Source organism: Chiloscyllium punctatum, chromosome 36, assembly GCF_047496795.1.
Source record: "Chiloscyllium punctatum isolate Juve2018m chromosome 36, sChiPun1.3, whole genome shotgun sequence".
NCBI classification, from domain to species: domain Eukaryota; kingdom Metazoa; phylum Chordata; class Chondrichthyes; order Orectolobiformes; family Hemiscylliidae; genus Chiloscyllium; species Chiloscyllium punctatum.
In genome coordinates this window covers 74,907,997-75,030,018 of record NC_092774.1, presented here as the reverse complement: position 1 = coordinate 75,030,018, position 122,022 = coordinate 74,907,997, and the positions used below count along the sequence as shown (strand labels likewise).

General features: G+C 47.8%; 23 non-coding genes across 23 annotated transcripts; all 23 read right to left on the bottom strand.

The window, feature by feature from the left end:
• Positions 1-555: 555 nt before the first annotated feature.
• Positions 556-627, bottom strand: trnam-cau (transfer RNA methionine (anticodon CAU)). The gene has a single exon. It is a non-coding gene; the product is annotated as a tRNA-Met (tRNA).
• Positions 628-5,166: 4,539 nt separating this feature from the next.
• On the bottom strand, positions 5,167-5,238 carry trnam-cau (transfer RNA methionine (anticodon CAU)). Its single transcript has one exon. It is a non-coding gene; the product is annotated as a tRNA-Met (tRNA).
• Positions 5,239-7,910: 2,672 nt separating this feature from the next.
• trnam-cau (transfer RNA methionine (anticodon CAU)) lies at positions 7,911-7,982 on the bottom strand. The gene has a single exon. It is a non-coding gene; the product is annotated as a tRNA-Met (tRNA).
• A 2,671-nt stretch (positions 7,983-10,653) lies between these two features.
• Positions 10,654-10,725, bottom strand: trnam-cau (transfer RNA methionine (anticodon CAU)). The gene has a single exon. It is a non-coding gene; the product is annotated as a tRNA-Met (tRNA).
• Positions 10,726-18,009: 7,284 nt separating this feature from the next.
• Positions 18,010-18,081, bottom strand: trnam-cau (transfer RNA methionine (anticodon CAU)). Its single transcript has one exon. It is a non-coding gene; the product is annotated as a tRNA-Met (tRNA).
• Positions 18,082-20,753: 2,672 nt separating this feature from the next.
• On the bottom strand, positions 20,754-20,825 carry trnam-cau (transfer RNA methionine (anticodon CAU)). The gene has a single exon. It is a non-coding gene; the product is annotated as a tRNA-Met (tRNA).
• Positions 20,826-23,499: 2,674 nt separating this feature from the next.
• trnam-cau (transfer RNA methionine (anticodon CAU)) lies at positions 23,500-23,571 on the bottom strand. Its single transcript has one exon. It is a non-coding gene; the product is annotated as a tRNA-Met (tRNA).
• A 2,670-nt stretch (positions 23,572-26,241) lies between these two features.
• On the bottom strand, positions 26,242-26,313 carry trnam-cau (transfer RNA methionine (anticodon CAU)). Its single transcript has one exon. It is a non-coding gene; the product is annotated as a tRNA-Met (tRNA).
• A 7,279-nt stretch (positions 26,314-33,592) lies between these two features.
• Positions 33,593-33,664, bottom strand: trnam-cau (transfer RNA methionine (anticodon CAU)). Its single transcript has one exon. It is a non-coding gene; the product is annotated as a tRNA-Met (tRNA).
• A 4,539-nt stretch (positions 33,665-38,203) lies between these two features.
• Positions 38,204-38,275, bottom strand: trnam-cau (transfer RNA methionine (anticodon CAU)). Its single transcript has one exon. It is a non-coding gene; the product is annotated as a tRNA-Met (tRNA).
• Positions 38,276-42,816: 4,541 nt separating this feature from the next.
• trnam-cau (transfer RNA methionine (anticodon CAU)) lies at positions 42,817-42,888 on the bottom strand. The gene has a single exon. It is a non-coding gene; the product is annotated as a tRNA-Met (tRNA).
• A 2,672-nt stretch (positions 42,889-45,560) lies between these two features.
• Positions 45,561-45,632, bottom strand: trnam-cau (transfer RNA methionine (anticodon CAU)). Its single transcript has one exon. It is a non-coding gene; the product is annotated as a tRNA-Met (tRNA).
• Positions 45,633-48,307: 2,675 nt separating this feature from the next.
• On the bottom strand, positions 48,308-48,379 carry trnam-cau (transfer RNA methionine (anticodon CAU)). Its single transcript has one exon. It is a non-coding gene; the product is annotated as a tRNA-Met (tRNA).
• Positions 48,380-51,052: 2,673 nt separating this feature from the next.
• On the bottom strand, positions 51,053-51,124 carry trnam-cau (transfer RNA methionine (anticodon CAU)). Its single transcript has one exon. It is a non-coding gene; the product is annotated as a tRNA-Met (tRNA).
• A 2,672-nt stretch (positions 51,125-53,796) lies between these two features.
• Positions 53,797-53,868, bottom strand: trnam-cau (transfer RNA methionine (anticodon CAU)). The gene has a single exon. It is a non-coding gene; the product is annotated as a tRNA-Met (tRNA).
• A 2,675-nt stretch (positions 53,869-56,543) lies between these two features.
• On the bottom strand, positions 56,544-56,615 carry trnam-cau (transfer RNA methionine (anticodon CAU)). The gene has a single exon. It is a non-coding gene; the product is annotated as a tRNA-Met (tRNA).
• A 1,798-nt stretch (positions 56,616-58,413) lies between these two features.
• On the bottom strand, positions 58,414-58,485 carry trnam-cau (transfer RNA methionine (anticodon CAU)). The gene has a single exon. It is a non-coding gene; the product is annotated as a tRNA-Met (tRNA).
• A 5,417-nt stretch (positions 58,486-63,902) lies between these two features.
• On the bottom strand, positions 63,903-63,974 carry trnam-cau (transfer RNA methionine (anticodon CAU)). The gene has a single exon. It is a non-coding gene; the product is annotated as a tRNA-Met (tRNA).
• A 2,671-nt stretch (positions 63,975-66,645) lies between these two features.
• On the bottom strand, positions 66,646-66,717 carry trnam-cau (transfer RNA methionine (anticodon CAU)). Its single transcript has one exon. It is a non-coding gene; the product is annotated as a tRNA-Met (tRNA).
• Positions 66,718-69,389: 2,672 nt separating this feature from the next.
• Positions 69,390-69,461, bottom strand: trnam-cau (transfer RNA methionine (anticodon CAU)). The gene has a single exon. It is a non-coding gene; the product is annotated as a tRNA-Met (tRNA).
• Positions 69,462-72,134: 2,673 nt separating this feature from the next.
• On the bottom strand, positions 72,135-72,206 carry trnam-cau (transfer RNA methionine (anticodon CAU)). The gene has a single exon. It is a non-coding gene; the product is annotated as a tRNA-Met (tRNA).
• Positions 72,207-74,877: 2,671 nt separating this feature from the next.
• trnam-cau (transfer RNA methionine (anticodon CAU)) lies at positions 74,878-74,949 on the bottom strand. The gene has a single exon. It is a non-coding gene; the product is annotated as a tRNA-Met (tRNA).
• A 2,673-nt stretch (positions 74,950-77,622) lies between these two features.
• trnam-cau (transfer RNA methionine (anticodon CAU)) lies at positions 77,623-77,694 on the bottom strand. Its single transcript has one exon. It is a non-coding gene; the product is annotated as a tRNA-Met (tRNA).
• Positions 77,695-122,022: the final 44,328 nt, after the last annotated feature.

The following is a 122,022-nucleotide window of genomic DNA, read 5'->3' as shown; positions in this document are numbered from 1 at the left end:
AATCTTACAGAAAGTCTATTGCAAAGCGGGCATCGCTTTCTTTGCTGCGACCGCGCAGCAGTTAACATCTGAGCCCCAAGTGTCCCAGATGAAGAGAATCCGAGTGAAACCTTCACTCACTGAGAGTCATCCCCACCGCCCTGAGCTGAGGGACTGCAGGCAGTCCAACACGGAAGGGACGGTTAAAAATGAACCATTTTTGCTCCCTCAGCAACACGTAGCATCATTCTCGCGCAGACAGAAGCCATTCAGCCCCTGGATTCCACGGCGACTGTCTGTCACTTGTCTCTCTCTCTCTCTCTCTGAGGTTATTCACAATCGGTGGTATCCGTCCAAAAAGTGGGGGACGATGTCTGAGTTTCAACTTTAACAGCTCATTAGCATCGTAGAGAACCGGTTTTGCGATTCAGTTCAGAGGAAACCGACCAAGAACAGAATACCACTGAGACCTCTAAAACCCATGCCGTTTGAATGGAGTGGATCGATATGAACATATCGGCAAGTAGATGCAAAGGCAGCTTGCTGAAGAAAGCAGATCAAGGTGATAGTGAACGATAGCAGAGGATGGTTTCGATCCATCGACCTCTGGGTTATGGGCCCAGCACGCTCCCGCTGCGCCACTCTGCTGCCGCTTGGTAAGCTGGTTGCACAGAACACTTCAGGCTTTTGTCTGGCACGCTGCAGGCACCTTCGAGCCTGATGTCAAAGACCTCCACTGCTGTCGTGTGATATGCTGTTTCGCAGACGTATGGAGGCTGTGTAAATATAAACTTTTTTCTAAATTCCCACATTCTGTCGGTCGAACTGTGATTTCACACTGAATCACAACATGTGTCACAGCGCAGACGGAGGCTCTGCGGCCCACCTTCGCTCTGCTGGTTCTACACTTAAGTAAACGTGTGACTCTAGTCGTTTCATTCTCTCGCCTTCTCAGCGGAAATCTGCACATCTGAACGTGACCACCGAATTCCCTTTTGGGTCCATTGAATCTTCCTCTTTGTCAATGTCAGACAGGGACTTACTGACCCTCACCACTCCCTGTACGAAAACGTTCTTCCTAATGTCACTTTTACTTCTTTTCCTCGTGACTTAAAATTCTGCCGAATCGTTATGGATCCTTTCAGGCGTGGGAGCATTTTCACAACATTATTTCCTGTTTCTAGGTCCCTCATGACTTGGAAAAGTTCGGTTCTCCGAGGAGAGCTGTCCCAATTTTCCAATCTACCTTGATTGCTGACATTCCTCAAACACCGCACCACTCACGTCAACCGGTTGAGCACTATGGTAAAAACAATGACTGCAGATGCTGGAAACCAGATTCTGGATTAGTGGTGCTGGAAGAGCACAGCAGTTCAGGCAGCATCCAAGTAGCTTGTTGAACACGATCTCCAACCATTTCATTTCTCTGTTTTCTGCCTCATTCGTACTCCAGGCAGCCCACGCTGGTTTCACGAAGGTGCTTTTTGAGAAAGTTAATCAGGCAGTTTTGCACAAGTCAAGTTAAAAAAAAAAACACGGGCTCGTCCGGGATTTGAACCAGGGACCTCTCGCAAATCAGCGCAGTAACAGACCCTAAGCGAGAATCATACGCCTAGACCAACGAGCCAGAAAGCACGCGCGCAGGAAATGCCCCAGACCTCTTGAGCGACCTGAGACATGCTCAGTATGAAATACATTTGAGATTGCTCTCAGAATTGCAAGCGGCAAAGACTTTCCCGAACAGCTGCTTCTCATCCAGTCTCCCTGCTGCTATTTCATTCCACCGCATTCGCTGCTCACAGTGTCGTTTGCCCAACGTAGCATGAAGCATAAACTGGGTGACTGCTTCGCAGAACATCCCGCTTCTGCCCGCAGAAACTCAAGGCCCTGACCTTGCGGTTGCCTGCCACTTTAACACATCACCCTGTTCCCTGGCCAACATCCCTGTCTCAGGCTTGCAGCAGTGTTCGAGCTCCAGATGAAAGAACAACATCTCATTTTCCACTTGGAGACCTTACAGCCCTCCGGTCTTCAATATCGAGTTCTATAACTATAGGGCCTGAACTCCCCCATGTCCTTGACCCCTACCACACAAAAGACTCCTGTTTATCACCTCGTCTGCTATGACACACGACGTATTGTTAGCCACTAACAGTCTCCATTAACAGTTATTCGCATTCTCACGCGGATCGTTATTCACTCCTACGTCCTGCCTATTGTTCTCTCTCTGAGCTGGCGGCAAACACAGCAATGAACATTGGAGACTCTGAGCCAGCTGAAACTTGCTCAGTGTGAAGTACATTCCACATTGCTGCAAGAATTGCAAGCAGCAAAGCCTTTCCAGAACATCTGCTTGTCATTCTGTCCCCGGGGGGGCTGATGTTTGTCTCATCCCCAGGAACTGGACTATCTCCACTGGCGGATAATTAAACCATTTGATTTCTACTTGCACGTTGTTCTGGGGGGAGGGGGGTGGGGGAATGTAGGGTTGGGGGAGGGTAAGAGTCCATTCGCTCTTCTGCTTTCTCTCCCTCTTTCTCTCTCTCTCTCTCTCTGAAACTCTTGGGGTGAGAGGTGTCAGTTACATTAATGCGGGGAACATGAACAACTTTGATTGTGAACTTTCTCCAAAGGTCTGTTATCGGAGAGACAGAAAGATGCTGTGCTGGCAGGACAGAGAGAAATGAACACCGAGGACTCTTCGCCCAGGTAAATTCACATTGTTGTGCAGCCTGCTTGGTGTTCAGAAATCGTCTTCACGCAGCAATCTTACAGAAAGTCTATTGCAAAGCGGGCATCGCTTTCTTTGCTGCGACCGCGCAGCAGTTAACATCTGAGCCCCAAGTGTCCCAGATGAAGAGAATCCGAGTGAAACCTTCACTCACTGAGAGTCATCCCCACCGCCCTGAGCTGAGGGACTGCAGGCAGTCCAACACGGAAGGGACGGTTAAAAATGAACCATTTTTGCTCCCTCAGCAACACGTAGCATCATTCTCGCGCAGACAGAAGCCATTCAGCCCCTGGATTCCACGGCGACTGTCTGTCACTTGTCTCTCTCTCTCTCTCTCTGAGGTTATTCACAATCGGTGGTATCCGTCCAAAAAGTGGGGGACGATGTCTGAGTTTCAACTTTAACAGCTCATTAGCATCGTAGAGAACCGGTTTTGCGATTCAGTTCAGAGGAAACCGACCAAGAACAGAATACCACTGAGACCTCTAAAACCCATGCCGTTTGAATGGAGTGGATCGATATGAACATATCGGCAAGTAGATGCAAAGGCAGCTTGCTGAAGAAAGCAGATCAAGGTGATAGTGAACGATGGCAGAGGATGGTTTCGATCCATCGACTTCTGGGTTATGGGCCCAGCACGCTCCCGCTGCGCCACTCTGCTGCCGCTTGGGTAGCTGGTTGCACAGAACACTTCAGGCTTTTGTCTGGCACGCGGCAGGCACCTTCGAGCCTGATGTCAAAGACCTCCACTGCTGTCGTGTGATATGCTGTTTCGCAGACGTATGGAGGCTGTGTAAATATAAACTTTTTTCTAAATTCCCACATTCTGTCGGTCGAACTGTGATTTCACACTGAATCACAACATGTGTCACAGCGCAGACGGAGGCTCTGCGGCCCACCTTCGCTCTGCTGGTTCTACACTTAAGTAAACGTGTGACTCTAGTCGTTTCATTCTCTCGCCTTCTCAGCGGAAATCTGCACATCTGAACGTGACCACCGAATTCCCTTTTGGGTCCATTGAATCTTCCTCTTTGTCAATGTCAGACAGGGACTTACTGACCCTCACCACTCCCTGTACGAAAACGTTCTTCCTAATGTCACTTTTACTTCTTTTCCTCGTGACTTAAAATTCTGCCGAATCGTTATGGATCCTTTCAGGCGTGGGAGCATTTTCACAACATTATTTCCTGTTTCTAGGTCCCTCATGACTTGGAAAAGTTCGGTTCTCCGAGGAGAGCTGTCCCAATTTTCCAATCTACCTTGATTGCTGACATTCCTCAAACACCGCACCACTCACGTCAACCGGTTGAGCACTATGGTAAAAACAATGACTGCAGATGCTGGAAACCAGATTCTGGATTAGTGGTGCTGGAAGAGCACAGCAGTTCAGGCAGCATCCAAGTAGCTTGTTGAACACGATCTCCAACCATTTCATTTCTCTGTTTTCTGCCTCATTCGTACTCCAGGCAGCCCACGCTGGTTTCACGAAGGTGCTTTTTGAGAAAGTTAATCAGGCAGTTTTGCACAAGTCAAGTTAAAAAAAAACACGGGCTCGTCCGGGATTTGAACCAGGGACCTCTCGCAAATCAGCGCAGTAACAGACCCTAAGCGAGAATCATACGCCTAGACCAACGAGCCAGAAAGCACGCGCGCAGGAAATGCCCCAGACCTCTTGAGCGACCTGAGACATGCTCAGTATGAAATACATTTGAGATTGCTCTCAGAATTGCAAGCGGCAAAGACTTTCCCGAACAGCTGCTTCTCATCCAGTCTCCCTGCTGCTATTTCATTCCACCGCATTCGCTGCTCACAGTGTCGTTTGCCCAACGTAGCATGAAGCATAAACTGGGTGACTGCTTCGCAGAATATCCCGCTTCTGCCCGCAGAAACTCAAGGCCCTGACCTTGCGGTTGTCTGCCACTTTAACACATCACCCTGTTCCCTGGCCAACATCCCTGTCTCAGGCTTGCAGCAGTGTTCGAGCTCCAGATGAAAGAACAACATCTCATTTTCCACTTGGAGACCTTACAGCCCTCCGGTCTTCAATATCGAGTTCTATAACTATAGGGCCTGAACTCCCCCATGTCCTTGACCCCTACCACACAAAAGACTCCTGTTTATCACCTCGTCTGCTATGACACACGACGTATTGTTAGCCACTAACAGTCTCCATTAACAGTTATTCGCATTCTCACGCGGATCGTTATTCACTCCTACAATCGGTGGTATCCGTCCAAAAAGTGGGGGACGATGTCTGAGTTTCAACTTTAACAGCTCATTAGCATCGTAGAGAACCGGTTTTGCGATTCAGTTCAGAGGAAACCGACCAAGAACAGAATACCACTGAGACCTCTAAAACCCATGCCGTTTGAATGGAGTGGATCGATATGAACATATCGGCAAGTAGATGCAAAGGCAGCTTGCTGAAGAAAGCAGATCAAGGTGACAGTGAACGATAGCAGAGGATGGTTTCGATCCATCGACCTCTGGGTTATGGGCCCAGCACGCTCCCGCTGCGCCACTCTGCTGCCGCTTGGTGAGCTGGTTGCACAGAACACTTCAGGCTTTTGTCTGGCACGCTGAAGGCACCTTCGAGCCTGGTGTCAAAGACCTCCACTGCTGTCGTGTGATATGCTGTTTCGCAGACGTATGGAGGCTGTGTAAATATAAACTTTTTTCTAAATTCCCACATTCTGTCGGTCGAACTGTGATTTCACACTGAATCACAACATGTGTCACAGCGCAGACGGAGGCTCTGCGGCCCACCTTCGCTCTGCTGGTTCTACACTTAAGTAAACGTGTGACTCTAGTCGTTTCATTCTCTCGCCTTCTCAGCGGAAATCTGCACATCTGAACGTGACCACCGAATTCCCTTTTGGGTCCATTGAATCTTCCTCTTTGTCAATGTCAGACAGGGACTTACTGACCCTCACCACTCCCTGTACGAAAACGTTCTTCCTAATGTCACTTTTACTTCTTTTCCTCGTGACTTAAAATTCTGCCGAATCGTTATGGATCCTTTCAGGCGTGGGAGCATTTTCACAACATTATTTCCTGTTTCTAGGTCCCTCATGACTTGGAAAAGTTCGGTTCTCCGAGGAGAGCTGTCCCAATTTTCCAATCTACCTTGATTGCTGACATTCCTCAAACACCGCACCACTCACGTCAACCGGTTGAGCACTATGGTAAAAACAATGACTGCAGATGCTGGAAACCAGATTCTGGATTAGTGGTGCTGGAAGAGCACAGCAGTTCAGGCAGCATCCAAGTAGCTTGTTGAACACGATCTCCAACCATTTCATTTCTCTGTTTTCTGCCTCATTCGTACTCCAGGCAGCCCACGCTGGTTTCACGAAGGTGCTTTTTGAGAAAGTTAATCAGGCAGTTTTGCACAAGTCAAGTTAAAAAAAAAAACACGGGCTCGTCCGGGATTTGAACCAGGGACCTCTCGCAAATCAGCGCAGTAACAGACCCTAAGCGAGAATCATACGCCTAGACCAACGAGCCAGAAAGCACGCGCGCAGGAAATGCCCCAGACCTCTTGAGCGACCTGAGACATGCTCAGTATGAAATACATTTGAGATTGCTCTCAGAATTGCAAGCGGCAAAGACTTTCCCGAACAGCTGCTTCTCATCCAGTCTCCCTGCTGCTATTTCATTCCACCGCATTCGCTGCTCACAGTGTCGTTTGCCCAACGTAGCATGAAGCATAAACTGGGTGACTGCTTCGCAGAACATCCCGCTTCTGCCCGCAGAAACTCAAGGCCCTGACCTTGCGGTTGCCTGCCACTTTAACACATCACCCTGTTCCCTGGCCAACATCCCTGTCTCAGGCTTGCAGCAGTGTTCGAGCTCCAGATGAAAGAACAACATCTCATTTTCCACTTGGAGACCTTACAGCCCTCCGGTCTTCAATATCGAGTTCTATAACTATAGGGCCTGAACTCCCCCATGTCCTTGACCCCTACCACACAAAAGACTCCTGTTTATCACCTCGTCTGCTATGACACACGACGTATTGTTAGCCACTAACAGTCTCCATTAACAGTTATTCGCATTCTCACGCGGATCGTTATTCACTCCTACGTCCTGCCTATTGTTCTCTCTCTGAGCTGGCGGCAAACACAGCAATGAACATTGGAGACTCTGAGCCAGCTGAAACTTGCTCAGTGTGAAGTACATTCCACATTGCTGCAAGAATTGCAAGCAGCAAAGCCTTTCCAGAACATCTGCTTGTCATTCTGTCCCCGGGGGGGCTGATGTTTGTCTCATCCCCAGGAACTGGACTATCTCCACTGGCGGATAATTAAACCATTTGATTTCTACTTGCACGTTGTTCTGGGGGGAGGGGGGTGGGGGAATGTAGGGTTGGGGGAGGGTAAGAGTCCATTCGCTCTTCTGCTTTCTCTCCCTCTTTCTCTCTCTCTCTCTCTCTGAAACTCTTGGGGTGAGAGGTGTCAGTTACATTAATGCGGGGAACATGAACAACTTTGATTGTGAACTTTCTCCAAAGGTCTGTTATCGGAGAGACAGAAAGATGCTGTGCTGGCAGGACAGAGAGAAATGAACACCGAGGACTCTTCGCCCAGGTAAATTCACATTGTTGTGCAGCCTGCTTGGTGTTCAGAAATCGTCTTCACGCAGCAATCTTACAGAAAGTCTATTGCAAAGCGGGCATCGCTTTCTTTGCTGCGACCGCGCAGCAGTTAACATCTGAGCCCCAAGTGTCCCAGATGAAGAGAATCCGAGTGAAACCTTCACTCACTGAGAGTCATCCCCACCGCCCTGAGCTGAGGGACTGCAGGCAGTCCAACACGGAAGGGACGGTTAAAAATGAACCATTTTTGCTCCCTCAGCAACACGTAGCATCATTCTCGCGCAGACAGAAGCCATTCAGCCCCTGGATTCCACGGCGACTGTCTGTCACTTGTCTCTCTCTCTCTCTCTCTGAGGTTATTCACAATCGGTGGTATCCGTCCAAAAAGTGGGGGACGATGTCTGAGTTTCAACTTTAACAGCTCATTAGCATCGTAGAGAACCGGTTTTGCGATTCAGTTCAGAGGAAACCGACCAAGAACAGAATACCACTGAGACCTCTAAAACCCATGCCGTTTGAATGGAGTGGATCGATATGAACATATCGGCAAGTAGATGCAAAGGCAGCTTGCTGAAGAAAGCAGATCAAGGTGATAGTGAACGATAGCAGAGGATGGTTTCGATCCATCGACCTCTGGGTTATGGGCCCAGCACGCTCCCGCTGCGCCACTCTGCTGCCGCTTGGTAAGCTGGTTGCACAGAACACTTCAGGCTTTTGTCTGGCACGCTGCAGGCACCTTCGAGCCTGATGTCAAAGACCTCCACTGCTGTCGTGTGATATGCTGTTTCGCAGACGTATGGAGGCTGTGTAAATATAAACTTTTTTCTAAATTCCCACATTCTGTCGGTCGAACTGTGATTTCACACTGAATCACAACATGTGTCACAGCGCAGACGGAGGCTCTGCGGCCCACCTTCGCTCTGCTGGTTCTACACTTAAGTAAACGTGTGACTCTAGTCGTTTCATTCTCTCGCCTTCTCAGCGGAAATCTGCACATCTGAACGTGACCACCGAATTCCCTTTTGGGTCCATTGAATCTTCCTCTTTGTCAATGTCAGACAGGGACTTACTGACCCTCACCACTCCCTGTACGAAAACGTTCTTCCTAATGTCACTTTTACTTCTTTTCCTCGTGACTTAAAATTCTGCCGAATCGTTATGGATCCTTTCAGGCGTGGGAGCATTTTCACAACATTATTTCCTGTTTCTAGGTCCCTCATGACTTGGAAAAGTTCGGTTCTCCGAGGAGAGCTGTCCCAATTTTCCAATCTACCTTGATTGCTGACATTCCTCAAACACCGCACCACTCACGTCAACCTGTTGAGCACTATGGTAAAAACAATGACTGCAGATGCTGGAAACCAGATTCTGTATTAGTGGTGCTGGAAGAGCACAGCAGTTCAGGCAGCATCCAAGTAGCTTGTTGAACACGATCTCCAACCATTTTATTTCTCTGTTTTCTGCCTCATTCGTACTCCAGGCAGCCCACGCTGGTTTCACGAAGGTGCTTTTTGAGAAAGTTAATCAGGCAGTTTTGCACAAGTCAAGTTTAAAAAAAAACACGGGCTCGTCCGGGATTTGAACCCGGGACCTCTCGCAAATCAGCGCAGGAACAGACCCTAAGCGAGAATCATACGCCTAGACCAACGAGCCAGAAAGCACGCGCGTAAGTAATGCCCCAGACATCTTGAGCGACCTGAGACATGCTCAGTATGAAGTACATTTGAGATTGCTCTCAGAATTGCAAGCGGCAAAGACTTTCCCGAACAGTTGCTTCTCATCCAGTCTCCCTGCTGCTATTTCATTCCACCGCATTCGCTGCTCACAGTGTCGTTTGCCCAACGTAGCATGAAGCATAAACTGGGTGACTGCTTCGCAGAACATCCCGCTTCTGCCCGCAGAAACTCAAGGCCCTGACCTTGCGGTTGCCTGCCACTTTAACACATCACCCTGTTCCCTGGCCAACATCCCTGTCTCAGGCTTGCAGCAGTGTTCGAGCTCCAGATGAAAGAATAACATCTCATTTTCCACTTGGAGACCTGACAGCCCTCCGGTCTTCAATATCGAGTTCTATAACTATAGGGCCTGAACTCCCCCATGTCCTTGACCCCTACCACACAAAAGACTCCTGTTTATCACCTCGTCTGCTATGACACACGACGTATTGTTAGCCACTAACAGTCTCCATTAACAGTTATTCGCATTCTCACGCGGATCGTTATTCACTCCTACGTCCTGCCTATTGTTCTCTCTCTGAGCTGGCGGCAAACACAGCAATGAACATTGGAGACTCTGAGCCAGCTGAAACTTGCTCAGTGTGAAGTACATTCCACATTGCTGCAAGAATTGCAAGCAGCAAAGCCTTTCCAGAACATCTGCTTGTCATTCTGTCCCCGGGGGGGCTGATGTTTGTCTCATCCCCAGGAACTGGACTATCTCCACTGGCGGATAATTAAACCATTTGATTTCTACTTGCACGTTGTTCTGGGGGGAGGGGGGTGGGGGAATGTAGGGTTGGGGGAGGGTAAGAGTCCATTCGCTCTTCTGCTTTCTCTCCCTCTTTCTCTCTCTCTCTCTCTCTGAAACTCTTGGGGTGAGAGGTGTCAGTTACATTAATGCGGGGAACATGAACAACTTTGATTGTGAACTTTCTCCAAAGGTCTGTTATCGGAGAGACAGAAAGATGCTGTGCTGGCAGGACAGAGAGAAATGAACACCGAGGACTCTTCGCCCAGGTAAATTCACATTGTTGTGCAGCCTGCTTGGTGTTCAGAAATCGTCTTCACGCAGCAATCTTACAGAAAGTCTATTGCAAAGCGGGCATCGCTTTCTTTGCTGCGACCGCGCAGCAGTTAACATCTGAGCCCCAAGTGTCCCAGATGAAGAGAATCCGAGTGAAACCTTCACTCACTGAGAGTCATCCCCACCGCCCTGAGCTGAGGGACTGCAGGCAGTCCAACACGGAAGGGACGGTTAAAAATGAACCATTTTTGCTCCCTCAGCAACACGTAGCATCATTCTCGCGCAGACAGAAGCCATTCAGCCCCTGGATTCCACGGCGACTGTCTGTCACTTGTCTCTCTCTCTCTCTCTCTGAGGTTATTCACAATCGGTGGTATCCGTCCAAAAAGTGGGGGACGATGTCTGAGTTTCAACTTTAACAGCTCATTAGCATCGTAGAGAACCGGTTTTGCGATTCAGTTCAGAGGAAACCGACCAAGAACAGAATACCACTGAGACCTCTAAAACCCATGCCGTTTGAATGGAGTGGATCGATATGAACATATCGGCAAGTAGATGCAAAGGCAGCTTGCTGAAGAAAGCAGATCAAGGTGACAGTGAACGATAGCAGAGGATGGTTTCGATCCATCGACCTCTGGGTTATGGGCCCAGCACGCTCCCGCTGCGCCACTCTGCTGCCGCTTGGGGAGCTGGTTGCACAGAACACTTCAGGCTTTTGTCTGGCACGCTGAAGGCACCTTCGAGCCTGGTGTCAAAGACCTCCACTGCTGTCGTGTGATATGCTGTTTCGCAGACGTATGGAGGCTGTGTAAATATAAACTTTTTTCTAAATTCCCACATTCTGTCGGTCGAACTGTGATTTCACACTGAATCACAACATGTGTCACAGCGCAGACGGAGGCTCTGCGGCCCACCTTCGCTCTGCTGGTTCTACACTTAAGTAAACGTGTGACTCTAGTCGTTTCATTCTCTCGCCTTCTCAGCGGAAATCTGCACATCTGAACGTGACCACCGAATTCCCTTTTGGGTCCATTGAATCTTCCTCTTTGTCAATGTCAGACAGGGACTTACTGACCCTCACCACTCCCTGTACGAAAACGTTCTTCCTAATGTCACTTTTACTTCTTTTCCTCGTGACTTAAAATTCTGCCGAATCGTTATGGATCCTTTCAGGCGTGGGAGCATTTTCACAACATTATTTCCTGTTTCTAGGTCCCTCATGACTTGGAAAAGTTCGGTTCTCCGAGGAGAGCTGTCCCAATTTTCCAATCTACCTTGATTGCTGACATTCCTCAAACACCGCACCACTCACGTCAACCTGTTGAGCACTATGGTAAAAACAATGACTGCAGATGCTGGAAACCAGATTCTGGATTAGTGGTGCTGGAAGAGCACAGCAGTTCAGGCAGCATCCAAGTAGCTTGTTGAACACGATCTCCAACCATTTCATTTCTCTGTTTTCTGCCTCATTCGTACTCCAGGCAGCCCACGCTGGTTTCACGAAGGTGCTTTTTGAGAAAGTTAATCAGGCAGTTTTGCACAAGTCAAGTTAAAAAAAAAAACACGGGCTCGTCCGGGATTTGAACCCGGGACCTCTCGCAAATCAGCGCAGGAACAGACCCTAAGCGAGAATCATACGCCTAGACCAACGAGCCAGAAAGCACGCGCGTAAGTAATGCCCCAGACCTCTTGAGCGACCTGAGACATGCTCAGTATGAAGTACATTTGAGATTGCTCTCAGAATTGCAAGCGGCAAAGACTTTCCCGAACAGTTGCTTCTCATCCAGTCTCCCTGCTGCTATTTCATTCCACCGCATTCGCTGCTCACAGTGTCGTTTGCCCAACGTAGCATGAAGCATAAACTGGGTGACTGCTTCGCAGAACATCCCGCTTCTGCCCGCAGAAACTCAAGGCCCTGACCTTGCGGTTGCCTGCCACTTTAACACATCACCCTGTTCCCTGGCCGACATCCCTGTCTCAGGCTTGCAGCAGTGTTCGAGCTCCAGATGAAAGAACAACATCTCATTTTCCACTTGGAGACCTTACAGCCCTCCGGTCTTCAATATCGAGTTCTATAACTATAGGGCCTGAACTCCCCCATGTCCTTGACCCCTACCACACAAAAGACTCCTGTTTATCACCTCGTCTGCTATGACACACGACGTATTGTTAGCCACTAACAGTCTCCATTAACAGTTATTCGCATTCTCACGCGGATCGTTATTCACTCCTACGTCCTGCCTATTGTTCTCTCTCTGAGCTGGCGGCAAACACAGCAATGAACATTGGAGACTCTGAGCCAGCTGAAACTTGCTCAGTGTGAAGTACATTCCACATTGCTGCAAGAATTGCAAGCAGCAAAGCCTTTCCAGAACATCTGCTTGTCATTCTGTCCCCGGGGGGGCTGATGTTTGTCTCATCCCCAGGAACTGGACTATCTCCACTGGCGGATAATTAAACCATTTGATTTCTACTTGCACGTTGTTCTGGGGGGAGGGGGGTGGGGGAATGTAGGGTTGGGGGAGGGTAAGAGTCCATTCGCTCTTCTGCTTTCTCTCCCTCTTTCTCTCTCTCTCTCTCTCTGAAACTCTTGGGGTGAGAGGTGTCAGTTACATTAATGCGGGGAACATGAACAACTTTGATTGTGAACTTTCTCCAAAGGTCTGTTATCGGAGAGACAGAAAGATGCTGTGCTGGCAGGACAGAGAGAAATGAACACCGAGGACTCTTCGCCCAGGTAAATTCACATTGTTGTGCAGCCTGCTTGGTGTTCAGAAATCGTCTTCACGCAGCAATCTTACAGAAAGTCTATTGCAAAGCGGGCATCGCTTTCTTTGCTGCGACCGCGCAGCAGTTAACATCTGAGCCCCAAGTGTCCCAGATGAAGAGAATCCGAGTGAAACCTTCACTCACTGAGAGTCATCCCCACCGCCCTGAGCTGAGGGACTGCAGGCAGTCCAACACGGAAGGGACGGTTAAAAATGAACCATTTTTGCTCCCTCAGCAACACGTAGCATCATTCTCGCGCAGACAGAAGCCATTCAGCCCCTGGATTCCACGGCGACTGTCTGTCACTTGTCTCTCTCTCTCTCTCTCTGAGGTTATTCACAATCGGTGGTATCCGTCCAAAAAGTGGGGGACGATGTCTGAGTTTCAACTTTAACAGCTCATTAGCATCGTAGAGAACCGGTTTTGCGATTCAGTTCAGAGGAAACCGACCAAGAACAGAATACCACTGAGACCTCTAAAACCCATGCCGTTTGAATGGAGTGGATCGATATGAACATATCGGCAAGTAGATGCAAAGGCAGCTTGCTGAAGAAAGCAGATCAAGGTGATAGTGAACGATGGCAGAGGATGGTTTCGATCCATCGACCTCTGGGTTATGGGCCCAGCACGCTCCCGCTGCGCCACTCTGCTGCCGCTTGGTAAGCTGGTTGCACAGAACACTTCAGGCTTTTGTCTGGCACGCTGCAGGCACCTTCGAGCCTGATGTCAAAGACCTCCACTGCTGTCGTGTGATATGCTGTTTCGCAGACGTATGGAGGCTGTGTAAATATAAACTTTTTTCTAAATTCCCACATTCTGTCGGTCGAACTGTGATTTCACACTGAATCACAACATGTGTCACAGCGCAGACGGAGGCTCTGCGGCCCACCTTCGCTCTGCTGGTTCTACACTTAAGTAAACGTGTGACTCTAGTCGTTTCATTCTCTCGCCTTCTCAGCGGAAATCTGCACATCTGAACGTGACCACCGAATTCCCTTTTGGGTCCATTGAATCTTCCTCTTTGTCAATGTCAGACAGGGACTTACTGACCCTCACCACTCCCTGTACGAAAACGTTCTTCCTAATGTCACTTTTACTTCTTTTCCTCGTGACTTAAAATTCTGCCGAATCGTTATGGATCCTTTCAGGCGTGGGAGCATTTTCACAACATTATTTCCTGTTTCTAGGTCCCTCATGACTTGGAAAAGTTCGGTTCTCCGAGGAGAGCTGTCCCAATTTTCCAATCTACCTTGATTGCTGACATTCCTCAAACACCGCACCACTCACGTCAACCTGTTGAGCACTATGGTAAAAACAATGACTGCAGATGCTGGAAACCAGATTCTGTATTAGTGGTGCTGGAAGAGCACAGCAGTTCAGGCAGCATCCAAGTAGCTTGTTGAACACGATCTCCAACCATTTTATTTCTCTGTTTTCTGCCTCATTCGTACTCCAGGCAGCCCACGCTGGTTTCACGAAGGTGCTTTTTGAGAAAGTTAATCAGGCAGTTTTGCACAAGTCAAGTTTAAAATAAAAAAAACACGGGCTCGTCCGGGATTTGAACCCGGGACCTCTCGCAAATCAGCGCAGGAACAGACCCTAAGCGAGAATCATACGCCTAGACCAACGAGCCAGAAAGCACGCGCGTACGTAATGCCCCAGACCTCTTGAGCGACCTGAGACATGCTCAGTATGAAGTACATTTGAGATTGCTCTCAGAATTGCAAGCGGCAAAGACTTTCCCGAACAGTTGCTTCTCATCCAGTCTCCCTGCTGCTATTTCATTCCACCGCATTCGCTGCTCACAGTGTCGTTTGCCCAACGTAGCATGAAGCATAAACTGGGTGACTGCTTCGCAGAACATCCCGCTTCTGCCCGCAGAAACTCAAGGCCCTGACCTTGCGGTTGCCTGCCACTTTAACACATCACCCTGTTCCCTGGCCAACATCCCTGTCTCAGGCTTGCAGCAGTGTTCGAGCTCCAGATGAAAGAACAACATCTCATTTTCCACTTGGAGACCTGACAGCCCTCCGGTCTTCAATATCGAGTTCTATAACTATAGGGCCTGAACTCCCCCATGTCCTTGACCCCTACCACACAAAAGACTCCTGTTTATCACCTCGTCTGCTATGACACACGACGTATTGTTAGCCACTAACAGTCTCCATTAACAGTTATTCGCATTCTCACGCGGATCGTTATTCACTCCTACGTCCTGCCTATTGTTCTCTCTCTGAGCTGGCGGCAAACACAGCAATGAACATTGGAGACTCTGAGCCAGCTGAAACTTGCTCAGTGTGAAGTACATTCCACATTGCTGCAAGAATTGCAAGCAGCAAAGCCTTTCCAGAACATCTGCTTGTCATTCTGTCCCCGGGGGGGCTGATGTTTGTCTCATCCCCAGGAACTGGACTATCTCCACTGGCGGATAATTAAACCATTTGATTTCTACTTGCACGTTGTTCTGGGGGGAGGGGGGTGGGGGAATGTAGGGTTGGGGGAGGGTAAGAGTCCATTCGCTCTTCTGCTTTCTCTCCCTCTTTCTCTCTCTCTCTCTCTCTGAAACTCTTGGGGTGAGAGGTGTCAGTTACATTAATGCGGGGAACATGAACAACTTTGATTGTGAACTTTCTCCAAAGGTCTGTTATCGGAGAGACAGAAAGATGCTGTGCTGGCAGGACAGAGAGAAATGAACACCGAGGACTCTTCGCCCAGGTAAATTCACATTGTTGTGCAGCCTGCTTGGTGTTCAGAAATCGTCTTCACGCAGCAATCTTACAGAAAGTCTATTGCAAAGCGGGCATCGCTTTCTTTGCTGCGACCGCGCAGCAGTTAACATCTGAGCCCCAAGTGTCCCAGATGAAGAGAATCCGTGTGAAACCTTCACTCACTGAGAGTCATCCCCACCGCCCTGAGCTGAGGGACTGCAGGCAGTCCAACACGGAAGGGACGGTTAAAAATGAACCATTTTTGCTCCCTCAGCAACACGTAGCATCATTCTCGCGCAGACAGAAGCCATTCAGCCCATGGATTCCACGGCGACTGTCTGTCACTTGTCTCTCTCTCTCTCTCTGAGGTTATTCACAATCGGTGGTATCCGTCCAAAAAGTGGGGGACGATGTCTGAGTTTCAACTTTAACAGCTCATTAGCATCGTAGAGAACCGGTTTTGCGATTCAGTTCAGAGGAAAACGACCAAGAACAGAATACCACTGAGACCTCTAAAACCCATGCCGTTTGAATGGAGTGGATCGATATGAACATATCGGCAAGTAGATGCAAAGGCAGCTTGCTGAAGAAAGCAGATCAAGGTGACAGTGGACGATAGCAGAGGATGGTTTCGATCCATCGACTTCTGGGTTATGGGCCCAGCACGCTCCCGCTGCGCCACTCTGCTGCCGCTTGGGTAGCTGGTTGCACAGAACACTTCAGGCTTTTGTCTGGCACGCGGCAGGCACCTTCGAGCCTGATGTCAAAGACCTCCACTGCTGTCGTGTGATATGCTGTTTCGCAGACGTATGGAGGCTGTGTAAATATAAACTTTTTTCTAAATTCCCACATTCTGTCGGTCGAACTGTGATTTCACACTGAATCACAACATGTGTCACAGCGCAGACGGAGGCTCTGCGGCCCACCTTCGCTCTGCTGGTTCTACACTTAAGTAAACGTGTGACTCTAGTCGTTTCATTCTCTCGCCTTCTCAGCGGAAATCTGCACATCTGAACGTGACCACCGAATTCCCTTTTGGGTCCATTGAATCTTCCTCTTTGTCAATGTCAGACAGGGACTTACTGACCCTCACCACTCCCTGTACGAAAACGTTCTTCCTAATGTCACTTTTACTTCTTTTCCTCGTGACTTAAAATTCTGCCGAATCGTTATGGATCCTTTCAGGCGTGGGAGCATTTTCACAACATTATTTCCTGTTTCTAGGTCCCTCATGACTTGGAAAAGTTCGGTTCTCCGAGGAGAGCTGTCCCAATTTTCCAATCTACCTTGATTGCTGACATTCCTCAAACACCGCACCACTCACGTCAACCGGTTGAGCACTATGGTAAAAACAATGACTGCAGATGCTGGAAACCAGATTCTGGATTAGTGGTGCTGGAAGAGCACAGCAGTTCAGGCAGCATCCAAGTAGCTTGTTGAACACGATCTCCAACCATTTCATTTCTCTGTTTTCTGCCTCATTCGTACTCCAGGCAGCCCACGCTGGTTTCACGAAGGTGCTTTTTGAGAAAGTTAATCAGGCAGTTTTGCACAAGTCAAGTTAAAAAAAAACACGGGCTCGTCCGGGATTTGAACCAGGGACCTCTCGCAAATCAGCGCAGTAACAGACCCTAAGCGAGAATCATACGCCTAGACCAACGAGCCAGAAAGCACGCGCGCAGGAAATGCCCCAGACCTCTTGAGCGACCTGAGACATGCTCAGTATGAAATACATTTGAGATTGCTCTCAGAATTGCAAGCGGCAAAGACTTTCCCGAACAGCTGCTTCTCATCCAGTCTCCCTGCTGCTATTTCATTCCACCGCATTCGCTGCTCACAGTGTCGTTTGCCCAACGTAGCATGAAGCATAAACTGGGTGACTGCTTCGCAGAATATCCCGCTTCTGCCCGCAGAAACTCAAGGCCCTGACCTTGCGGTTGTCTGCCACTTTAACACATCACCCTGTTCCCTGGCCAACATCCCTGTCTCAGGCTTGCAGCAGTGTTCGAGCTCCAGATGAAAGAACAACATCTCATTTTCCACTTGGAGACCTTACAGCCCTCCGGTCTTCAATATCGAGTTCTATAACTATAGGGCCTGAACTCCCCCATGTCCTTGACCCCTACCACACAAAAGACTCCTGTTTATCACCTCGTCTGCTATGACACACGACGTATTGTTAGCCACTAACAGTCTCCATTAACAGTTATTCGCATTCTCACGCGGATCGTTATTCACTCCTACAATCGGTGGTATCCGTCCAAAAAGTGGGGGACGATGTCTGAGTTTCAACTTTAACAGCTCATTAGCATCGTAGAGAACCGGTTTTGCGATTCAGTTCAGAGGAAACCGACCAAGAACAGAATACCACTGAGACCTCTAAAACCCATGCCGTTTGAATGGAGTGGATCGATATGAACATATCGGCAAGTAGATGCAAAGGCAGCTTGCTGAAGAAAGCAGATCAAGGTGACAGTGAACGATAGCAGAGGATGGTTTCGATCCATCGACCTCTGGGTTATGGGCCCAGCACGCTCCCGCTGCGCCACTCTGCTGCCGCTTGGTGAGCTGGTTGCACAGAACACTTCAGGCTTTTGTCTGGCACGCTGAAGGCACCTTCGAGCCTGATGTCAAAGACCTCCACTGCTGTCGTGTGATATGCTGTTTCGCAGACGTATGGAGGCTGTGTAAATATAAACTTTTTTCTAAATTCCCACATTCTGTCGGTCGAACTGTGATTTCACACTGAATCACAACATGTGTCACAGCGCAGACGGAGGCTCTGCGGCCCACCTTCGCTCTGCTGGTTCTACACTTAAGTAAACGTGTGACTCTAGTCGTTTCATTCTCTCGCCTTCTCAGCGGAAATCTGCACATCTGAACGTGACCACCGAATTCCCTTTTGGGTCCATTGAATCTTCCTCTTTGTCAATGTCAGACAGGGACTTACTGACCCTCACCACTCCCTGTACGAAAATGTTCTTCCTAATGTCACTTTTACTTCTTTTCCTCGTGACTTAAAATTCTGCCGAATCGTTATGGATCCTTTCAGGCGTGGGAGCATTTTCACAACATTATTTCCTGTTTCTAGGTCCCTCATGACTTGGAAAAGTTCGGTTCTCCGAGGAGAGCTGTCCCAATTTTCCAATCTACCTTGATTGCTGACATTCCTCAAACACCGCACCACTCACGTCAACCGGTTGAGCACTATGGTAAAAACAATGACTGCAGATGCTGGAAACCAGATTCTGGATTAGTGGTGCTGGAAGAGCACAGCAGTTCAGGCAGCATCCAAGTAGCTTGTTGAACACGATCTCCAACCATTTCATTTCTCTGTTTTCTGCCTCATTCGTACTCCAGGCAGCCCACGCTGGTTTCACGAAGGTGCTTTTTGAGAAAGTTAATCAGGCAGTTTTGCACAAGTCAAGTTAAAAAAAAAAACACGGGCTCGTCCGGGATTTGAACCAGGGACCTCTCGCAAATCAGCGCAGGAACAGACCCTAAGCGAGAATCACACGCCTAGACCAACGAGCCAGAAAGCACGCGCGCAGGTAATGCCCCAGACCTCTTGAGCGACCTGAGACATGCTCAGTATGAAGTACATTTGAGATTGCTCTCAGAATTGCAAGCGGCAAAGACTTTCCCGAACAGTTGCTTCTCATCCAGTCTCCCTGCTGCTATTTCATTCCACCGCATTCGCTGCTCACAGTGTCGTTTGCCCAACGTAGCATGAAGCATAAACTGGGTGACTGCTTCGCAGAACATCCCGCTTCTGCCCGCAGAAACTCAAGGCCCTGACCTTGCGGTTGCCTGCCACTTTAACACATCACCCTGTTCCCTGGCCAACATCCCTGTCTCAGGCTTGCAGCAGTGTTCGAGCTCCAGATGAAAGAACAACATCTCATTTTCCACTTGGAGACCTTACAGCCCTCCGGTCTTCAATATCGAGTTCTATAACTATAGGGCCTGAACTCCCCCATGTCCTTGACCCCTACCACACAAAAGACTCCTGTTTATCACCTCGTCTGCTATGACACACGACGTATTGTTAGCCACTAACAGTCTCCATTAACAGTTATTCGCATTCTCACGCGGATCGTTATTCACTCCTACGTCCTGCCTATTGTTCTCTCTCTGAGCTGGCGGCAAACACAGCAATGAACATTGGAGACTCTGAGCCAGCTGAAACTTGCTCAGTGTGAAGTACATTCCACATTGCTGCAAGAATTGCAAGCAGCAAAGCCTTTCCAGAACATCTGCTTGTCATTCTGTCCCCGGGGGGGCTGATGTTTGTCTCATCCCCAGGAACTGGACTATCTCCACTGGCGGATAATTAAACCATTTGATTTCTACTTGCACGTTGTTCTGGGGGGAGGGGGGTGGGGGAATGTAGGGTTGGGGGAGGGTAAGAGTCCATTCGCTCTTCTGCTTTCTCTCCCTCTTTCTCTCTCTCTCTCTCTCTGAAACTCTTGGGGTGAGAGGTGTCAGTTACATTAATGCGGGGAACATGAACAACTTTGATTGTGAACTTTCTCCAAAGGTCTGTTATCGGAGAGACAGAAAGATGCTGTGCTGGCAGGACAGAGAGAAATGAACACCGAGGACTCTTCGCCCAGGTAAATTCACATTGTTGTGCAGCCTGCTTGGTGTTCAGAAATCGTCTTCACGCAGCAATCTTACAGAAAGTCTATTGCAAAGCGGGCATCGCTTTCTTTGCTGCGACCGCGCAGCAGTTAACATCTGAGCCCCAAGTGTCCCAGATGAAGAGAATCCGAGTGAAACCTTCACTCACTGAGAGTCATCCCCACCGCCCTGAGCTGAGGGACTGCAGGCAGTCCAACACGGAAGGGACGGTTAAAAATGAACCATTTTTGCTCCCTCAGCAACACGTAGCATCATTCTCGCGCAGACAGAAGCCATTCAGCCCCTGGATTCCACGGCGACTGTCTGTCACTTGTCTCTCTCTCTCTCTCTCTGAGGTTATTCACAATCGGTGGTATCCGTCCAAAAAGTGGGGGACGATGTCTGAGTTTCAACTTTAACAGCTCATTAGCATCGTAGAGAACCGGTTTTGCGATTCAGTTCAGAGGAAACCGACCAAGAACAGAATACCACTGAGACCTCTAAAACCCATGCCGTTTTAATGGAGTGGATCGATATGAACATATCGGCAAGTAGATGCAAAGGCAGCTTGCTGAAGAAAGCAGATCAAGGTGACAGTGAACGATAGCAGAGGATGGTTTCGATCCATCGACCTCTGGGTTATGGGCCCAGCACGCTCCCGCTGCGCCACTCTGCTGCCGCGTGGTGAGCTGGTTGCACAGAACACTTCAGGCTTTTGTCTGGCACGCTGCAGGCACCTTCGAGCCTGATGTCAAAGACCTCCACTGCTGTCGTGTGATATGCTGTTTCGCAGACGTATGGAGGCTGTGTAAATATAAACTTTTTTCTAAATTCCCACATTCTGTCGGTCGAACTGTGATTTCACACTGAATCACAACATGTGTCACAGCGCAGACGGAGGCTCTGCGGCCCACCTTCGCTCTGCTGGTTCTACACTTAAGTAAACGTGTGACTCTAGTCGTTTCATTCTCTCGCCTTCTCAGCGGAAATCTGCACATCTGAACGTGACCACCGAATTCCCTTTTGGGTCCATTGAATCTTCCTCTTTGTCAATGTCAGACAGGGACTTACTGACCCTCACCACTCCCTGTACGAAAACGTTCTTCCTAATGTCACTTTTACTTCTTTTCCTCGTGACTTAAAATTCTGCCGAATCGTTATGGATCCTTTCAGGCGTGGGAGCATTTTCACAACATTATTTCCTGTTTCTAGGTCCCTCATGACTTGGAAAAGTTCGGTTCTCCGAGGAGAGCTGTCCCAATTTTCCAATCTACCTTGATTGCTGACATTCCTCAAACACCGCACCACTCACGTCAACCTGTTGAGCACTATGGTAAAAACAATGACTGCAGATGCTGGAAACCAGATTCTGTATTAGTGGTGCTGGAAGAGCACAGCAGTTCAGGCAGCATCCAAGTAGCTTGTTGAACACGATCTCCAACCATTTTATTTCTCTGTTTTCTGCCTCATTCGTACTCCAGGCAGCCCACGCTGGTTTCACGAAGGTGCTTTTTGAGAAAGTTAATCAGGCAGTTTTGCACAAGTCAAGTTTAAAAAAAAAAAAAACACGGGCTCGTCCGGGATTTGAACCCGGGACCTCTCGCAAATCAGCGCAGGAACAGACCCTAAGCGAGAATCATACGCCTAGACCAACGAGCCAGAAAGCACGCGCGTAAGTAATGCCCCAGACCTCTTGAGCGACCTGAGACATGCTCAGTATGAAGTACATTTGAGATTGCTCTCAGAATTGCAAGCGGCAAAGACTTTCCCGAACAGTTGCTTCTCATCCAGTCTCCCTGCTGCTATTTCATTCCACCGCATTCGCTGCTCACAGTGTCGTTTGCCCAACGTAGCATGAAGCATAAACTGGGTGACTGCTTCGCAGAACATCCCGCTTCTGCCCGCAGAAACTCAAGGCCCTGACCTTGCGGTTGCCTGCCACTTTAACACATCACCCTGTTCCCTGGCCAACATCCCTGTCTCAGGCTTGCAGCAGTGTTCGAGCTCCAGATGAAAGAACAACATCTCATTTTCCACTTGGAGACCTGACAGCCCTCCGGTCTTCAATATCGAGTTCTATAACTATAGGGCCTGAACTCCCCCATGTCCTTGACCCCTACCACACAAAAGACTCCTGTTTATCACCTCGTCTGCTATGACACACGACGTATTGTTAGCCACTAACAGTCTCCATTAACAGTTATTCGCATTCTCACGCGGATCGTTATTCACTCCTACGTCCTGCCTATTGTTCTCTCTCTGAGCTGGCGGCAAACACAGCAATGAACATTGGAGACTCTGAGCCAGCTGAAACTTGCTCAGTGTGAAGTACATTCCACATTGCTGCAAGAATTGCAAGCAGCAAAGCCTTTCCAGAACATCTGCTTGTCATTCTGTCCCCGGGGGGGCTGATGTTTGTCTCATCCCCAGGAACTGGACTATCTCCACTGGCGGATAATTAAACCATTTGATTTCTACTTGCACGTTGTTCTGGGGGGAGGGGGGTGGGGGAATGTAGGGTTGGGGGAGGGTAAGAGTCCATTCGCTCTTCTGCTTTCTCTCCCTCTTTCTCTCTCTCTCTCTCTCTGAAACTCTTGGGGTGAGAGGTGTCAGTTACATTAATGCGGGGAACATGAACAACTTTGATTGTGAACTTTCTCCAAAGGTCTGTTATCGGAGAGACAGAAAGATGCTGTGCTGGCAGGACAGAGAGAAATGAACACCGAGGACTCTTCGCCCAGGTAAATTCACATTGTTGTGCAGCCTGCTTGGTGTTCAGAAATCGTCTTCACGCAGCAATCTTACAGAAAGTCTATTGCAAAGCGGGCATCGCTTTCTTTGCTGCGACCGCGCAGCAGTTAACATCTGAGCCCCAAGTGTCCCAGATGAAGAGAATCCGAGTGAAACCTTCACTCACTGAGAGTCATCCCCACCGCCCTGAGCTGAGGGACTGCAGGCAGTCCAACACGGAAGGGACGGTTAAAAATGAACCATTTTTGCTCCCTCAGCAACACGTAGCATCATTCTCGCGCAGACAGAAGCCATTCAGCCCATGGATTCCACGGCGACTGTCTGTCACTTGTCTCTCTCTCTCTCTCTGAGGTTATTCACAATCGGTGGTATCCGTCCAAAAAGTGGGGGACGATGTCTGAGTTTCAACTTTAACAGCTCATTAGCATCGTAGAGAACCGGTTTTGCGATTCAGTTCAGAGGAAACCGACCAAGAACAGAATACCACTGAGACCTCTAAAACCCATGCCGTTTGAATGGAGTGGATCGATATGAACATATCGGCAAGTAGATGCAAAGGCAGCTTGCTGAAGAAAGCAGATCAAGGTGACAGTGAACGATAGCAGAGGATGGTTTCGATCCATCGACCTCTGGGTTATGGGCCCAGCACGCTCCCGCTGCGCCACTCTGCTGCCGCGTGGTGAGCTGGTTGCACAGAACACTTCAGGCTTTTGTCTGGCACGCTGCAGGCACCTTCGAGCCTGATGTCAAAGACCTCCACTGCTGTCGTGTGATATGCTGTTTCGCAGACGTATGGAGGCTGTGTAAATATAAACTTTTTTCTAAATTCCCACATTCTGTCGGTCGAACTGTGATTTCACACTGAATCACAACATGTGTCACAGCGCAGACGGAGGCTCTGCGGCCCACCTTCGCTCTGCTGGTTCTACACTTAAGTAAACGTGTGACTCTAGTCGTTTCATTCTCTCGCCTTCTCAGCGGAAATCTGCACATCTGAACGTGACCACCGAATTCCCTTTTGGGTCCATTGAATCTTCCTCTTTGTCAATGTCAGACAGGGACTTACTGACCCTCACCACTCCCTGTACGAAAACGTTCTTCCTAATGTCACTTTTACTTCTTTTCCTCGTGACTTAAAATTCTGCCGAATCGTTATGGATCCTTTCAGGCGTGGGAGCATTTTCACAACATTATTTCCTGTTTCTAGGTCCCTCATGACTTGGAAAAGTTCGGTTCTCCGAGGAGAGCTGTCCCAATTTTCCAATCTACCTTGATTGCTGACATTCCTCAAACACCGCACCACTCACGTCAACCGGTTGAGCACTATGGTAAAAACAATGACTGCAGATGCTGGAAACCAGATTCTGGATTAGTGGTGCTGGAAGAGCACAGCAGTTCAGGCAGCATCCAAGTAGCTTGTTGAACACGATCTCCAACCATTTCATTTCTCTGTTTTCTGCCTCATTCGTACTCCAGGCAGCCCACGCTGGTTTCACGAAGGTGCTTTTTGAGAAAGTTAATCAGGCAGTTTTGCACAAGTCAAGTTAAAAAAAAACACGGGCTCGTCCGGGATTTGAACCAGGGACCTCTCGCAAATCAGCGCAGTAACAGACCCTAAGCGAGAATCATACGCCTAGACCAACGAGCCAGAAAGCACGCGCGTAAGTAATGCCCCAGACATCTTGAGCGACCTGAGACATGCTCAGTATGAAGTACATTTGAGATTGCTCTCAGAATTGCAAGCGGCAAAGACTTTCCCGAACAGTTGCTTCTCATCCAGTCTCCCTGCTGCTATTTCATTCCACCGCATTCGCTGCTCACAGTGTCGTTTGCCCAACGTAGCATGAAGCATAAACTGGGTGACTGCTTCGCAGAACATCCCGCTTCTGCCCGCAGAAACTCAAGGCCCTGACCTTGCGGTTGCCTGCCACTTTAACACATCACCCTGTTCCCTGGCCAACATCCCTGTCTCAGGCTTGCAGCAGTGTTCGAGCTCCAGATGAAAGAATAACATCTCATTTTCCACTTGGAGACCTGACAGCCCTCCGGTCTTCAATATCGAGTTCTATAACTATAGGGCCTGAACTCCCCCATGTCCTTGACCCCTACCACACAAAAGACTCCTGTTTATCACCTCGTCTGCTATGACACACGACGTATTGTTAGCCACTAACAGTCTCCATTAACAGTTATTCGCATTCTCACGCGGATCGTTATTCACTCCTACGTCCTGCCTATTGTTCTCTCTCTGAGCTGGCGGCAAACACAGCAATGAACATTGGAGACTCTGAGCCAGCTGAAACTTGCTCAGTGTGAAGTACATTCCACATTGCTGCAAGAATTGCAAGCAGCAAAGCCTTTCCAGAACATCTGCTTGTCATTCTGTCCCCGGGGGGGCTGATGTTTGTCTCATCCCCAGGAACTGGACTATCTCCACTGGCGGATAATTAAACCATTTTATTTCTACTTGCACGTTGTTCTGGGGGGAGGGGGGTGGGGGAATGTAGGGTTGGGGGAGGGTAAGAGTCCATTCGCTCTTCTGCTTTCTCTCCCTCTTTCTCTCTCTCTCTCTCTCTGAAACTCTTGGGGTGAGAGGTGTCAGTTACATTAATGCGGGGAACATGAACAACTTTGATTGTGAACTTTCTCCAAAGGTCTGTTATCGGAGAGACAGAAAGATGCTGTGCTGGCAGGACAGAGAGAAATGAACACCGAGGACTCTTCGCCCAGGTAAATTCACATTGTTGTGCAGCCTGCTTGGTGTTCAGAAATCGTCTTCACGCAGCAATCTTACAGAAAGTCTATTGCAAAGCGGGCATCGCTTTCTTTGCTGCGACCGCGCAGCAGTTAACATCTGAGCCCCAAGTGTCCCAGATGAAGAGAATCCGAGTGAAACCTTCACTCACTGAGAGTCATCCCCACCGCCCTGAGCTGAGGGACTGCAGGCAGTCCAACACGGAAGGGACGGTTAAAAATGAACCATTTTTGCTCCCTCAGCAACACGTAGCATCATTCTCGCGCAGACAGAAGCCATTCAGCCCCTGGATTCCACGGCGACTGTCTGTCACTTGTCTCTCTCTCTCTCTCTCTGAGGTTATTCACAATCGGTGGTATCCGTCCAAAAAGTGGGGGACGATGTCTGAGTTTCAACTTTAACAGCTCATTAGCATCGTAGAGAACCGGTTTTGCGATTCAGTTCAGAGGAAACCGACCAAGAACAGAATACCACTGAGACCTCTAAAACCCAAGCCGTTTGAATGGAGTGGATCGATATGAACATATCGGCAAGTAGATGCAAAGGCAGCTTGCTGAAGAAAGCAGATCAAGGTGACAGTGAACGATAGCAGAGGATGGTTTCGATCCATCGACCTCTGGGTTATGGGCCCAGCACGCTCCCGCTGCGCCACTCTGCTGCCGCTTGGGGAGCTGGTTGCACAGAACACTTCAGGCTTTTGTCTGGCACGCTGAAGGCACCTTCGAGCCTGGTGTCAAAGACCTCCACTGCTGTCGTGTGATATGCTGTTTCGCAGACGTATGGAGGCTGTGTAAATATAAACTTTTTTCTAAATTCCCACATTCTGTCGGTCGAACTGTGATTTCACACTGAATCACAACATGTGTCACAGCGCAGACGGAGGCTCTGCGGCCCACCTTCGCTCTGCTGGTTCTACACTTAAGTAAACGTGTGACTCTAGTCGTTTCATTCTCTCGCCTTCTCAGCGGAAATCTGCACATCTGAACGTGACCACCGAATTCCCTTTTGGGTCCATTGAATCTTCCTCTTTGTCAATGTCAGACAGGGACTTACTGACCCTCACCACTCCCTGTACGAAAACGTTCTTCCTAATGTCACTTTTACTTCTTTTCCTCGTGACTTAAAATTCTGCCGAATCGTTATGGATCCTTTCAGGCGTGGGAGCATTTTCACAACATTATTTCCTGTTTCTAGGTCCCTCATGACTTGGAAAAGTTCGGTTCTCCGAGGAGAGCTGTCCCAATTTTCCAATCTACCTTGATTGCTGACATTCCTCAAACACCGCACCACTCACGTCAACCTGTTGAGCACTATGGTAAAAACAATGACTGCAGATGCTGGAAACCAGATTCTGGATTAGTGGTGCTGGAAGAGCACAGCAGTTCAGGCAGCATCCAAGTAGCTTGTTGAACACGATCTCCAACCATTTCATTTCTCTGTTTTCTGCCTCATTCGTACTCCAGGCAGCCCACGCTGGTTTCACGAAGGTGCTTTTTGAGAAAGTTAATCAGGCAGTTTTGCACAAGTCAAGTTTAAAAAAAAAACACGGGCTCGTCCGGGATTTGAACCCGGGACCTCTCGCAAATCAGCGCAGGAACAGACCCTAAGCGAGAATCATACGCCTAGACCAACGAGCCAGAAAGCACGCGCGTAAGTAATGCCCCAGACCTCTTGAGCGACCTGAGACATGCTCAGTATGAAGTACATTTGAGATTGCTCTCAGAATTGCAAGCGGCAAAGACTTTCCCGAACAGTTGCTTCTCATCCAGTCTCCCTGCTGCTATTTCATTCCACCGCATTCGCTGCTCACAGTGTCGTTTGCCCAACGTAGCATGAAGCATAAACTGGGTGACTGCTTCGCAGAACATCCCGCTTCTGCCCGCAGAAACTCAAGGCCCTGACCTTGCGGTTGCCTGCCACTTTAACACATCACCCTGTTCCCTGGCCAACATCCCTGTCTCAGGCTTGCAGCAGTGTTCGAGCTCCAGATGAAAGAACAACATCTCATTTTCCACTTGGAGACCTTACAGCCCTCCGGTCTTCAATATCGAGTTCTATAACTATAGGGCCTGAACTCCCCCATGTCCTTGACCCCTACCACACAAAAGACTCCTGTTTATCACCTCGTCTGCTATGACACACGACGTATTGTTAGCCACTAACAGTCTCCATTAACAGTTATTCGCATTCTCACGCGGATCGTTATTCACTCCTACGTCCTGCCTATTGTTCTCTCTCTGAGCTGGCGGCAAACACAGCAATGAACATTGGAGACTCTGAGCCAGCTGAAACTTGCTCAGTGTGAAGTACATTCCACATTGCTGCAAGAATTGCAAGCAGCAAAGCCTTTCCAGAACATCTGCTTGTCATTCTGTCCCCGGGGGGGCTGATGTTTGTCTCATCCCCAGGAACTGGACTATCTCCACTGGCGGATAATTAAACCATTTTATTTCTACTTGCACGTTGTTCTGGGGGGAGGGGGGTGGGGGAATGTAGGGTTGGGGGAGGGTAAGAGTCCATTCGCTCTTCTGCTTTCTCTCCCTCTTTCTCTCTCTCTCTCTCTCTGAAACTCTTGGGGTGAGAGGTGTCAGTTACATTAATGCGGGGAACATGAACAACTTTGATTGTGAACTTTCTCCAAAGGTCTGTTATCGGAGAGACAGAAAGATGCTGTGCTGGCAGGACAGAGAGAAATGAACACCGAGGACTCTTCGCCCAGGTAAATTCACATTGTTGTGCAGCCTGCTTGGTGTTCAGAAATCGTCTTCACGCAGCAATCTTACAGAAAGTCTATTGCAAAGCGGGCATCGCTTTCTTTGCTGCGACCGCGCAGCAGTTAACATCTGAGCCCCAAGTGTCCCAGATGAAGAGAATCCGTGTGAAACCTTCACTCACTGAGAGTCATCCCCACCGCCCTGAGCTGAGGGACTGCAGGCAGTCCAACACGGAAGGGACGGTTAAAAATGAACCATTTTTGCTCCCTCAGCAACACGTAGCATCATTCTCGCGCAGACAGAAGCCATTCAGCCCATGGATTCCACGGCGACTGTCTGTCACTTGTCTCTCTCTCTCTCTCTCTGAGGTTATTCACAATCGGTGGTATCCGTCCAAAAAGTGGGGGACGATGTCTGAGTTTCAACTTTAACAGCTCATTAGCATCGTAGAGAACCGGTTTTGCGATTCAGTTCAGAGGAAACCGACCAAGAACAGAATACCACTGAGACCTCTAAAACCCATGCCGTTTGAATGGAGTGGATCAATATGAACATATCGGCAAGTAGATGCAAAGGCAGCTTGCTGAAGAAAGCAGATCAAGGTGACAGTGAACGATAGTAGAGGATGGTTTCGATCCATCGACTTCTGGGTTATGGGCCCAGCACGCTCCCGCTGCGCCACTCTGCTGCCGCTTGGGTAGCCGGTTGCACAGAACACTTCAGGCTTTTGTCTGGCACGCGGCAGGCACCTTCGAGCCTGATGTCAAAGACCTCCACTGCTGTCGTGTGATATGCTGTTTCGCAGACGTATGGAGGCTGTGTAAATATAAACTTTTTTCTAAATTCCCACATTCTGTCGGTCGAACTGTGATTTCACACTGAATCACAACATGTGTCACAGCGCAGACGGAGGCTCTGCGGCCCACCTTCGCTCTGCTGGTTCTACACTTAAGTAAACGTGTGACTCTAGTCGTTTCATTCTCTCGCCTTCTCAGCGGAAATCTGCACATCTGAACGTGACCACCGAATTCCCTTTTGGGTCCATTGAATCTTCCTCTTTGTCAATGTCAGACAGGGACTTACTGACCCTCACCACTCCCTGTACGAAAACGTTCTTCCTAATGTCACTTTTACTTCTTTTCCTCGTGACTTAAATTTCTGCCGAATCGTTATGGATCCTTTCAGGCGTGGGAGCATTTTCACAACATTATTTCCTGTTTCTAGGTCCCTCATGACTTGGAAAAGTTCGGTTCTCCGAGGAGAGCTGTCCCAATTTTCCAATCTACCTTGATTGCTGACATTCCTCAAACACCGCACCACTCACGTCAACCGGTTGAGCACTATGGTAAAAACAATGACTGCAGATGCTGGAAACCAGATTCTGGATTAGTGGTGCTGGAAGAGCACAGCAGTTCAGGCAGCATCCAAGTAGCTTGTTGAACACGATCTCCAACCATTTCATTTCTCTGTTTTCTGCCTCATTCGTACTCCAGGCAGCCCACGCTGGTTTCACGAAGGTGCTTTTTGAGAAAGTTAATCAGGCAGTTTTGCACAAGTCAAGTTAAAAAAAAACACGGACTCGTCCGGGATTTGAACCAGGGACCTCTCGCAAATCAGCGCAGTAACAGACCCTAAGCGAGAATCATACGCCTAGACCAACGAGCCAGAAAGCACGCGCGCAGGAAATGCCCCAGACCTCTTGAGCGACCTGAGACATGCTCAGTATGAAATACATTTGAGATTGCTCTCAGAATTGCAAGCGGCAAAGACTTTCCCGAACAGCTGCTTCTCATCCAGTCTCCCTGCTGCTATTTCATTCCACCGCATTCGCTGCTCACAGTGTCGTTTGCCCAACGTAGCATGAAGCATAAACTGGGTGACTGCTTCGCAGAACATCCCGCTTCTGCCCGCAGAAACTCAAGGCCCTGACCTTGCGGTTGTCTGCCACTTTAACACATCACCCTGTTCCCTGGCCAACATCCCTGTCTCAGGCTTGCAGCAGTGTTCGAGCTCCAGATGAAAGAACAACATCTCATTTTCCACTTGGAGACCTTACAGCCCTCCGGTCTTCAATATCGAGTTCTATAACTATAGGGCCTGACCTCCCCCATGTCCTTGACCCCTACCACACAAAAGACTCCTGTTTATCACCTCGTCTGCTATGACACACGACGTATTGTTAGCCACTAACAGTCTCCATTAACAGTTATTCGCATTCTCACGCGGATCGTTATTCACTCCTACGTCCTGCCTATTGTTCTCTCTCTGAGCTGGCGGCAAACACAGCAATGAACATTGGAGACTCTGAGCCAGCTGAAACTTGCTCAGTGTGAAGTACATTCCACATTGCTGCAAGAATTGCAAGCAGCAAAGCCTTTCCAGAACATCTGCTTGTCATTCTGTCCCCGGGGGGGCTGATGTTTGTCTCATCCCCAGGAACTGGACTATCTCCACTGGCGGATAATTAAACCATTTTATTTCTACTTGCACGTTGTTCTGGGGGGAGGGGGGTGGGGGAATGTAGGGTTGGGGGAGGGTAAGAGTCCATTCGCTCTTCTGCTTTCTCTCCCTCTTTCTCTATCTCTCTCTCTGAAACTCTTGGGGTGAGAGGTGTCAGTTACATTAATGCGGGGAACATGAACAACTTTGATTGTGAACTTTCTCCAAAGGTCTGTTATCGGAGAGACAGAAAGATGCTGTGCTGGCAGGACAGAGAGAAATGAACACCGAGGACTCTTCGCCCAGGTAAATTCACATTGTTGTGCAGCCTGCTTGGTGTTCAGAAATCGTCTTCACGCAGCAATCTTACAGAAAGTCTATTGCAAAGCGGGCATCGCTTTCTTTGCTGCGACCGCGCAGCAGTTAACATCTGAGCCCCAAGTGTCCCAGATGAAGAGAATCCGTGTGAAACCTTCACTCACTGAGAGTCATCCCCACCGCCCTGAGCTGAGGGACTGCAGGCAGTCCAACACGGAAGGGACGGTTAAAAATGAACCATTTTTGCTCCCTCAGCAACACGTAGCATCATTCTCGCGCAGACAGAAGCCATTCAGCCCATGGATTCCACGGCGACTGTCTGTCACTTGTCTCTCTCTCTCTCTCTGAGGTTATTCACAATCGGTGGTATCCGTCCAAAAAGTGGGGGACGATGTCTGAGTTTCAACTTTAACAGCTCATTAGCATCGTAGAGAACCGGTTTTGCGATTCAGTTCAGAGGAAACCGACCAAGAACAGAATACCACTGAGACCTCTAAAACCCATGCCGTTTGAATGGAGTGGATCGATATGAACATATCGGCAAGTAGATGCAAAGGCAGCTTGTTGAAGAAAGCAGACCAAGGTGACAGTGAACGATAGCAGAGGAGGGTTTCGATCCATCGACCTCTGGGTTAGGGGCCCAGCACGCTCCCGCTGCGCCACTCTGCTGCCGCTTGGTGAGCTGGTTGCACAGAACACTTCAGGCTTTTGTCTGGCACGCTGCAGGCACCTTCGAGCCTGATGTCAAAGACCTCCACTGCTGTCGTGTGATATGCTGTTTCGCAGACGTATGGAGGCTGTGTAAATATAAACTTTTTTCTAAATTCCCACATTCTGTCGGTCGAACTGTGATTTCACACTGAATCACAACATGTGTCACAGCGCAGACGGAGGCTCTGCGGCCCACCTTCGCTCTGCTGGTTCTACACTTAAGTAAACGTGTGACTCTAGTCGTTTCATTCTCTCGCCTTCTCAGCGGAAATCTGCACATCTGAACGTGACCACCGAATTCCCTTTTGGGTCCATTGAATCTTCCTCTTTGTCAATGTCAGACAGGGACTTACTGACCCTCACCACTCCCTGTACGAAAACGTTCTTCCTAATGTCACTTTTACTTCTTTTCCTCGTGACTTAAAATTCTGCCGAATCGTTATGGATCCTTTCAGGCGTGGGAGCATTTTCACAACATTATTTCCTGTTTCTAGGTCCCTCATGACTTGGAAAAGTTCGGTTCTCCGAGGAGAGCTGTCCCAATTTTCCAATCTACCTTGATTGCTGACATTCCTCAAACACCGCACCACTCACGTCAACCTGTTGAGCACTATGGTAAAAACAATGACTGCAGATGCTGGAAACCAGATTCTGGATTAGTGGTGCTGGAAGAGCACAGCAGTTCAGGCAGCATCCAAGTAGCTTGTTGAACACGATCTCCAACCATTTCATTTCTCTGTTTTCTGCCTCATTCGTACTCCAGGCAGCCCACGCTGGTTTCACGAAGGTGCTTTTTGAGAAAGTTAATCAGGCAGTTTTGCACAAGTCAAGTTTAAAAAAAAAACACGGGCTCGTCCGGGATTTGAACCCGGGACCTCTCGCAAATCAGCGCAGGAACAGACCCTAAGCGAGAATCATACGCCTAGACCAACGAGCCAGAAAGCACGCGCGTAAGTAATGCCCCAGACCTCTTGAGCGACCTGAGACATGCTCAGTATGAAGTACATTTGAGATTGCTCTCAGAATTGCAAGCGGCAAAGACTTTCCCGAACAGTTGCTTCTCATCCAGTCTCCCTGCTGCTATTTCATTCCACCGCATTCGCTGCTCACAGTGTCGTTTGCCCAACGTAGCATGAAGCATAAACTGGGTGACTGCTTCGCAGAACATCCCGCTTCTGCCCGCAGAAACTCAAGGCCCTGACCTTGCGGTTGCCTGCCACTTTAACACATCACCCTGTTCCCTGGCCAACATCCCTGTCTCAGGCTTGCAGCAGTGTTCGAGCTCCAGATGAAAGAACAACATCTCATTTTCCACTTGGAGACCTTACAGCCCTCCGGTCTTCAATATCGAGTTCTATAACTATAGGGCCTGAACTCCCCCATGTCCTTGACCCCTACCACACAAAAGACTCCTGTTTATCACCTCGTCTGCTATGACACACGACGTATTGTTAGCCACTAACAGTCTCCATTAACAGTTATTCGCATTCTCACGCGGATCGTTATTCACTCCTACAATCGGTGGTATCCGTCCAAAAAGTGGGGGACGATGTCTGAGTTTCAACTTTAACAGCTCATTAGCATCGTAGAGAACCGGTTTTGCGATTCAGTTCAGAGGAAACCGACCAAGAACAGAATACCACTGAGACCTCTAAAACCCATGCCGTTTGAATGGAGTGGATCGATATGAACATATCGGCAAGTAGATGCAAAGGCAGCTTGCTGAAGAAAGCAGATCAAGGTGACAGTGAACGATAGCAGAGGATGGTTTCGATCCATCGACCTCTGGGTTATGGGCCCAGCACGCTCCCGCTGCGCCACTCTGCTGCCGCTTGGTGAGCTGGTTGCACAGAACACTTCAGGCTTTTGTCTGGCACGCTGAAGGCACCTTCGAGCCTGGTGTCAAAGACCTCCACTGCTGTCGTGTGATATGCTGTTTCGCAGACGTATGGAGGCTGTGTAAATATAAACTTTTTTCTAAATTCCCACATTCTGTCGGTCGAACTGTGATTTCACACTGAATCACAACATGTGTCACAGCGCAGACGGAGGCTCTGCGGCCCACCTTCGCTCTGCTGGTTCTACACTTAAGTAAACGTGTGACTCTAGTCGTTTCATTCTCTCGCCTTCTCAGCGGAAATCTGCACATCTGAACGTGACCACCGAATTCCCTTTTGGGTCCATTGAATCTTCCTCTTTGTCAATGTCAGACAGGGACTTACTGACCCTCACCACTCCCTGTACGAAAACGTTCTTCCTAATGTCACTTTTACTTCTTTTCCTCGTGACTTAAAATTCTGCCGAATCGTTATGGATCCTTTCAGGCGTGGGAGCATTTTCACAACATTATTTCCTGTTTCTAGGTCCCTCATGACTTGGAAAAGTTCGGTTCTCCGAGGAGAGCTGTCCCAATTTTCCAATCTACCTTGATTGCTGACATTCCTCAAACACCGCACCACTCACGTCAACCGGTTGAGCACTATGGTAAAAACAATGACTGCAGATGCTGGAAACCAGATTCTGGATTAGTGGTGCTGGAAGAGCACAGCAGTTCAGGCAGCATCCAAGTAGCTTGTTGAACACGATCTCCAACCATTTCATTTCTCTGTTTTCTGCCTCATTCGTACTCCAGGCAGCCCACGCTGGTTTCACGAAGGTGCTTTTTGAGAAAGTTAATCAGGCAGTTTTGCACAAGTCAAGTTAAAAAAAAAAACACGGGCTCGTCCGGGATTTGAACCAGGGACCTCTCGCAAATCAGCGCAGTAACAGACCCTAAGCGAGAATCATACGCCTAGACCAACGAGCCAGAAAGCACGCGTGCAGGAAATGCCCCAGACCTCTTGAGCGACCTGAGACATGCTCAGTATGAAATACATTTGAGATTGCTCTCAGAATTGCAAGCGGCAAAGACTTTCCCGAACAGCTGCTTCTCATCCAGTCTCCCTGCTGCTATTTCATTCCACCGCATTCGCTGCTCACAGTGTCGTTTGCCCAACGTAGCATGAAGCATAAACTGGGTGACTGCTTCGCAGAACATCCCGCTTCTGCCCGCAGAAACTCAAGGCCCTGACCTTGCGGTTGCCTGCCACTTTAACACATCACCCTGTTCCCTGGCCAACATCCCTGTCTCAGGCTTGCAGCAGTGTTCGAGCTCCAGATGAAAGAACAACATCTCATTTTCCACTTGGAGACCTTACAGCCCTCCGGTCTTCAATATCGAGTTCTATAACTATAGGGCCTGAACTCCCCCATGTCCTTGACCCCTACCACACAAAAGACTCCTGTTTATCACCTCGTCTGCTATGACACACGACGTATTGTTAGCCACTAACAGTCTCCATTAACAGTTATTCGCATTCTCACGCGGATCGTTATTCACTCCTACGTCCTGCCTATTGTTCTCTCTCTGAGCTGGCGGCAAACACAGCAATGAACATTGGAGACTCTGAGCCAGCTGAAACTTGCTCAGTGTGAAGTACATTCCACATTGCTGCAAGAATTGCAAGCAGCAAAGCCTTTCCAGAACATCTGCTTGTCATTCTGTCCCCGGGGGGGCTGATGTTTGTCTCATCCCCAGGAACTGGACTATCTCCACTGGCGGATAATTAAACCATTTGATTTCTACTTGCACGTTGTTCTGGGGGGAGGGGGGTGGGGGAATGTAGGGTTGGGGGAGGGTAAGAGTCCATTCGCTCTTCTGCTTTCTCTCCCTCTTTCTCTCTCTCTCTCTCTCTGAAACTCTTGGGGTGAGAGGTGTCAGTTACATTAATGCGGGGAACATGAACAACTTTGATTGTGAACTTTCTCCAAAGGTCTGTTATCGGAGAGACAGAAAGATGCTGTGCTGGCAGGACAGAGAGAAATGAACACCGAGGACTCTTCGCCCAGGTAAATTCACATTGTTGTGCAGCCTGCTTGGTGTTCAGAAATCGTCTTCACGCAGCAATCTTACAGAAAGTCTATTGCAAAGCGGGCATCGCTTTCTTTGCTGCGACCGCGCAGCAGTTAACATCTGAGCCCCAAGTGTCCCAGATGAAGAGAATCCGTGTGAAACCTTCACTCACTGAGAGTCATCCCCACCGCCCTGAGCTGAGGGACTGCAGGCAGTCCAACACGGAAGGGACGGTTAAAAATGAACCATTTTTGCTCCCTCAGCAACACGTAGCATCATTCTCGCGCAGACAGAAGCCATTCAGCCCATGGATTCCACGGCGACTGTCTGTCACTTGTCTCTCTCTCTCTCTCTGAGGTTATTCACAATCGGTGGTATCCGTCCAAAAAGTGGGGGACGATGTCTGAGTTTCAACTTTAACAGCTCATTAGCATCGTAGAGAACCGGTTTTGCGATTCAGTTCAGAGGAAACCGACCAAGAACAGAATACCACTGAGACCTCTAAAACCCATGCCGTTTGAATGGAGTGGATCGATATGAACATATCGGCAAGTAGATGCAAAGGCAGCTTGTTGAAGAAAGCAGACCAAGGTGACAGTGAACGATAGCAGAGGAGGGTTTCGATCCATCGACCTCTGGGTTAGGGGCCCAGCACGCTCCCGCTGCGCCACTCTGCTGCCGCTTGGTGAGCTGGTTGCACAGAACACTTCAGGCTTTTGTCTGGCACGCTGCAGGCACCTTCGAGCCTGATGTCAAAGACCTCCACTGCTGTCGTGTGATATGCTGTTTCGCAGACGTATGGAGGCTGTGTAAATATAAACTTTTTTCTAAATTCCCACATTCTGTCGGTCGAACTGTGATTTCACACTGAATCACAACATGTGTCACAGCGCAGACGGAGGCTCTGCGGCCCACCTTCGCTCTGCTGGTTCTACACTTAAGTAAACGTGTGACTCTAGTCGTTTCATTCTCTCGCCTTCTCAGCGGAAATCTGCACATCTGAACGTGACCACCGAATTCCCTTTTGGGTCCATTGAATCTTCCTCTTTGTCAATGTCAGACAGGGACTTACTGACCCTCACCACTCCCTGTACGAAAACGTTCTTCCTAATGTCACTTTTACTTCTTTTCCTCGTGACTTAAAATTCTGCCGAATCGTTATGGATCCTTTCAGGCGTGGGAGCATTTTCACAACATTATTTCCTGTTTCTAGGTCCCTCATGACTTGGAAAAGTTCGGTTCTCCGAGGAGAGCTGTCCCAATTTTCCAATCTACCTTGATTGCTGACATTCCTCAAACACCGCACCACTCACGTCAACCTGTTGAGCACTATGGTAAAAACAATGACTGCAGATGCTGGAAACCAGATTCTGGATTAGTGGTGCTGGAAGAGCACAGCAGTTCAGGCAGCATCCAAGTAGCTTGTTGAACACGATCTCCAACCATTTCATTTCTCTGTTTTCTGCCTCATTCGTACTCCAGGCAGCCCACGCTGGTTTCACGAAGGTGCTTTTTGAGAAAGTTAATCAGGCAGTTTTGCACAAGTCAAGTTTAAAAAAAAAACACGGGCTCGTCCGGGATTTGAACCCGGGACCTCTCGCAAATCAGCGCAGGAACAGACCCTAAGCGAGAATCATACGCCTAGACCAACGAGCCAGAAAGCACGCGCGTAAGTAATGCCCCAGACCTCTTGAGCGACCTGAGACATGCTCAGTATGAAGTACATTTGAGATTGCTCTCAGAATTGCAAGCGGCAAAGACTTTCCCGAACAGTTGCTTCTCATCCAGTCTCCCTGCTGCTATTTCATTCCACCGCATTCGCTGCTCACAGTGTCGTTTGCCCAACGTAGCATGAAGCATAAACTGGGTGACTGCTTCGCAGAACATCCCGCTTCTGCCCGCAGAAACTCAAGGCCCTGACCTTGCGGTTGCCTGCCACTTTAACACATCACCCTGTTCCCTGGCCAACATCCCTGTCTCAGGCTTGCAGCAGTGTTCGAGCTCCAGATGAAAGAACAACATCTCATTTTCCACTTGGAGACCTTACAGCCCTCCGGTCTTCAATATCGAGTTCTATAACTATAGGGCCTGAACTCCCCCATGTCCTTGACCCCTACCACACAAAAGACTCCTGTTTATCACCTCGTCTGCTATGACACACGACGTATTGTTAGCCACTAACAGTCTCCATTAACAGTTATTCGCATTCTCACGCGGATCGTTATTCACTCCTACAATCGGTGGTATCCGTCCAAAAAGTGGGGGACGATGTCTGAGTTTCAACTTTAACAGCTCATTAGCATCGTAGAGAACCGGTTTTGCGATTCAGTTCAGAGGAAACCGACCAAGAACAGAATACCACTGAGACCTCTAAAACCCATGCCGTTTGAATGGAGTGGATCGATATGAACATATCGGCAAGTAGATGCAAAGGCAGCTTGCTGAAGAAAGCAGATCAAGGTGACAGTGAACGATAGCAGAGGATGGTTTCGATCCATCGACCTCTGGGTTATGGGCCCAGCACGCTCCCGCTGCGCCACTCTGCTGCCGCTTGGTGAGCTGGTTGCACAGAACACTTCAGGCTTTTGTCTGGCACGCTGAAGGCACCTTCGAGCCTGGTGTCAAAGACCTCCACTGCTGTCGTGTGATATGCTGTTTCGCAGACGTATGGAGGCTGTGTAAATATAAACTTTTTTCTAAATTCCCACATTCTGTCGGTCGAACTGTGATTTCACACTGAATCACAACATGTGTCACAGCGCAGACGGAGGCTCTGCGGCCCACCTTCGCTCTGCTGGTTCTACACTTAAGTAAACGTGTGACTCTAGTCGTTTCATTCTCTCGCCTTCTCAGCGGAAATCTGCACATCTGAACGTGACCACCGAATTCCCTTTTGGGTCCATTGAATCTTCCTCTTTGTCAATGTCAGACAGGGACTTACTGACCCTCACCACTCCCTGTACGAAAACGTTCTTCCTAATGTCACTTTTACTTCTTTTCCTCGTGACTTAAAATTCTGCCGAATCGTTATGGATCCTTTCAGGCGTGGGAGCATTTTCACAACATTATTTCCTGTTTCTAGGTCCCTCATGACTTGGAAAAGTTCGGTTCTCCGAGGAGAGCTGTCCCAATTTTCCAATCTACCTTGATTGCTGACATTCCTCAAACACCGCACCACTCACGTCAACCGGTTGAGCACTATGGTAAAAACAATGACTGCAGATGCTGGAAACCAGATTCTGGATTAGTGGTGCTGGAAGAGCACAGCAGTTCAGGCAGCATCCAAGTAGCTTGTTGAACACGATCTCCAACCATTTCATTTCTCTGTTTTCTGCCTCATTCGTACTCCAGGCAGCCCACGCTGGTTTCACGAAGGTGCTTTTTGAGAAAGTTAATCAGGCAGTTTTGCACAAGTCAAGTTAAAAAAAAAAACACGGGCTCGTCCGGGATTTGAACCAGGGACCTCTCGCAAATCAGCGCAGTAACAGACCCTAAGCGAGAATCATACGCCTAGACCAACGAGCCAGAAAGCACGCGTGCAGGAAATGCCCCAGACCTCTTGAGCGACCTGAGACATGCTCAGTATGAAATACATTTGAGATTGCTCTCAGAATTGCAAGCGGCAAAGACTTTCCCGAACAGCTGCTTCTCATCCAGTCTCCCTGCTGCTATTTCATTCCACCGCATTCGCTGCTCACAGTGTCGTTTGCCCAACGTAGCATGAAGCATAAACTGGGTGACTGCTTCGCAGAACATCCCGCTTCTGCCCGCAGAAACTCAAGGCCCTGACCTTGCGGTTGCCTGCCACTTTAACACATCACCCTGTTCCCTGGCCAACATCCCTGTCTCAGGCTTGCAGCAGTGTTCGAGCTCCAGATGAAAGAACAACATCTCATTTTCCACTTGGAGACCTTACAGCCCTCCGGTCTTCAATATCGAGTTCTATAACTATAGGGCCTGAACTCCCCCATGTCCTTGACCCCTACCACACAAAAGACTCCTGTTTATCACCTCGTCTGCTATGACACACGACGTATTGTTAGCCACTAACAGTCTCCATTAACAGTTATTCGCATTCTCACGCGGATCGTTATTCACTCCTACGTCCTGCCTATTGTTCTCTCTCTGAGCTGGCGGCAAACACAGCAATGAACATTGGAGACTCTGAGCCAGCTGAAACTTGCTCAGTGTGAAGTACATTCCACATTGCTGCAAGAATTGCAAGCAGCAAAGCCTTTCCAGAACATCTGCTTGTCATTCTGTCCCCGGGGGGGCTGATGTTTGTCTCATCCCCAGGAACTGGACTATCTCCACTGGCGGATAATTAAACCATTTGATTTCTACTTGCACGTTGTTCTGGGGGGAGGGGGGTGGGGGAATGTAGGGTTGGGGGAGGGTAAGAGTCCATTCGCTCTTCTGCTTTCTCTCCCTCTTTCTCTCTCTCTCTCTCTCTGAAACTCTTGGGGTGAGAGGTGTCAGTTACATTAATGCGGGGAACATGAACAACTTTGATTGTGAACTTTCTCCAAAGGTCTGTTATCGGAGAGACAGAAAGATGCTGTGCTGGCAGGACAGAGAGAAATGAACACCGAGGACTCTTCGCCCAGGTAAATTCACATTGTTGTGCAGCCTGCTTGGTGTTCAGAAATCGTCTTCACGCAGCAATCTTACAGAAAGTCTATTGCAAAGCGGGCATCGCTTTCTTTGCTGCGACCGCGCAGCAGTTAACATCTGAGCCCCAAGTGTCCCAGATGAAGAGAATCCGAGTGAAACCTTCACTCACTGAGAGTCATCCCCACCGCCCTGAGCTGAGGGACTGCAGGCAGTCCAACACGGAAGGGACGGTTAAAAATGAACCATTTTTGCTCCCTCAGCAACACGTAGCATCATTCTCGCGCAGACAGAAGCCATTCAGCCCCTGGATTCCACGGCGACTGTCTGTCACTTGTCTCTCTCTCTCTCTCTCTGAGGTTATTCACAATCGGTGGTATCCGTCCAAAAAGTGGGGGACGATGTCTGAGTTTCAACTTTAACAGCTCATTAGCATCGTAGAGAACCGGTTTTGCGATTCAGTTCAGAGGAAACCGACCAAGAACAGAATACCACTGAGACCTCTAAAACCCATGCCGTTTGAATGGAGTGGATCGATATGAACATATCGGCAAGTAGATGCAAAGGCAGCTTGCTGAAGAAAGCAGATCAAGGTGATAGTGAACGATAGCAGAGGATGGTTTCGATCCATCGACCTGTGGGTTATGGGCCCAGCACGCTCCCGCTGCGCCACTCTGCTGCCGCTTGGTGAGCTGGTTGCACAGAACACTTCAGGCTTTTGTCTGGCACGCTGCAGGCACCTTCGAGCCTGATGTCAAAGACCTCCACTGCTGTCGTGTGATATGCTGTTTCGCAGACGTATGGAGGCTGTGTAAATATAAACTTTTTTCTAAATTCCCACATTCTGTCGGTCGAACTGTGATTTCACACTGAATCACAACATGTGTCACAGCGCAGACGGAGGCTCTGCGGCCCACCTTCGCTCTGCTGGTTCTACACTTAAGTAAACGTGTGACTCTAGTCGTTTCATTCTCTCGCCTTCTCAGCGGAAATCTGCACATCTGAACGTGACCACCGAATTCCCTTTTGGGTCCATTGAATCTTCCTCTTTGTCAATGTCAGACAGGGACTTACTGACCCTCACCACTCCCTGTACGAAAACGTTCTTCCTAATGTCACTTTTACTTCTTTTCCTCGTGACTTAAAATTCTGCCGAATCGTTATGGATCCTTTCAGGCGTGGGAGCATTTTCACAACATTATTTCCTGTTTCTAGGTCCCTCATGACTTGGAAAAGTTCGGTTCTCCGAGGAGAGCTGTCCCAATTTTCCAATCTACCTTGATTGCTGACATTCCTCAAACACCGCACCACTCACGTCAACCTGTTGAGCACTATGGTAAAAACAATGACTGCAGATGCTGGAAACCAGATTCTGTATTAGTGGTGCTGGAAGAGCACAGCAGTTCAGGCAGCATCCAAGTAGCTTGTTGAACACGATCTCCAACCATTTTATTTCTCTGTTTTCTGCCTCATTCGTACTCCAGGCAGCCCACGCTGGTTTCACGAAGGTGCTTTTTGAGAAAGTTAATCAGGCAGTTTTGCACAAGTCAAGTTTAAAAAAAAAACACGGGCTCGTCCGGGATTTGAACCCGGGACCTCTCGCAAATCAGCGCAGGAACAGACCCTAAGCGAGAATCATACGCCTAGACCAACGAGCCAGAAAGCACGCGCGTAAGTAATGCCCCAGACCTCTTGAGCGACCTGAGACATGCTCAGTATGAAGTACATTTGAGATTGCTCTCAGAATTGCAAGCGGCAAAGACTTTCCCGAACAGTTGCTTCTCATCCAGTCTCCCTGCTGCTATTTCATTCCACCGCATTCGCTGCTCACAGTGTCGTTTGCCCAACGTAGCATGAAGCATAAACTGGGTGACTGCTTCGCAGAACATCCCGCTTCTGCCCGCAGAAACTCAAGGCCCTGACCTTGCGGTTGCCTGCCACTTTAACACATCACCCTGTTCCCTGGCCAACATCCCTGTCTCAGGCTTGCAGCAGTGTTCGAGCTCCAGATGAAAGAACAACATCTCATTTTCCACTTGGAGACCTTACAGCCCTCCGGTCTTCAATATCGAGTTCTATAACTATAGGGCCTGAACTCCCCCATGTCCTTGACCCCTACCACACAAAAGACTCCTGTTTATCACCTCGTCTGCTATGACACACGACGTATTGTTAGCCACTAACAGTCTCCATTAACAGTTATTCGCATTCTCACGCGGATCGTTATTCACTCCTACAATCGGTGGTATCCGTCCAAAAAGTGGGGGACGATGTCTGAGTTTCAACTTTAACAGCTCATTAGCATCGTAGAGAACCGGTTTTGCGATTCAGTTCAGAGGAAACCGACCAAGAACAGAATACCACTGAGACCTCTAAAACCCATGCCGTTTGAATGGAGTGGATCGATATGAACATATCGGCAAGTAGATGCAAAGGCAGCTTGCTGAAGAAAGCAGATCAAGGTGACAGTGAACGATAGCAGAGGATGGTTTCGATCCATCGACCTCTGGGTTATGGGCCCAGCACGCTCCCGCTGCGCCACTCTGCTGCCGCTTGGTGAGCTGGTTGCACAGAACACTTCAGGCTTTTGTCTGGCACGCTGAAGGCACCTTCGAGCCTGGTGTCAAAGACCTCCACTGCTGTCGTGTGATATGCTGTTTCGCAGACGTATGGAGGCTGTGTAAATATAAACTTTTTTCTAAATTCCCACATTCTGTCGGTCGAACTGTGATTTCACACTGAATCACAACATGTGTCACAGCGCAGACGGAGGCTCTGCGGCCCACCTTCGCTCTGCTGGTTCTACACTTAAGTAAACGTGTGACTCTAGTCGTTTCATTCTCTCGCCTTCTCAGCGGAAATCTGCACATCTGAACGTGACCACCGAATTCCCTTTTGGGTCCATTGAATCTTCCTCTTTGTCAATGTCAGACAGGGACTTACTGACCCTCACCACTCCCTGTACGAAAACGTTCTTCCTAATGTCACTTTTACTTCTTTTCCTCGTGACTTAAAATTCTGCCGAATCGTTATGGATCCTTTCAGGCGTGGGAGCATTTTCACAACATTATTTCCTGTTTCTAGGTCCCTCATGACTTGGAAAAGTTCGGTTCTCCGAGGAGAGCTGTCCCAATTTTCCAATCTACCTTGATTGCTGACATTCCTCAAACACCGCACCACTCACGTCAACCGGTTGAGCACTATGGTAAAAACAATGACTGCAGATGCTGGAAACCAGATTCTGGATTAGTGGTGCTGGAAGAGCACAGCAGTTCAGGCAGCATCCAAGTAGCTTGTTGAACACGATCTCCAACCATTTCATTTCTCTGTTTTCTGCCTCATTCGTACTCCAGGCAGCCCACGCTGGTTTCACGAAGGTGCTTTTTGAGAAAGTTAATCAGGCAGTTTTGCACAAGTCAAGTTAAAAAAAAAAACACGGGCTCGTCCGGGATTTGAACCAGGGACCTCTCGCAAATCAGCGCAGTAACAGACCCTAAGCGAGAATCATACGCCTAGACCAACGAGCCAGAAAGCACGCGCGCAGGAAATGCCCCAGACCTCTTGAGCGACCTGAGACATGCTCAGTATGAAATACATTTGAGATTGCTCTCAGAATTGCAAGCGGCAAAGACTTTCCCGAACAGCTGCTTCTCATCCAGTCTCCCTGCTGCTATTTCATTCCACCGCATTCGCTGCTCACAGTGTCGTTTGCCCAACGTAGCATGAAGCATAAACTGGGTGACTGCTTCGCAGAACATCCCGCTTCTGCCCGCAGAAACTCAAGGCCCTGACCTTGCGGTTGCCTGCCACTTTAACACATCACCCTGTTCCCTGGCCAACATCCCTGTCTCAGGCTTGCAGCAGTGTTCGAGCTCCAGATGAAAGAACAACATCTCATTTTCCACTTGGAGACCTTACAGCCCTCCGGTCTTCAATATCGAGTTCTATAACTATAGGGCCTGAACTCCCCCATGTCCTTGACCCCTACCACACAAAAGACTCCTGTTTATCACCTCGTCTGCTATGACACACGACGTATTGTTAGCCACTAACAGTCTCCATTAACAGTTATTCGCATTCTCACGCGGATCGTTATTCACTCCTACGTCCTGCCTATTGTTCTCTCTCTGAGCTGGCGGCAAACACAGCAATGAACATTGGAGACTCTGAGCCAGCTGAAACTTGCTCAGTGTGAAGTACATTCCACATTGCTGCAAGAATTGCAAGCAGCAAAGCCTTTCCAGAACATCTGCTTGTCATTCTGTCCCCGGGGGGGCTGATGTTTGTCTCATCCCCAGGAACTGGACTATCTCCACTGGCGGATAATTAAACCATTTGATTTCTACTTGCACGTTGTTCTGGGGGGAGGGGGGTGGGGGAATGTAGGGTTGGGGGAGGGTAAGAGTCCATTCGCTCTTCTGCTTTCTCTCCCTCTTTCTCTCTCTCTCTCTCTCTGAAACTCTTGGGGTGAGAGGTGTCAGTTACATTAATGCGGGGAACATGAACAACTTTGATTGTGAACTTTCTCCAAAGGTCTGTTATCGGAGAGACAGAAAGATGCTGTGCTGGCAGGACAGAGAGAAATGAACACCGAGGACTCTTCGCCCAGGTAAATTCACATTGTTGTGCAGCCTGCTTGGTGTTCAGAAATCGTCTTCACGCAGCAATCTTACAGAAAGTCTATTGCAAAGCGGGCATCGCTTTCTTTGCTGCGACCGCGCAGCAGTTAACATCTGAGCCCCAAGTGTCCCAGATGAAGAGAATCCGAGTGAAACCTTCACTCACTGAGAGTCATCCCCACCGCCCTGAGCTGAGGGACTGCAGGCAGTCCAACACGGAAGGGACGGTTAAAAATGAACCATTTTTGCTCCCTCAGCAACACGTAGCATCATTCTCGCGCAGACAGAAGCCATTCAGCCCCTGGATTCCACGGCGACTGTCTGTCACTTGTCTCTCTCTCTCTCTCTCTGAGGTTATTCACAATCGGTGGTATCCGTCCAAAAAGTGGGGGACGATGTCTGAGTTTCAACTTTAACAGCTCATTAGCATCGTAGAGAACCGGTTTTGCGATTCAGTTCAGAGGAAACCGACCAAGAACAGAATACCACTGAGACCTCTAAAACCCATGCCGTTTGAATGGAGTGGATCGATATGAACATATCGGCAAGTAGATGCAAAGGCAGCTTGCTGAAGAAAGCAGATCAAGGTGATAGTGAACGATAGCAGAGGATGGTTTCGATCCATCGACCTCTGGGTTATGGGCCCAGCACGCTCCCGCTGCGCCACTCTGCTGCCGCTTGGTAAGCTGGTTGCACAGAACACTTCAGGCTTTTGTCTGGCACGCTGCAGGCACCTTCGAGCCTGATGTCAAAGACCTCCACTGCTGTCGTGTGATATGCTGTTTCGCAGACGTATGGAGGCTGTGTAAATATAAACTTTTTTCTAAATTCCCACATTCTGTCGGTCGAACTGTGATTTCACACTGAATCACAACATGTGTCACAGCGCAGACGGAGGCTCTGCGGCCCACCTTCGCTCTGCTGGTTCTACACTTAAGTAAACGTGTGACTCTAGTCGTTTCATTCTCTCGCCTTCTCAGCGGAAATCTGCACATCTGAACGTGACCACCGAATTCCCTTTTGGGTCCATTGAATCTTCCTCTTTGTCAATGTCAGACAGGGACTTACTGACCCTCACCACTCCCTGTACGAAAACGTTCTTCCTAATGTCACTTTTACTTCTTTTCCTCGTGACTTAAAATTCTGCCGAATCGTTATGGATCCTTTCAGGCGTGGGAGCATTTTCACAACATTATTTCCTGTTTCTAGGTCCCTCATGACTTGGAAAAGTTCGGTTCTCCGAGGAGAGCTGTCCCAATTTTCCAATCTACCTTGATTGCTGACATTCCTCAAACACCGCACCACTCACGTCAACCTGTTGAGCACTATGGTAAAAACAATGACTGCAGATGCTGGAAACCAGATTCTGTATTAGTGGTGCTGGAAGAGCACAGCAGTTCAGGCAGCATCCAAGTAGCTTGTTGAACACGATCTCCAACCATTTTATTTCTCTGTTTTCTGCCTCATTCGTACTCCAGGCAGCCCACGCTGGTTTCACGAAGGTGCTTTTTGAGAAAGTTAATCAGGCAGTTTTGCACAAGTCAAGTTTAAAAAACAAAAAACACGGACTCGTCCGGGATTTGAACCCGGGACTTCTCGCAAATCAGCGCAGGAACAGACCCTAAGCGAGAATCATACGCCTAGACCAACGAGCCAGAAAGCACGCGTGTAAGTAATGCCCCAGACCTCTTGAGCGACCTGAGACATGCTCAGTATGAAGTACATTTGAGATTGCTCTCAGAATTGCAAGCGGCAAAGACTTTCCCGAACAGTTGCTTCTCATCCAGTCTCCCTGCTGCTATTTCATTCCACCGCATTCGCTGCTCACAGTGTCGTTTGCCCAACGTAGCATGAAGCATAAACTGGGTGACTGCTTCGCAGAACATCCCGCTTCTGCCCGCAGAAACTCAAGGCCCTGACCTTGCGGTTGCCTGCCACTTTAACACATCACCCTGTTCCCTGGCCAACATCCCTGTCTCAGGCTTGCAGCAGTGTTCGAGCTCCAGATGAAAGAACAACATCTCATTTTCCACTTGGAGACCTTACAGCCCTCCGGTCTTCAATATCGAGTTCTATAACTATAGGGCCTGAACTCCCCCATGTCCTTGACCCCTACCACACAAAAGACTCCTGTTTATCACCTCGTCTGCTATGACACACGACGTATTGTTAGCCACTAACAGTCTCCATTAACAGTTATTCGCATTCTCACGCGGATCGTTATTCACTCCTACGTCCTGCCTATTGTTCTCTCTCTGAGCTGGCGGCAAACACAGCAATGAACATTGGAGACTCTGAGCCAGCTGAAACTTGCTCAGTGTGAAGTACATTCCACATTGCTGCAAGAATTGCAAGCAGCAAAGCCTTTCCAGAACATCTGCTTGTCATTCTGTCCCCGGGGGGGCTGATGTTTGTCTCATCCCCAGGAACTGGACTATCTCCACTGGCGGATAATTAAACCATTTGATTTCTACTTGCACGTTGTTCTGGGGGGAGGGGGGTGGGGGAATGTAGGGTTGGGGGAGGGTAAGAGTCCATTCGCTCTTCTGCTTTCTCTCCCTCTTTCTCTCTCTCTCTCTCTCTGAAACTCTTGGGGTGAGAGGTGTCAGTTACATTAATGCGGGGAACATGAACAACTTTGATTGTGAACTTTCTCCAAAGGTCTGTTATCGGAGAGACAGAAAGATGCTGTGCTGGCAGGACAGAGAGAAATGAACACCGAGGACTCTTCGCCCAGGTAAATTCACATTGTTGTGCAGCCTGCTTGGTGTTCAGAAATCGTCTTCACGCAGCAATCTTACAGAAAGTCTATTGCAAAGCGGGCATCGCTTTCTTTGCTGCGACCGCGCAGCAGTTAACATCTGAGCCCCAAGTGTCCCAGATGAAGAGAATCCGAGTGAAACCTTCACTCACTGAGAGTCATCCCCACCGCCCTGAGCTGAGGGACTGCAGGCAGTCCAACACGGAAGGGACGGTTAAAAATGAACCATTTTTGCTCCCTCAGCAACACGTAGCATCATTCTCGCGCAGACAGAAGCCATTCAGCCCCTGGATTCCACGGCGACTGTCTGTCACTTGTCTCTCTCTCTCTCTCTCTGAGGTTATTCACAATCGGTGGTATCCGTCCAAAAAGTGGGGGACGATGTCTGAGTTTCAACTTTAACAGCTCATTAGCATCGTAGAGAACCGGTTTTGCGATTCAGTTCAGAGGAAACCGACCAAGAACAGAATACCACTGAGACCTCTAAAACCCATGCCGTTTGAATGGAGTGGATCGATATGAACATATCGGCAAGTAGATGCAAAGGCAGCTTGCTGAAGAAAGCAGATCAAGGTGATAGTGAACGATAGCAGAGGATGGTTTCGATCCATCGACCTCTGGGTTATGGGCCCAGCACGCTCCCGCTGCGCCACTCTGCTGCCGCTTGGTAAGCTGGTTGCACAGAACACTTCAGGCTTTTGTCTGGCACGCTGCAGGCACCTTCGAGCCTGATGTCAAAGACCTCCACTGCTGTCGTGTGATATGCTGTTTCGCAGACGTATGGAGGCTGTGTAAATATAAACTTTTTTCTAAATTCCCACATTCTGTCGGTCGAACTGTGATTTCACACTGAATCACAACATGTGTCACAGCGCAGACGGAGGCTCTGCGGCCCACCTTCGCTCTGCTGGTTCTACACTTAAGTAAACGTGTGACTCTAGTCGTTTCATTCTCTCGCCTTCTCAGCGGAAATCTGCACATCTGAACGTGACCACCGAATTCCCTTTTGGGTCCATTGAATCTTCCTCTTTGTCAATGTCAGACAGGGACTTACTGACCCTCACCACTCCCTGTACGAAAACGTTCTTCCTAATGTCACTTTTACTTCTTTTCCTCGTGACTTAAAATTCTGCCGAATCGTTATGGATCCTTTCAGGCGTGGGAGCATTTTCACAACATTATTTCCTGTTTCTAGGTCCCTCATGACTTGGAAAAGTTCGGTTCTCCGAGGAGAGCTGTCCCAATTTTCCAATCTACCTTGATTGCTGACATTCCTCAAACACCGCACCACTCACGTCAACCGGTTGAGCACTATGGTAAAAACAATGACTGCAGATGCTGGAAACCAGATTCTGGATTAGTGGTGCTGGAAGAGCACAGCAGTTCAGGCAGCATCCAAGTAGCTTGTTGAACACGATCTCCAACCATTTCATTTCTCTGTTTTCTGCCTCATTCGTACTCCAGGCAGCCCACGCTGGTTTCACGAAGGTGCTTTTTGAGAAAGTTAATCAGGCAGTTTTGCACAAGTCAAGTTTAAAAAAAAAAACACGGGCTCGTCCGGGATTTGAACCCGGGACCTCTCGCAAATCAGCGCAGGAACAGACCCTAAGCGAGAATCATACGCCTAGACCAACGAGCCAGAAAGCACGCGCGTAAGTAATGCCCCAGACCTCTTGAGCGACCTGAGACATGCTCAGTATGAAGTACATTTGAGATTGCTCTCAGAATTGCAAGCGGCAAAGACTTTCCCGAACAGTTGCTTCTCATCCAGTCTCCCTGCTGCTATTTCATTCCACCGCATTCGCTGCTCACAGAGTCGTTTGCCCAACGTAGCATGAAGCATAAACTGGGTGACTGCTTCGCAGAACATCCCGCTTCTGCCCGCAGAAACTCAAGGCCCTGACCTTGCGGTTGCCTGCCACTTTAACACATCACCCTGTTCCCTGGCCAACATCCCTGTCTCAGGCTTGCAGCAGTGTTCGAGCTCCAGATGAAAGAACAACATCTCATTTTCCACTTGGAGACCTTACAGCCCTCCGGTCTTCAATATCGAGTTCTATAACTATAGGGCCTGAACTCCCCCATGTCCTTGACCCCTACCACACAAAAGACTCCTGTTTATCACCTCGTCTGCTATGACACACGACGTATTGTTAGCCACTAACAGTCTCCATTAACAGTTATTCGCATTCTCACGCGGATCGTTATTCACTCCTACGTCCTGCCTATTGTTCTCTCTCTGAGCTGGCGGCAAACACAGCAATGAACATTGGAGACTCTGAGCCAGCTGAAACTTGCTCAGTGTGAAGTACATTCCACATTGCTGCAAGAATTGCAAGCAGCAAAGCCTTTCCAGAACATCTGCTTGTCATTCTGTCCCCGGGGGGGCTGATGTTTGTCTCATCCCCAGGAACTGGACTATCTCCACTGGCGGATAATTAAACCATTTGATTTCTACTTGCACGTTGTTCTGGGGGGAGGGGGGTGGGGGAATGTAGGGTTGGGGGAGGGTAAGAGTCCATTCGCTCTTCTGCTTTCTCTCCCTCTTTCTCTCTCTCTCTCTCTCTGAAACTCTTGGGGTGAGAGGTGTCAGTTACATTAATGCGGGGAACATGAACAACTTTGATTGTGAACTTTCTCCAAAGGTCTGTTATCGGAGAGACAGAAAGATGCTGTGCTGGCAGGACAGAGAGAAATGAACACCGAGGACTCTTCGCCCAGGTAAATTCACATTGTTGTGCAGCCTGCTTGGTGTTCAGAAATCGTCTTCACGCAGCAATCTTACAGAAAGTCTATTGCAAAGCGGGCATCGCTTTCTTTGCTGCGACCGCGCAGCAGTTAACATCTGAGCCCCAAGTGTCCCAGATGAAGAGAATCCGAGTGAAACCTTCACTCACTGAGAGTCATCCCCACCGCCCTGAGCTGAGGGACTGCAGGCAGTCCAACACGGAAGGGACGGTTAAAAATGAACCATTTTTGCTCCCTCAGCAACACGTAGCATCATTCTCGCGCAGACAGAAGCCATTCAGCCCCTGGATTCCACGGCGACTGTCTGTCACTTGTCTCTCTCTCTCTCTCTCTGAGGTTATTCACAATCGGTGGTATCCGTCCAAAAAGTGGGGGACGATGTCTGAGTTTCAACTTTAACAGCTCATTAGCATCGTAGAGAACCGGTTTTGCGATTCAGTTCAGAGGAAACCGACCAAGAACAGAATACCACTGAGACCTCTAAAACCCATGCCGTTTGAATGGAGTGGATCGATATGAACATATCGGCAAGTAGATGCAAAGGCAGCTTGCTGAAGAAAGCAGATCAAGGTGATAGTGAACGATAGCAGAGGATGGTTTCGATCCATCGACCTCTGGGTTATGGGCCCAGCACGCTCCCGCTGCGCCACTCTGCTGCCGCTTGGTAAGCTGGTTGCACAGAACACTTCAGGCTTTTGTCTGGCACGCTGCAGGCACCTTCGAGCCTGATGTCAAAGACCTCCACTGCTGTCGTGTGATATGCTGTTTCGCAGACGTATGGAGGCTGTGTAAATATAAACTTTTTTCTAAATTCCCACATTCTGTCGGTCGAACTGTGATTTCACACTGAATCACAACATGTGTCACAGCGCAGACGGAGGCTCTGCGGCCCACCTTCGCTCTGCTGGTTCTACACTTAAGTAAACGTGTGACTCTAGTCGTTTCATTCTCTCGCCTTCTCAGCGGAAATCTGCACATCTGAACGTGACCACCGAATTCCCTTTTGGGTCCATTGAATCTTCCTCTTTGTCAATGTCAGACAGGGACTTACTGACCCTCACCACTCCCTGTACGAAAACGTTCTTCCTAATGTCACTTTTACTTCTTTTCCTCGTGACTTAAAATTCTGCCGAATCGTTATGGATCCTTTCAGGCGTGGGAGCATTTTCACAACATTATTTCCTGTTTCTAGGTCCCTCATGACTTGGAAAAGTTCGGTTCTCCGAGGAGAGCTGTCCCAATTTTCCAATCTACCTTGATTGCTGACATTCCTCAAACACCGCACCACTCACGTCAACCTGTTGAGCACTATGGTAAAAACAATGACTGCAGATGCTGGAAACCAGATTCTGGATTAGTGGTGCTGGAAGAGCACAGCAGTTCAGGCAGCATCCAAGTAGCTTGTTGAACACGATCTCCAACCATTTCATTTCTCTGTTTTCTGCCTCATTCGTACTCCAGGCAGCCCACGCTGGTTTCACGAAGGTGCTTTTTGAGAAAGTTAATCAGGCAGTTTTGCACAAGTCAAGTTAAAAAAAAAAACACGGGCTCGTCCGGGATTTGAACCAGGGACCTCTCGCAAATCAGCGCAGTAACAGACCCTAAGCGAGAATCATACGCCTAGACCAACGAGCCAGAAAGCACGCGCGCAGGAAATGCCCCAGACCTCTTGAGCGACCTGAGACATGCTCAGTATGAAATACATTTGAGATTGCTCTCAGAATTGCAAGCGGCAAAGACTTTCCCGAACAGCTGCTTCTCATCCAGTCTCCCTGCTGCTATTTCATTCCACCGCATTCGCTGCTCACAGTGTCGTTTGCCCAACGTAGCATGAAGCATAAACTGGGTGACTGCTTCGCAGAACATCCCGCTTCTGCCCGCAGAAACTCAAGGCCCTGACCTTGCGGTTGCCTGCCACTTTAACACATCACCCTGTTCCCTGGCCAACATCCCTGTCTCAGGCTTGCAGCAGTGTTCGAGCTCCAGATGAAAGAACAACATCTCATTTTCCACTTGGAGACCTTACAGCCCTCCGGTCTTCAATATCGAGTTCTATAACTATAGGGCCTGAACTCCCCCATGTCCTTGACCCCTACCACACAAAAGACTCCTGTTTATCACCTCGTCTGCTATGACACACGACGTATTGTTAGCCACTAACAGTCTCCATTAACAGTTATTCGCATTCTCACGCGGATCGTTATTCACTCCTACGTCCTGCCTATTGTTCTCTCTCTGAGCTGGCGGCAAACACAGCAATGAACATTGGAGACTCTGAGCCAGCTGAAACTTGCTCAGTGTGAAGTACATTCCACATTGCTGCAAGAATTGCAAGCAGCAAAGCCTTTCCAGAACATCTGCTTGTCATTCTGTCCCCGGGGGGGCTGATGTTTGTCTCATCCCCAGGAACTGGACTATCTCCACTGGCGGATAATTAAACCATTTGATTTCTACTTGCACGTTGTTCTGGGGGGAGGGGGGTGGGGGAATGTAGGGTTGGGGGAGGGTAAGAGTCCATTCGCTCTTCTGCTTTCTCTCCCTCTTTCTCTCTCTCTCTCTCTCTGAAACTCTTGGGGTGAGAGGTGTCAGTTACATTAATGCGGGGAACATGAACAACTTTGATTGTGAACTTTCTCCAAAGGTCTGTTATCGGAGAGACAGAAAGATGCTGTGCTGGCAGGACAGAGAGAAATGAACACCGAGGACTCTTCGCCCAGGTAAATTCACATTGTTGTGCAGCCTGCTTGGTGTTCAGAAATCGTCTTCACGCAGCAATCTTACAGAAAGTCTATTGCAAAGCGGGCATCGCTTTCTTTGCTGCGACCGCGCAGCAGTTAACATCTGAGCCCCAAGTGTCCCAGATGAAGAGAATCCGAGTGAAACCTTCACTCACTGAGAGTCATCCCCACCGCCCTGAGCTGAGGGACTGCAGGCAGTCCAACACGGAAGGGACGGTTAAAAATGAACCATTTTTGCTCCCTCAGCAACACGTAGCATCATTCTCGCGCAGACAGAAGCCATTCAGCCCCTGGATTCCACGGCGACTGTCTGTCACTTGTCTCTCTCTCTCTCTCTCTGAGGTTATTCACAATCGGTGGTATCCGTCCAAAAAGTGGGGGACGATGTCTGAGTTTCAACTTTAACAGCTCATTAGCATCGTAGAGAACCGGTTTTGCGATTCAGTTCAGAGGAAACCGACCAAGAACAGAATACCACTGAGACCTCTAAAACCCATGCCGTTTGAATGGAGTGGATCGATATGAACATATCGGCAAGTAGATGCAAAGGCAGCTTGCTGAAGAAAGCAGATCAAGGTGATAGTGAACGATAGCAGAGGATGGTTTCGATCCATCGACCTCTGGGTTATGGGCCCAGCACGCTCCCGCTGCGCCACTCTGCTGCCGCGTGGTGAGCTGGTTGCACAGAACACTTCAGGCTTTTGTCTGGCACGCTGCAGGCACCTTCGAGCCTGATGTCAAAGACCTCCACTGCTGTCGTGTGATATGCTGTTTCGCAGACGTATGGAGGCTGTGTAAATATAAACTTTTTTCTAAATTCCCACATTCTGTCGGTCGAACTGTGATTTCACACTGAATCACAACATGTGTCACAGCGCAGACGGAGGCTCTGCGGCCCACCTTCGCTCTGCTGGTTCTACACTTAAGTAAACGTGTGACTCTAGTCGTTTCATTCTCTCGCCTTCTCAGCGGAAATCTGCACATCTGAACGTGACCACCGAATTCCCTTTTGGGTCCATTGAATCTTCCTCTTTGTCAATGTCAGACAGGGACTTACTGACCCTCACCACTCCCTGTACGAAAACGTTCTTCCTAATGTCACTTTTACTTCTTTTCCTCGTGACTTAAAATTCTGCCGAATCGTTATGGATCCTTTCAGGCGTGGGAGCATTTTCACAACATTATTTCCTGTTTCTAGGTCCCTCATGACTTGGAAAAGTTCGGTTCTCCGAGGAGAGCTGTCCCAATTTTCCAATCTACCTTGATTGCTGACATTCCTCAAACACCGCACCACTCACGTCAACCTGTTGAGCACTATGGTAAAAACAATGACTGCAGATGCTGGAAACCAGATTCTGTATTAGTGGTGCTGGAAGAGCACAGCAGTTCAGGCAGCATCCAAGTAGCTTGTTGAACACGATCTCCAACCATTTTATTTCTCTGTTTTCTGCCTCATTCGTACTCCAGGCAGCCCACGCTGGTTTCACGAAGGTGCTTTTTGAGAAAGTTAATCAGGCAGTTTTGCACAAGTCAAGTTTAAAAAAAAAAAAACACGGACTCGTCCGGGATTTGAACCCGGGACTTCTCGCAAATCAGCGCAGGAACAGACCCTAAGCGAGAATCATACGCCTAGACCAACGAGCCAGAAAGCACGCGTGTAAGTAATGCCCCAGACCTCTTGAGCGACCTGAGACATGCTCAGTATGAAGTACATTTGAGATTGCTCTCAGAATTGCAAGCGGCAAAGACTTTCCCGAACAGTTGCTTCTCATCCAGTCTCCCTGCTGCTATTTCATTCCACCGCATTCGCTGCTCACAGTGTCGTTTGCCCAACGTAGCATGAAGCATAAACTGGGTGACTGCTTCGCAGAACATCCCGCTTCTGCCCGCAGAAACTCAAGGCCCTGACCTTGCGGTTGCCTGCCACTTTAACACATCACCCTGTTCCCTGGCCAACATCCCTGTCTCAGGCTTGCAGCAGTGTTCGAGCTCCAGATGAAAGAACAACATCTCATTTTCCACTTGGAGACCTTACAGCCCTCCGGTCTTCAATATCGAGTTCTATAACTATAGGGCCTGAACTCCCCCATGTCCTTGACCCCTACCACACAAAAGACTCCTGTTTATCACCTCGTCTGCTATGACACACGACGTATTGTTAGCCACTAACAGTCTCCATTAACAGTTATTCGCATTCTCACGCGGATCGTTATTCACTCCTACGTCCTGCCTATTGTTCTCTCTCTGAGCTGGCGGCAAACACAGCAATGAACATTGGAGACTCTGAGCCAGCTGAAACTTGCTCAGTGTGAAGTACATTCCACATTGCTGCAAGAATTGCAAGCAGCAAAGCCTTTCCAGAACATCTGCTTGTCATTCTGTCCCCGGGGGGGCTGATGTTTGTCTCATCCCCAGGAACTGGACTATCTCCACTGGCGGATAATTAAACCATTTGATTTCTACTTGCACGTTGTTCTGGGGGGAGGGGGGTGGGGGAATGTAGGGTTGGGGGAGGGTAAGAGTCCATTCGCTCTTCTGCTTTCTCTCCCTCTTTCTCTCTCTCTCTCTCTCTGAAACTCTTGGGGTGAGAGGTGTCAGTTACATTAATGCGGGGAACATGAACAACTTTGATTGTGAACTTTCTCCAAAGGTCTGTTATCGGAGAGACAGAAAGATGCTGTGCTGGCAGGACAGAGAGAAATGAACACCGAGGACTCTTCGCCCAGGTAAATTCACATTGTTGTGCAGCCTGCTTGGTGTTCAGAAATCGTCTTCACGCAGCAATCTTACAGAAAGTCTATTGCAAAGCGGGCATCGCTTTCTTTGCTGCGACCGCGCAGCAGTTAACATCTGAGCCCCAAGTGTCCCAGATGAAGAGAATCCGAGTGAAACCTTCACTCACTGAGAGTCATCCCCACCGCCCTGAGCTGAGGGACTGCAGGCAGTCCAACACGGAAGGGACGGTTAAAAATGAACCATTTTTGCTCCCTCAGCAACACGTAGCATCATTCTCGCGCAGACAGAAGCCATTCAGCCCCTGGATTCCACGGCGACTGTCTGTCACTTGTCTCTCTCTCTCTCTCTCTGAGGTTATTCACAATCGGTGGTATCCGTCCAAAAAGTGGGGGACGATGTCTGAGTTTCAACTTTAACAGCTCATTAGCATCGTAGAGAACCGGTTTTGCGATTCAGTTCAGAGGAAACCGACCAAGAACAGAATACCACTGAGACCTCTAAAACCCATGCCGTTTGAATGGAGTGGATCGATATGAACATATCGGCAAGTAGATGCAAAGGCAGCTTGCTGAAGAAAGCAGATCAAGGTGATAGTGAACGATAGCAGAGGATGGTTTCGATCCATCGACCTCTGGGTTATGGGCCCAGCACGCTCCCGCTGCGCCACTCTGCTGCCGCTTGGTAAGCTGGTTGCACAGAACACTTCAGGCTTTTGTCTGGCACGCTGCAGGCACCTTCGAGCCTGATGTCAAAGACCTCCACTGCTGTCGTGTGATATGCTGTTTCGCAGACGTATGGAGGCTGTGTAAATATAAACTTTTTTCTAAATTCCCACATTCTGTCGGTCGAACTGTGATTTCACACTGAATCACAACATGTGTCACAGCGCAGACGGAGGCTCTGCGGCCCACCTTCGCTCTGCTGGTTCTACACTTAAGTAAACGTGTGACTCTAGTCGTTTCATTCTCTCGCCTTCTCAGCGGAAATCTGCACATCTGAACGTGACCACCGAATTCCCTTTTGGGTCCATTGAATCTTCCTCTTTGTCAATGTCAGACAGGGACTTACTGACCCTCACCACTCCCTGTACGAAAACGTTCTTCCTAATGTCACTTTTACTTCTTTTCCTCGTGACTTAAAATTCTGCCGAATCGTTATGGATCCTTTCAGGCGTGGGAGCATTTTCACAACATTATTTCCTGTTTCTAGGTCCCTCATGACTTGGAAAAGTTCGGTTCTCCGAGGAGAGCTGTCCCAATTTTCCAATCTACCTTGATTGCTGACATTCCTCAAACACCGCACCACTCACGTCAACCTGTTGAGCACTATGGTAAAAACAATGACTGCAGATGCTGGAAACCAGATTCTGTATTAGTGGTGCTGGAAGAGCACAGCAGTTCAGGCAGCATCCAAGTAGCTTGTTGAACACGATCTCCAACCATTTTATTTCTCTGTTTTCTGCCTCATTCGTACTCCAGGCAGCCCACGCTGGTTTCACGAAGGTGCTTTTTGAGAAAGTTAATCAGGCAGTTTTGCACAAGTCAAGTTTAAAAAAAAAAACACGGGCTCGTCCGGGATTTGAACCCGGGACCTCTCGCAAATCAGCGCAGGAACAGACCCTAAGCGAGAATCATACGCCTAGACCAACGAGCCAGAAAGCACGCGTGTAAGTAATGCCCCAGACCTCTTGAGCGACCTGAGACATGCTCAGTATGAAGTACATTTGAGATTGCTCTCAGAATTGCAAGCGGCAAAGACTTTCCCGAACAGTTGCTTCTCATCCAGTCTCCCTGCTGCTATTTCATTCCACCGCATTCGCTGCTCACAGTGTCGTTTGCCCAACGTAGCATGAAGCATAAACTGGGTGACTGCTTCGCAGAACATCCCGCTTCTGCCCGCAGAAACTCAAGGCCCTGACCTTGCGGTTGCCTGCCACTTTAACACATCACCCTGTTCCCTGGCCAACATCCCTGTCTCAGGCTTGCAGCAGTGTTCGAGCTCCAGATGAAAGAACAACATCTCATTTTCCACTTGGAGACCTTACAGCCCTCCGGTCTTCAATATCGAGTTCTATAACTATAGGGCCTGAACTCCCCCATGTCCTTGACCCCTACCACACAAAAGACTCCTGTTTATCACCTCGTCTGCTATGACACACGACGTATTGTTAGCCACTAACAGTCTCCATTAACAGTTATTCGCATTCTCACGCGGATCGTTATTCACTCCTACAATCGGTGGTATCCGTCCAAAAAGTGGGGGACGATGTCTGAGTTTCAACTTTAACAGCTCATTAGCATCGTAGAGAACCGGTTTTGCGATTCAGTTCAGAGGAAACCGACCAAGAACAGAATACCACTGAGACCTCTAAAACCCATGCCGTTTGAATGGAGTGGATCGATATGAACATATCGGCAAGTAGATGCAAAGGCAGCTTGCTGAAGAAAGCAGATCAAGGTGACAGTGAACGATAGCAGAGGATGGTTTCGATCCATCGACCTCTGGGTTATGGGCCCAGCACGCTCCCGCTGCGCCACTCTGCTGCCGCTTGGTGAGCTGGTTGCACAGAACACTTCAGGCTTTTGTCTGGCACGCTGAAGGCACCTTCGAGCCTGGTGTCAAAGACCTCCACTGCTGTCGTGTGATATGCTGTTTCGCAGACGTATGGAGGCTGTGTAAATATAAACTTTTTTCTAAATTCCCACATTCTGTCGGTCGAACTGTGATTTCACACTGAATCACAACATGTGTCACAGCGCAGACGGAGGCTCTGCGGCCCACCTTCGCTCTGCTGGTTCTACACTTAAGTAAACGTGTGACTCTAGTCGTTTCATTCTCTCGCCTTCTCAGCGGAAATCTGCACATCTGAACGTGACCACCGAATTCCCTTTTGGGTCCATTGAATCTTCCTCTTTGTCAATGTCAGACAGGGACTTACTGACCCTCACCACTCCCTGTACGAAAACGTTCTTCCTAATGTCACTTTTACTTCTTTTCCTCGTGACTTAAAATTCTGCCGAATCGTTATGGATCCTTTCAGGCGTGGGAGCATTTTCACAACATTATTTCCTGTTTCTAGGTCCCTCATGACTTGGAAAAGTTCGGTTCTCCGAGGAGAGCTGTCCCAATTTTCCAATCTACCTTGATTGCTGACATTCCTCAAACACCGCACCACTCACGTCAACCGGTTGAGCACTATGGTAAAAACAATGACTGCAGATGCTGGAAACCAGATTCTGGATTAGTGGTGCTGGAAGAGCACAGCAGTTCAGGCAGCATCCAAGTAGCTTGTTGAACACGATCTCCAACCATTTCATTTCTCTGTTTTCTGCCTCATTCGTACTCCAGGCAGCCCACGCTGGTTTCACGAAGGTGCTTTTTGAGAAAGTTAATCAGGCAGTTTTGCACAAGTCAAGTTAAAAAAAAAAACACGGGCTCGTCCGGGATTTGAACCAGGGACCTCTCGCAAATCAGCGCAGTAACAGACCCTAAGCGAGAATCATACGCCTAGACCAACGAGCCAGAAAGCACGCGCGCAGGAAATGCCCCAGACCTCTTGAGCGACCTGAGACATGCTCAGTATGAAATACATTTGAGATTGCTCTCAGAATTGCAAGCGGCAAAGACTTTCCCGAACAGCTGCTTCTCATCCAGTCTCCCTGCTGCTATTTCATTCCACCGCATTCGCTGCTCACAGTGTCGTTTGCCCAACGTAGCATGAAGCATAAACTGGGTGACTGCTTCGCAGAACATCCCGCTTCTGCCCGCAGAAACTCAAGGCCCTGACCTTGCGGTTGCCTGCCACTTTAACACATCACCCTGTTCCCTGGCCAACATCCCTGTCTCAGGCTTGCAGCAGTGTTCGAGCTCCAGATGAAAGAACAACATCTCATTTTCCACTTGGAGACCTTACAGCCCTCCGGTCTTCAATATCGAGTTCTATAACTATAGGGCCTGAACTCCCCCATGTCCTTGACCCCTACCACACAAAAGACTCCTGTTTATCACCTCGTCTGCTATGACACACGACGTATTGTTAGCCACTAACAGTCTCCATTAACAGTTATTCGCATTCTCACGCGGATCGTTATTCACTCCTACGTCCTGCCTATTGTTCTCTCTCTGAGCTGGCGGCAAACACAGCAATGAACATTGGAGACTCTGAGCCAGCTGAAACTTGCTCAGTGTGAAGTACATTCCACATTGCTGCAAGAATTGCAAGCAGCAAAGCCTTTCCAGAACATCTGCTTGTCATTCTGTCCCCGGGGGGGCTGATGTTTGTCTCATCCCCAGGAACTGGACTATCTCCACTGGCGGATAATTAAACCATTTGATTTCTACTTGCACGTTGTTCTGGGGGGAGGGGGGTGGGGGAATGTAGGGTTGGGGGAGGGTAAGAGTCCATTCGCTCTTCTGCTTTCTCTCCCTCTTTCTCTCTCTCTCTCTCTCTGAAACTCTTGGGGTGAGAGGTGTCAGTTACATTAATGCGGGGAACATGAACAACTTTGATTGTGAACTTTCTCCAAAGGTCTGTTATCGGAGAGACAGAAAGATGCTGTGCTGGCAGGACAGAGAGAAATGAACACCGAGGACTCTTCGCCCAGGTAAATTCACATTGTTGTGCAGCCTGCTTGGTGTTCAGAAATCGTCTTCACGCAGCAATCTTACAGAAAGTCTATTGCAAAGCGGGCATCGCTTTCTTTGCTGCGACCGCGCAGCAGTTAACATCTGAGCCCCAAGTGTCCCAGATGAAGAGAATCCGAGTGAAACCTTCACTCACTGAGAGTCATCCCCACCGCCCTGAGCTGAGGGACTGCAGGCAGTCCAACACGGAAGGGACGGTTAAAAATGAACCATTTTTGCTCCCTCAGCAACACGTAGCATCATTCTCGCGCAGACAGAAGCCATTCAGCCCCTGGATTCCACGGCGACTGTCTGTCACTTGTCTCTCTCTCTCTCTCTCTGAGGTTATTCACAATCGGTGGTATCCGTCCAAAAAGTGGGGGACGATGTCTGAGTTTCAACTTTAACAGCTCATTAGCATCGTAGAGAACCGGTTTTGCGATTCAGTTCAGAGGAAACCGACCAAGAACAGAATACCACTGAGACCTCTAAAACCCATGCCGTTTGAATGGAGTGGATCGATATGAACATATCGACAAGTAGATGCAAAGGCAGCTTGCTGAAGAAAGCAGATCAAGGTGATAGTGAACGAAAGCAGAGGATGGTTTCGATCCATCGACCTCTGGGTTATGGGCCCAGCACGCTCCCGCTGCGCCACTCTGCTGCCGCTTGGTGAGCCGGTTGCACAGAACACTTCAGGCTTTTGTCTGGCACGCTGCAGGCACCTTCGAGCCTGATGTCAAAGGCCTCCACTGCTGTCGTGTGATATGCTGTTTCGCAGACGTATGGAGGCTGTGTAAATATAAACTTTTTTCTAAATTCCCACATTCTGTCGGTCGAACTGTGATTTCACACTGAATCACAACATGTGTCACAGCGCAGACGGAGGCTCTGCGGCCCACCTTCGCTCTGCTGGTTCTACACTTAAGTAAACGTGTGACTCTAGTCGTTTCATTCTCTCGCCTTCTCAGCGGAAATCTGCACATCTGAACGTGACCACCGAATTCCCTTTTGGGTCCATTGAATCTTCCTCTTTGTCAATGTCAGACAGGGACTTACTGACCCTCACCACTCCCTGTACGAAAACGTTCTTCCTAATGTCACTTTTACTTCTTTTCCTCGTGACTTAAAATTCTGCCGAATCGTTATGGATCCTTTCAGGCGTGGGAGCATTTTCACAACATTATTTCCTGTTTCTAGGTCCCTCATGACTTGGAAAAGTTCGGTTCTCCGAGGAGAGCTGTCCCAATTTTCCAATCTACCTTGATTGCTGACATTCCTCAAACACCGCACCACTCACGTCAACCGGTTGAGCACTATGGTAAAAACAATGACTGCAGATGCTGGAAACCAGATTCTGGATTAGTGGTGCTGGAAGAGCACAGCAGTTCAGGCAGCATCCAAGTAGCTTGTTGAACACGATCTCCAACCATTTCATTTCTCTGTTTTCTGCCTCATTCGTACTCCAGGCAGCCCACGCTGGTTTCACGAAGGTGCTTTTTGAGAAAGTTAATCAGGCAGTTTTGCACAAGTCAAGTTTAAAAAAAAAAAAACACGGGCTCGTCCGGGATTTGAACCAGGGACCTCTCGCAAATCAGCGCAGGAACAGACCCTAAGCGAGAATCATACGCCTAGACCAACGAGCCAGAAAGCACGCGCGAAGGTAATGCCCCAGACCTCTTGAGCGACCTGAGACATGCTCAGTATGAAGTACATTTGAGATTGCTCTCAGAATTGCAAGCGGCAAAGACTTTCCCGAACAGTTCCTTCTCATCCAGTCTCCCTGCTGCTATTTCATTCCACCGCATTCGCTGCTCACAGTGTCGTTTGCCCAACGTAGCATGAAGCATAAACTGGGTGACTGCTTCGCAGAACATCCCGCTTCTGCCCGCAGAAACTCAAGGCCCTGACCTTGCGGTTGCCTGCCACTTTAACACATCACCCTGTTCCCTGGCCAACATCCCTGTCTCAGGCTTGCAGCAGTGTTCGAGCTCCAGATGAAAGAACAACATCTCATTTTCCACTTGGAGACCTTACAGCCCTCCGGTCTTCAATATCGAGTTCTATAACTATAGGGCCTGAACTCCCCCATGTCCTTGACCCCTACCACACAAAAGACTCCTGTTTATCACCTCGTCTGCTATGACACACGACGTATTGTTAGCCACTAACAGTCTCCATTAACAGTTATTCGCATTCTCACGCGGATCGTTATTCACTCCTACGTCCTGCCTATTGTTCTCTCTCTGAGCTGGCGGCAAACACAGCAATGAACATTGGAGACTCTGAGCCAGCTGAAACTTGCTCAGTGTGAAGTACATTCCACATTGCTGCAAGAATTGCAAGCAGCAAAGCCTTTCCAGAACATCTGCTTGTCATTCTGTCCCCGGGGGGACTGATGTTTGTCTCATCCCCAGGAACTGGACTATCTCCACTGGCGGATAATTAAACCATTTGATTTCTACTTGCACGTTGTTCTGGGGGGAGGGGGGTGGGGGAATGTAGGGTTGGGGGAGGGTAAGAGTCCATTCGCTCTTCTGCTTTCTCTCCCTCTTTCTCTCTCTCTCTCTCTCTGAAACTCTTGGGGTGAGAGGTGTCAGTTACATTAATGCGGGGAACATGAACAACTTTGATTGTGAACTTTCTCCAAAGGTCTGTTATCGGAGAGACAGAAAGATGCTGTGCTGGCAGGACAGAGAGAAATGAACACCGAGGACTCTTCGCCCAGGTAAATTCACATTGTTGTGCAGCCTGCTTGGTGTTCAGAAATCGTCTTCACGCAGCAATCTTACAGAAAGTCTATTGCAAAGCGGGCATCGCTTTCTTTGCTGCGACCGCGCAGCAGTTAACATCTGAGCCCCAAGTGTCCCAGATGAAGAGAATCCGAGTGAAACCTTCACTCACTGAGAGTCATCCCCACCGCCCTGAGCTGAGGGACTGCAGGCAGTCCAACACGGAAGGGACGGTTAAAAATGAACCATTTTTGCTCCCTCAGCAACACGTAGCATCATTCTCGCGCAGACAGAAGCCATTCAGCCCCTGGATTCCACGGCGACTGTCTGTCACTTGTCTCTCTCTCTCTCTCTGAGGTTATTCACAATCGGTGGTATCCGTCCAAAAAGTGGGGGACGATGTCTGAGTTTCAACTTTAACAGCTCATTAGCATCGTAGAGAACCGGTTTTGCGATTCAGTTCAGAGGAAACCGACCAAGAACAGAATACCACTGAGACCTCTAAAACCCATGCCGTTTTAATGGAGTGGATCGATATGAACATATCGGCAAGTAGATGCAAAGGCAGCTTGCTGAAGAAAGCAGATCAAGGTGACAGTGAACGATAGCAGAGGATGGTTTCGATCCATCGACCTCTGGGTTATGGGCCCAGCACGCTCCCGCTGCGCCACTCTGCTGCCGCGTGGTGAGCTGGTTGCACAGAACACTTCAGGCTTTTGTCTGGCACGCTGCAGGCACCTTCGAGCCTGATGTCAAAGACCTCCACTGCTGTCGTGTGATATGCTGTTTCGCAGACGTATGGAGGCTGTGTAAATATAAACTTTTTTCTAAATTCCCACATTCTGTCGGTCGAACTGTGATTTCACACTGAATCACAACATGTGTCACAGCGCAGACGGAGGCTCTGCGGCCCACCTTCGCTCTGCTGGTTCTACACTTAAGTAAACGTGTGACTCTAGTCGTTTCATTCTCTCGCCTTCTCAGCGGAAATCTGCACATCTGAACGTGACCACCGAATTCCCTTTTGGGTCCATTGAATCTTCCTCTTTGTCAATGTCAGACAGGGACTTACTGACCCTCACCACTCCCTGTACGAAAACGTTCTTCCTAATGTCACTTTTACTTCTTTTCCTCGTGACTTAAAATTCTGCCGAATCGTTATGGATCCTTTCAGGCGTGGGAGCATTTTCACAACATTATTTCCTGTTTCTAGGTCCCTCATGACTTGGAAAAGTTCGGTTCTCCGAGGAGAGCTGTCCCAATTTTCCAATCTACCTTGATTGCTGACATTCCTCAAACACCGCACCACTCACGTCAACCTGTTGAGCACTATGGTAAAAACAATGACTGCAGATGCTGGAAACCAGATTCTGTATTAGTGGTGCTGGAAGAGCACAGCAGTTCAGGCAGCATCCAAGTAGCTTGTTGAACACGATCTCCAACCATTTTATTTCTCTGTTTTCTGCCTCATTCGTACTCCAGGCAGCCCACGCTGGTTTCACGAAGGTGCTTTTTGAGAAAGTTAATCAGGCAGTTTTGCACAAGTCAAGTTTAAAAAAAAAAACACGGGCTCGTCCGGGATTTGAACCCGGGACCTCTCGCAAATCAGCGCAGGAACAGACCCTAAGCGAGAATCATACGCCTAGACCAACGAGCCAGAAAGCACGCGCGTAAGTAATGCCCCAGACCTCTTGAGCGACCTGAGACATGCTCAGTATGAAGTACATTTGAGATTGCTCTCAGAATTGCAAGCGGCAAAGACTTTCCCGAACAGTTGCTTCTCATCCAGTCTCCCTGCTGCTATTTCATTCCACCGCATTCGCTGCTCACAGTGTCGTTTGCCCAACGTAGCATGAAGCATAAACTGGGTGACTGCTTCGCAGAACATCCCGCTTCTGCCCGCAGAAACTCAAGGCCCTGACCTTGCGGTTGCCTGCCACTTTAACACATCACCCTGTTCCCTGGCCAACATCCCTGTCTCAGGCTTGCAGCAGTGTTCGAGCTCCAGATGAAAGAACAACATCTCATTTTCCACTTGGAGACCTGACAGCCCTCCGGTCTTCAATATCGAGTTCTATAACTATAGGGCCTGAACTCCCCCATGTCCTTGACCCCTACCACACAAAAGACTCCTGTTTATCACCTCGTCTGCTATGACACACGACGTATTGTTAGCCACTAACAGTCTCCATTAACAGTTATTCGCATTCTCACGCGGATCGTTATTCACTCCTACGTCCTGCCTATTGTTCTCTCTCTGAGCTGGCGGCAAACACAGCAATGAACATTGGAGACTCTGAGCCAGCTGAAACTTGCTCAGTGTGAAGTACATTCCACATTGCTGCAAGAATTGCAAGCAGCAAAGCCTTTCCAGAACATCTGCTTGTCATTCTGTCCCCGGGGGGGCTGATGTTTGTCTCATCCCCAGGAACTGGACTATCTCCACTGGCGGATAATTAAACCATTTGATTTCTACTTGCACGTTGTTCTGGGGGGAGGGGGGTGGGGGAATGTAGGGTTGGGGGAGGGTAAGAGTCCATTCGCTCTTCTGCTTTCTCTCCCTCTTTCTCTCTCTCTCTCTCTCTGAAACTCTTGGGGTGAGAGGTGTCAGTTACATTAATGCGGGGAACATGAACAACTTTGATTGTGAACTTTCTCCAAAGGTCTGTTATCGGAGAGACAGAAAGATGCTGTGCTGGCAGGACAGAGAGAAATGAACACCGAGGACTCTTCGCCCAGGTAAATTCACATTGTTGTGCAGCCTGCTTGGTGTTCAGAAATCGTCTTCACGCAGCAATCTTACAGAAAGTCTATTGCAAAGCGGGCATCGCTTTCTTTGCTGCGACCGCGCAGCAGTTAACATCTGAGCCCCAAGTGTCCCAGATGAAGAGAATCCGAGTGAAACCTTCACTCACTGAGAGTCATCCCCACCGCCCTGAGCTGAGGGACTGCAGGCAGTCCAACACGGAAGGGACGGTTAAAAATGAACCATTTTTGCTCCCTCAGCAACACGTAGCATCATTCTCGCGCAGACAGAAGCCATTCAGCCCCTGGATTCCACGGCGACTGTCTGTCACTTGTCTCTCTCTCTCTCTCTGAGGTTATTCACAATCGGTGGTATCCGTCCAAAAAGTGGGGGACGATGTCTGAGTTTCAACTTTAACAGCTTATTAGCATCGTAGAGAACCGGTTTTGCGATTCAATTCAGAGGAAACCGACCAAGAACAGAATACCACTGAGACCTCTAAAACCCATGCCGTTTGAATGGAGTGGATCGATATGAACATATCGGCAAGTAGATGCAAAGGCAGCTTGCTGAAGAAAGCAGATCAAGGTGACAGTGAACGATAGCAGAGGATGGTTTCGATCCATCGACCTCTGGGTTATGGGCCCAGCACGCTCCCGCTGCGCCACTCTGCTGCCGCTTGGGGAGCTGGTTGCACAGAACACTTCAGGCTTTTGTCTGGCACGCTGAAGGCACCTTCGAGCCTGGTGTCAAAGACCTCCACTGCTGTCGTGTGATATGCTGTTTCGCAGACGTATGGAGGCTGTGTAAATATAAACTTTTTTCTAAATTCCCACATTCTGTCGGTCGAACTGTGATTTCACACTGAATCACAACATGTGTCACAGCGCAGACGGAGGCTCTGCGGCCCACCTTCGCTCTGCTGGTTCTACACTTAAGTAAACGTGTGACTCTAGTCGTTTCATTCTCTCGCCTTCTCAGCGGAAGTCTGCACATCTGAACGTGACCACCGAATTCCCTTTTGGGTCCATTGAATCTTCCTCTTTGTCAATGTCAGACAGGGACTTACTGACCCTCACCACTCCCTGTACGAAAACGTTCTTCCTAATGTCACTTTTACTTCTTTTCCTCGTGACTTAAAATTCTGCCGAATCGTTATGGATCCTTTCAGGCGTGGGAGCATTTTCACAACATTATTTCCTGTTTCTAGGTCCCTCATGACTTGGAAAAGTTCGGTTCTCCGAGGAGAGCTGTCCCAATTTTCCAATCTACCTTGATTGCTGACATTCCTCAAACACCGCACCACTCACGTCAACCGGTTGAGCACTATGGTAAAAACAATGACTGCAGATGCTGGAAACCAGATTCTGGATTAGTGGTGCTGGAAGAGCACAGCAGTTCAGGCAGCATCCAAGTAGCTTGTTGAACACGATCTCCAACCATTTCATTTCTCTGTTTTCTGCCTCATTCGTACTCCAGGCAGCCCACGCTGGTTTCACGAAGGTGCTTTTTGAGAAAGTTAATCAGGCAGTTTTGCACAAGTCAAGTTAAAAAAAAAAACACGGGCTCGTCCGGGATTTGAACCAGGGACCTCTCGCAAATCAGCGCAGTAACAGACCCTAAGCGAGAATCATACGCCTAGACCAACGAGCCAGAAAGCACGCGCGCAGGGAATGCCCCAGACCTCTTGAGCGACCTGAGACATGCTCAGTATGAAATACATTTGAGATTGCTCTCAGAATTGCAAGCGGCAAAGACTTTCCCGAACAGCTGCTTCTCATCCAGTCTCCCTGCTGCTATTTCATTCCACCGCATTCGCTGCTCACAGTGTCGTTTGCCCAACGTAGCATGAAGCATAAACTGGGTGACTGCTTCGCAGAACATCCCGCTTCTGCCCGCAGAAACTCAAGGCCCTGACCTTGCGGTTGCCTGCCACTTTAACACATCACCCTGTTCCCTGGCCAACATCCCTGTCTCAGGCTTGCAGCAGTGTTCGAGCTCCAGATGAAAGAACAACATCTCATTTTCCACTTGGAGACCTTACAGCCCTCCGGTCTTCAATATCGAGTTCTATAACTATAGGGCCTGAACTCCCCCATGTCCTTGACCCCTACCACACAAAAGACTCCTGTTTATCACCTCGTCTGCTATGACACACGACGTATTGTTAGCCACTAACAGTCTCCATTAACAGTTATTCGCATTCTCACGCGGATCGTTATTCACTCCTACGTCCTGCCTATTGTTCTCTCTCTGAGCTGGCGGCAAACACAGCAATGAACATTGGAGACTCTGAGCCAGCTGAAACTTGCTCAGTGTGAAGTACATTCCACATTGCTGCAAGAATTGCAAGCAGCAAAGCCTTTCCAGAACATCTGCTTGTCATTCTGTCCCCGGGGGGGCTGATGTTTGTCTCATCCCCAGGAACTGGACTATCTCCACTGGCGGATAATTAAACCATTTGATTTCTACTTGCACGTTGTTCTGGGGGGAGGGGGGTGGGGGAATGTAGGGTTGGGGGAGGGTAAGAGTCCATTCGCTCTTCTGCTTTCTCTCCCTCTTTCTCTCTCTCTCTCTCTCTGAAACTCTTGGGGTGAGAGGTGTCAGTTACATTAATGCGGGGAACATGAACAACTTTGATTGTGAACTTTCTCCAAAGGTCTGTTATCGGAGAGACAGAAAGATGCTGTGCTGGCAGGACAGAGAGAAATGAACAGCGAGGACTCTTCGCCCAGGTAAATTCACATTGTTGTGCAGCCTGCTTGGTGTTCAGAAATCGTCTTCACGCAGCAATCTTACAGAAAGTCTATTGCAAAGCGGGCATCGCTTTCTTTGCTGCGACCGCGCAGCAGTTAACATCTGAGCCCCAAGTGTCCCAGATGAAGAGAATCCGAGTGAAACCTTCACTCACTGAGAGTCATCCCCACCGCCCTGAGCTGAGGGACTGCAGGCAGTCCAACACGGAAGGGACGGTTAAAAATGAACCATTTTTGCTCCCTCAGCAACACGTAGCATCATTCTCGCGCAGACAGAAGCCATTCAGCCCCTGGATTCCACGGCGACTGTCTGTCACTTGTCTCTCTCTCTCTCTCTCTGAGGTTATTCACAATCGGTGGTATCCGTCCAAAAAGTGGGGGACGATGTCTGAGTTTCAACTTTAACAGCTCATTAGCATCGTAGAGAACCGGTTTTGCGATTCAGTTCAGAGGAAACCGACCAAGAACAGAATACCACTGAGACCTCTAAAACCCATGCCGTTTGAATGGAGTGGATCGATATGAACATATCGACAAGTAGATGCAAAGGCAGCTTGCTGAAGAAAGCAGATCAAGGTGATAGTGAACGATAGCAGAGGATGGTTTCGATCCATCGACCTCTGGGTTATGGGCCCAGCACGCTCCCGCTGCGCCACTCTGCTGCCGCTTGGTGAGCTGGTTGCACAGAACACTTCAGGCTTTTGTCTGGCACGCTGCAGGCACCTTCGAGCCTGATGTCAAAGGCCTCCACTGCTGTCGTGTGATATGCTGTTTCGCAGACGTATGGAGGCTGTGTAAATATAAACTTTTTTCTAAATTCCCACATTCTGTCGGTCGAACTGTGATTTCACACTGAATCACAACATGTGTCACAGCGCAGACGGAGGCTCTGCGGCCCACCTTCGCTCTGCTGGTTCTACACTTAAGTAAACGTGTGACTCTAGTCGTTTCATTCTCTCGCCTTCTCAGCGGAAATCTGCACATCTGAACGTGACCACCGAATTCCCTTTTGGGTCCATTGAATCTTCCTCTTTGTCAATGTCAGACAGGGACTTACTGACCCTCACCACTCCCTGTACGAAAACGTTCTTCCTAATGTCACTTTTACTTCTTTTCCTCGTGACTTAAAATTCTGCCGAATCGTTATGGATCCTTTCAGGCGTGGGAGCATTTTCACAACATTATTTCCTGTTTCTAGGTCCCTCATGACTTGGAAAAGTTCGGTTCTCCGAGGAGAGCTGTCCCAATTTTCCAATCTACCTTGATTGCTGACATTCCTCAAACACCGCACCACTCACGTCAACCGGTTGAGCACTATGGTAAAAACAATGACTGCAGATGCTGGAAACCAGATTCTGGATTAGTGGTGCTGGAAGAGCACAGCAGTTCAGGCAGCATCCAAGTAGCTTGTTGAACACGATCTCCAACCATTTCATTTCTCTGTTTTCTGCCTCATTCGTACTCCAGGCAGCCCACGCTGGTTTCACGAAGGTGCTTTTTGAGAAAGTTAATCAGGCAGTTTTGCACAAGTCAAGTTTAAAAAAAAAAAAACACGGGCTCGTCCGGGATTTGAACCAGGGACCTCTCGCAAATCAGCGCAGGAACAGACCCTAAGCGAGAATCATACGCCTAGACCAACGAGCCAGAAAGCACGCGCGAAGGTAATGCCCCAGACCTCTTGAGCGACCTGAGACATGCTCAGTATGAAGTACATTTGAGATTGCTCTCAGAATTGCAAGCGGCAAAGACTTTCCCGAACAGTTCCTTCTCATCCAGTCTCCCTGCTGCTATTTCATTCCACCGCATTCGCTGCTCACAGTGTCGTTTGCCCAACGTAGCATGAAGCATAAACTGGGTGACTGCTTCGCAGAACATCCCGCTTCTGCCCGCAGAAACTCAAGGCCCTGACCTTGCGGTTGCCTGCCACTTTAACACATCACCCTGTTCCCTGGCCAACATCCCTGTCTCAGGCTTGCAGCAGTGTTCGAGCTCCAGATGAAAGAACAACATCTCATTTTCCACTTGGAGACCTTACAGCCCTCCGGTCTTCAATATCGAGTTCTATAACTATAGGGCCTGAACTCCCCCATGTCCTTGACCCCTACCACACAAAAGACTCCTGTTTATCACCTCGTCTGCTATGACACACGACGTATTGTTAGCCACTAACAGTCTCCATTAACAGTTATTCGCATTCTCACGCGGATCGTTATTCACTCCTACGTCCTGCCTATTGTTCTCTCTCTGAGCTGGCGGCAAACACAGCAATGAACATTGGAGACTCTGAGCCAGCTGAAACTTGCTCAGTGTGAAGTACATTCCACATTGCTGCAAGAATTGCAAGCAGCAAAGCCTTTCCAGAACATCTGCTTGTCATTCTGTCCCCGGGGGGGCTGATGTTTGTCTCATCCCCAGGAACTGGACTATCTCCACTGGCGGATAATTAAACCATTTTATTTCTACTTGCACGTTGTTCTGGGGGGAGGGGGGTGGGGGAATGTAGGGTTGGGGGAGGGTAAGAGTCCATTCGCTCTTCTGCTTTCTCTCCCTCTTTCTCTCTCTCTCTCTCTCTGAAACTCTTGGGGTGAGAGGTGTCAGTTACATTAATGCGGGGAACATGAACAACTTTGATTGTGAACTTTCTCCAAAGGTCTGTTATCGGAGAGACAGAAAGATGCTGTGCTGGCAGGACAGAGAGAAATGAACACCGAGGACTCTTCGCCCAGGTAAATTCACATTGTTGTGCAGCCTGCTTGGTGTTCAGAAATCGTCTTCACGCAGCAATCTTACAGAAAGTCTATTGCAAAGCGGGCATCGCTTTCTTTGCTGCGACCGCGCAGCAGTTAACATCTGAGCCCCAAGTGTCCCAGATGAAGAGAATCCGAGTGAAACCTTCACTCACTGAGAGTCATCCCCACCGCCCTGAGCTGAGGGACTGCAGGCAGTCCAACACGGAAGGGACGGTTAAAAATGAACCATTTTTGCTCCCTCAGCAACACGTAGCATCATTCTCGCGCAGACAGAAGCCATTCAGCCCCTGGATTCCACGGCGACTGTCTGTCACTTGTCTCTCTCTCTCTCTCTGAGGTTATTCACAATCGGTGGTATCCGTCCAAAAAGTGGGGGACGATGTCTGAGTTTCAACTTTAACAGCTCATTAGCATCGTAGAGAACCGGTTTTGCGATTCAGTTCAGAGGAAACCGACCAAGAACAGAATACCACTGAGACCTCTAAAACCCATGCCGTTTTAATGGAGTGGATCGATATGAACATATCGGCAAGTAGATGCAAAGGCAGCTTGCAGAAGAAAGCAGATCAAGGTGACAGTGAACGATAGCAGAGGATGGTTTCGATCCATCGACCTCTGGGTTATGGGCCCAGCACGCTCCCGCTGCGCCACTCTGCTGCCGCGTGGTGAGCTGGTTGCACAGAACACTTCAGGCTTTTGTCTGGCACGCTGCAGGCACCTTCGAGCCTGATGTCAAAGACCTCCACTGCTGTCGTGTGATATGCTGTTTCGCAGACGTATGGAGGCTGTGTAAATATAAACTTTTTTCTAAATTCCCACATTCTGTCGGTCGAACTGTGATTTCACACTGAATCACAACATGTGTCACAGCGCAGACGGAGGCTCTGCGGCCCACCTTCGCTCTGCTGGTTCTACACTTAAGTAAACGTGTGACTCTAGTCGTTTCATTCTCTCGCCTTCTCAGCGGAAATCTGCACATCTGAACGTGACCACCGAATTCCCTTTTGGGTCCATTGAATCTTCCTCTTTGTCAATGTCAGACAGGGACTTACTGACCCTCACCACTCCCTGTACGAAAACGTTCTTCCTAATGTCACTTTTACTTCTTTTCCTCGTGACTTAAAATTCTGCCGAATCGTTATGGATCCTTTCAGGCGTGGGAGCATTTTCACAACATTATTTCCTGTTTCTAGGTCCCTCATGACTTGGAAAAGTTCGGTTCTCCGAGGAGAGCTGTCCCAATTTTCCAATCTACCTTGATTGCTGACATTCCTCAAACACCGCACCACTCACGTCAACCTGTTGAGCACTATGGTAAAAACAATGACTGCAGATGCTGGAAACCAGATTCTGTATTAGTGGTGCTGGAAGAGCACAGCAGTTCAGGCAGCATCCAAGTAGCTTGTTGAACACGATCTCCAACCATTTTATTTCTCTGTTTTCTGCCTCATTCGTACTCCAGGCAGCCCACGCTGGTTTCACGAAGGTGCTTTTTGAGAAAGTTAATCAGGCAGTTTTGCACAAGTCAAGTTTAAAAAAAAAAACACGGGCTCGTCCGGGATTTGAACCCGGGACCTCTCGCAAATCAGCGCAGGAACAGACCCTAAGCGAGAATCATACGCCTAGACCAACGAGCCAGAAAGCACGCGCGTAAGTAATGCCCCAGACCTCTTGAGCGACCTGAGACATGCTCAGTATGAAGTACATTTGAGATTGCTCTCAGAATTGCAAGCGGCAAAGACTTTCCCGAACAGTTGCTTCTCATCCAGTCTCCCTGCTGCTATTTCATTCCACCGCATTCGCTGCTCACAGTGTCGTTTGCCCAACGTAGCATGAAGCATAAACTGGGTGACTGCTTCGCAGAACATCCCGCTTCTGCCCGCAGAAACTCAAGGCCCTGACCTTGCGGTTGCCTGCCACTTTAACACATCACCCTGTTCCCTGGCCAACATCCCTGTCTCAGGCTTGCAGCAGTGTTCGAGCTCCAGATGAAAGAACAACATCTCATTTTCCACTTGGAGACCTGACAGCCCTCCGGTCTTCAATATCGAGTTCTATAACTATAGGGCCTGAACTCCCCCATGTCCTTGACCCCTACCACACAAAAGACTCCTGTTTATCACCTCGTCTGCTATGACACACGACGTATTGTTAGCCACTAACAGTCTCCATTAACAGTTATTCGCATTCTCACGCGGATCGTTATTCACTCCTACGTCCTGCCTATTGTTCTCTCTCTGAGCTGGCGGCAAACACAGCAATGAACATTGGAGACTCTGAGCCAGCTGAAACTTGCTCAGTGTGAAGTACATTCCACATTGCTGCAAGAATTGCAAGCAGCAAAGCCTTTCCAGAACATCTGCTTGTCATTCTGTCCCCGGGGGGGCTGATGTTTGTCTCATCCCCAGGAACTGGACTATCTCCACTGGCGGATAATTAAACCATTTTATTTCTACTTGCACGTTGTTCTGGGGGGAGGGGGGTGGGGGAATGTAGGGTTGGGGGAGGGTAAGAGTCCATTCGCTCTTCTGCTTTCTCTCCCTCTTTCTCTCTCTCTCTCTCTCTGAAACTCTTGGGGTGAGAGGTGTCAGTTACATTAATGCGGGGAACATGAACAACTTAGATTGTGAACTTTCTCCAAAGGTCTGTTATCGGAGAGACAGAAAGATGCTGTGCTGGCAGGACAGAGAGAAATGAACACCGAGGACTCTTCGCCCAGGTAAATTCACATTGTTGTGCAGCCTGCTTGGTGTTCAGAAATCGTCTTCACGCAGCAATCTTACAGAAAGTCTATTGCAAAGCGGGCATCGCTTTCTTTGCTGCGACCGCGCAGCAGTTAACATCTGAGCCCCAAGTGTCCCAGATGAAGAGAATCCGAGTGAAACCTTCACTCACTGAGAGTCATCCCCACCGCCCTGAGCTGAGGGACTGCAGGCAGTCCAACACGGAAGGGACGGTTAAAAATGAACCATTTTTGCTCCCTCAGCAACACGTAGCATCATTCTCGCGCAGACAGAAGCCATTCAGCCCATGGATTCCACGGCGACTGTCTGTCACTTGTCTCTCTCTCTCTCTCTGAGGTTATTCACAATCGGTGGTATCCGTCCAAAAAGTGGGGGACGATGTCTGAGTTTCAACTTTAACAGCTCATTAGCATCGTAGAGAACCGGTTTTGCGATTCAGTTCAGAGGAAACCGACCAAGAACAGAATACCACTGAGACCTCTAAAACCCATGCCGTTTGAATGGAGTGGATCGATATGAACATATCGGCAAGTAGATGCAAAGGCAGCTTGCTGAAGAAAGCAGATCAAGGTGACAGTGAACGATAGCAGAGGATGGTTTCGATCCATCGACCTCTGGGTTATGGGCCCAGCACGCTCCCGCTGCGCCACTCTGCTGCCGCGTGGTGAGCTGGTTGCACAGAACACTTCAGGCTTTTGTCTGGCACGCTGCAGGCACCTTCGAGCCTGATGTCAAAGACCTCCACTGCTGTCGTGTGATATGCTGTTTCGCAGACGTATGGAGGCTGTGTAAATATAAACTTTTTTCTAAATTCCCACATTCTGTCGGTCGAACTGTGATTTCACACTGAATCACAACATGTGTCACAGCGCAGACGGAGGCTCTGCGGCCCACCTTCGCTCTGCTGGTTCTACACTTAAGTAAACGTGTGACTCTAGTCGTTTCATTCTCTCGCCTTCTCAGCGGAAATCTGCACATCTGAACGTGACCACCGAATTCCCTTTTGGGTCCATTGAATCTTCCTCTTTGTCAATGTCAGACAGGGACTTACTGACCCTCACCACTCCCTGTACGAAAACGTTCTTCCTAATGTCACTTTTACTTCTTTTCCTCGTGACTTAAAATTCTGCCGAATCGTTATGGATCCTTTCAGGCGTGGGAGCATTTTCACAACATTATTTCCTGTTTCTAGGTCCCTCATGACTTGGAAAAGCTCGGTTCTCCGAGGAGAGCTGTCCCAATTTTCCAATCTACCTTGATTGCTGACATTCCTCAAACACCGCACCACTCACGTCAACCTGTTGAGCACTATGGTAAAAACAATGACTGCAGATGCTGGAAACCAGATTCTGTATTAGTGGTGCTGGAAGAGCACAGCAGTTCAGGCAGCATCCAAGTAGCTTGTTGAACACGATCTCCAACCATTTTATTTCTCTGTTTTCTGCCTCATTCGTACTCCAGGCAGCCCACGCTGGTTTCACGAAGGTGCTTTTTGAGAAAGTTAATCAGGCAGTTTTGCACAAGTCAAGTTTAAAAAAAAAAAAACACGGGCTCGTCCGGGATTTGAACCCGGGACCTCTCGCAAATCAGCGCAGGAACAGACCCTAAGCGAGAATCATACGCCTAGACCAACGAGCCAGAAAGCACGCGCGTAAGTAATGCCCCAGACCTCTTGAGCGACCTGAGACATGCTCAGTATGAAGTACATTTGAGATTGCTCTCAGAATTGCAAGCGGCAAAGACTTTCCCGAACAGTTGCTTCTCATCCAGTCTCCCTGCTGCTATTTCATTCCACCGCATTCGCTGCTCACAGTGTCGTTTGCCCAACGTAGCATGAAGCATAAACTGGGTGACTGCTTCGCAGAACATCCCGCTTCTGCCCGCAGAAACTCAAGGCCCTGACCTTGCGGTTGCCTGCCACTTTAACACATCACCCTGTTCCCTGGCCAACATCCCTGTCTCAGGCTTGCAGCAGTGTTCGAGCTCCAGATGAAAGAACAACATCTCATTTTCCACTTGGAGACCTGACAGCCCTCCGGTCTTCAATATCGAGTTCTATAACTATAGGGCCTGAACTCCCCCATGTCCTTGACCCCTACCACACAAAAGACTCCTGTTTATCACCTCGTCTGCTATGACACACGACGTATTGTTAGCCACTAACAGTCTCCATTAACAGTTATTCGCATTCTCACGCGGATCGTTATTCACTCCTACGTCCTGCCTATTGTTCTCTCTCTGAGCTGGCGGCAAACACAGCAATGAACATTGGAGACTCTGAGCCAGCTGAAACTTGCTCAGTGTGAAGTACATTCCACATTGCTGCAAGAATTGCAAGCAGCAAAGCCTTTCCAGAACATCTGCTTGTCATTCTGTCCCCGGGGGGGCTGATGTTTGTCTCATCCCCAGGAACTGGACTATCTCCACTGGCGGATAATTAAACCATTTGATTTCTACTTGCACGTTGTTCTGGGGGGAGGGGGGTGGGGGAATGTAGGGTTGGGGGAGGGTAAGAGTCCATTCGCTCTTCTGCTTTCTCTCCCTCTTTCTCTCTCTCTCTCTCTCTGAAACTCTTGGGGTGAGAGGTGTCAGTTACATTAATGCGGGGAACATGAACAACTTTGATTGTGAACTTTCTCCAAAGGTCTGTTATCGGAGAGACAGAAAGATGCTGTGCTGGCAGGACAGAGAGAAATGAACACCGAGGACTCTTCGCCCAGGTAAATTCACATTGTTGTGCAGCCTGCTTGGTGTTCAGAAATCGTCTTCACGCAGCAATCTTACAGAAAGTCTATTGCAAAGCGGGCATCGCTTTCTTTGCTGCGACCGCGCAGCAGTTAACATCTGAGCCCCAAGTGTCCCAGATGAAGAGAATCCGAGTGAAACCTTCACTCACTGAGAGTCATCCCCACCGCCCTGAGCTGAGGGACTGCAGGCAGTCCAACACGGAAGGGACGGTTAAAAATGAACCATTTTTGCTCCCTCAGCAACACGTAGCATCATTCTCGCGCAGACAGAAGCCATTCAGCCCCTGGATTCCACGGCGACTGTCTGTCACTTGTCTCTCTCTCTCTCTCTGAGGTTATTCACAATCGGTGGTATCCGTCCAAAAAGTGGGGGACGATGTCTGAGTTTCAACTTTAACAGCTCATGAGCATCGTAGAGAACCGGTTTTGCGATTCAGTTCAGAGGAAACCGACCAAGAACAGAATACCACTGAGACCTCTAAAACCCATGCCGTTTGAATGGAGTGGATCGATATGAACATATCGGCAAGTAGATGCAAAGGCAGCTTGCTGAAGAAAGCAGATCAAGGTGACAGTGAACGATAGCAGAGGATGGTTTCGATCCATCGACCTCTGGGTTATGGGCCCAGCACGCTCCCGCTGCGCCACTCTGCTGCCGCTTGGGGAGCTGGTTGCACAGAACACTTCAGGCTTTTGTCTGGCACGCTGAAGGCACCTTCGAGCCTGGTGTCAAAGACCTCCACTGCTGTCGTGTGATATGCTGTTTCGCAGACGTATGGAGGCTGTGTAAATATAAACTTTTTTCTAAATTCCCACATTCTGTCGGTCGAACTGTGATTTCACACTGAATCACAACATGTGTCACAGCGCAGACGGAGGCTCTGCGGCCCACCTTCGCTCTGCTGGTTCTACACTTAAGTAAACGTGTGACTCTAGTCGTTTCATTCTCTCGCCTTCTCAGCGTAAATGTGCACATCTGAACGTGACCACCGAATTCCCTTTTGGGTCCATTGAATCTTCCTCTTTGTCAATGTCAGACAGGGACTTACTGACCCTCACCACTCCCTGTACGAAAACGTTCTTCCTAATGTCACTTTTACTTCTTTTCCTCGTGACTTAAAATTCTGCCGAATCGTTATGGATCCTTTCAGGCGTGGGAGCATTTTCACAACATTATTTCCTGTTTCTAGGTCCCTCATGACTTGGAAAAGTTCGGTTCTCCGAGGAGAGCTGTCCCAATTTTCCAATCTACCTTGATTGCTGACATTCCTCAAACACCGCACCACTCACGTCAACCTGTTGAGCACTATGGTAAAAACAATGACTGCAGATGCTGGAAACCAGATTGTGGATTAGTGGTGCTGGAAGAGCACAGCAGTTCAGGCAGCATCCAAGTAGCTTGTTGAACACGATCTCCAACCATTTCATTTCTCTGTTTTCTTCCTCATTCGTACTCCAGGCAGCCCACGCTGGTTTCACGAAGGTGCTTTTTGAGAAAGTTAATCAGGCACAAGTCAAGTTAAAAAACAGGGGCTCGTCCGGGATTTGAACCCGGGACCTCTCGCAAATCAGCGCAGTAACAGACCCTAAGCGAGAATCATACGCCTAGACCAACGAGCCAGAAAGCACGCACGCAGGCAATGCCCCACACCTCTTGAGCGACCTGAGACATGCTCAGTATGAAATACATTTGAGATTGCTCTCAGAATTGCAAGCGGCAAAGACTTTCCCGAACAGCTGCTTCTCATCCAGTCTCCCTGCTGCTATTTCATTCCACCGCATTCGCTGCTCACAGTGTCGTTTCCCCAACGTAGCATGAAGGATAAACTGGGTGACTGCTTCGCAGAACATCCCGCTTCTGCCCGCAGAAACTAAAGGCCCTGACCTTGCGGTTGCCTGCCACTTTAACACATCACCCTGTTCCCTGGCCAGCATCCCTGTCTCAGGCTTGCAGCAGTGTTCTAGCTCCAGATGGAAGAACAACATCTCATTTTCCACTTGGAGACCTTACAGCCCTCCGGTCTTCAATATCGAGTTCTATAACTATCGGGACTAGAACCAGTGGTCACAACCTTAGAGTAGGTTAGATTAGATTCCCGACAGTGTGGAAACTGGCCCTTTGGCCTAACTAGTCCACACCGACCCTCCGAAGAGTAACCCGCTCGGTCCCATTCCCCCATATTTATACCTATGGGCAATTTAACATGATCAATTCACCTAACCTGCATATCTTTAGTCTGTGGGAGGAAACCAGAGCACCTGGAGGAAACCCATGCAGACACAGGGAGAATGTGCAATCTCCTCACAGACCGTCGCCCGAGTAAAGGGAAGACCTTTTAGAATGGAGATAAGGAGAAATTTCTTCAGCCAGAGAGCAGTGAATCTGTGGATGTCACAGAAGGCTGTGGAGGCCAGGTCAGTGAGGATATTTAAGACTGAGATGGAAATGTTCCTGAGTATCAAGCGGATCCAGGGTTATGGGGAGAAAGTGGGAAAATGGGGTGGAGAAACTTATCAGGAGGAGAAAGTGAGGACTGCAGATGCTGGGGATCAGAGCTGAAAATGTGTTGCTGGAAAAGCGCAGCAGGTCAGGCAGCATCCAAGGAGCAGGAGAATCGATGTTTCGGGCATGAGCCCTTCTTCAGGAAGCCCTCCTGAAGAAGGGCTCATGCCCGAAACGTCAATTCTCCTGCTCCTTGGATGCTGCCTGACCTGCTGCGCTTTTCCAGCAACACATTTTCAGGGAGAAACTTATCAGCCATTATTGAATAGTGGAGCAGACCTGACGGGCTGAATGGCCTAATTTCTGCTCCGATCTCTTATGGTCTATTGCTGTCCTGGACACAGTGTAAGAATTGGGAGCAGGAGTAAGCCATTTGGTCTTTCGAGTCTGCACCAGCATTCAACTGATCATAACTGAATACATCTAGTTGGACAGTCTGGGACCTTTTCATTGGAGGAGGTTGAGAGGTGACCTTGCAGAGGTTTATAAAATCATGAAGCACAGTGAGGCATGCTTTTTGTGGAACCCTACGGGAGTTTTCTGATCACAGAATCATACAGTACAGAAAAGGCCCTTTGGCCCATCAAGTGTGTACCACCAAAATATTGCCACTTACACTAGATTCATACAGCTGTACAGCATGGAACCGGACTCTTTGGGGTCCAAAACTAGAGGGCATAGGTTTAAGGTGAGAGGGGAAGGGGGATCTAAGGGGTAACCTTTTCACACAGAAGGTGATACATGTATGGGATGAGCTACCGGAGGGAGTGGTGGGACTGGGACAATTATAATATTTCAAAGTTATTTGGATGGATACATGAGTTGAGAGATAGATGGTACAAATTCTGGCAAATAGGATGAGATTAATTTCAATTTAATCAGAGTGGCCATGTTGGATGGAAAGGTCAGTTTCCGTACTCTCCAGCTCAATGGTGGGGACATAACCTGTGTCCACATTCCCCCCTCCACCCTGCCACTTGTTCCCAGGCTCTGACCTACACAACATCATTGGGTCACCCAGACCCTGACAATTTCCACATAGCTCCGGGCATTTCTCACAAGCATCACTCAGATTGTCAGCCGCTGTCAGAAACTTTAGTTGTCCTTTCTGTCCAACCTTCAGCACTGGGCGAGTATTCTCTGTACCCGTTGTGGGATCGTGTTCAAATAGCGACCAAAATCAGCGACTGGCGAAAATAGCCTCTTTATTCAGCAACTGCAAGTTGCACAAGTTTGAGGTGGTGACGGAATCCTGAAATACTGTCCTTACAGCAGCCTCTTTACACACAGTTCTTACAGAGATTAACACTCCGTCACTATGGTGTCTCATTGTTTTATCTATTGGACACAAACGCTGGCTGCTACTCCTGATAGGATTGAGATTGTCTGTGTGGTCTGCTTGCAGAATTAAGAGGTGTTAGTCCTTTAGTCTTTTAATCTAGCAAATGTCAGTAAAAACCCTAGGCCTGCATGCTCTAAATAAGTTGGACATTGTACCTGCACTGAATAAAAGAATAAAGGATATTAAACTGCTTACTGCAGCTGGGTCATGAAATTTCTTTAGTATTTGCCAGCGTGAGTTTCATTTATTCCTGCAATTTCACAGAAGTGCAGTCCAGATAGTCAGTTTCTTAAAGGAACAGTGGCTGCGAGTTGAGGAAACTGTTTGATGCTCTGTATCTGTGCAGGTCCCGAGAGGTGGTTGGTAAGGACTGATTAATATCATAATTTTTCATGGAGACAAGATGGCATGGGATGGTATTGTTCTGAATACATTACTGCGTTCAGAGTTAGCTGTTGATGTAGAAATAACTGCTTGTAACAAGAGCTGTTAAGGGTTGAAGGTGTGAAAAAGCAGGAATGACTTGAAAGGTGTTTTAATTTAGTCTATTTTATAAATAGACTACAAAACCGCGGTTTTATGAATGAATGAAGCCACATTATAGGAAGGAGTTATGAATGAATCAAACGCGAATGCAGTATTATTAGATATAGGGCACTTGTGAACAGGTTAGAAAAGACTTATGAATGAGTAAATAGAAAGCGTTGTGAGTGGGTTAGTAAAGAGACCACTTTATAATACAACATTGGACAGCCTTGCAGGTGTAAGCTGCAGTGAAGGGATCTGTGGCGTGAGGTCTGGCTCTGAGACTCAGAAGGGAAAGGGGGAGAGGAGGAGAGCGCTAGTTATAGGAGACTCTCTAGTTAGAGGGACGGACAGGCGGTTCTGTGGACATGGGCGAGACTCTCGGATGGTTTGTTGCCTCCCGGGTGCCAGGGTCCGAGACGTCTTGGACCGTGTCTTCAGAATCCTTAAGGGGGAGGGTGTGCAGCCAGAAGTCGTGGTACACATTGGCACCAACGACATTGGTAGGAAGAGGGGTGGGGATGTCATTCAAGAGCTCAGGGAGTTAGGCTGGAAGCTAAAAGCTAGGACAGACAGAGTCGTCATCTCTGGGTTGTTGCTGGTGCCACGTGACAGTGAGGCAAGGAATAGGGAGAGAGTGCAGTTGAACACGTGGCTGCAAGGATGGTGTAGGAGGGAGGGCTTCAGGTATTTGGACAATTGGACTGCATTCTGGGGAAGGTGGGACCTGTACAAGCAGGACGGGTTACACCTGAACCAGAAGGGCACCACTATCCTGGGAGGTAGGTTTGCTAGCACTCTTCAGGGGGATTTAAACTAATTTGGCAGGGGGATGGGATCGGACTTGTAGTCCAGCAAGTAAGCTAGCTGTGTGTCGGGATGTCCAAGACTGTAGGGAGGCTGTGGAGAAGGTAGCACTGACAGGGAATTCTTGCGGACACAGAGATGGGCTCAAGTGCGTATACTTCAACGCAAGGAGTATCAGAAATAAGGTGGGTGAACTTAAGGCGTGGATCGGTACCTGGGACTACAATGTTGTGGCCATCACGGAAACGTGGATAGAAGAGAGACAGGAATGGCTGTTGGAGGTTCCTGGTTACAGATGTTTCAGTAAGATTAGAGGGGGTGGCGTTGCTAATTAGAAATGGTATAACAGCTGCAGAAAGGCAGTTTGAGGGGGATCTGCCTTTGGAGGTAGTATGGGCTGAAGTCAGAAATAGGAAAGGTGCAATCACCTTGTTGGGTGTTTACTATAGGCCCCCCAATAGCAGCAGAGATGTGGAGAAACAGATTGGGAAACAGATTTTGGAAAGGTGCAGAAGCCACAGGGTCGTAGTCATGGGCGACTTCAACTTCCCAAATATTGATTGGAAACTCTTTAGATCAAGTAGATTGGATGGGGCGGTGTTTGTGCAGTGTGTCCAGGAAGCTTTTCTAACTCAGTATGTAGATTGTCCAACCAGAGGGGAGGCCATATTGGATTTGGTACTCGGTAATGAACCGGGACAAGTGGTGGGCTTGTTAGTGGGTGAACATTTTGGTGATGGTGACCACAATTCTGTGACTTTCACCTTGGTTATGGAGAGAGATAGGTGCGCACAACAAGGTAGATTTTACAATTGGGGGAAGGGAAATTACGATCCTGTAAGACAGGATTTGAGGAGCATAAGTTGGGAGCATAGGCTGTCAGGGAAGGATGTGGTGGAAATGTGGAACTTTTTCAAGGAGCAGATATGACGTGTCCTTGATATGTATGTACCTATCAAGCAGGAAAGAAATGGTCATGTGAGGGAGCCTTGGTTGATGAGGGAGGTTGAATGTCTAGTAAAGAGGAAGAAGGAGGCTTACATAAGGTTGAGGAAACAAGGTTCAGACAGAGCAGTGGAGGGATACAGGATAGCCAGAAGGGACCTAAAGAAAGGGATTAGGAGAGCTAAGAGAGGGCATGAAAAATCCTTGGCGGATAGGATCAAGGATAACCCCAAGGCATTTTATGCATATGTGAGAAACCTGAGAATGACGAGAACGAGGGTAGGTCCGATCAAGGACAGTAGTGGGAGATTGTGTATTGAGTCGGAAGAGATAGGAGAGGTCTTGAACAAGTACTTCTCTTCAGTATTTACGAACGAGAGGGACTGTATTGTTGAAGAGGAGAGTGTGAAACGGACTGGTAAGCTAGAAGAGATACTTGTTAGGAAGGAAGATGTGTTGGACATTTTGAACAACTTGAGGATAGACAAGACCCCCGGGCCTGACGGGATATGTCCTAGGATTATGTGGGAAGCAAGAGAGGAAATTGCAGTACCGTTGGCAATGATCTTCTCGTCTTCACTGTCAACGGGGGTGGTACCAGGGGACTGGAGAGTAGTGAATGTTGTGCCCCTGTTCAAAAAAGGGAATAGGGATAACCCCGGAAATTACAGGCCAGTTAGTTTTACTTCTGTGGTAGGCAAAGTAATGGAAAGGGTACTGAGGGATAGGATTTATGAGTATCTGGAAAGACACTGCTTGATTAGGGACAGCCAGCACAGATTTGTGAAGGGTAGGTCTTGCCTTACAAGTCTTATTAAATTCTTCGAGGAGGTGACCAAGCATGTGGATGAGGGTAGAGCAGTGGATGTAGTGTACATGGATTTTAGTAAGGCATTTGATAAGGTTCCCCATGGTAGGCTTATGCGGAAAGTCAGGAGGCATGAGATAGAGGGAAATTTGGCCAATTGGATAGAAAACTGGCTAACCGGTCGAAGTCAGAGAGTGGTGGTAGATGGTAAATATTCAGCCTGGAGCCCAGTTACAAGTGGAGTTCCGCAGGGATCAGTTCTGGGTCCTCTGCTGTTTGTAATTTTTATTAATGACTTGGATGAGGGAGTCGAAGGGTGGGTCAGTAAATTTGCAGATGATACGAAGATTGGTGGAGATGTGGACAGTGAAGAGGGCATTTGTCGTTTGCAAAGGGACTTAGATATGATGCAGAGCTGGGCTGAGGAGTGGCAGATGGAGTTCAACTCTGCCAAGTGTGAGGTTGTCCATTTTGGAAGAACAAATAAGAATGCGGAATACAGGGTTAATAGTAGGGTTCTTCGTCAGTTGGAGGAACAGAGGGATCTTGGGGTCGATGTACATAGATCTTTGAAAGTTGCCACTCAGGTGGATAGAGTTTGTAAGAAGGCCAATGGTGTATTATCGTTCATTAGCAGAGGGATTGAATTCAAGAGTTGTGAAGTGATGTTGCAGCTGTACAGGACTTTGGTTAGGCCACATTTGGGGTACTGTGTGCAGTTCTGGTCGCCTCACTTTAGGAAAGATGTGGAAGCTTTGGAGAGGGTGCAGAGAAGATTTACCAGGATGTTGCCTGGAATGGAGAATAGGTCGTACGAGGATAGGTTGAGAGTTCTCGGCCTTTTCTCGTTGGAACAGCGAAGGATGAGGGGTGACTTAATAGAGGTTTATAAGATGATCAGAGGAATAGATAGAGTAGACAGTCAGAAACTTTTTCCCCGGGTACAACAGAATGTTACAAGGGGGCATAAATTTAAGGTGAAGGGTAGAAGGTATAGGGGAGATGTCAGGGGTGGGTTCTTTACCCAGAGAGTGGTGGGGGCATGGAATGCGCTGCCCGTGGGAGTGGTAGAGTCAGAATCATTGGCGACCTTTAAGTGGCAATTGGATAGGTACATGGATGGGTGCTTAATCTAGGATAGAAGTTCGGCACAACATCGTGGGACGAAGGGCCTGTTCTGTGCTGTATCGTTCTATGTTCTATGTTCTAACATCTCACATCATGTTATCGTCCTCACAGCCTCATGGAAAGGGAGAAAGCGGGGCCAATCTTTACACAGAGTAAACTTCTTCACAGAGATAAACATGATGCGTATGCACCTCCCAACCCTATTGCTTGTTCCAAATCAGTAAGTGTGTCTTAAATAGGTGTTCAATTCACCAAGGAATGTATGTCCTCTTGAAAACTAATAGAAGTCACACCCACAAAGCTTCCAAACATTCTCTACTCGGTGTGACTGGATTGTTGTCTGAACAGATGGGATGACTGACTGAATCCCTTCACGCACTCGGGGCAGGTGAACGGTCTCTTCCCCAGTGTGGACAGGCTGGTGTCTCCGCCGGGAAGACCAATCAATGAATCCCTTCCCGCACACGGAGCAGGTGAACGGCCTCTCCCTGGTGTGGACCTGCTCCGACACATGAAAGAAAACTAGATTTGCAATTTAAGGCCAAACATGCTATTCTGCTAAGTTATTCCAATTAATTGGTAATTTTTTTTGTTTAAAAATGTGAAAACTTAGTGTACAGTTCTTCCAGTTAATCACTGGTATTCAAATTTCTCTTCAGAATCAATCATAACAAAACTGGGTGTCACTGTGGGATTTTAAATCTGTAGGGTGTGCTTGGTAAAGTTTGAATGAACAATATTTCAAAGTGAATTTTATCGTGTTCAGTACCAAGACTTTCTGGAGAGGAAAGATTTGCCCACAAAATAAGTGTTGGTTCTGTAGAAAATGAGTCTGGGGACTCAATAACAGGATAAAGAGACGACAGATGAATTGAAAAGAGCTTGAATGTCTTTACTAGAGAGGATACAAGAAACACCCTGGTACTAGTTGTAAATCAGGAATTGAAAGGGAGGGAGGAACTGAAGAAAATTACAATTACCAGGGAAGTAGAACTGAGTAAACTGTTGGAACTACGGGTTGACAAGTCCCAGGTATCCGAAGGATTTCATCCGACACTCAAAGAAAAACTGGCTAGTGAAATAGTTAATGCATTGGTTTTAATTTTCCAAACCACATGAGTTTCAGGGAAGGTTTCTTTAGATTGGAAAACTCCTTTCTTCAATAAGAGAGACCAAGAACAGGAAACTGTGTCATAGGGAAAATGTTCAAAGCTATTATTAAAGATTTTATGACAGGGCACTCGTATAAGTTCAAGGTTATCAGGCAGCGTGAATATGTTTTTGTCAATGGGAAATAATGTTGTAATAATGTTTTGAAGAACGGCCTCTCCCCACTGCGACTGAGCTGATGAATCTAAAGTACCGACAGGGAATGGAATCCCTAGTCTCCACTTTTCCACAACTTCTCCGCAGTTCTGGTGTCCTTTTGTCTCTCTGTTTCCGATGAACAATTGAAACTGTGATCACACTCAGGAAGTACATACAGTTACCTCCTGCTGCGAATAGTGTAAGGGCTCTTCAGTCTGTGTAACTGGTTACAGCTCCTTCCCACAGTCAGCTCACTAGGACACTCTCTCTCAACAAGGGGAAAAGACATACAAACGTTGAGCAACGAGACAAAATGAAAAAGCAATAACATGTCGAACCACGGGGCAAAAAATTGTGGCTCTGTCCTTTTTATTTTCTTTCGGCATTTGGACTCTTAAAATTTGCCAGTAACACCATCCACGTAGAGCATACTGCGCATGTTTGCCGGTGTCAGCAAAGCTGTGCGCATGCCCACCAGTGTCAGCAAAATACTGGGCATGCTCATCGCTGTCCGCAAAAAAAGGCGCGCGACCTTTTCTTGATTGACCAATAGAGAAACCTGGAGGACCGGAAGGAGTCTGGTCCTCCTGCCAATCAGAGCCACCCCATTGTCTGAATGTGGACGTTGGTCCATGAGCTTTTGAAGCTTCTACTCCTGTTCCTGTCTCTGAGTAAAGATTGAGCTTCATCCAGACGGCAAATTCCTTCCTCTGTCCAAGATCTGTGAGTACAGCACTCTCTTTTCCATTTTGGGATTCAATTATTGACTTGCAGCAATTGATAGGAAAAGGAGTGAATCCGGGAGGGGACAGACTCTGGAAACGTTGGTGCAGGTCTGTGTCTCAATTAGCAAAATAGACTGGCAGGAGACTTGAAGAACACACCAGCCAGGCAGCATCAGGAGGTGGAGAAGTCGACATTTCGGGTGTAACCCTTCTTCAGGACTGGGGGCAGGTGTAGGGGGAGATGCAGATAAAGGGAGTGCTGGGGGCAGGGTGGTGAAGTGGGGATATGTGAAGACAGGCTGAGGGTATGACTTAGTTGGTGGCATGGACCAGTGGAAATGAGCGGTCCAGGCTAAGAAGAGAGTCGGGAATAGGAAGGGAGATTATTTGAAAGTGGAGATATCAATGTTGAGTCCTCCGAGCTGTAAACTGCGCAGGTGGAGGATGAGGTGTTGTTCCTCCAATTTGCGGTTTGGTTCGTTGTGACAATGGAAGAGGCCAAAGATGGTCATGTCAGAAAGAGAGTGGGAGGGGGAATTAAAATGGGTGGTGACTGGGAGGTCTGTTCGGCCTCTGCCGATCCAGCTGCCACACTCAGCGAATCCAAAATTGTTTGAAGATGTAACTCTGAAGATGGGCAAGGGAGATCCAGTGGATGTAGTGTACTTGGACTTACAGAAAGCCTTTGATAAAGTCCCACATAGGAGGTTAGTGAGCAAAATTAGGGCACATGGTATTGGGGGCAAAGTACTGACTTGGATTGAAAATTGGTTGGCTGATAGGAAACAAAGAGTAGTGATAAACAGCTCCCTTTCGGAATGGCAGGCGGTGACCAGTGGGGTACCGCAGGGATTAGTGCTGGGACCGCAGCTTTTTACAATATATATTAATGATATAGAAGATAGCATTAATAGTAACATTAGCAAATTTGCTGATGATACAAAGCTTGTTGGCAGGGTGAAATGTGATGAGGACGCTAGGAGATTACAGGGTGACCTGGACAGGTTAGGTGAGTGGACAGATGTATGGCAGATGCAGTTTAATGTGGATAAATGTATGGTTATCCACTTTGGTGGCAAGAACAGGAAGGCAGATTACTACCTAAATGGAGTGCAGTTAGGTAAAGGGGCAGTACAGAGAGAGCTGGGTGTTCTTGTACACCAGTCAATGAAGGCAAGCATGCAGGTACAGCAGGTAGTGAATAAAGCTAATAGCATGCTGGCCTTCATAACAGGAGGGATTGAGTATTGAAGCAAAAAGGTTCTTCTGCAGCTGTACAGGGCCCTGGTGAGACCGCACGTGGGATATTGTGTGCAGTTCTGGTCTCCAAATTTGAGGAAAGACATTCTGGCTATTGAGGGAGTGCAGCGTAGGTTCACGAGGTCAATTCCTTGAATGGCGGGACGATCTTATGTTGAAAGATTGGAGCGATTGGGCTTGTGTACCCTTGAGTTTAGAAGACTGAGAGGGGATCTGATTGAGGCATATAAGATTAATAAAGGATTGGACACTCTGGAGGAAGGAAACATGTTTCCACTGATGGGTGAGTCCCAAAACAGAGGACACAGCTTAAAAATAAGGGGTAGGCCATTTAGGACAGAGAGGAGGAGAAACTTCTTCACCCAGAGAGTGGTGGGTGTGTGGAATGCTCTGCCCCAGAAGGCAGTGGAGGCCCAGTCTCTGGATTTGTTTAAGAAAGAGTTGGATAGCGCTCTCAAGGATAGTGGAATCAAGGGTTATGGAGATAAGGCAGGAACAGGATACTGATTGAGGATGATCAGCCATGATCATAATGAATGGCGGTGCAGGCTCGAAGGGCAGAACCTATTGTCTATTGTCTATTATCATTATCCAAGTTTACACTTGGTCTCCCCAATGGACTGAAGACCACAATTTGCAAACACGTGGCAAATGCAGTAGCACCATGTGAAGATTTAGCCTTTGTTGTGAAAAAAAAGCAGAAAGGAGGTGTATTACTTAAATGATGATGTATTGGGATGTGGAGAAAGTGAGAATTGCAGATACTGGAGATCAGATTCAAAAAGTGTGGTACTGGAAAGCATAGTAGCTTAGGCAGCATCCAAGGAGCAGAAGAGTCAACATTTTGGGCACGGGTTCTTCTTCAGGAATGATGTGTGGATGTATAGAGGGACCTCAGCGTCCTTTCTACACCAGTCAATGCCAGTTGTCAGACAGGTGCAGCAAGCAATCAGCAAAACAAGTGGTATATTAGCAAGAGGAATTGAGTTCAGAGGTGGGGATGCCTTTCTGCAGTTAGGGGGTGGTTGAATATTTTCAAGGCTGAGTTCATCTGGGTTTTGAACAGCAAAGAAGTAGATGGTTACGGGGGAAGGCAAGAAAATGATTTTAAGACCAGGAAAGAACATTTATAGTATCAGACAGCACAGACCCTTCAGTCCAACTAATCCATGCTGACTATATTCACAAACTAAACTAGCCCCACCTACCTGTGTGTGGCCCATATCCCTCTGAACGTTTCCTATTCATGTACTTATCCAAATGTCTTTTAAATGTTGTTACTGGACCTGCATCCATCACCTTCCCCTGGATATTCATTCCACACATCAACTATTCTCTGTGTAAAAAATAAAGGTGTCCCTCATGCCTTTTTAAAATCTTTCTCCCCTCTAATTCAAATTTGCTGCATAATCTTGTTACCCCCCTCTAGGGAAAGGATACCCGGTGGTCACCTCCTCGATGTCCCTCATGATTTTATACACCTCTGTAAGGTCACCTCTCAACCTCCTGTGCTCCAGTGAAAAAAGTCCCAGCCTATCCACTGAGGTGTTGGTAGATTAATATCCCATTATGATCTGTTCAATGCTGGTGCAAGCTCAAAAGACCAATGACCTTCTCCTGTTCCCACTCTCACTGAGTCCAGGACAGCAAGAGATAGGACATAGGAGCAGAAATTAGGCCATTCATCCCATTGACTGTCATCGAGTCATAGAGATGTACAGCATGGAAACAGACCCTTCAGTCCAACCCTTCCATGCCGAACAGATATCCTCACCCAATCTAGTCCCATCTGCCAGCACCCGGCCCATATCCCTCCAAACCCTTCCTGTTTATATACCCATCTAAATGCCTCTTAAATGTTGCAATTGTACCAGCCTTTACCACTTCCTCTGGCAGCTCATTCCATACACGTACCACCCTCTGGGTGAAAAAGTTGCCCCTTAGGTCTCTTTTATATCTTTCCCCTCTCATCCTAAATCTGTGCCCTCTAGTTCTGGACTCCCCGACCCCAGGGAAAAGACTTTGTCTATTTAGCCTATCCATGCCCCTCATAATTTTGTAAACCTCTATAAGGTCACCCCTCAGCCTCCGACACTTCAGGGAAAGTAGCCCCAGCCTGTTCAGCCTCTCCCTATAGCTCTAATCCTCCAACCCTGGCAACATCCTTTGGAATCTTTTCTGAACCCTTTCAAGTTTCACAACATCCTTCCAATAGGAAGGAGACCAGAACTGCACGCAATACTCCAACAGTGGCCTCACCAATGTCCTGTACAGCTGCAATATGACCTCCCAACTCCTGTACTCAATACTCTGGCCAATAAAGGAAAGCATACCAAACACCACCTTCACTATCTTATCTACCTGCGACTCTACTGTCAAGGAGCTATGAACCTGCACTCCAAGGTCTCTTAGTTCAGCAACACTCCCTACCACCTTACCATTCAGTGTATAAGTCCTGCTAAGATTTGCTTTCCCAAAATGCAGCACCTCGCATTTATCTGAATTAAATTCCATCTGCCACTTCTCAGCCCATTGGCCCATCCGGTCACGATCCTGTTGTAATCTGAGGTAACCTTCTTCGCTGTCCACTACACCTCCTCCAATTTTGGTGTCAACTGCAAACTTACTAACTGTACCTCTTATGCTCGCATCCAAATCATTTATGTAAATGACAAAAAGTAGAGGACCCAGCACCGATCCTTGTGGCACTCCACTGGTCACAGGCCTCCAGTCTGAAAAACAACCCTCCACCACCACCCTCTGTCTTCTACCTTTGAGCCAGTTTTGTATCCAAATGGCTAGTTCCCTCTGTATTTCATGAGATCTAACCTTGTGAATCAGTCTCCCATGGGGAACCTTGTCAAACGCCTTACTGAAGTCCATATTAGTCACATCTACTGCTCTGCCCTCATCAATTCTCTTTGTTACTTCTTCAAAAAACTCAATCAAGTTTGTGAGACATGATTTCCCACGCACAAAGCCATGTTGACTATCCCAAATCAGTCCTTTCCTTTCCAAATACATGTACATCCTGTCCCTCAGGATTCCCTCCAACAACTTGCCCACCACCGATGTCAGGCTCACAGCTCTATAGTTCCCTGGCTTGTCCTTACCTCCCTTCTTAAACAGTGGCACCATATTAGCCAACCTCCAGTCTTCCGGCACCTCACCTGTGACTATCAGTGATTCAAATATCTCAGCAAGAGGCCCAGCAATCACTTCTCTCGCTTCCCACAGAGTTCTAGGGTACACTTGATCAGGTCCTGGGAATTTATCCACCTCTATGCGTTTCAAGACATCCAGCACTTCCTCCTCTGTAATCTGGACATATTTTGCAAGGGTGTCATCATCTATTTCCCTCCACTGTATATCTTCCATATCCTTTTCCACAGTAAATACTGATGCAAAATACTTATTTAGCATCTCCCCCATTTTCTGCAGCTCCTCACAAAGGCGGTCTTGCTAATCTTTGAGGGGCCCTATTATTTCCCTAGTTACCCTTTTGTCCTTAATATATTTGTGAAAACCCTTGGGATTCTCCATAATTCTATTTGCCAAAACTATTTCATGTCCCTTTTTTGCCCTCTTGATTTCCCTCTTAATGTATACTCCGACTGCCTTTATACTCCTCGAAGGATTCACTGAATCTATCCTGTCTATACCTTACATATGCTTCCTTCTTTTTCTTAACCATACCCTCAATTTCTTTAACCCTCAATTTCTTCATTCCTGAAGAAGGGCTCATGCCTGAAACGTCGATTCTCCTGCTCTTTGGATGCTGCCTGACCTGCTGCGCTTTTCCAGCAACACATTTTCACCTCAATTTCTGTAGTCATCCAGCATTCCCTATTCCTACCAGCCTTTCCTTTCACCCAAACAGGAATATACTTTCTCTGGATTCTTGTTATCTCATTTCTGAAGGCTTCCCATTTTCCAGCCGTCCCTTTACCTGTGAACATCTGCCCCAATTAGCTTTTGAAAGTTCTTGTCTAATACCGTCAAAATTGGCCTTTCTCCAATTTAGATCTGGTCTATCCTTTCCAATCACTATTTTAAAACTAATAGAATTATGGTCACTCCCCCAAAATGCTCCCCCCACTGACACCTCAGTCAGCTGCCCTGCCTTATTTCCCAAGAGTAGGTCAAGTTTTGCACCTTCTCTAGTAGGTACATCCACAGACTGAATCAGAAAATTGTCTTGTACACACTTAACAAATTCCTCTCCATCTAAACCCTTAACACTATGACAGTCCCAGTCTATGTTTCGAAAGTTAAAATCCCTGACCATAACCACCCTATTATTCTTACAGATAGCTGAGATTGTATTATAGACCTCCTAATAGTCGGAGGGAAATTGAGAAACAAACTTGTAAGGTGATCTCCGCTATCTGTAAGAATAATAGGGTGGTTATGGCCGGGGATTTGAACTTTCCAAACATAGACTGGGACTGCCATAGTGTTATGGGTTTAGATGGAGAGGAATTTGATCCGCCATTCAGTCATGGCTGCTAGGTTTCTCAACCCCATTCTCCCACTTGCTCCCTGTAACTCTTGATCCCCCTTTCTACTCTAACCTATCTATCTCAGTCTTAAATATCCTCAGTGACCTGACCTGCACTGCCTTCTGTGGGTTTCTCATTATCTCCATTCTGAAAGGGGGTCCCTTCACTTTAAGGCTGGGCCTCGAGTCCTAGTCTCTCCTCTCAATGGAAACATCTTCCCAACATCCACTCTGTACAGGCCATTCAGTATTCTGTATGTTTCAATTAGATCCTCCCTGAGTGTGGGCCTGTTAATCAGCATGAACCAGACCCTTCAGGATGAGGTACAGCAGGGATTAGGTTCAGCAAAGTGAGAATGTGGGATGGAGATTGTCAGCTTCTAGAGAATAAGAGAGGAAAGAGATTTGCTTTAAATTAGGATTGATCAGATGGGCCAGTGGTCTGAAGAGTGGCAGATGGAGTTGAATTTAGAGAAATTGAGGTGCATTTTTGTCAAGTAATGCTGGCGGGACTGACACAGTTAAGTGGAGTATTGCAGAACAAAGAGCCCTTGGAGTGCAGGTTCATAGTTCCTTGAAAGTGGAGTCTCAGGTAGGCAGGATAGAGAAGGCGGCATTCGGTATGAAGGTGGAGAGGAGCTCCTTTTCCCGGTGAGTCGTGAATCCATGGAAATCTTTGCCCAAGGAAGCAGTAGAGGCAGCTTCATGAAGTATATTCAGGACACTGTTGAATGGGTTTTTGCATGGTAGGGGAATGAAGGATAGTTGGTACAATGCAGGGAGGTGCAGCTGAGATGATGGATAGATCAACCATGATCTTAATGAATGGCAGAGCAGGCAGGATGGGTCAAAAAAAAAATGGCCTACTCCTGCTTCTATTACTATAACCCTGCATTTCCCATGGCTAACCCACCTAACCTGCACATCCTTGGACACTCTGGGCAACTTAGCATGGCCAATCCAAATCAAGATCAGTGAGCAATGTGAAAAATGAACATCAGAGTATGATAGAAAGGAACAGGGAGATTAAATGTACCAGCACTCAAGATTGGATTCTAAAGATACAAAAGTTGAAATTAAAAAGGGTGTGTCTGAATGTATTGTAACAAATGTGAATGAATTATCTGTCCGCATTGAAGAAAATAATTATGATCTGAGAGTCCTTACAGAGACACGGCTTCAGGATGACAAAGATTGGATCCTGAATATCGAGGGGTAGTCAAATCTGAAGCGAGGTAAAGGTAGAGGGTTGGCCCTGCTAATCAAAGCAGTGATCACAGGGTAGTCTGGTGTCAGCTCAGATTTCAGGTCCGGATTTCTCTGTCCTCTGTGATCTCCCTGTTCCCACAGAGTAAGATGTTCGTCCGTTCTCAGCTCTGCTGGATTTCTGCTGAAGCTTTGACCTCTGCCTTTTATACCTTCCAGAACAATAAAACATTCTCAATTGAGACCCAACCCACGATCTCCCAGCCTGTCAACCATCCAGACACAGAGTTTAGTCATAGCAGGGAATCAAACGAGAAACATGAAACAAAATTAGAAACAAATGTGCAATTGGTGCTCATGCTTCATGTTTGTTCATAAGGAAGTAAACCAGAAATAGTGGTCTCCTGGGATTCTGATGTCCCCGATATGAGGAATTCTGTCTCCCTTAGATGTAACTGTTAGTGCTGTTGGGGCAAAGTAACTCGTGTGGCAAATCATTTAAAACAAAGTAGTTAGGAGAGGAGACCTTGAGCAATTAACTAGCTTTATTCATTCCCATGGGGAAGCCTTTTTTGTTTAAAACAAAGTCCAACGTATTCCAATGAAATACAGAATGTTACAAGTTTTATGGTAAAACACAAGCCCACTCTCCATTAATTATGCAACTGAGGGGCAGTCGTAAGGTTCACATACCTTGTCCAGACCTACATTTCTTAATGTCTACAAAACTGAATGTTATCTTTTACTGCAGGTTCAGCTCGGCTCGAATTACCGATAAGGAACAAAGAGAACCAATCCATCATTCTATGAAGCAGCACAGTCTAATGGCCTGAGGAGCAGAGACAGCCTACAGCTGCAAGGTCAGCCTATCAAAACAGAATTCCTTAGCCAGGGCATTACGTTAGCAGGCTACATTTTACTGCAAACATAGCTTTGTGACAAAATAACTTCCACAGAGTTTTGTGTCAACTTTGGTCAAATTCTCCCATATTCCCTCCTCCTTTTATTAAAAAGAGGAGATTGAGGATGTCAGCAAAAGGGGGATTATATACCCAGAGCCAGGGGGATTGCCAAGGGGTGGTCCTCTGGTTCAGTAAGGACAGGGGCAGAAGGCTCCAGGGATTGGGAATCATCATCGGGGTTTCATCAGGAAGGGGAAATCTCAGCATCTGGGAGATCGCTGGAGAGGAGGGCCACAACAGTGAACGGAGCCGAGCACAGGATTGTCTGCGGGGTGACTTTGATTTTCAGTCGAGCAGTTCCAAAGGCTGGGGGAAAAGAAAGCTGCAAGTCGGTCAATTTCCGTAAGGGCTCACTTGGTGCGAGTTCAGGACAGATGGGGATATGGGCACATACCCAGCAGCTAGAGTGGTCGACCTTCTGTGTATAAAGAAGAGTATTCAACTGCAATTCCCATTTACTCAACGTTATCAGGCCCAATCAAACATAGTTCATGAAAGAAAGATAAGAAAGAGTGCAGTGAAAGGCTGAATGATCAAATTAAAATTTACAAATTAAACACACTTCAGCTCATTTCCTAGCTGCTTTCTGAAAATCTGGGTGCCAACAGATTTGTAACAGAGTATTAATCATTCCCTTCTTGCTCAACTGTGTACAGTAATGTACATAATCAACTGAAATAGGCAGCAGCAAAGAATGAACACAAACCAGTCCATCAGGGGTCACCCACATTTTGGTTCGGGTGCGGAGGGAGTACCCTATTTGAGGCCATAGTTTGTGCTTTTCAGCGGCTTCCCCTGTGATTTCAGCACCATACCCAGGCAAATGTGCATTCAAACCAGATTACAAAGTGTTAATCTTTCTGCAAACTGCAGGGTGTCGGCGCTGAGTCAGTCTCTCCCTGTCTGTCTGTCTCTCTCTGCCTGCCTGCACCTCTCTCTCTCTCTCTCTCTCTCTCTGTGCCTGCCTGCGCCCCTCTCTCTCACTGTCTGCTTGCCTCTCTGACCCCCCCGTCTGCCTGCCTGCATGCGTGCGTCTCTGTAACATTTTCCAACTTTCTTCATATCTCAGTTTGTCAGTTTTTGTTTATTCCTTCCTTCCAAGGGTAATGAGGCACTCACATTCCAGAACAGTCCAAGTTAGGGAGTTGAGCCTCATAGATCCTGGTTGTGACACTTAGCTGCTTAACCAAGTGTGCAACCTCTAAATACCTCGAAATGCAGCCATTCCATTTTCAAATCAAACACTTGTTTCAAGGCAAGTTGTTCATGTCTCTGCATTAGTCCACAACCCATGGGAATTACAATGGAGTCTTTAATAGTTTCCCAAAGTATCGTGTATGTCAAATTCATTCAAGTCTAGACATCCTGAAGCGAGCAATTATACTTACTGCAGATTTCTACTCCCCAATTAAAACGAATGTTGGGCACTCAAACGGATCAGGGGCCTTTTGACGCAGCCTCGCACCTCCGTGTGGGTCCAGGACTTATCAAGTAGGGTTTCCCTTGTCATAACCCTGGGCCAAGCAAATTCTTTATTACTAACTTTGTAAAGTGTAAGTGCTCTCAGCAGCATTACGTCAGGACACTAGGAGCCTGTTGAGTACTCACACTTGTATCTTGTGGCTGAGTAGCGAGAATTGTATCAGCATTTTTAACAGCATTTTCATCTCTGGTCAGCTTTCCTTTTTATTTTGGACACACCAAAAGCAGCAACCACCCTCTATATTTCATCTCTCAAACGATATCGGCCGGTGACCTGGCAGGATCATGGTATCTCCTGCCTGACTTGCCATATGTGGAGGATGGAAATGAAAGTCCCATGCAAGGAAAGAATTTGTTTATCAGGGAGCAGTACAGCTGCAAGACCAACCATCTCCGCTGAGCCTGGGAAACACAATCTTAACCTGGGAAACATGAAGCCCGAAGCAAGCAGGCACTAAGAAGGTCACAAAATGGTTGCAGGCACAAAATAGTTTCCAGGTTTTCAATATGTAACAAAATGTCTGAACCAAATCTAACAATTCTCCTACATCATCGCAGGGAAGAAAACAAGAAAAATGAAACAAAATTAGAAATAAATAGGTGCTTGTGGTTAATGTTTGTTAATTAGGAAATAAACCAGAAATAGGGGTCTCCCAGGATTCTTCTGGTGCCCTACCTGAGGAATTCTCTCTCCCTTATATCTATTAGTACCCAGCGAAGATTTACTACAATATTTACATCAACAGAAATAAAGCATCTGTTATCAAATAGACTTAGAGACATACAGCACTGATGTAGACTTTTCCTCTCTCTCAGGGACATACGCACCCACAAATCCATGGGAGTGAATGTGTATTTGCAGAATTAAAAATCTCACAACACCAGGTTATAGTCCAACAGGTTTAATTGAAAGCCCTTGCTTTCAAAGTGCAGCTCCTTCATCAGGTGCTTGTGGAGAATAAGATTGTAAGACACAGAATTTATAGCAACAGTTTACAGTGTGATGTAACTGAAATTATATATTGAAAAAGACCTGGATTGTTTAAGTGTTTCATCTGTTAGAATGGCCATGTTGATTTCAGTTCTTTCATATGTAAATCACAAAACTTTTTTTAAAAAAAGTTACGTTCCCAAGTGAACTTTACCAATTGCTGTTGTGTTAGCCTACATAATGTATTGATGGTGTGAGCCCCCCTGTGTGAGACTGTCTGTGCCACAATGGCTAGACTGATTTTAATCTAAAAAATTGATTTATGGAATCTTACATTGATTCATGCAGTTTCTGAGCAAAGAAAGATGTAATTTTGCAAGTACAAATTCACCCAACAAACTGTGTGTGTGTGTGTGTGTGTGTATTTGCAGATACAGTCAATTTTGCTTAAAAAATGCACAATCTGCAGGCAGTCAATCAATGTAATATTTTGTGAATTTCACTTTGGAAATAGAACCAGTCTGACTCAAGATTGAGTTACAGGCAAACTCTGACCTCACACCTATAATGCATTGTCTGAGCTGAGATGTCACCTTTTGCTATAAAACCTTGTTATCTCGAAGGTGGCATACAAGAAGTTCTGGGGTTTACATTGTAATGATACCTGCAAACCATTCAAAACTGTGAAAGACTTAACAATCCAGGTTTGTTCAATATACCATTTCAGTGGCAGGATGCTGAAATGTTTTGCTATAAATTCTGTGCCTTATGATCTTATACACCACAACCACCAGATGAAGAAGCAGCACTCCAGAAGTCAGCGCTTCCAAAAAAGCCTGTGGGACTACAATCTGGTGATGTGTGATTTTTGACTTTTGTGCAGGGTTGGAGTGGATTGGCTGTGCTGGCCATGTGAAATTATGCATGATGTATAGGTAAGGTGCATTACTAAGGGTTAAGTGTAGAGCAGTGGTGGTAGGGGAATGGATGTGGGTGGGTTACCTGTGAGAGGCGATTTCGGTTCAAACAATTAAGATGTGCATGACCCTGAAGACTAAGGGGAATAGAGCCATAGGGGTGGGGTAAAACATGCTTCTCTATAATAAAGGACAAGACATGCTTCTTTTGTAAGAACATTTTGTACACTCAAAAGTGGGATAATTTAAATTGTGCAAATGCTGACATTTTGTGAGCAGAGTAAAAAAAAAAAGTCCTTGATTGATGAGACCACTAACTCTGACAGAGAAGAATAAGTCCTTGACTGATAAGAATACAGGGTAGAAAAACAACTCGGGAGACATCTGCTGCAGACTTTGTGACATGGGTGCAGAATGGAAAAATACTGACGGTTTAGAATGTGAACCTCGTGACTCTTTAGAGCCAAAGAGGGGAGGGACTTGTGCTGTATATAATGAGAAACTTTGTAAGCCTCGGGGTGCCTTTTTCTCAGAAGGGTGCCCAACTCTGCAGACTTGCTAATAAAACTTTGTTTTCCTGAATATGTCTAGAGCGATTATTAAGAAGCAATTTTCGTTTCTAACGACTTGGGGGCTCGTCCGATCGACGCTCCGGCCGCGGGGGGGGCTGAGGAAGGACATCGGAGAAGGTGCACCCTGCCGAGTTCGGCAGTCCCTGATTCCTTGGCTTGTCGCCCCGCGCGGCTTGAGCGAGTGATATCCGGAAGGCTCAGGAAAACAAAGGAGGGGTGTGGCCGAGGCAGTGGGGACGGTTAACGATCGAGTAATTTCAGTGCACCGAACCCAGGTAAGAAAAAACTTGCTGGGACTGTGTTTCCGGAGGACTGGGGACCTGCGGAGATTTTTCGACAGAGGCGTGGGACTCAGGAATCTAGAGACCGGGGCTCGTCTGTGAGAGATTTTGCAGAGACCGTGTTTGCGGAGGAACGTGGACCTACGGGGTGCCTGTGATCTGTTTCACAGAGACGTAGGACACAGGAATCCAAAGACCGGGGGTGCCTGCAAAGGGACCTGGGCGATCACGGGACTGAAGGTCCGGGAATTGGCTAACTGGTGATAGATTATCACGGGATAATACAAGATTCTCCGATTTTACAAAGTCCTCGGCAATGGGAAATAACGGATCCAAGGCGAATAAGGGAAAGGTAGGCTTGAACGTAGACAATGAAAAATACCCCGGGGTACCTGACGATAGTCCGTTAGGAAGAATGTTAAATAATTGGGATCAGGGTAGGAGAAAAGGAAAATCTAGAAAAAAGATGGTGAAATACTGTCAATCGTGGTCCCAGAAACCTATTCAGGGAGACTCAGTGTGGTGGCCTAGATTCGGCACTGACGAAGACTGGGTCCGGCAAGCTCTGATTTTATATGTCAATTCCAAACCTAATGTTACTCAGGAGGAAAGTGATTACGCCCTTTGTTGGCTACCGGTCACAATATCTTGCAAAATGAAGGTAACTAATGGAGACTCGAAAGGGCAGAAAGAATGGGAACTGTTAGATCACTTACCGCCGCCCTACGTGACCCCGTCTGCCCCACAAAATATTCCTTCGGGTGGCGACGATTCAGGGGAAGGGGAAGAAGACGGGGAGGAACCACCAGGAGCCTCAGGAGTACAGACTAGATCTCAAGCTGAAAAGAGTCACAGACAAAACTCTGTCCCGATTGCAAGAATGATTCCACTCCGGGAAGTGCCCATGGGAGGCACGGAAGGAGGGACGGGATATGTGAACGTCCCCTTAACGAGTACTGAAGTACGGAATTACAAGAGGGAGATGAAGGGCCGACTGGAGGACCCCATGGGCCTGGCTGAACAATTAGATCAGTTCCTGGGGCCGAATACTTACACGTGGGATGAGATGTATTCCATCATGGGAACATTGTTCTCCAGCCAGGAGCGACAGATGATACGACAAGCTGCGCTGTTGGTCTGGGAGAGAGAGGGAAGAGCAGGAGGGGAGCAGAAATTTCCCCTCACCGATCCCGGGTGGGATAAGCAAATGGAAGAAGGACGGCGCAACATGAGGAACATGCGGGAATATTGGATAAGAGGAATAAGGCAGGCAGCCCCGAAGGGGCACAATTTTACCAAGGCCTTTGGGAATCATCAAAACCCGGAGGAAACCCCTACAGACTTCCTCGACAGGATTAGGAAGAACTTGCAGCAGTTCGCTGGGGTGGACGCTGAGACGGAAGTGGGACAACAACTCATACGGGTAGAGTTTGTATCAAAAGCCTGGCCGGACATACAAAAGAAGTTAGAGAAAATGGATGATTGGGATAGTAAACCTCTAAGTGAACTACTACAGGAGGCGCAAACGGTGTTTGTGAGAAGGGACGATGAGAAGCAAAAGAAGGCGACAAAGATAATGATGCAGACGATGCAACAAATGACAGCTGGAAGAAGGGAAAAGGGAGAGCCGTGGCAGGAACAGGAAAGGGGAGAGTCGTGGCAAGAGCAGAGGAAAAGAGGACCGTGGCCGGAACAAAGGAAGGGTGGAAGAACTCGAGGCCGCGACAGAGAAACGAGGAGGATACTCAGATGTTACTACTGTAATGAAGAGGGACATTTTAAACGGGAGTGCCCCCGCTACAAGCGGGAAGTGCGGTCGTACGCACTGATGGAGGAAGATTAGGGAGGTCGGGGGTTCCTACCCTTGGGGCAAAAGGACTATCGACAGGAACCCCTGGTAAACTTGAAAGTAGGGCCCCAAGGGTCGGAGATCACATTTATGGTGGACTCGGGAGCCGAAAGATCAAGTATAATCCAAATACCCCCCGGCGCCCGAGCAGGAAGAACAGTTATGGGGGTATCTGGCATTGGAGGAAAGACATTACAAGTCCCAGTAGTGGAGGACGTGGAAATTGGGTATGAAAACAGAACTACTAAACGAGACCTCCTTCTACTGCCATCGGCGGGGTTTAATTTGTTAGCAAGAGACTTGCAGGTCAAACTAGGGATCGGAACGGTACCAAGTAACGGGGAAATGGTGGTAAGGTTGTTCGCCCTCACCGAAGAAGATGATCAACAAATAGACCCGGAAGTATGGTACCGAGAGGGGAACAGAGGGGGTCTAAACATCAAACCTCTCCAAATCACCATGTTACCAGGAAGAGGCCCGGTAAGAAGGAAACAGTACCCGATTGCTATGGAAGGACGGGAGGGGTTACAACCTGTGATAGAAATATTAATCACAGATGGACTACTGGAGGAATGTATGTTCCTTTCAATACTCCAATACTCCCTGTGAGGAAGCCGGATGGGACATATAGGCTGGTGCAAGACTTGCGGGGGTTGAATGAAGTAGTCCAGGCTAGATACCCGGTGGTACCCAATCCCTACACGTTAATGAGTAAAATTCCCCCCGAACATGAATGGTTCAGCGTAATAGATCTGAAGGATGCCTTCTGGAGTTGCCCCCTTGATGAAGAAAGTCGGAACCTTTTTGCATTTGAATGGGAGAATCCCTTCACAGGACGAAAGCGACAGTTAAGGTGGACGGTCTTGCCGCAGGGATTCACGGAGTCACCGAACTTGTTTGGACAAATACTGGAGCAGGTCTTAGGAGGATTTCGGTGTAACGCGGAGAATCAATTGCTCCAATATGTCGATGATCTCTTACTCTCAGGACCAAGAGAAGAGAAGGTACGAGCAGACACCGTTGCCCTGCTGAACTTCCTGGGGAAACAGGGCCTACGCGTCTCCAGGACAAAACTCCAGTTTGTGGAGCAAGAAGTAAGATATCTGGGCCATCAAGTCAGTAAGGGGCATCGCCGTATCACGCCAGAACGAATATCAGGGATTACGGGTATGCCAATACCCAGGACGAAGAAGGAAATCAGACAATTCCTGGGGCTAGTAGGGTATTGCCGGATATGGATTGAAAGTTACACCACTCTAGTAAAAATTTTGTACGACAAACTGGGACAAGAAGGACAAAAGGTGGACTGGTCAGATGAGGAGGAGCAGCGATTTAATATTATTAAAAGTAAACTGATCCGAGCTCCGGTATTGGCTTTACCCACCCTGAAGGAACCGTTCCAGTTATATGTCAATAGCGCCGGCGGAATTGCCCAGGGTGTGCTTACCCAGCTGCGGGCAGAGAAACGTCAGCCGGTTGCATTTTTGTCAAAAATGTTAGACCCTGTGTCATGTGGATGGCCGACCTGTATACAGGCAGTGGCAGCTACGGCAATGTTAGTAGAACAGGCCCGAAAACTTACCTTTGGAGGAAGGATCACAGTATACTCCCCACATTTGGTTAGTACCATACTGGCTCAAAAGGCTCACCGCTGGTTAACAGACTCTCGCATCCTGAAGTATGAGACGATTTTGATGACCGGGGACGATCTCAATTTTGCAAAAGATCTCAGTTGCAACCCAGCCCAGTTTCTGTACGGACGTCCTGCAGATGGAGAACAGGAGCATGATTGTGTGGAGTTTGTAGTCTTGCAGACCAAGAGCCGAGAGGACCTGCAAGAGGCCCCGCTGGGTGAAGGACAGGAACTGTACATCGACGGGTCCTCCCGGTGCATCAGTGGGGTCCGGTACAGTGGCTATGCTGTCATAGATGGTGCAACGAAACGGACGATCGAGTCCGGACGACTGCCCGGGAAGTGGTCAGCCCAATCCTGTGAGTTGTACGCCCTCCAGAGGGCCCTGAAGCTATTGGAAGGGAAAGTGGGGACCATATATACTGACTCAAAGTATGCAGACGGAATCGTTCATACTTTCGGGAAAATCTGGAAAGAGCGAGGATTGATAACTTCCCGGGGAAAAGAATTAGCTCACGAACAAATGATCAGCCTAACGTTGGAGGCCCTGGCGTTACCTACGGAACTCGCAGTAGTCCATGTACCCGGCCACCAGAAGGGGTCGACACCGGAAGCGGTGGGAAACCGGCTGGCAGATGAGGAAGCCAAGCGGGCAGCGGTCGAAAAATCCGTTCAATTGTTAACGTTAATACCGTTGAGGGAAGGGCTCGCTAAACAACCCATCTTCACCCAGGGGGAGATTGATGAAATGGATCAATTGGGTGCCCGGCTAGAAACTAACGGGAAGTGGACGGTTCCTGATGGGAGACAAGTACTGAACAAACAGATCACCCGGGGTATTCTGCACCGATTACACCATCAGACCCACTGGGGGGTGCAAGCCATGTGTGACACGATCCTGAGAGACTATGTATGAAGGGGAATATACACATTAGCCTAACAAGAGGTAGTCGGATGCCCCACTTGCCGGCGTATTAACCAGAAAGCCATGCGTTCTATGCCAGCCGGTGGTCAGCCCCTCGCAATTAGGCCATTTCAGAGGATCCAAGTCGACTTTACAGAATTACCCCCAGTACAGAGATGGAAATATCTGCTAGTAATAGTCGACCATTTCACTAACTGGGTAGAGGCTTTCCCAACTGCCAAAGACGATGCACCAACCGTGGCCCGACTATTGTTAGAGAACATAATCCCGAGATATGGCATAATGGAATCTATCGACTCCGACTGCGGGACGCATTTTATTTCTAAGCTACACCATTTGATCTGTACTGCCCTGGGTATCCAATGGAAATTCCATGCACCCTGGCATCCTCAGAGTTCGGGTCGGGTTGAGAGAATGAATGGCACGCTCAAGACCCAATTGACTAAGCTGGTGTTAGAAACTAAGTTACCTTGGCCGAAGTGCCTTCTCATTGCCCTATTGAGGATACGTACGGCACCTCGCCAGGATGTCGGGGTTTCCCCCTATGAAATGCTGTTCGGATTACCATATTGGAGTAAGGTTGATGGATGTCCCACTCTACAAGGGGGAGATGTATTTGTCAGAAACTATTTACTGGCCTTATCCCGTTCTTTTGCAGAACTCCGGAGGAAGGGTCTCCTGGCTCAGACTCCGCCGCTCGACTTCCTCTTGCATAAGGTGGAGCCCGGAGATTGGGTACTTGTTAAAACCTGGAAGGCCGAAAAGCTCCAGCCGCGGTGGGAAGGACCGTTCCTGGTTCTGTTAACAACTGAAGCAGCTGTTCGGACAAAAGAAAAAGGGTGGGTCCACGCATCAAGGATAAAGGGGCCTGTTCCGCCTGAAGGAGAAAGCACTTGGACATGCGAGCAAGGGGACAAGCCGTTGGTGGTAAAACTGAAAAGACAGCGATAATGAACTCTACTTGGACTGTATTGGTGGGGATATTGATCAGTTTACTCCTGTATGTGGGGGAGGGCGAGGGGAGATGTGACAAATGTCGGACTACGGTAAGGCTCGGGATTCGAATCTACTCGGGATCATTTGTGTCTCACTCCCATGTGGACGATTGGTGTTACGATGTGAGTGCACGACACGAATGTTGGGAGGGTGGAAGACCCTATTATCAGGTGTATAAAAAAGGATACGGTGGCAAAATCCGTGGATGCCCTATAAATGACCGCTGGGTGTGTATTAGCAAAACTGGGAGGTGGGGCCTATCCTCCGTGTTGCTCAGGGAGCAGGTTGACAGAGTCAAGGAGACCAAGATACAGAACACTGATCGGGGGTTGGGGAAAGAGCAAGAACGTCAAGGAACGGTCGTGGCCTCTAAAGTGCCATCTGTATACGAGGAGGTAGAAGAAAAGATTGAACTCCCTGATGTTACACAAAACCTGTTTATTGATCTCACCTCTAGAATAGCCACTGTTTTAAATGTTAGCAATTGCTGGGTTTGTGGGGGGCCGCATATGTCGGAACAATGGCCGTGGACTGGTCAAAGCTTAGACATATGGGAATTGCTGCAAACCACTTGGACTCATGTCAACGAAAGGAAAAGCCAGGGGTGGAGACTGACGAACAGCCCTGAGGGCCAGTTCTGTATTGAAGGCAAGGGGACCGTGGAGGTAGGGATTAGTCCCTGTCAGAATGTATTGGATGCGACCACGCGAGTATGGTGGCCTGAGGATATTACTTGGTACATTGCAAACCGAGATCATAGAAATTGCGTTCCATTACGTACTGATTCCTCCTCTGACGAGCTGGGGGCTGATCACTGGAATTGCAGTGGTCCTAGTCCTTATGAGGGCGTCCTTGGGGTAAAGGAACTGTGGGATGACGTTGTGAGGCAGGGAGGGCCTGCTCCAGATGGCCTATTTTGGATATGCGGTAATCAGGGATGGGCTGGGCTGGGGTATGCTTCCTGGGTCTAATACGACCTGCGTTCTTCCTATTACCCCGGAAGGAAGGCGACGATTTGGGAATTAAACTCTTTGACTCCCTCTGTAGGTCGCCAAGGGATATCCAAGTCGGTGATTGGGGGGGATGAGTGGCCACCGGCCCGGATTATTGCATACTACGGGCCAGCTACATGGGCACAGGACGGATGATGGGGATACCGTACTCCTATCTATATGTTAAATCGAATTATCAGGCTCCAAGCAGTCGTAGAGGTTATTATTAACCGGACTGCCCTGGCCCCGGAGTTGAGGGCTGCTATATATCAAAACCGACTTGCCTTGGATTATCTGTTGGCCTCGGAGGGGGGCGTGTGCGGGAAGTTTAACCTGACTAACTGCTGTCTAGAAATTGACGATAATGGTAAAGCGGTTTTGGAAATTTCCGATGAAATTCGGAAATTGGCCCATGTGCCAGTACAATCTTGGCGTCCTCTTAGTGGCATCGGATGGTGGGATGGTCTCCTAGGTGGTAGTTGGTGGCGCACGGCGTTGCTGGTGGTTGGGGGGGGTGTGATTCTTCTTCTCGTATTACCCTGCCTAACCCCCTGGATTCAGTTTTTAATTCAGAAAAATATTTCCCGACTCCAGGCAGTGGTGGTTCCACAACATGGGACACGGGAACTTAAGGTGATGTTGCTGCGAAAGACCAAAGATTTCCCGGGCCCTTAAAGAGGGGGGGGGGGGGGGGGGGGGCTTATCTTTATCAGGCACATCTTAAAAAGAGAAAAGGGTGGAATTGTGAGAGGTAATTTCGGTTCAAACTTTAAGATGTGCCTAGACCACAGACTGATCTATAATAAAAGACAAAACTTTTGCTTCTTTTCTAAAACATTTTGTATACTCAAAAGTAGAATAGTTTAAATTGTGAATAATGCTGACAATTTGTGAGCAGAGTGACTTCTTTTCTAAAAACATTAGACTTTTGCTTTTTTTAAAAAACATTTTGTATACTCAAAAGTAGAATAGTTTAAATAATGCTGACAATTTGTGAGCAGAGTAAAAACAAACAGGCCCTTGATTGATGAAACCATAAACACAGGCAGGGAAGGATGAGTCCTTGACTGATAAAGACTGCAGGACAGGGAAACGACTCGAGAGACATCTGCTACAGATTGATAAGACCGCTAGCACAGACAGAGAAGAATAAGTCTTTGACTGATAAGACTACAGGGTGAGAAAGACAACAACTCTGGGAACATTGGAGATATTTGTTGCAGACTTTGTGATAAGGGTGCAAGTTGGAGAATAATGACGGTTTAAGAATGTGAACCTCATGGCTCGTTAAGAGCCAGGAAGGGGAGGGTCTGGAGACATTTGTTGCAGACTTTGTGATAAGGGTGCAAATTGGAGAATAATGATGTTTTTAAGAATGTGAACCTCATGGCTCGTTAGAACCAAGGAGGGGAGGGACTTGTGCTGTATATAATGAGAAACTTTGTAAGCCTCAGCGCGCCTTTTACTCAGAAGGGTGCCCAACTCTGCAGACTTGCTAATAAAACTTTGTTTTCTTGAATTTGTCTAGAGCGATTATTACGATGCGATTTTCGTTTCTAACACACTCCCTTTCCCTTCAGTTCGTGCAAGTCAGCAACTGAATCCCAGAACGAAAAAGAAATGAAAAGGTAGGTGAGAAAAGACAGTGCCGTACCCACAGATGTTGGACAGAGTTACAGTCTGGGGTGAAGCTCAACCTTCATTCAAAGAGGGAGAGAAACAACAGCAGCTTCAGTAACTCATGGCTCAACTTCCGCGTTCAGACAGAGGCGGCTCTGAATGGCAGGAGGACCAGGCTCCTTCCGGTCCTCCGGATGTCGCCATTGGTCCTTCAGAAAAAAGTCAAGAGCCGTTTCCGCGGACAGCGGCAAGCGTGCTCAGTGATTTTGCTGACACCGAGAAGCATGCGCAGTTGTCGCTGACACCGAGAAGCATGCGCAGTACGCTCTGTGGAGGTGCTGGCGTTACTGACAAATGTCAATAGGAGAAAAAAAGCTGCAGCCACAATTTTATTTTTCTCTGTGGCTCGACATTTAATTCGTTTTGAATTTCGTCCGGCTTTGTATGTCTTTTCCCCAGGGTAGAGGAAGTCCATAACTAGACGGCATAGGTATAGGGTGAGAGGGGAAAGATTTAAAACGGTCCTAAGGGGGAACTTTCATGTAGAGTGTGGTGTGTGTATGGAATGAGCTGCCCAGAGGAAGTGGTGGAGGCTGGTACAATTACAACATTTGAAAGGCATCAGGGTCAGGATGGGTATCTGAATAGGAAGGTGTGAGAGAGATATGGGCGAAATGCTGTCAAATGGGTCACTGGATCAATTTAGGAGATCTGGAGGGGATGGGCGAGTTGGACTGAAGGATCTGTTTCTGTGTTGTATGACTCTATGTGTCTATTTCAATGTAAGTTTCAGAAACATGACTGCAGCTTTTAAAAAAATAAATTAATATGCTTTTAGATGTTAACAATGTTTCTGAATCTATCATTTTAGCTGTTCTTAATTTTAAAGATCAGCCATTTCTTGCGCACCCCTGTCTTCCAGGTAGAGTCATCACTATCGATTCTCTCTCTTTCCTGAGAAAGAGATACAGCAATCAAAGAGAGCACGAGAAAGCATGGGGGAATTGTAGAAGGGGGGGGGAATGGTAGAAGGGAGGGAGAATGGAAGGGGAGTGGGAGTAGAGAGAGAGAGAGAGAAAATGACAGGGGACAGAGGGTGGGGTGCAGAAAATGAGGGGAAGAGAGAGAAGAAGACTGAGCACAAAGAATTGGTGGGTGCAGAGTGTGAGGAGAGAGAGTGGACGGGGACCAAATGGTTGGGGGACTGACAGCACTAATCCCACCTTCCTCAGGACTGGTGTCAGTGTCTCATGAGGCAATCATTTCTCAATAGATGTTTGGCTAATGCAGTAGAATCATACAATCCCAACAGGCCATTTGGCCCATAAAATTCAGACTGACTTTCCAAACAGTATCCCATCCAGACCCACCCATTTTTCCTGCAGTTCCCCATGGTTAACCGACCCTCAGTTGCGCATATGTGGACACTTTATCGCGGCCGATCCACCCTGAACTGCAGATATTTAGACTGTGAGAAGAAACTGGAGCACCCAGAGTTAACTCACACAGACAGAAGGGTGAGAACTTGTTAAAGTCCACACAGACAGCTCCTCAACTGGGGGACCGAATCCAGGTCCCTGACATTGTGAGGCAATCGTACGAACCACTGAGCCACCGTTCTGCCCAGAGATTTGATGTTCTCCTTTGTCCTAGTAGTTTCTAACTTCTCATGTGCCCTCAGCAAAGGCTCTCTCCTCCTAAGATTGTTGGACCACACCCACCGCAACCTCCCTTTCCCACTTCTCCAGCCCTGAGCACATCGGTTCCTGAATCCTGGCACAAAACAGACACCAATGCCATCTGTGCTCCTGCTGACAACTGCAGAGAACGGAGACCATCTGTGTCACTGTTCTGTCCCTTACCACCACCTCCCCCTCCCCAGTGTTGTTTTTACTCCCACTGCCCAACCAGTCAGCTCCTCCCACCTGCAGCCCTCTCTCAGATCCCCTTTACCTGCCAGACCTGCACTTACACCCTCCTGACCCTGTCCACTGATGCAAACAAAAGGCTCTCTCCAGAAGGGAATGACCATCTCCCAGAATAAAGTGTCTGGTTAACTTTCCCGCTTTCCCCTCAACATGTCTGCAGCCTGGCTTCCAGCTCCATCTCTCTGAACAAATATGTGTTTGCCCTGGATCACAGCATCCAGAGCCTCCCACCTTCTGCAAATTGAAAGACAAGCCCCACCCTGCCCTCTCCAATGTGTGTTGTATAACTGATTTCCGAGTACGGAACACATGAGGATGGCCTCAACAGGGACCTTGGTTTCATGTCACACTACAAGTGACTCCACTCACACTGGCTTGTACCCCATTACTCACACACGTTACCAAGCATGGTCGAATGCAAACACATGCTCTTATGCACAAACACACACGCTCTCATGCATGCACACACATCAGTTTATGGGGTGAAATTGCAATTGCAGAATTTTATTTGCAGAAACATTATATTTTGCTCAAAAAGCACACAATCTTCAGGCAGTCAATTCATGTGACATGTTATAAATCCCTACTTTGGAAACAGAACCAATCTGACTCAAGATTGGGTTGCAGACAGACTCTAACATGAATGAATCAGAGGGTTTTCTTTCCCCAGAAAATGATTTCATCATTAGATTCTGAACTCCAGATTTCTGACTGAATTCCAATTCCGCCATCTGCTGTGGTGGGATTCAAACCCAGGAGTCCCGAGGAGTCCCCAGAACTGGGTTGATAGTCCAGTCGATAATGGCACTCGGCCCTTGTTCCTTCAATCACCCTGTGATGGCACATGAACTCACTGGTGCCTCCGCAGGTGGGAGGAGGAGGTGATGCCCTTTACGCACTGAGAGCAGGTGAGCATGCTGTGCCTGGTGTGGACCCGCTAGTGCGTCTGCAGGCTGGAAGAATTGATGAATCCCTTCCTGTGCTTGGAGCAGGTGATTAGCCATTCCCTGTTGTGGACTCGCTGGTGAACTTATAAAATCTCAAAACATATAATCAAGAAAGAACTCACTCTATTCACTACTGCAGACTTACGGCAAGGTTACACGTTAAAAACTCTGCAGTAATCTGTTCCTGTGCTGTGAGCTCTCCTCCACATGTTCCTCCAAGATCAGCTGTGAATTTTGCTGTTTGTTAATTTTTTCAAGATGTCCAGAGATACATGATTTCAAACAGCAAAGGCAGTAACTATGCAGATTCACTGCTGTATCCATTAGTAGTATACGTTTCTTTCTCTCTCTCTCTCCCTTACAGACCATGTGCTTGCTGCCTTTGGCTGTCTTTCTCCATTTTGAAATTGCTGTTGTCTTGATTTTTTTTACTCTAAAGTTCCAAAACAATGCATCAGCATATAAAACATTAATTGCTGCTCCTGGAATTCAAGGAAATCGCCTCCAACACTGAAAATACCTCAAAAAAGGAGCAGCTCTTACAGCCACAAATTTTCCAGTCCTCCATCTTGGATTAGTTCTTGGTGAACCTTCTCATCTCCTAGGTTACAGTTATTCAAATAATTTGCTTTTCTATTTTTGCTAGAAAAGTGGATAACCTCACGTTTATCCACACTAACTGCACCTGACATGCATTTGCCCACTCACTCAGACTGTCCAAATAACATTGTATCCTCCTCACAGCTCACCCTTCCACCCAGCTTCGTGTCATCTGCAATTTGTGATATATTCCAATTAGTTCCCTCATCTAAATCATTGACACATACTGTGAATACCTGGGGTCCTAGTCCCAATCCCTGCAGTTATAAAACATCGATCTGACTGACCATACAAAATAGCAGATGTTAGCTTGACGTTCACAACTGACGAAGACCTGATAAGCAATTATGAACCACTGAATTACTAAATCACAGAAGCAGGCCATTCAGCCAATTGTGTCCATGCAGCTCTCTAAATGAGCTTTCTGATGTTGTGCCATTTTCCTGACGTTTCCTTGGAAAATGGTAAATTGCTTGTCAACAAATAATTTTCCAATCCTCTTACCTGAATCTGCTTCAACCACTGTTCCATGCGATATCTTCCAGATCTATTTACTCACTGTGTGAAATTTCTTTCTCACATCACATTTTCTTCCTTGTAATGGATTTGAAATCTGCATTCTTATTCTCAATGCTCTTACCATGGTGAACAGTTTTTCACTGTCTTTTCTGGGTATGATTTTTCTCATAATTTTCAAAGCTTCTTTTAAATCTGACTTCAGAGATCAGTCCATGAGGCCAAGCCTCATCAACAACACAGAGACAACCGAGCATCTAAAGGGACGGCCCCTCAGTCATCACTGTGAGCCCCACATCAACCATTGTTACCTGGGCAGCCATGCATTCCAAACCTGGTCTCTCGACATCACTCGTATTGGCCCACAGTTTGGAAAACTATGATTCTTGCTACGACTATAAAAATTGAATTTTTTTTAAAGCGGTTGTTGCTGAGAAGTTTAATCCTTTCTGTCCAGTAGGAAGTCAATGATGTGTTTAGGTTTGAATGACTCAGTGAATCCCTTCCCGCATGTGGAGCAAGTGGATCACCGCTCCCTGTGTGCCTGTGGGGATTACATTCCAGGTCAAACCGGGAATTGGATCTCTTCCTACAGCCTGAACACACCTCTGGTAACACTCCAGGGGGACTGTGCTTGTGTGGCACAGGTCAGATCATTGGCTGGCTTAGTCCTGCTCCTCGGATGCTGCTGGCCTGCTGTGCTTTTCCAGCACCACTCTAATCTAGATTCTGGTTTCCAGCATCTGCACTCCTTGTTTTTACACAGTACATAAGGAGGCCATTCTCACTTTCATGTCTATAATAGTTCCTGAAGCACCCACCTATTCTCCACCCCTATCCCCATCATCTTGCAACTGTCCAGCATCCTCGGTAGTGTAGTGGTTAGTATCCCCATCTGTGACTCAGGAGACTGGGGGTGCAATTCCCCGATGGGGAGGATTTGATATTTTTATGGATGTCTTGTCACACAGAGGTAACGACCCGAACCCTGGATCGGGTTCAAGTCCTGCCTGCTGCAGAGTTCAAAAATTCACAAATATAGGATCAGAATTAGGCCATTCAGCCCATCAAGACTGTTGTGCCATTCGATCAAGACTGCTCATCACCCCCATTTTCCTGCCTGATCCCTTGAAAGGGTTCAGAAAAGATTTACACTGATGTTTCCAGAGTTGGAGCATTTGGGAGAGGCTTAATAGGCAGGGGCTGTTTTCCCTGGAGGTTCGGAGGGTGAGGGGTGACCTTATGGAGGTTTATAAAACAATGAGATACATGGATAGGATAAACAGACAAGGTCTTTTCGATGGGGTGGGGGAGTCCAGAACGAGTTGGCTTAGATTTAGGGTGAGAGGGGAAAGACGTAAAAGGGACCTAAGGGGCAACTTTTTCATGCAGAGGGTGTGCTTGTATGGAATGAGCTGCCAGAGGAAGTGGTGGTGGCTGGTACAATTGCAACATTTAAAAGACATTTGGATGGGTAGATGAATAGGAAGGGTTTAGATGGATATGAGTCAAGTGCTGGCAAATGGGACTACATTAGGTTAGGATATCCTTTGGCATGGTCAAGTTGGACTGTTTCCGTGCTGCACATCTCTATGACTCTATACCAAATGTTCAACGAGCTGGTCTGCAATTTCCCACATATGGCCTCCCTCCCATTCTGAATACAGGTGTTACATTAGCATTTTTCCAATCCAATGGAACCATAAGATCATACGACACAGGAGCAGAAATTAGGCCATTCAGTCCATCGAGTCTGATCCACCATTCAATCATGGCTGAGATGTTTCTCAACTCCATTCTCCAGCTTTCTTCCCGTAACCTTTGATCCCCTTGACAATCAGGAACATATATATATCTCAGTCTTAAATAAATGCAGTGAATCTTTCCCATGTTCACAGATTTTTGGAATATTATAACTAATGAGTTCACTATCTCTGCTGCCACTTCCTTCGGGACCCAGGGTGTAGGCCATCAGCACCAGTGGACTTGTCTGTCCTCAATCCAAATAGTTTCCTGTGTACCTTTACCCTCTCAACGTTGATTGTTTAAGTTCTACCCTTTCTATAGCCTCTGACTTGCCAATTCTAATAGGAATAGTTCTGTTGTCTGCCAACATAAAAACTGAGATCATCTCTGCCACTTCAATGTTCCCCCATGAACTCACAGTTTTCATCTTCCAAGGTACCACACTTAGCTCAGCGACTCTGTTCCCATGAGCATACCAACAGAAGCTTTTGCTGTCCTTTTTGATATTTGGTGCGAGGTCTCTTTTGTAAGTTAACTTACCTATTTGTATTTATATTTTTTAATATCCCTTTGTTTATGATTAAGCCTTTCCTAATGTTTGACCCTTCCAGAGGTCCTGAATAACATTTCACAACAGGCTGAAAAGTTAAAAAAAACACTACGTTGAAACTTTTTTAAACAGCACCTTTCTGGAGGCTGGGGGCCGGCAAAACGATCGCCCCGCCCCCATTGTCACCGATTGTTTGGTGGCCTCCCCAACCACGCCCCCTCAACCCAGGAGACGTCACATACCTTGGCCCCGCCCCCATTGTCTTCGATTGTTTGGTGGCCTCCCCAACCACGCCCCCTCAACCCTGGAAACGTCACATACGTGGGCACCGCCCCTTGTGAGCTGGCGCATGTGCAGTGCAGGTCCTGCAGCAGGACTGAGGCGGTGTTACTGAGTGTGGGAGCAGAATGGTGCCGGTGGCTGAAGTAATAAGAACCGCTGGAAAAACTGAGCAGGTCCGGCAGCTCGTGCCGAGAGAAATCATTTCGGGTCCCGGTGATCCTCCTTCAGAACAGGACCAGGTTTCAGAAACATCCCGGGGAGGTCGCCAGGCCCGAGCGCCAAGACCTGGCTCCTGCCCCCGGGGAGAGGAGACAGTGAGACAGGGTAGGATTGGGAACCGCGGGAGGAGGGAGACTGGGGAGTTTATAAACTCCTAGGGGAGGCCTGAGGCCTCCAATAAAATCACCACAGGCCCAGTGTTTACTTCACCGGCGAAGGAGCTCTCGGGTTGCCCGGGCAACCGGCCGCCATCTTTGTGAGGGTCAGGCGCATGTTGTCTTGGGGCGGGGAGCGCGGGCGGCCATCTTGGTGAGGGCACCATCAACTGTCATTTCTGGGAGAGAATTCCAACCTCGTGGTAACCTCGGCCTTTGCCGAGTTTAATTCCCCAGACTGTCCAGCGATGTGCAGGTTAGGGGGGGTTCAGCCATGCTAAATTACTGATAATGCCCAAGGATGTTCTTGTTAGTGTATGTTGACCATGCTAATTTACCCCCAGTGTCCAGAGATGTGCAGGTTAGAGTGGATTGGCCGAGGTAAGTTTATCCATAGTGTTCGGGGTTCTGCAGGTTAGGGTGAAGGTCTGGACCCCCTCAATCGGCTCTCGATCCGAGATCGGTCAAAAGAATCACTAGGAGTACGGTCTATTTAAAGCAAGGTTATCAGCTTAATGACATAAGGCAGCCCTGCACAGATTTGTCCAGCAACACAGGTTAAAAGCTTCTGTGTTCCGTGGCAAAATTACACAATTACATTTGAAAATTACGCATTAATTATTTTTGCGACAGCACAGCCTGAATTACAAGAAAAGACCAATAAAATGTAATAAGGTGACATGATTGACAGCAGGTTAGTCCAATATTTCCTGGGAAACAGATTGTTTTACGCGCAAAACCATCCCATGCTTGTTAGTTCAAGGTTAGTTCGAATACCAAATTACTTATGATTCATATTATGCAAACTCCATTGTTCTCTTTTATTTCTAAATCTAACCAACTCAGCAAAGCAGCAATTCAAGTTCAATGTCAAATCATAACCTGAAGCCATTTTGTTATATTTATTTTAAAATATTATTTAAAATTGAAATGCCATTTTGTGGTTAATAAAAACCTACATACACCTGTTGCTCCTAACAACAGCCTAAATTCAAATTTTAAATCCTGATCTCAATCAAGCAGCAGTTGTCTCATTACCCAAAAGGTTGAGACCACAAACGATATAAGTACGGTTTTGAAAGCTAATAACTCCTGAAAATCCTCCTACAGAAAAAAGTCACTGAGAGCTGCATATCCCAAAGAGTGATATTACTGTTTTGTATTTGGATTCTTCCATTCTATACAAAACTCAGGGGAGACTATGTTCCTACTGTTACAGCACGAGGAGTACTTACTTTATTCAAAATAATAACCAGGTTTAGTGTAGGTAAGGGAGGGACCTTGCCAATAAGAGGCATGCCTGTCTTGTGAATTCCTTGAGGCTGTTCAATAGATGGATCTTTCGGTAAGAGATGCAGTTATTGTCCCAGAACAGTTCCACCCATCCCATAACTGGGAAGACATTGGTGCCAGTAGGGGGTCAAAGAGTCTTTTGCTGAAGTCAGCACATAACAGACCACTTCATCCCTGCCAAATATTCTGTTGTGACTTTGAAGAAACAAATTGTAATCGAAAGATAACATTTCCCTATGTTCTCTTTTGCGGTGTGACCTATGGGGCAAGGCTTACCAGGGTAGCTCATAACACAACTGGTATCAAACTGGCACACAACACCTTTCCAGGGTAAAGACCATTTAGACTTGTTCTGTAAATGAACTGTTCAATCTCTGACCACTGCAATAGTCATTCTTGGTAATGTTCAGTCCCTCAGCAGACGAGGACAATGCTGGCAATGGCAAGTCCACACACCAGGGGAAGTTCGATCTTTATCACCCCCCGCCTTGCAAGGGGCTCGTCTGATGAACTTGCAATGATGGAGATGAACCCAGGGGGAGATGAGGATTTAAAATTTGAATTTAGGCTGTTGTTAGGAGCAACAGGTGTATGTAGGTTTTTATTAACCACAAAATGGCTTTTCAATTTAAAATAACATATCAAAATGGCTTCAGGTTATGATTTGATCCTGTGAACTTGAATTGCTGCTTTGCTGAGTTGGTTAGCTTTGGGGAAAAGAAAACAATGGGGTTTAATAATATGAATCATATGAATTTGGTATTCGAACTAACCTTGAACTAGCAAGCACGGGATGATTTTGAGAGTAAAACAATCTGTTTCCTAGGAAATATTGGACTAACCTGCTGTCAATCATGTCACCTTATTACATTTGATTGGTCTTTTAAGGCTGTGCTGTCTCTTAAAAAACATGTAAATGATGTGTAATTTTCGAAAGTAATTCTGCAATTTCGCCACGGAGCTCAGAAGCTTTAACTTCTGTGTTGCTGGACAGAATTGCATCAGACTGCCTTGCTTTATTAAACTGATAACTTTGCTTTGTACAGTCCGCATTCCATTCGTTCTTTGACCGATCTCGAGACGGAGGGGTCCCGCCTGGGATCCAGATCTTCAAGGGTGGATTGGCCATGCTAAATTCCCTCCATAGTGTCCAGGGATGTGAAAGTTCGGTGTATTACTCTGGGATAAATGTAGGGCAATAAGGGGAGGGATATGGGTGAATTACCATTCAGAACGTTAGTTTGGACTTGTTGGGCCGAGTGGCCTGCTTCCACACTGTGAGGATTCTTTGAAGGGAAGGGATTTTTGCAAACTGCTCTCCTTCCATCTGCTGCAGAGTTCTCCTGTCGGCTTGTCCCCGCTCCCTGCCCCATTTTTGACATCACAACGCAGAAGTGGCCGTATCAGTTTCAATGTGAAACACCCTCCTCTGGGCAACTCCTCATCCTGGGAGGGAGAGAGGGAGGGGGTAATCTGTTCACTTGTAGCAACTGGAGTGAATTCAAGGAGGGAATCTACTCTGCCAACTCAGGTATGTGTCTTAATTACCCGGGTGAGGAGGGACGGATGATAGCAATTGGGGAGGGGGCGATACTTTATTTTTATTTTTAAAATGCATCTGATTCCCCCAAATAAATGCATCAGGTTCAAGTACAGCACGTGCAATGATCCACATTGCAGATTCAAGCTGGCTGCAACAGTTTTCCATCCTCTGTTCTTGCTCCGTGTTGGCTGCGGCACATTTGGTTTCGTTCCCTCATCTTTCTGCACCCCACCCCCCGAAGTGTTGATGCTTCCAAACTGACCCTCAAAAGTTCAGGTTATACTTCCATTCTTTCCCAGTTTTCAAAACCCACAAAATACAACTTTCCCAATCCTCTGAGTATTGGAGTTGGGAGGTTATGTTGTGGCTGTACAGGACATTGGTTAGGCCACTTTTGCTCTCGCTTCTATCAAAAGGACATTGTGAAACTTGAAAGGGTTCAGAAAAGATTTACAAGGATGCTGCCAGTGTTGGAGGGTTTGAGCTGAATTGTTTTGGGCTGTTTTCCCGAGTGTGGCAAAGGCCTTTGTATACATTTATAAAATCATGAAAGGCATGGATTGGGTAAATAGACAAGATATTGTCCCCTGGGTTTGGGGGTGTCCAGAACTAAAGTGTAATAGCTTTAGGGTGAGGAGGATGAGCAAAGATTTAAAAGAAACCTAAGGGCAACTTTTTAACTCAGAGGGTAGTGAGCGTAAAGAATGAGCTGCCAGAGGAAATGGTGGAGGCTGGTACAATTACAGTATGTGAATGGCATCTGGATGGTTTCTGAATAGGAAGGGTTTAGAGGGGTATGGGCCATGTGCTGGCATTTGGGACTAGATTAATTTAGAATATCTAGTCAACATCAATGAATTAAGACCATAAGACACAGAAGTGGAAGTAAGGCCATTCAGCCCATTGAGTCCATTCTGTCATTTAATCATGGCTGATGGACATTTCAGCTCCACTTACCCACACTCTCCCCGTAGCCCTTAATTCCTTAATTAAGAATTTATCAATCTCTGCCTTGAAGACATTTAACGTCCTGGCCTCCACTGCGCTCCCTGGCAATGAATTCCACAGGCACACATTCTCTGGCTGAAGAAATATCTCCTCATTTCTGTTCTAAATTGACCCCCTCTAATTATCAGGCTGTGTCCCTGGATCCTAGTCTCCTCCGCCTAATGGAAACAACTTCCCAGTATCCACCCTTTCTAAGCCAAGCATAATCTTGTAAGTTTCTATTAGATCTCTCTTCAACCTTCCGAACGCTAATGAATACAATCCCAGGATCATCAGCCATTCATCGTATGTTAGGCGTACCATTCCAGGGATCAATCGTGTGAATCTCTGCTGGACATAGTTTAGTGCCAGTATATTCTGCTGTTACTGCCGCTGAGTCGCACCTTGAACCCTGTTTATTGGGTGAAGTGGGAGGGGCAAGAGGATCCTTTCTGTCGGACTTGCTGCTCTCGCACCCACTTTACTTCCAGTGCTGTCTGACAGCACCTTCCCTACGGAATTGATCTGCAGGAGCAGATGGAGGACATTTTATCCCTGGATGGAGCGTAATGTTTGTCCTACCCCTGCAGGTAGGTCTGAAATAGATACATGTGTCTCTGTCCCATTGAGTCTCCAGCACAGGGCTAGGCTGGTCGGCTTAATTGGCCTCTGTCAGTGTTTTCGCTCTGCCTGAGCCTCCACCCACCCCTCTTCTTTGCCCCTTCCCATCCCTCATCAGCAAACTGGTATCCCCCACTTATCGCATGTTTGCTTTATGCCACTTTGCTTTTACAAAAGACCCACATTAGTACCTGTTTTCGCTAATCAAAAGAAATCCAAAGAGGATTTTTGCTTTCATGAGAGGCAACGTCCCAGTGAACCTTCCCTGCACCCCCTCCCAGAGCATCCACGTCCTTCCGGTAGCATGCTGGCCAGAACTGCACACAATGTTATAAATGTGGCCGGAATAAATAGCTGTAACTTAACTCGCTAACTCTTACACTCTAGGCAAGCGTGCTGTATGCCTTCTTGACCATGTGCCTGCCTGCTTTGCCACTTTCAGGGATCTATATGCCCAGATCCCTCTGTATGCCAGATCTCCTATGTGTTCTGTAATTTAATGTACACTACTTGTATTTCCTTCTCTTCCTTTCTCCCTCATCTGTATCCAGCTTCCCCTTAATTGTATTCCTCTCTTCATCTCTTTCCCCGCGTTCCTCACCCCTCCACACATCAGTGTATCATAAGACCATAGGAGCTGAAATTAGGCCATTCAGCCCATTGTGACTGCTCTGCGATTCACTCATGGCTGATAAGTTTCTTAACCCCATTCTTCCAGTAACCCTTGATCCCTTTCATACTCAAGAGACTATCATTCACAGCTTAAATGTACTCAATGACCTGGCCTCCACAGTCTTCGGTGGCAGTGAATTCCATATATTCACCACTCTAGCTGAAGAAGTTTCTCTTTACCTCCATTCTAAAGGGTCTTCCCTTTGGTCTAAGGCTGTGCCCTTGGCTCCTAGCCTTTCCTACCAAAGGAAACATCTTCCCAACATCCAGTCTGTTCAGAATTCTGTCGGTTTCAATTAGATCCCCCGTCATCGTTCGAAATTCCATTAACTCTAGACCCAGAGTCCTCAAACATTCCTTATTTGTTCTGATGTTCATTCCTGGGACCATTCTTGTGAACCTCCTCTGAACACACGCCTAGGCCAGTACATCCTTCCTGAAATTTGGGCCCAAAACTGCGCACAATAATCCAAATATGGCCTGACCAGAGTGTTACAAAGCCTCAACTACATCCCTACTTTTACATTCAAGTCCTGTCAAATTAAATGTCATAATTGCATTTGCCTTCCGAACTACTGTCTCAACCTGTAAGTTTACCTTGAGAGAATCCTGGACTAGAACACCCAAGTCTCTGCACCTTAGATTTCTGCATTTTCTTCAGTTCCAAGGGTGACTGTTGGTGTCGGGGCAGCACCAGAGATTTCCTGACATGCGGATTGTATTCCGTGTACCAAGTAATCTGAGGAACTGGCAGTATTTCGGGAGAAATAGTTATTCCTGGAGGAGGTAGAGAGGAATGTGGTGTGATTCTGTAAACTCGAGGTGTCCAGAAGTGTGCAGAGGTGGTATTAGAATTTAACACCATAAATTTGAAAGCGAGGAAATTCCACCAGAATTCAATTATCAGACATGACAGGCCAATGGTGTCTGTCTGTGATGTTAGAATTCTATGATGCTTGGAACTGAAACATAACTTTCAACCCCATGTATTTCATCTCCTTTGTAATAGAGGCCTCTATTTGTATTTTTCAATTGATTTTTGTACCTGTCTGCTACTTTTGATGATTTGTGTACTTGGTCTCCAAAGTCTTTTTTTTCCCTTTTATAGTGCTTAGTTTCTAATAATTTAGCAGTTCTCCAATCAGTCTTTCTTGGGTGAAAAGTAAATGGTTCTGATTTTGTCGTATTGGGTGACATTAAACATTTTTTCCACTCATTCGTTTAACCCATGAATGCTGTTTAGCTTCTTCCTGCTCCTTTCTGCACAAGTTGATACCCCTCTGCCCCTGGATAGTTGATAGTTGACCAAGAACTGGATAGGTGTCCCCTTGATCCAACCTCTCGAGCAATAAACTATCAGTAACCAAGGACAAAGGTCTTGGACTCCAATTGTTGGGAGTAAACCTCCACTAGGGACAGATTCTTTGGACATGATCTTTGCTTTTGGCACAGAGGCAGGAAACATCTCACCTGTTTCAGATAAATCAAATTACTGACTGTCAGCTCCTTTGATACTGACACTGTCATGACACTGTCAACTCCTTTGATGCTGAGCAGCGTGAATTGAGTATTTATTGGCCCAACAAGAATGGATTTCCCAAACTGCCACAGTGTTGCTGACAGTCATACACCCAAACCAGCTGCTAGTAGGGATCAGCCTTCTCTCTGAATCAGGAGGTCACAGGTTTAAATCACAGGATGTTGCTGGTAAGAGGTTCAGTGATGGAAATGTCATTCAGTGGAAAATACTAATAGCTCCCAGAAATTATGGCAAATGTCAGGGCTAGTATAAATGAAGAACTGAAGGATATTAATATGTATGAAACAAAAATGCATCAGAGAATTGAATAGGATTTAAAGTATCTAAATTCCCTGGGCTTGGTGGTTAACGCTAGTTCACTGGAAAGTGGTAATTGGAAAGTGGCACATGTCATCCCACTGTTTTAGAAAGAAGGAAGAGAGCACAGGGAATCTATAATAAAAGGTACAACAAGAGGACAGTTAAAAATTAATGATAGAACAGACCCAACATGGGCTTATTGGAAATATATGCTAGTCAAACTCAGGTCATTATAGCTAGCAGAATATATGAATGTCCAAATTAGGAGCTGAAGTAAGCCATTCGGCTCATGAAGCTGCTCCACTCCAAGAAGATAATGGCTGATTACTTTGTGTTATACATTGCACATTCGCATCCATCCCGATATCCTTAGATTCTTCTTAGGCAAAGGAATTACTCTACTTCTGCCGTAGAAATATTCAATGGTCCTGGCTTCACTATCTTCTGTCGCAAAGTATTCCGAAGCTGCACAACCTTCCAAAATATTTCCCTCCTTCTTTGTCACAAATGATTGCGTTTTTTGAAGAAGTAACAGAGGATTGATGAGGGCAGAGCAGTAGATGTGATCTATATGGACTTCAGTAAGGCGTTCGACAAGGTTCCCCATGGGAGATTGATTAGCAAGGTTAGATCTCACGGAATACAGGGAGAACTAGCCACTTGGATACAGAACTGGCTCAAAGGTAGAAGACAGAGAGTGGTGGTGGAGGGTTGTGTTCCAGACTGGAGGCTGTGACCAGTGGAATGCCACAAGGTTTGGTGCTGGGCCCTCTACTTTTTGTCATCTACCAAAATGATTTTGATGTGAGCATAAGAGGTACAGTTAGTAAGTTTGCAGATGACACCAAGATTGGAGGGGTAGTGG